This window comes from Tauraco erythrolophus, chromosome 1 (genome assembly GCF_009769465.1).
Source record: "Tauraco erythrolophus isolate bTauEry1 chromosome 1, bTauEry1.pri, whole genome shotgun sequence".
Classification (NCBI taxonomy): domain Eukaryota; kingdom Metazoa; phylum Chordata; class Aves; order Musophagiformes; family Musophagidae; genus Tauraco; species Tauraco erythrolophus.
This window is the reverse complement of record NC_141465.1, coordinates 59,967,263-60,106,174: the sequence shown is the minus strand read 5'-3', so window position 1 is coordinate 60,106,174 and position 138,912 is coordinate 59,967,263. Positions and strand designations below refer to the sequence as shown.

At 43.1% G+C, this 138,912-nt stretch overlaps 3 protein-coding genes across 5 annotated transcripts; 2 read left to right on the top strand and 1 right to left on the bottom strand.

The window, feature by feature from the left end:
• Positions 1-28,902: 28,902 nt before the first annotated feature.
• CHST7 (carbohydrate sulfotransferase 7) lies at positions 28,903-30,321 on the top strand. The gene has a single exon (XM_086609813.1). It carries the CDS (start codon positions 28,903-28,905, stop codon positions 30,319-30,321), a length of 1,419 nt encoding a protein of 472 aa, XP_086465939.1.
• A 22,143-nt stretch (positions 30,322-52,464) lies between these two features.
• Positions 52,465-136,155, bottom strand: SLC9A7 (solute carrier family 9 member A7). Of its 3 annotated transcripts, XM_086609797.1 has the most exons (18): positions 135,891-136,059; positions 98,661-98,860; positions 97,236-97,313; positions 96,505-96,581; positions 95,415-95,527; positions 93,947-94,052; positions 93,547-93,676; positions 91,681-91,684; positions 88,929-89,039; positions 88,490-88,578; positions 88,265-88,378; positions 77,768-77,879; positions 76,212-76,365; positions 69,298-69,357; positions 64,741-64,804; positions 62,129-62,211; positions 58,674-58,779; positions 52,465-52,876 (listed from the first exon to the last, which is right to left on the bottom strand). In XM_086609797.1, exons 1-18 carry the CDS (start codon positions 136,054-136,056, stop codon positions 52,628-52,630), a joined length of 2,016 nt encoding a protein of 671 aa, XP_086465923.1. In that variant the 5' UTR covers positions 136,057-136,059; the 3' UTR covers positions 52,465-52,627. The 3 variants fall into 3 exon arrangements, with proteins under 3 accessions (XP_086465923.1, XP_086465901.1, XP_086465912.1); XM_086609775.1 differs by lacking the exon at positions 91,681-91,684 and having other exon boundaries at positions 88,929-89,034; positions 93,535-93,676; positions 135,891-136,155; XM_086609786.1 differs by lacking the exons at positions 69,298-69,357; positions 91,681-91,684 and having other exon boundaries at positions 88,929-89,034; positions 93,535-93,676; positions 135,891-136,155.
• LOC147529410 (uncharacterized) lies at positions 81,322-85,803 on the top strand. The gene is given in 5 exon segments (XM_086622489.1): positions 81,322-81,717; positions 82,704-82,762; positions 85,253-85,458; positions 85,461-85,703; positions 85,706-85,803. Coding segments are annotated over 5 exon segments (1,002 nt in total).
• Positions 136,156-138,912: the final 2,757 nt, after the last annotated feature.

Below are 138,912 nucleotides of genomic sequence, written 5' to 3'. Positions count from 1 at the left end.
TCCAGTATGCATAATGCTGAAAGCTTACAGACTTGTAAAGTTTTCTTTATAAATCAACAAAAAAACCCACAAACATAGATTACACGATGGGTAAAGAAAGAGATAGAAAGCAGATGCTGGGCTTACTGGAAACCTTAAGAGATGCAGCCAGCACACAGAGAAAAATGAAAACAAGAAGAGTGGAGCAGGAGACTTCAAAAAAACCCTTTTCAAAAAAAACAAAAAAAAAAAGAAAAAAACCCAAAGAGATGTGTAATATTTACGTAGTTTGGTACAGATTGGTACAGATTAAATAACATAGATAGAGGGTAACAGACTGTGAGGTTCAGTTTAGGTTTATGTGATCCATCCCATCAGGGCAGTAGTGGTAGTGCTGTAATACCTTGTGCTGTTTGGTTTTGCTGGAAGACTCAGTCACAGAACACAGAAATCATGTTGTATCCCAGGTCACTATCTCACTGTCAACAGCAAATTATTAGAATATTGAGACACCTCTAGCGTTACCGAGTAGTTGTACTTCAACAGTCAGGCTGTAGCTTAGTGAAACAGGATCCATGGAAAGCTTCTTTGCTGAAATAATGGCTCTTTACTCTGAATTTTTACTTGGATATGATGCATTTTCCTTCAGAAAGAAAATTCCAAAAGGTGAGTGGGGTTGTCCTGGGCCCCAGGTTTTCTTACCTGTTTGTGGATCAGGCTGAAGAACTGTTCTTTTAATCCTCTGTGGGAACTGGTCTTGACCTTCACGAATGTTAGCAAGTTGTTCAGTTTGTGGAGCCTGTCACAGCCATTTATATTCTGGTCTTCTTTCTTCACTTTTCCCACCCATTAAAGCCTTCAAACTTTCTTAGACAGTTTTACCATATGCTGCTTTTCTTTTTGCTAAGAAAAGTAGATGCTTTCTTCTTTTACTGTACCCTTTCCAACTAAAAATATTTTGCTCTTCCAGAACTGTCTTGATTTTTCTTTTCATTGTAGACGCATCAGCTTAAGCTTCCACCCGTGACAGATCCTTCTGGGAGCGTGTTGTTATTCTGTTCCTGTGTGCAGAAATGTTACAACTTGTGTAGTGGTTGCTTGGTTTTGTCAGGTGCGCTGATGTGCGATTACTTTATCTATAGAGACACAGGAATGTGATAACAGCTTCTTCCCTCATACAGAAAAAATATCCTATATCTGGGCTTTTGAGACCATCTAAGTCTTCTCAGATTTAAATGCAGATTTCTCTTGTTCACAAAGGGATCCGGCCATATTAGCTTTCTTTGTAAAACTCTTCAATCTATGAAATAGTGGAGCATCTGACTAGCAAAATTTCTTCATCAAAGGTTTCTTAAGGCATATACTGCCCTGGCAGATGAGAGGAGAGCAGTGGATATTGTCTACCTGGACTTCAGTAAGGCTTTCGAGATTGTCTGCCATAAGATTCTCATAGAAAAGCTTTTGAAGTATGGGGTGGATGAGCAGACAGTGAGGTGGGTTGAAAACTGGCTGAACAGCTGGACCCAGAGGGTGGTGATCAGCAGCACAAAACCTAGTTAGAGACCAGTAACTGGTAGTGTATCCTAGGGGTCAATACTGGGTCCAGTCCCATTCAACATCTTCATTAATGATCTGGATGATGGGGAAAGAGCACCCTCAGCAATTTTGTTGATGCCACAAAATGAGGAGGAGTGGCTGATATGCCAGAGGGTCATGATGCCGTGCAGAGGGACCACAACAAGCTGGAGAAATGGGCTGACAGGAACCTCATGAAATTCAATGAAGTCCTGCACCTGCTGGGGTACAACTCCGTGCCCCAATGTATGCTGGGGGCCGTCCAGCTGGAAAGCAGCTTTGCGGAAAAGGCCCTGGGGGTCTTGGTGGACACCAAGTTGAACATGAGCCACCAATGTGCCCTTGCTGCAAAGAAAGCTAATGATATCCTGGGCTGCATTAGGAGGAATGTTGCCAGCAGGTTGAGGGAGGTGATCCTTCTCTGCTGCTCAGTGCTGGTGAGGCCACAGCTGGAGTGCTGAGTCCAGTGCTGGGCTCCTCAGTACAAACGAGACATGGACATACTGGAGAGAGTCCAGTGAAGGGCCATGAAGATGATTAAGGGACAGGAGCATCTCTCCTATGAGGAAAGGCTGAGAGAGCTGGGACTGTTTAGCCTAGAGAAGAGAAGACTCAGGGGGATCTTATGAATGTGTGTAAGTATCTGATGGGAGGAGTAAAGAAGATGGAGCCAGGCTCTACTCAGTGGTGCCCAGGACCGGAGGCAACAGGCACAACCTGATACACAGTAAGCTCCTTCTGAACATCAGAAAACACTTTTTTACTGTGAAAGTGTCCGAGCGCTGGCACAGGCTGCCCAGGGAGGTTGTGGCGTCCTATCCTTGGAGATACTCAAAAGCCATTCGGACATGGTCCTGGGCAACTGGCTCTAAATGACCATGCTTGAGCAGAGGCATTGGACCAGATGACTTCCAGAGGTACCTTCCAACCTGAACTATTCTGTGATTCTGTAGCCATTGTAACCTCTATCCACCACTGGCCACAGACCGCTTCCTATCTTCTAGCACTGCATGTTCACTAGGCTTTTTCCTTTTCACCACAAGTTTTACTTTCCCTGCTAGAACTGCAGCACAGCCTGCCAGGGCATGCAGCGCAGCAGAAAATGTCCAGTCATTCACCTGGGAAGAGAAGAGCTTCAGAGAGATCCTCAACTACTGCAAATTGCATAGCTCTGTGATCCTAACAGTTCACTTTAGCTGATATGTTGATAATCCAGTCCTTGACCACTGTTTCTTACGTATGGTAGATCGACCAGTCAGAAATGAAAAGCATGTGTTTGCTCTTGGACCTGTCTGCATTGAAAAAGAATCTAATGACAAGTGAAGACAAATGATAAGAGGTCTAAGGTTTGATATTATGGTACTATTGAGTGCTCCCTGTCCTACTGGAAACAAGTGGGCTGCATTGGCCCTGGTACCCAAACACACCTCAGTCACCCAGTCCTCATTCCCTATCGCCTTCTACCTCCCATGGTCATCTGCAACTGTGCAATGGGAAATAAAATACTCCCGGGCTCCCATTGACTTGAATGGCCCCCAGAAGTTTCCAAGGGGTGATGTTTGGAAAACACCTCTTTGTACCTCTCCAGAAAAGCTTTCAGTTATTTCCAGGCATTATGCTTGGGTGAATCTGTTACTACTGCTGGATGTACAGGTAATGAGCATATCTGAAATCATTTCAGGTGCTATGTTGGGATGAGTAATGCCTTGTCTATTAGGCTGGAGAGATTTCTCCTGCCAAGCTGTGACGTTAGTATTGTGCGTTGGGTTTACGTGGTGGAGTTTTGGTAGTGGGCAGAGACGGCTCCTGTGAGAAGCTGATAGAAGCTTCCCTAGTTCTGAGTCAGACCTGTCTCTGGCCAAGTGGGACCCACCTCTGGCCAGGGCTGAGCCCATCAGTGCCTCTGTGAATGACCTATTTCATAAGGAACAAAGAAATGTGCACCATGCAGAACCTGCAGCTGAGGGAGAGAGAAGATGGAGGCCTGGCCCCTGGCCTCCCGTGTGGGCAGCTGCCTGCCCTGGGCTGCCGCCACTCCACTGGTGATGGCCGTGGTGGCGCAGTGTTGAGCACTTGGAAGCACCTCACTCCCAGGGTGCTGGCTAGGTGGAGCTCTTCCCACCGGGACCACCAAGTTGGGCCACGCACAACTGCAGCAGAGAGAGGAGTGAGGTGTGAGAGAAACAGCTCCACAGACACCAGGGTCAGTGAAGACCGTGCCATGCCAGCACAGGTGGTTGCCTGTGGAGAAGGCCATAACTCTGTGGGAAGCCTGCACTGGAGCAGTCTGTTCCTGAAGGACTGCACCCCACGGGAGGCACGGACACTGCAGCAGTTTGGGAAGAGCTGCAGCCTGTGGGAAGGGCTCACATCAGAGAAGTTTGTGGAGAACTGTCTCCCATGGGAAGGGACCCCACGTTGGAGCAGGGGAAGAGTGTGAGGAGTCCTCCCCCTGAAGGGGAAATATCAGCAGAAACAGCACGTGATGGACTGACCACAACCCCCATTCCCCCTTCCCCTACGCTAGAGGGAGGAGGTGGAGCTGGGAAGAAAGTGGGAGTGGGGGAAGGTATTTTTAAGATCTGACTTTGTTTCTCATTATCCTCTCTGATGCGATCAGTAATGAATTAAATTGATTTGTCCCCAAGCCAAGTCTGTTTTTCCCGTGGCCGTAGTTGATGGAGTTGATGGGCAATCCCCCTCTGTTCTCATCTCGACCCTCAAGCCTTTTGTTATATTTTCTTCTCTCCACACCGCTGGGATGGGAGCAGGAGTGAGCGAGTGGCTGCGTGGTGTTTAGTTGCTGGCTGAGCTAAACCACGACATACCGTTAAGGGCATTTCATTTTATTCAGCTTAGTAGTGGAACTGCAGTGTGTAGCTGGGGCTTCAGTGGTGGTGGTGGAGTTTGAATCTCATTTCCAGGCATAGAACGGAAGACACATTGTAAGGATGAAATATAACAGTAAGTGTGAGAAATTAATTTGAGCTTGTCCTTGAGCTGAAGATTTCTAATGAACGTATAGCAAATGACATAATTGCTACATAATAGGCTAAATTGTGGGGAAAAGAATTATTTAGGAGATCACTGGTAATTTAATATGATTACAGGATGGATTAAACCAAGTTGAAATAATTGGAAGTAACCTTTATTCTTCATTTGCAAGAATTGCAAGAAAACTTCAAGTTAATTTATCTGAGCTGGCAGCAGAAATTAAGTCAGCCTTCTTACCCGAAACACTGGTAAAAGCCCTGCCTAAAAGAAAGAAAAAGGACAGTTGCTCAGATAGTTCTCAGGAACTACCATGGGCTCTACTAAGAGCTAGTTTGATCCAGTGGCATCTGGAAGGCTGAGAGATAGTCCAGATGGTGAAAGAGGTAGGCAGACCTCAGAGGAGTCTAAACAAACATAGCAGTATGATCCTGAGAAGAGATATTTGTGGGGTGCATGGTGAGAAGAAGCTTGGTGATGAAAACTGTCTCAATTTTTCTGATGCTATATGTTCAAAAAAAGCAGAACTCTGTATATCATTGTTAGTACAGAGAACTGTGCTGGAGATGAGGATCCTTCATGATGTTTGCTTTTAAAATCAATTAATCTGCACTAAATTCCACACTTATATACTGCACAAACCTTTTGCCTTAGTGAGGATGAAATGAACGTCTGCACACAATTTAGTCCCACAACTAGTGCAGGTAGCACATCACTATAGAAAAAGGAGTATTTGCATTAGCTCATGAGTGCAGTTTTACAGGAAAATTACCATTTGCTTTATGTCTTACAATATAGCTGGCTTACACATTTTGCTCAGTTTAGCAAACACATCCCTTTGGAGATGATAAGCGAGCATAAATTATGAAGGTTTTGCAAGCCCTTTTATCCATCTGGTCTGGGAACTAGGAATTTTCATCCAGCTGATCTATGACGGAGATACCACTGATGTTTAAATATGAGTGGGGCACGGGGAATGTTTATCCAGTTACTTATATGATTTTCCATGAGAGTTATGGGACTAACCAGAATTTACCCACCATGACCTCACACAGCATTCCCAAAAGGACAGAGTCAAGGAGGGAGGATTTGGGAATGAATAATAATGGTTTTTTAGCAGGTCATTCCCAAGCGATAAACTCCAGGTAGCTCTGTTGCTAGGGAGGCCATAATATTTTCATCCTCACCCAACACCTCTACGCTCAGAGAATTTCCTATTGCATAAAACAAGTCTTGCTGATGAAAGAAATATGGGGAGCCAAGCTGGCCTCAACAACATATCAGCTTAATCTGAAAAATGCGATGGCCTTTTGCCAAAACACAGAAGAAAGCCAGGTCCTGAAAAGTCCTGTAGACCACATCGGTAATGAAAATTGAATCGAAGAATGAGAGATTGATGAGGGTAACTGGTAAACTGTCTGGTAAAATAAAGAACTTTTAATATCCTCAAGAGTACTATTAGTAGGTGGCCCCGTTTGAGCAAATTATACATCAGAACAAAATCACTGTTGTCCACTTCCAGAACTTCTGCAACAGAAATCTGACAGCACTGTCTCAGTGCTGCTGGAAGCAGAGCAAGCATTGACTCGGGGAGAACCCCTCAGTGAAGGAACTACTAGAGTTTATTTCAAGGTCAGAAAAAAAGAGCAACCATACCGTATTGAAAACCTATTTTAAAACCAGAAGAGGTGAAGGTTCTTGTTATAACTTGCTACAGCATGTGTTCCTTGAGGTCATTAGGGATGATATCTAGTGCCTAGGTAGCGATTTAAATGCAAAATAACAATGATGGTTTGTTCAAAATCTTGGGCATGTTTGGACTGGTTCTGAGTCTAATCAAAATGGTGAATGATTAAATCAAATTTTGCTGTGTGAATGCACGGTTGGTTCACGGATCTCTACTTACAGATACATAAAATGCCATAAAACTCTTCAGAGTGTGCTGCAAAAAGGCATTTCTGGAAAATCTAACAATTATAGGCAAATGTGCACGCCCTATTGGCTGGCAAACACGGTCATGACACTAGCATGTAACTGGAAGCTCATTTAAATGGAGAGGGCCAATAGACACCTCTTCAGTAGTCCACCAGTAAAAGACAGAAACACTTAAAATGTTTCAGCTGCAACTGAAGAGCTACTTCGGTTTCATAATGGCAGCTGTGAAAAGCAAAACATGCAAAAACATGAGAGAACTACTTAAAAAGTGGGGAGAATAATAGCAATAGCAAAACGGCTTAACCGGAAGCAGCAGAAGAAAGAAGACCAAAGCAAGCTTCATGAGTGCAAAACAGGTAAAGAGACAAGCAGACCCCAAGGAATATCCTGAGCTCTGTACAGAGCAGCTAAGCAGGCTACCAGGAGCGGCTGCAAGGTACATAGTCTGCTTGTCACTTTCTACTGATCTTATGTAGAAGAGTGCTGCACGTGCAGAGACATCCGAGCTGGTTTCATGCATGTCTTACTAGCTTGGGCAACAGACAGTATGCACGTAGCTATGCTGCTTTTGAGACCAGAGTCCAGAGCCACCATAAACACTTTCTCAGTACTCTGAACCCAAGCAAATAACCTGAACCTGCCAGGTTCAAATAGATTTCTACATCTAGTTTATGCAGATGTTTCTAGAGCACACTCCAGCTGCAATAAGGAGCACAGCACTGCTCGGAGCCAAGCAATACAACACTGAAGTGCTTCTTCATAGAGCTTACACACATGATTTGGTGATACCCTTCCTCTTATGGACTGTCTCCATATGGACTAAGGCAGTGAGCTCTGCACAGCAACTTAGGTACTGGTAGGACTTACTAGCCTGGGCACAAGCTGTACTCACAGAGCATGGCACCTGCCACTGATAACTTTTCCAGAAGTAGAAGTGTGATGCACATCACTCTAACTGCAGTATTACTTCTGCACTACTAGCTATGAAGAAGGTAACCATTGCAAGTAGCTGGATTTCTTTGGATTATCTTAATTATTCTGAATGCCCTGACCTGTTAAAAATATTACTCAGTGCCAAAAGAGATTTGTTCTTCAATAAGAGAAATCAAAGTGTATTGCTGCGTGCATTTCAAAACACCTGAATGCATAGAGAAGCATTACAGGAAGAACAGGAAGAAAATAGTTTTACTTATCTGCATAGGCAACAAGCAGTGAATGTCTAAGCAGTGAACAACCTTCATAAATCAGGAATGTCTCAAAACACATGCTTTCAGTGCAGACCTCATACTTTTTGGTGAGAGGACATGGAAAACCATTAGGGTGACTAATGAAAAGATTAACTTATTCCAAGGTAAATGATCCTAGGAAATGCTCAGAGAAGGATCTTTTTACAACGTCAAGAATTCTAACTAGGACAAGCCCACATCAGCATCAAGCCCAGCAAGACGATTGACAGACACATTTAGGACACCATCAACATGACTTCCATAAGAAGTGATAATATGGATGCCATCTGGAAATCACAGAAAGGGAGTTGGATGTCGATGAGCTTCTGTCAAAGTTTATCTTTATTTTTTTTCCTGCTATTTTTTGTGCAAGTTCCTGACTGTAATTATTTTTATATAATAAAAATTCTCTTGCTCATACATAGTCTTAGCATACTTATGGGTGGAGAAGTTCTGAGAGTTAAGGGCTTTTGGGGAGCGAATGTTTAGTTCTGCAAGGTTTCAGGGAAAGGACTTAAGCTGCCTGGCTTTGCCATCATTTGCCATGATGGATCCTAACAACTTTGAAATGCCTTTTTCACTGCCATGAGCAGCAGAAAGCTGTAGAAGGGTTGTGTGTCCCAGAGTATTTTGCAGGTTGTTCTTATGATCAGGTATATATTAGTAACTTGTTCTCCTACAGGTCCCACAAGCCATACAAGTACTTAACTTGTCTGAAGACAGGTCATTCCTGCCCTGCCTGGTTGCATATGTGTGAACTTCCTTCTGAGGTTGGAACACTTGTGTGTTTTTGTTGGATTTAGTTCTGCTCTATAACACTGAAATGAGACTCTAATGCTTTTAAGGAAAAGCACCTCACTTTATCACCTCCGAATTCTTACAACCACCTTCAAACTTGTCATCTTTCTGTCAGCAAAAATGGGATCCTGCAAGCTGTAATTGAGGCGATCCCCAAGTTACTGCAATTACTCTTTGTCTAAAGCTAGTAATAAGCTATATTTCTTGTTAGTACTGAAACGGTCTTAAAATAAGTAGCTGTTGAGGCCTGCAATATAGAAAATTTATATGCTTGGATTCTCATAAATTCAGCTCTTAATTAACCTCTTTGTCAAAAGGGATGTGTTTGCACTGGGTAAGTGCACCGTCTATCGGTAAGTTGATAGTAACAGAGGACAGGCCAGGTGGCCAGCCCGGACTCACCAAAGCACGGTGGCAGATCACAAGCTAATGCTGTCTGAGATATGTTTCACAAACTGAGGGGTCTTAAATTAATACCCTATTTAAAACTCAAGTGTCGTGACCATAGTATACAGGATGTCTCCAGAAGTGTGTTTATGTTCAGCTGGGTTGCCAGTGTGCTGAGAAATTCGTCGCAAGAGCTTTGCTGTAAAGGACAGGTTGTAGCAAAGAAAGGAGATAGTGGTGGCAGGGCATACAGCTTGCCAAGGGAATCAGCTCCTGGCTCCAACCAGCCACAAACATGTCCTGGCAGTTCCTAGCTGAACAAAACACAGAGAAGGCTTTGGGAATCCCTCCGAACACAGATAACCAATAAAGTTTGTGGTTGCTCTGAGAAAGTTTGTGGTTGCTCTGTTTCTTTTTGTTTGTTTTCTGAATCTACTCGCTAGTTTCTTAATTTATTTTACGTTTTGTCTGGTCATCTGGCATATGTCACCTGGTTTGGAAAACACTTTCAGCATGACCTGGCAATAACAAACTTCCACTAAATTGCACCTGTGGTATAAAGCCACACGTGCTTAAATTAGAGTCTGTCCTGCTACCTGTGGAAGAAAGTGGTGCAAGCAGAAGCTGTGAAAGAAGAGGAAGATTTGCCTTCTAAGCAAGTCAAACCAGGAGAGAAGCCAGCCTAATTTTGGCTAAATATAATACAAAACATCAGAAAAAAAAAAAAAAAAAAGAAGGAAAAGAGGTGAAAAGTGAAAAACTGTAACAAAGGGCAAGAAAATCAGTCAGTGATGCCATGAAGTTATTGACCAAGAGGCAGATGGCAATAAATTGGGCAACTTTCAAGAATCGTGAAACTAAGATAAGGAAGCTCAACACTGAGAAAGAAGATGATCTGATATCTGAGGGCAGATTTCAGGTTGCTAGAAACTTGAAGAAATTCTTACGAAAAAAGGACAACTTGGTCACCTTAGATTTTAACCCTACGCATAAATTGTATTCTTGTGCCCAAAATATAGTGAAGTTAATACTACAATAACAGAAGGAGAAAAAATAAAAGTAGGGAGAGGCTGGGGAGTGGTTTGCTTTACTGAAGGTGGGTCTCCAGAGTAAACTAGCAGTAGCCCAGCTCAGTGCTGCACAGGTTGAGACAGCCGTCATATCACATCTGCACTTTGTGTAGGCGGGAGTCAGAGAGAGCCTGCCTGGGGGCAGGAAGAGGATCTTGCATCTTCCAGTCTAAGGGTGTCAACTCAGTGGGAAACTTATAGTAAAAAATACTGTAAACTTCCTCACGTGCACAGGAAATATACAGAAAGACATTTAGGCAAGAGAAAGCAGATTCTTAGAGAAGGCTGCCAGAAAGCAATCACTCGGTTTAGTGCACAAGCGATGTTTGAGATGGGGATATTGCTCCGTGTATTTAGCAAATTAAGTTCTTTCAAGAAAATACAGTAGAAACAGATTGCTCTTATTTAAAGGCTGGTGAAAAAGGAAGACGCACTGGACTCTGTTCTTCATCAATCAGAAAAAAGTGATTTAGCTGGGAGAGGCAAGTGAATTACTGAATGTATGTCTGAATGTAAGTAGAAAAGGACATGCCTAAAGAAAGGGTGATAGTATCCCATTTCCACTTCGCCCGCCAAGACATTTCTTGGACTGTGGTGTACTTGTCCTGCTTGTCCTGTATGGTCAATACACAGAGACCCTTTTGATTTCTTTAAGGACTCCTAGTAAGCCAACATTAGATCTGAAGGTGCACAGAAAAAGTCTGCCTTCGTCACTTAATTGGAATTTCAAAACAAGAGCTAATTAAGACAGGACAATGCAGATTTGGCCCAGTCCTCATGGGTGAAGTTGTTGAGTTCAGCAGCAAGGAGGAAGATCACAAAGAGTTTCCAGAGCTGCATCAGGAGGCTTTAAAAGGCGAATACAAAGATGAGAGAGAAGGCTAAATCTGCTCAGATTCGACATTCCCAGCACAGACATCTGCTCTGGCATTGGGCTCTCTTTGTAGTCAATGGAGAGCAACAGATGTTTTTGGGCATGACTCATCCCATTTGAAAACTGATATTTGTACTAGATCAAACAATCTGCACCTTGAATTTGCCACTTTCTCTTCATTGACTGCAAAGAGTCGGCAGGGTCATTGGCTCGGCTGTAAATGCTTCCAACATAGATGTATAAATCCCAGTCAGAAGAAGTAGGCATTGGACCAGAGGACCTCCAGAGGTCCCTCCCAGCCTCAACCATCCTGTGATTCTGTGAAGCCTAGGCAAAATGCCAACTTGTAAATTTGGAGCAGCCAAAGGCATCTGCCCCTCAAGGCACGTACCCAAACTACCTGTAAGTCCAGTGTTTCACAGCATTTGAAATTATAATAGGACAGTTATGAGGGGACAGTGATATTGTCACTTCATTTACTCAACTGGGTAAAAAAATACAAGCTTTGACAAGATAGTCATTAAAAGATTGTCAGGAAAGCAAAGGAAAACTTACTGAAGGGTTGGTCCTGTAACAGACAACCCCAATTTTGTTAAGATGTTGATCTGTGTGCCATCAGTCATTGTTAAGAACAGATAGACAGGAAACTGTGGACCTTAGGAATTGAATAAACAACTTTTTACATGATGAGAGTTAGCCAATTACTAAATAATTATATTTTTCTATCCCTGTGTGACCAGAACAACAGATGTTGAACTGATGTTTGGGCTGGAGGGAATAAATGTGCAGCTGCCATAGGAAAAGGGAAAGATGGAAGCCTGCAACCAAAATGGCATGTTTCTGAGGAGACTGTGATGGCCAAAGAAGCAACTAACTTGAAAAAAGTCATTTGTCTGAAAGTCTCATTCTACCACTAATTTCTGGAAATAGATCAACTCAGAGAAGTATAGTCATCTCCAAGCTGGTTATGAGTCAGAGATTAAAGTGGGCTGATAGAGTGTGAAGAAGTATGGAGGTGTGAGGAAAAGAAAGTGCTCCTCTGCGACTGCTGTCAGATACAGCATCTAACTGCCCATAGGCTGATTACATTACAGAGGGAGTGTAGTACCCTTTGTAATCATGATAGGATTTGTTTTTCAGTATTCTTTAGGTTTGTGTTTTAATGCAGTTGGCTAGGCCCTTCAGGAGCACCTTGATCTACAACGGCCATAATTCCCACCCAAAAAAACCCAACCCTTGAAGTGTCTTTTGGTCTCTAAAATGTCTCTAAAATACTTTTCATGAACTTGAAAAAAAAAATCAGAAAGTAACCTTTCTCATGTGTCCAAAACACTGCTAAGTACCAGCAAGTATCTTGGGCAGATGGACATCCATGACAGCTGTCTTGGACTAACAGCTGCTCAGAAGAAGGAGAGTTTATGTTGCTTTATATACCCTTTACCTTTTCAGCACTTTCAGCCCTGAGAATTTTCTCAGTAAACCCAAGCTAAATATTGAGGAGTACAGTGACAATGAACGAAGAATTTGTTTCCCTAATTCACTCACCCCACCAAACTCACCTACCATATAGAAAAGCTGCAGCCCTCTCTGGGCTGCGAGGTGAGGTATGCATTCATCTCCACACGCAGTTTTCCCTCTGGTGGTTGGCATTCCTTTCCAATTCATATCCCACAAATGTACATTTACTATCTGAATAAATTTTGTAACCAAGCCAGGAACATGGGTAAGAGGAAATTGAGGAAAGAATGAGAAGAAAGAAAACAAAACATTTAAATTCTTGGTGAGTATTGAAAGTACTCCTTGTCTTACTCAGAAACCGGTACAGAGAGGAAAACAGATGCCTCAGGTTGGCATCGGCAATTTTATATTCAACCTCTTTATTGGTTTCCTAATATATTCAGTTCAGGAGGAATCTGATTCTCCACTTTGCTATCCAGTTTTAAATGAGGTATTCATGGAAGGTCATACCTGTATCTTTCACTGTGCTAAATGAAGCAAGCCAGCTTATGTGGCAAGGGAGGAGATGATCTAACAGACTGACTGACTTCAATATTCTAGGTTAGTCCTGTTTAATTTTTTGGTTGCTTACAAAATTATTTCCTTGTGTTTCCAGCCAAAAGAAATGCTCACTACAGCAAATGATCACTGCTCCGAAGGAGCACACAGGCTTTGCTGCTGGTCAGCATTTCCAAACCCCATGTGTGAGACGAGTTAAGGAGCAGCAGCAGCTGTCACAGTAAGACCAACATGAACCGGGAGTAAGTCTCAGAAACATGCACTTCTGAGCACAGCATGAGCAAGGATAGAGTGTGGACACCAATCACTTTAAAACACGGTATCCTCCATCTTGCAACGCCTCCAGAATATCTGACCCTACCCTGAACAAGCACAATGTCTCCAGGCCTGGCCAGTGAATCTTCTGGTGTTCGGTGCACTCAACTCTAAAATCACTGACACACACACACACAAAAAAAAGAGAATCCAAGAAAGGCTTTACTGGTGAAAGCATTGCAGGAGGATCTCATAGCCTTCCAGAAACTATAAAAGCAAAAATTTTCACATAAATAGAAGCCTCTTTTCAGCATGCTTTAATAGTCTCCGTTATTTAGCTGGTTTTCCATCTTGTCCAAAGCATATTTCCATGTTTGGTTGTTTCTCTCCCTCTGGGATTTGCTTTGTTACTGTCATTAATTACGTGCATTACGGGTGCCAGACCACATTTACACATTCTCAGCATCCCAGCCCTCTTCAGCTTGTGAAAGTGGGGCCTGTCCCCTTCTCCTCAGGAATTGCTGCAGACTGTCCCCCCAGCCGGCAGGACCACCGGCTGCCATCTTCTTGGCTGAGCTCAGATTTACCACTTTATCCTCTCACCTCCAAACATGACTCCTTTTAATTTTTATTCTCTGCTTTCTGTGTTGGCTGAAGTCCCTTTAAACTACTGATCCCCATTTAAACAAACAAACCAAAAGGGATGGTAACTACTTAAAATGGAGTGCCCTTAAATTTGACCCTCAAATGAATTCTGCAAAGGTTAACCCGCATGACTGCTGTAAACGCAGCTGCAGTCACAGGAGCCTGGAAAGGCCAGCCCCGTGACCCATTTTAAACACACAATCACTGATTCATGGCAGAAATCTCATTATGGACATTAATTTTTTTGAAGAACTGCTGAGCAGCGGATAACAGCCTATCTTCAAATTAAATCCAGTTCAATAAATAGCGCAAAATTAAATCATTCAATGTCTGGTCTGCCTTGAGCTATACTTAAGCCCTGTGCATGATTAACAGATTAGAATGCAAAAAAAAGCAGCTTAATCTGTGTACTGCAGAGATACTTTTATTCCTCTGTGCTGCAAATTGTTTTATCTCTAGATGCTACACCAGTCAATCTCTGCCTGTAGGTCTCAGCAGATGGTGTGGCTAGAGGAGCACTGAATTTCCAATTTAGCCTGAAACCTGGATATTTATGTAGTGTCCTTTTAATGGTAACACCATTTCCAATTCTTACAAAGAGGTACATATTTGTCCTTGTTTTATTTATTACTGTAGTATTCCCAGTCAAGATCAACACAGACAAACAAACGCTGAGAGGATCAGACATGGGAAATCACTGATCCCGGGCCATGCAGTAATTCAATATAAAAGAAAAAGCGATGGCATCCAGATAGCCTGAATCCTACTTTAATGCCTTGTCTATAACAACACATTGTCTGCTACGTGGCTGTCACTTGTCCTTTGAATTAGCACTTTATATTAGGTCATTTAAATCCTAAATGTTCCTCACTATGAACTTCAATTAATTAATAAAGCTAGGGTTCCCAACTTTTATTTTCTAAATGGAGCCTGTTTTTACTTTTTTATAAGGCTGCGTAGCTATATGACTGCACCACTGCACTTAAAATAAAAGTAATTATAGTAGATTAACATAAGGCTCAATCCAACAGAATATAAACCAAGTTTTTCTGGTGCAGCAGGAGCACATTTCACTTTCAGCAGAAATAGAGAGGTCAGAGTCCTCAGCATTTTGCAGGATGAAACCATTATATATTTGCAATATTACATACACTGCGTATAGCACTGGTGACAAAGAATATCAGGCACATATTGAGACCACGCTCAGGTGCCTGGAATATCACTGCAGAGTTTTTGGTACCTAAATAACCAGAACATCAATAGCATCATTTGCATTTCATAACTGCAACTCACATAAATATAGGGGCATATCAGAATAACAATGAGACACATTGGCATATTCATGTATTTTTAAACGTGCAAAAAAATCTCCCTGCCATACCAGGTGATGTTCTGCAGTCTGCTCTGATACCGTCCTTCATTGATGCCAGCTATTTTCATCAGATATTTTCTGCCAAAGTGCCTGAAAAAATTAGAAAGCTGTTGGCACAAGGGATTTTTCAAATTGAGCAGTGGGATTTTAATGTAGTAATTCTTTTTAATAACTAATGTAACACCCTCAAACCCCTATGCGGGCTTAAGAGCTACATGGCCGAGTCGGACTTGCCTCAGGTACAAAATCCCTGTGCCAGCTGTGAAAGCAGTGTGAGCTAAGGAGTACCACAGCAGGGCGATGGTACATCACCTGCAGCTTCTAAGGCACATGCTTACACGAGAAAAGTTGGCCTAGGAATAGGTTTGTGTGTCAAATGATTTCCTTTTGATAAGCTTTCATGCAATTTTCCTCTATTGAGATTTCAGAATCGAGTCAGGTGATCCATGACCCAGTTTTAAACAGGAAAGTTACCCAACCTGCTATGTTACCAAGAGCAAGGATAGTCATCTGGTTTTAGGCAGTACTAGGGAAAAGCAGAGATGATTAAATTAATCACTAGTTCTTTGTTGTAATTTTCCAATTAATTGATGTTTGAGCAGCTGGCTTTGTTGTTTTAGAGGTTTTTTCCTAACAGTAATTTCTGTAGTGAATTCTACTAAAACAACAACATGTTTTTAAGACCATTCAGTGTGATAAGGCTGTGTTGCAAATTTAAAAATCTGTTCATATGTGTCATACTATTTTCTGGAGAAAGTTATCAGAACAGCAGAGTCTGCAATGTGGAAAATGGTGAGCACTTTTTCAGTTGCTTGCTTAAAAATAACTGCATTTTTAATAACCTACTTCAAATTCAAGTGGCCGTGAGTCTCATACCTTAATTGATCTGTAAATCTTGGAGGTTGGAGCATGTAAAATTCCTAAAAAAAGAATCAAGTGAGTCTGAGACTGATGTTTGAGGAAAGATTGACTTTCCAGACTCTTCAAAACAGAAAACGATGGGAAAACATCCCAATGTCAACAGCTAAGCCTCCCAGATGCTCTCCAGTTTCCCTTGAAGCAGCCAGAAAACATCGTTTTCTGTGACGAGCTCCTTGCCTGCAGTGCCAGACTGTGCCCTTCCGGAGTCCTGAGAGCTGGGAAAACAGAGTAGGTGAGCCCCCAGCTTTTCCCCACCTTCCACCCATTTATTATTATTGCCAAAGGCACATCCATCCCCATGTCTTTTTCTGTTGGTTTGGGGTGGTTTTTTTTAATGTTGTGACAAGGGAAGTGACAACCTTGCACATGCCATGCGTAAGAGGCACAGGTCTATACGCAGTCCAGCCAACGTCAGCAGCCAAAGAGACTAGTGGTAAGGCCACGAAGTCTCAGCGTCTTTCAGATGTTTCAAATTTGCTGCAAAGAGGCAAATCAGCTGGGCTCCTGCAATCAGTCTGCGTATGCCCAGCAAGCGTTAGTCCTACTGACCATTTTAGGTTTGTCCAGCGTGCCTGGACAGGCAACGGTGTGGGCCACCAGAAATTCAGACCGCAGAAGCTCAGAGTACATCAGCAGTGCTCCAGCCAGAGCTGCAGGGAGGTCCCGAACTGCATAACGTCATTTTTAGAGTTGAATGTTGTAGGGCTAGAGGAAGAGACAAAAAGCTGTCAGTAAGGCCAATGACAGAAGAGTGTAGGTGAGAAAATTTTCCCTAGATTTAACATGATCTCAAATATTTTCATAGAGTCTCTGAACTACTCTATGCGCCTAAAATAATCTAGAGATTTGAGACTGTCTTGTGCTTTTGTTTAATGGAGGGCTGTTAAGAGTCCTGCTGAAACTATTTTCCTAATATTTGTATTATAAAGGCTCTGTGACAGTAATGTGAGAATAACAGGAATAATTCTGTCATCATAACAAAAACTAAAGGGAGCTCTGGAACTGGGTCTGAGTTTGTGATGCAAGAAAGGAATAGTTCTGCTCTTCTGTTCAGCTACATTTTGTATTTATTCAGTAAAATTCTCCAGTCCTAGTCTAGACTTCTTGATCAAATTCAAAGTTATGTTTTAGAGCTTATATAAGGAAAGGTAATCTTGCTATTAACAGAATGATTTTGATATTGAATTTACTGTACTGAGCACAGTATAGTAAAAAAAATAATCAGGATCTGACTTTAATTTCATTTACACTTTAATTGGTTTTATTGCAACTTAATATTATGTAGTGTAGTTTTGGTGACATCTTTTCTTGATTTAATTTTATAGTATTTCAAACTCTAAATACAGTTTTCTACATCAGAAATACATAATAAATCCCATTTCTATAGATAGGTAACACGGGTAACATATAACTATAGCTGTTTCGTGTTGTTAAGCTTATGATTCTCGCAGCCGCATCCAGAGTCTCCTTCCGAGGATGTTGCTTCTGGACTTACTCAGCCTGACACAGAAAGAGATAATGTGAAGAGCAGACAGAGTTAATACGAGCAGGAGAACTGCAAGGTGCAGACAGGAAATACTGTTTCTGGTTTTAAGTAATTTATTTTAGTCTGTTATAATAGCTATGTTATTCAAACAGAGACTGAGAAAATGAATTTTTTTTTTATTCCTGAACTGCAAAATTACGCATCTTAAAATCATAACAGAAAGACAGTAGTTCAACTTGATTGGCAAATTAATTACGATTGAAGTGTTACCCATGTGCTAATATTTCATATGGTCTGGGTTTTTCCCAAACTGAAACAGATAAACCTATTTAGAATTTTAAAATACTTTCACACTTTTAATTTCCTGTAAATACTGTTTTAAGATGTTTTGGATTACAGTGGAAACCTGTGTATTTTCTCAGCTGAAAAACTATCTGCTTACCTCCTGATTGCTGATGAGGGTACTGACGACTGATGAACATTCATCATTTGAAAACTTGAGACATGTCACTATAATCTATTAAACATATCAAATAATAGTTTTAATTTTCTTGACCACCTTCTCATTCGATGGCAGCAGAAATTGAGACAGATAACGTTCAGCAAATCCTCACGGTTTGGCATTGACGCCAGTTTTACTTTCATCATGAGTCGGTTGGAGGCATCACTAATTAAATCAGAGAAGACGTTAAACGCTTTCTATTTGAGCACATTATTGGGCAGAAGGAATTGTGGTCGAGGCAGTAAAACTGCATCCTGTGACGCGTAGGGCTGGAACTCAGATCACAGGGAGCTCTTATTTGGGCCACACAGGGAAGAAAAACAGGTCTCCTAACACAAACACAGATAATTTTAATTACTTTAATTGTTTTTACAGGAGCCTTTTAAAGAGAATCTTGATTTTTTTAGGACTCTCACAGGATAAATTAACCAAGTAAATAGACACAGGGCATCTTAGATCCCAGGCAAAACATTTAAGCAAACTGATCTATTTGACTTCCTTGCAGAATAACTGTCAGGCTTCCCCCAAAGAAGAGGGATAGCACTGAGCAATCCCTAGGCATCATCTGAACCCTTGAAGTCAGTAAAACCAAGCTACTGTGAAAAGTGGTGATTTAGATTGCCCTATAAAACCTTTTTATTGGTACTGTAAGGTGTGGTACATCAAAGCCCAAGGTAGTCTTGGATGGAGAGAGTTCATGCTGCAAATTAGAAAAAAAAAAAAAAAAGCTTTATATGAAGAGCAACAAACAAAATGGATCAAGAATGAGAGAAGTGAGATTAAAGAGTTTCCCAAGTATGAGTATGAGGCATGGCTGAGTTGATTGATACCCTTGATGACTGTCCGTAAGGACGGACGTCAGGGCCCAGGACAGCTGCAAGAGGGCCAGGTACTCCTGACCTGGTTTGTGTATTCAGAAGGTGCCCCTCAGGAGATAACTCAGACTAGAGCCTCAAAGGAGGTCCTCAGTGTTCATCAGGTGAAAGTCTGCTATGGTGGAGTTACTCAAGAGGCAGGGAGACACCACTGCTAAGAAAGGCCTTTATTTCAAGTCACACCGTAGACTGTGAGCTTGAGTGAAAACCATTTGGAAGTCTTTTTACCAAGACTGAGTAGATAAAACCCCAAAATAGCTGAAATGTAAAGGGACTGTTTAGCTACCTGGTTTTGCTTGGTTCAGAAGCAGGCATGACACTTCATGGAGGAGAAGTTACTTGATGATCAAGAGAACACCCCATTCCCTTTACAAAACAGCTGTTGGTGCATCAAGGAGACTCAGAGTAGATATATCCTTGCCATGTTTGTGTTATGCTTGCTCTGGGGATACGAGGGTGTGGACTAAGCCTTACAAGGCAATAACCCACTAGTATATTTATTTCCATTCTTTCAGCAATTCTTAGTGAGTACAGGTGGGAGAGCCTGGTCCTTACAGCAGTGAGTCAGCTCAGATGTAGGTCAGTGTCCAGCACATCCCTCAAAGTGACTCTTGGCAGAAATTAAAGGCAAGAGTGCAGAAAATTGTCAATTACCAAGTGCCAGGCCCCCAAGGGCACCCACAGACACCACTGGCCCTGCTTAGCCCACCCCAGGGCCTCCCAACTCTGCCCACAGCCCAGGACCTCATTTCAGCCCAGCTTGAGGCCATCAGTCAGGAAAGATCCAGATCCAAGTTACTTTGCTTGAGGTAACTTACCTTCATAACTCTGCTGCAGCAACAATTTCAAATACTCAAAATATGAGAAAATCTAGTAAAATTTTCTGCCTGTTTTACCAGTAGTCTTGCAGTGTTTTCAGGTGATGTTTCCAAATGGGAGGTTGAAACGGAAATAACAAAAAAAAATCCCCAAACAATGAAACCACAAAGTATGGCAATTTGTCAAAACAAGATGTAAAATAGGGGCTTCCTTCCATTTCACCCCAGTACCAAAATAAATGTGAACAGCTCTCTGTAACTCCTGCCTGGGCAGCTGCTTCAGCCTCAGATGGGTCAATGCTCTTCCCTGGAGGTTGGGTGACTGGACCATTCAGCAAAAGGATAAACAAAAAAAGCCCATATGTAAGAGGAATGAAGAGAGTGAAGGAAGGACAAAAGAAAAAACAACCAACCAAAAAAAAATATATACAGCAAAGGAGACTACAGTAAAGTTTTCTGTAAGCAGAGCAGAGGTATAGGGAGTTCAAATACATACTCTGGTCTTGGCTGATAAACCTCATGGCCAGCAAGCTGGAGCAGCCTGATTAGATGAATTCAGTCCTACTACCAATAATGCCTACATGCTCTCTTCCACACAACCAAGCCCAGAAGTCAATAAATGATGTGGGAAGCCTGCCTGGACAGAGGATAATTCCAGAGATCAGAGACGCAGAGATCAGATTTTCCCAGAACATTTCTATAGGCAGCCCAAAGGCGACAGGCAGAATGAGCAGGAATTTCTTCTGGAAGTAGAAGAGGAGCATTGCAGAATCTTTGCTGAGATCAGCTTCAAGTTTTCAGGCTGCATTTAGATGCTTTCTATTTGAGCTGCATGATTGAAATTAATTTGCACAGCAGCTCTGCAATTGCATGCAACATTTTTGGTGTTGTTCAGCTAGAACATTAGTTATCTCTCATTTGTAAATCAGCCACTATATCCTGTAATGACCTTTTACTGTGTGGTTTTCTTCTGTTGACTCACTTGTTTAATGAGTTGAGTTTGTGCATTTTCTCTTCATTTTTCTAATAGGTATTGTAAGAGTGAAGCTACTGTGAGAGCAGAAGAGCAGATGATTTCCATGCTAAAGCTTCAGTAAATTTTGTTAGACAATTTTTACAGTCATATAAAACCTAAAATTGCAATAAACTGTCTGCATAGCTAAAGCAGCAAAGAGCCTGACAGCGTTTCCACACCAAAAACTGCCCAGAGTAGATTTAAGCAGTCCCCCCTTCCCAGAAAACTTGTGTAAGCATTTGTCCTAATCACTTATTTTCTGCCAGGGTGCTGATACCTCCTTTACTTCTTACTTCCACCAGAGCTCATTCCCCACAATAAGTGCAGGTAGCAGACGCTTGTCCTGGGACTGCAAGACAGCAGCACCCTGTCCTTGTTCTGCAGATTTGAGAAGCAAATCTCTCTTACCTTTGACAACCACAAACTTCAGATAGAGTGAGTAGAAGTAAGATATCCATGATAGTGATGTGCACGTCAGTGCAGTTGTCTCTGTTTGTTACAGATACACACGAGCCTCCACACATGTGGGCACGCATGGGGGTCCTACCAGGAAACCTTCTGTTGTCCTCACATACAAATAACACAGCTTATTGCTTCCAGTTTTTAGTATAATAAACTATATGTAGTCAAAGCTTATTTTAAACCTTAATCATGAAGATTTCCTTTTAAAACTGTTGATACTTAGCAGCTTATGATCAGCTCAGCTGGGCTCAACTTTGGCTGGACATGCCTGTACTCACAAAGACCTTCGTTTAGGAGCCATGAAATGAAATGAAATGGTGGCACTGGAAACTTAAGGAGGGCTGTCCTGCAGAGCCTGAGGAAATGTGGTTAGCCAGTGTGCACGCTCTTTGTTGATAAAGGTTACAGTCAAACCAAAATAGTTTTCATATAGTGTTTTAAGCATATTTATGCATCCCTAACTAAACGATGCGCTGCAGCCGCATAGTTATGCTATGATCCCTTTGGCCAGGTTTTGTGAAGCTTGTTGTGAAGGCCCAAAGCAAGAGACTACCACCAATTTTTCAATCTGTTGCACCCATTAGACAACTCAAAAAAAGAAATTATGGACTGCTGACTACCATTCAAGTCGGGAAACCCCAATTAACAGCGTTAACAAACCCAGGGAAGACTTCTTCATTAATAACCAGTAAGGACAGCCAGGGAGCTAAACTGGTTCCCAGAGGTTCCAGGAACTCAGGCGTTTCCCAAAATCGCTACCTTTTGCCCGCTAACATTTTCCTCATAAAAGTTAGATCATCTGGCACAAGCATACACAAGAATAAATTTCAAGTGAATTATACATTCTGGCATTTGTCTTTCTCCCATACGGACACAGTAACATCTTCTGGAAATAATTTGCATCAGAAATTTTGAATTTACAAAATGATTTTTAGAAAACTTGATGGGACAAATTTATACACTAGGTGCAGCGATTGAGCCCTTGGCATTTTCATTTGCGCATGCCAGTACGGATTTGCACATAAGACTGAAATGAATAAAAAGGCAGATAGATTCTCGGTCTAAAAAGTATATTCTGTGCAGGAAAGTGTTGCCTTATGATGGCACAGGAGAGTTGTAAGTATTTTGTTACAATGGCTGTCAGAGGGGTTTTTTTTGGGAAAAAAATAATCCCCGGTTAAAAATAGATCTCAAATTTTCTAGTTCATTTCTTCGCTTGATTGAACTGTAAAAGATTTAGTTCCCTAATTATACCGACACAATGGCTTAATTTGTTGAGTTGTGAAAGCTTGCTGTTATTCTTAATCAGCATCTCTAACTCAGCAACAGTAAGTCTGTGACAATGAGAGGAAACAGAAAAAGATTCACGCTTTCTGCCACTAAAACCAATTGTTTCTCACACATTTTAGTGTTGAGGCACTTGTACTCGAAGCTGTGAGACCTCAGACACATTACCATCGGAATAATTTTTCTTCAGCAGCTACCGTAAATTGCCAGGCAGCGGGAGGCTCGACAGAGGTGCTGGCTATTTGTGTAGCATAAGCCCCTTTCTGGGTTGTGAGATGACTGTCTCACTGCTAATGGGATAAGAGAGCACACTCTGTGGGGGAAAGGCTTAAAGACTTCAGATTAAAGTCATCCCTGGCATAACTTAGAAATACCCAACTTACATCAGCATTGAGTTGCATCGTGGAATAGATATTTTATTCTTTCATTGTTACCGATTTATCTGAATTTCCACTGCTATAAATAACAACAGATTTTTCCTTCTGAACTCCCTCTTGAGCCCCATACATATACAATTCATATACTCGCTTTGCTCTGCCTTCCATCTCCTGCATTTTCTTGTTGCATTTCCCAGTAGCATTTTCTATTGCCTCCAACAAAGGCACTATCTTATTTTCTTAGAGGAAGTTACAGGTGCTCACAAGATCACTGATGATGTAAAAGTAAGTAGCTGTGAAGAAACTTCCCGGGCTCCAAACCAGTCAGACCACTCTCTGGCCAGGTCAGACCCCCCTCATCCCACTCAGGTCAGGGTCAAGCCAATTAGTGCCTCTGCGAATGCCCTTTTTAAGAAGGGGAAAGAAGGAGCTCAAACCGGGCTGGACCTGCAGTGAAAAGCCGGTGCTGGGACAGCTCCACATGACTGGAGATGGTTCCAAAGCTCCTGGGGTGCACCCTGGGCAGAGTTTATCCTGCCAGGACTGCTGAGGTTCATCAGGCCCGGCATGGCTGCAGCAGAGAGAGGACTGAGACCTGAAAGAAATGGCCACACTGACAACAAGGTCAGCGAAGATGGAGCAGGAGGAGGTGCCGGAGCTGAGATTCCCCTGCAGCCCATGGTGAGATTGCAGTGGCCCCTCTGCAGCCATGAGAGACACAGTGGAGCAGAGACCTGCTCGCATCCTGTGGAGAATCCCACGCTGGAGCAGAGATGCCTGCGCCTGAAGGAGATCATAGAGAATGGTCTCCGTTTGCTGCCGGAGACTGACAACAAAGTAGAGATGCATCTGAAGTCCACGGAAAACCCCACGCTGAAGTGGACGGCAGCTCTCTAAGAAGCTGTGACTCAGTGGAGAAGAAGCCCATGCTGGAGCAATCCAATGGATAAGGAAGGGAAGGACTCATGTTGGAGAAGTCTATGGACTGTCCTGTGAGGAGGAGATCCACTTAAGCAGGGGAAAAGTGTATAAGGCGTCCTCCTCATTTGAGAAAGGAGCAGCAAAAATACCATGTGACAAACTGACCTGCAACCCCCATTCCCAGTCCCACTGTGCTGCTGGGGGAGGAGGTAGATCGGGGAGGAAGGGAGGGGTGGGGGAAAGGTGTTTTTAAGATCTGGCTTCCTTTCTCATTATCCTCTCTGAATGAGCCGTTAACAAATTAAATTCTTTTGTCCCCAAGCTGAGTCCATTTTGCCAGTGGCCATGGCTGGTGGGAAATCCCTCCCTGTTCTTATCTCAACCCTCAGGCCTTCTGTTATATTTTTATCCTCTCCACCTCACCAAGGCGGAGGAGTGAAGGAGGGACCTCATGGTAGCTTAGCTGCCAGCTGGGCTAAACCACAACACCCCGTCTTGGGAAACTGGAGATCCCAGCTAAGACCACAGACAATCCCCACTGCAACACTCACAGTGTAGTGTACTAGTGACAGGTTCATTTTTAAAAATCAGAAGTGGAAATGAAATGTATCTGCTTCTCTCAGCCACGGAGGAGCTCCCCTAGCTGGGCACCTGCCAGGCTGCTGCGGTCAGTTCAGGGATGCTGGACCATGCCATCAAGCATCGCTTAGCCCCAAAGCAGGCTGCAGTGCCGGTTTTGGCATCATCTCAACACTTGCCCCACTCATGCTCTGTGCCTGGCTCTTATAGCATGCAGCGGAGAGCAGCACCGCACATAACTTTACACTTAACTTTACCAGTTCTCCATCAAGAGGGGTAACTGGGGAAATTTGAGAGAGAGGAACATGCCTCCTTCCTTCCAACTCCACACGGTCCCAAATCTCAGCTGCCAGCTCCTCTCAGTCTGGAGGGGCACTGAGGGGTCTCATACCTTCCTATTGCCCCTGCCCTGTTGCAGAGAGCCATTGGGTTGTATGATTCGCATGGTGACTACTTGATTTTATTAACCAAAACCTGAAGCTGTACACCTGCCTTCTCTCAAATCAGCCCACAAACTCAGAGGTCTGAACTTGTTCCAGTTTAACCAGCAGAAGGAGAACACAGACCAAGACAGTCGTGAACACCAGTTTTCCTGCCCCATTCTCTCATCTTTCTTGGAGATACTGAAGAGTGACCTCAGATGTATGTGCAGAGAGCAGAATTACCACCTTCTGCAGGTGGCTTTGCATCTGAAGTCATTTCCACCCGGCTGCTCACCAGCCCCTGCGTTAGAAGTCCCCTCTCCTTTTGCCCAACTTCCCACTTTCTTCATACCCTCTAAATTTCCAGCGAGTCTCTCAAAACTTCTGTGATATTTTTGACCTTTTGCCAGCCCTCAATCTCTGTTCTGCTTTGGGGGAATCTCCACTGCAAAAAATCCCTTCTGCACCTCACGCAGACTGGCTTCTCCATCCCGCTATACTCGACATGTCCCTTCTGAAACTTAAGCTACTAAGACTGGTCTCACATGTGAAACATGTGGTATTGCACATGTCGAAACATCTGATGACAAAGCAGCTTCAAAGACAAAAACATTGTCCTAGTTTGTCGGCTTCTTGAAGCTTTTTAAGCTGCCATTAACCACAAACTTCCTTTTGGCTGAAGCCTGTGAGTGACAGTATGCGCAAGCAGAGTGCTCAGGATGTTTAAGGGTGGTGCTCCCTGTGCAAAGCATATTTAATTTTATCAGCTAATCAAGCTATTTTTAATCACAAAGCGCTCTTTGAAAATGACAAGAGCATGCAAGAGCCAAAAGACGGCTAGATATAGAGGCAACTATTTCTATTTTGAAACCTCTGCTGAGAAGATAAAAATGATTCTGAGGCTGAAACGCTGTGTTCCAGCATTTACTGTCTACTCTTGTCAGTAGAAGTGCTGTGGGAGACGGAAGAGCAAAAATTAAGTTAGAGAGATAATACACAGGAAGCCAATGCTATGTTAGATTTAAAAACAGCCAGTACTTTCAGTGACAAGCTTGGAAACTAGAAAGGAAATACTGCTGTACTAAACTATGCAGAACACGTTATGCCTATTTTTTTCCCCTTTATAAAATACCATAAAGCACAGAATTATGACCAAGAAAAGGCAGGAGCTAGAGGGCAAACGGGTAGGCTGCTTCACAGATCACTGGAGAAGAACCCAGTTGCCTCTCTTGGGTACTGAACTGTCCTGCTCTTGGCAGGAGACGCAGATCATCTGTATTTGTAAATGGTGTCTTCACGGTTCATTGAAAAAGCCTAAATGGGGGAAATCATCCCCCTTATCTGCGTGAAGAAAGAACAAATTGATACAAAAGTGAAAAGCAAGAAAAGCGAAAGCCGATCTCTTTCCAGCTCTATTCCGACCAGCAATCCACATCCCAACGCCCAAATTGAGTGCTTCATGTGACCCCTCAGGAAGGCTGGAGCTCAGCAATTTCGAGCCTAGCTCAGGCACCCGCTTGGTTGCAGAATGAATACTGGCTCTGCTGGAATCTCATCAAAAGAGCCCTAACCCAAAACAACTGAAGTAAACACTTACAGGCTAATCCTCTTTCAGTAGAGGGAGCGATGTGGAGGTGCAGAACAAAACACCTACTGTGATTCTTTTTGGTTTGGTAATCATTTAAGAACTGCCTGTGACTTTACCTTAGTAAAGATGCAGCCTGTGGTAAAGCGATTTGTGTCTGTTGGTTTTTCCAGAACAGTTGCCACAGAAGTTTGTATCTCCATTGTCTGAAAAAAATGAGCGTAACGCGTATGCAGTTTTATTTCTATGATTTCTCAGTTGTCTGGCAGACCATCTTACTTTGTGAGAAGTCTCATTCTTTTCAAGACAGCTTTACTTTAGTTAGGCAGTTTTTAGACAAGCATGTATCATAGAAAACAATACAAAACTAGTGTAAGGTAACGTGTTGTGCTGTGGCTCCTTTGACAGTGACAGTGCTGCTTCTACTGCCGACTCAGTATTTCATTTTGTCTTACAAAGGGAAAATGTCAGCAGCCCAGCACTATCCATTCTCATCTGCATTTCTCAGAATCCCACTTTGGCAAATCCTCCAAAATTACTATTTTGCAAGATGCCATAGAAGTTGACTACGCTGGCGACACCTCTTTGAAACACTAGATATGCACGTTCTTTGGATAAGTGAAGGTTTTTTCACAAGCCTGTGACCTGGTTTTGGCAGGTGTGTTTTTATTTTGTCGTCCTCCTTTATTTGCTTGAGGATCTGGATGAAATCCTGGCCTTTACAGCATCAGAGCTGAAACTCAGGCTGGTGTATCTCACTGTTTAAAAAGCCCAAAGCCATGATGAATATGTATGGTGTGGCAGAATTTCCTTTCCGATGTCATCATTTCTACATTCTTTTGCTCAGGAGCCTACAAGTCTTGTTTGGCACCACCTCCTCACTCAGCACGCCATAAACTGCAGGAAGCCCCGTCTTTAACACTTACTTAGCAGAGGTCAAGTAAAGTGTTAGCAGGCAGACTGCTGCCTTGCCACCTGGACAGAAGAGAAGCATGCTTTCTCTCTCACTTTTTTTTTGTGCTCCTTGTACGTTGCCTGATAAATTTGAAATGAGATTACCGTTTAATAGCCAGACATTCAGCAAAAAGTGCAGCAGTTGCAGACTACAGCTATATATTTATACAATAGAAGGAACATTTTTAGAACCTGTGTAACTAGTAGGTCATTTCTGTGCCCTGTTGTATGTGATCTTGTTGACTAAGGTTGTGGCATGCGCCTTACTACAAGTGAATACATTTCACATAGACTTTCCTGGGAGTCAAAACATCACACGCCGAGAGTGAGAATTGTGTTATCCTCACTGAATTTTACTCCATGCAACGTACTTAAAGTGTTCTACAGAGGATGGCATCCGTTGCCTAGAGGTTATAACAGTCAGCAGCCCCACTACAGTCAGCAGGATGGGGGCATTGCTTTCCTGCCAGGTGGATGCCTTAACCAGGAACACGGGACCGTGGTCCATCTCTTTCTGCAAGCATCTTCCAAGGTCTGGCAGGGGCTGGGCTGGAGATTTTGAGGCTGTACATTTTAATTTAAACACCTGAAGTCAACCTCTTGTTCACTCTCCATCCCACGAGATCTATTTAAGCTAATCTTAGATGTCTTTAAAAAGTAGAAGTCTACGCCTGAGCCGGTAACGTTATGCTCTCACTGTAGTTAATAAAGAGGAGGGTTATCAGAAGGCTATCGGACATCCAAGACAGGCTGGATGTCCCTCCGTGGCTGCCCATTTCTGCCTGCCAACTGCAAAGGCTGACCAGCTCAGACAGACACGAAACTTTTAGATACATAAACTGGAGCAATGAGTCATGATCGAGATGTCCGTATCCCATCAGCTCGCACGCGGAGACAAAAGCGTGGCTGAAAAATCCCGCGGCTCCCTGCAGCGCCAAACTGCAGTATTTCCGAAACCCACTGCAGATTTTAATAGCTGTCACGCAACCTAAAAACACATTTGCGCCTCTTTCCGTTCCTGGCCCATGTTCTTTCTCTGGAGAGCTGGCAGGTAACAGGACCGAACGCTCCTCCTCAGGGCACTCTCAGCTGCTCGGTACCCGTCCGGGCTAACACACCTCCTTTGCCGGGTGCCCCATCTAGGGCGGGGGTGACTCCCGAGGTGGCCGAGCCCGCCCCTCGGGCCCTGCCCAGGGGGAGGGAGGGAGGCCGGGCGAGGGGCGGCCCGGCGCCCCCCGCCCCGCGCAGCGGCAGCGGCGGCAGCCCGCACCCCGCCGGCGGCGGCGGCTCCTCAGGCGGCGGCGGCGGGGGCAGGTGCGGGCGCTTCCGCGTCGCGTCGCGCTGCGAGGACGAGGACGAGCCGGAGGAGGAGAAGGAGACGGCGTCGACGTCGGGCGGGCGGCGGGGCCGGCGGCCCCGAGCCTGGCCGGCGTGCCCGTGGGCGTGCTCCCCGGCGGGGAGGACCGCCCGCAGCCCACACCCCCCGCCGCCGCTAACTTTGCCTGTTCGCGAAGAGCCGCCCTCCGGCAGCCAGAGGGTCGGCGGAGCCCTGGCGGTCCGGAGCCGCCCCCCGCGATGAAGGGCCGCCGGCGGTGGCGGTGGCGGGGGGAGCACTGCCGCTTCGCCGCCGTGCTGGTGCTGTACACGCTGCTGCTGCTCCTGCTGGTGCCCTACGCTTTGGACTACGGGTCTGGCCGGGGGAGGGCGGACGAAGAGCCGCTGCTGCGGCGCTGCCCCAGCCTGGAGGAGGCGCTGAGCGAGTGGGGATGGGAGCAGCAGCAGCCGCCGCTGGACGAGGAGGAGGAGGAGGAGGAGGGCGGCGGCGGCGGCACAGCCGGGGCGGCGGGTAACGGCAGCGCGGCGGCGGGGAAGCGGCACATCTACCTGCACGCCACCTGGCGCACGGGCTCCTCCTTCCTGGGGGAGCTCTTCAACCAGCACCCCGACGTCTTCTACCTCTACGAGCCCATGTGGCACCTGTGGCAGGCCCTCTACCCGGGGGACGCGCTGAGCCTGCAGGGCGCCCTCCGCGACATGCTGCGCGCCCTCTTCCGCTGCGACTTCTCCGTCCTGCGCCTCTACGCCGCCCCGCCCGGCCCCCGCGACCCGCTGGCCCCCGCCCCGCCCGCCGCCGCCAACCTGACCACGGCCGGCATCTTCGGCTGGCGGACCAACAAGGTGATCTGCTCGCCGCCGCTCTGCCCCGCCGCCCCGCGGCCCCGCCGGGAGATCGGCCTCGTCGACGGCGCCGCCTGCGAGGAGACGTGCCCGCCGCGGGCGCTGCGGGAGCTGGAGGCCGAGTGCCGCAAGTACCCGGTGGTGGTCATCAAGGACGTACGGCTGCTGGAGCTGGGCGCCCTGCTGCCGCTGCTGCGGGAGCCCGGCCTCAACCTGCGGGTGGTGCAGCTCTTCCGCGACCCCCGCGCCGTCCACAACTCCCGCCTGAAGGCCAGGCAGGCGCTGCTGCGGGAGAGCATCCAGGTGCTGCGCAGCCGCCACCGCGCCGAGCCGCGGGGGCCGCCCCGCCACCAGCAGCAGCAGCTCCTGCTGCCCCCCGGCCTGCTGGGCGGCGGGCGGGCGCCGCAGCCGCAGCACCGCGCCGAGTTCTTCCTCGGCGGCGCCCTGGAGGTGATCTGCCAGGCCTGGCTCCGCGACCTGCTGCTGGCCCGCCGCGCCCCGGCCTGGCTCCGCCGCCGCTACACGCAGCTGCGCTACGAGGACCTGGTGCGGGAGCCCCGCGCCCAGCTGCGCCGCTTGCTGCGCTTCGCCGGGCTGTCGGTGCCGCCGGCCCTGGAGGCCTTCGTGCTCAACATGACCCGCGGCGCCGCCTACTCCTCCGACCGGCCCTTCCTCATCTCCGCCCGCGACGCGCGGGAGGCCATCCACGCCTGGCGGGAGCGCCTCAGCCGCCAGCAGGTGCGGCAGGTGGAGGCCGCCTGCGGCGAGGCCATGAGCCTCCTCGCCTACCCCCTCAGCGGCGGCGACGCCCGGTAGCGCCGCCGCCCCGCGGCCGGCGGGGAGAGCGGGGCCGGACCGGCGGAGGCGGCGCGGGGCCGGGCGGGGAGCGCGCCCCGGACCGGCCGGAGGGCGGGTGCGGGGGAACGGGCGCTGTCGGGCAGAACCGAGCGCGAGGAGTCGCCAAGCCCTGGGAGAAGCGGACCCGCCCGCGGCCTCGGGTAGCGGCAGCGCCGCAGGGTCCGCGGCTCCCTTCCCCGCCGCCGGCTGCGGTGGAGCCGTTCCCTCTGGGAGCCTCGGGCATCCCGCGCCGGGGTGCGCGGAGGGGGCGGCGGGGCCGTTCCGTGCCAGAGGAACGTTCGCTGGGCGCGGCGTCCATCTCGGAGCCCTTTCGCCGTGAAACCGCCACCGCGTGCAAAGCACGGGTGTTCCTCAAAAACTTCAACCCCCCCTCGAGTGAAGACTCTGGACGAGGGACCGGGGGGGCTCAAGGGCTGTTGCCGTGAGGGCGTCGCCGTCGCCGGGCGCTGCCGAACCGTCTCCAAGGGGCTGCGGCGGAGCGCGGTGCCGGGGCCCGGGCGGGCCGGAGGGCGGCAGCCGCGGGGCCGGGTGCGGCTCCGCTGCTGCCGGCCCGGGGCTTGGCGGGGACGGGCTCTGCCGCTCCGCCGGAGCGGGGCGCCGGCCGAGGGAAGGGGAACCGCGTCCGGCTCCGTCCGTCCTCGGGCGGAGGGGTTAAGCGTTCATCTGCTTGCGCGTTTCGAGGGTGTTTGTGGCAGAAATGTTTGCTTTTCTAAAGAAATCTGTAATTCTTTATGTAAAGTAGGATTTGTGGTTTTTTTTTAATATATTGATATATAGTTAGGTGGTGATACTCATGTGAGATACAGGTGACTAACGTGTTTCTCGGAGACACGCGTAGGGGTGACTGTGACTGCAAGGTGAACACTCGATATTTCCATTTTGTGTTCTCACCCAGATGAGAGAATCACTTTTCTTGCCTGGCTTCCGGGCTGACACATTGTGCCGTGCACAGGGTCCTCCTGGTCACATCCCTTCCGAACAATAACATCCTCTCAGCTGGCAACTCCTGGAAAAAGGCAAATGTTTCCTAAGAGGCTAAGATGAATTAATTGCGAAGTTCTCAAATAAAATCACTGAAGTTTCACTTGGGGTTTTAATATGATATCTTCCTGTAGATAACCTGCAACTTGTATGAGAAAGGTGTGCATGTGTGTGTGTGTATCTGCACGAGTACTTTTTTTTCTTTATTTCTTAATTTGCAGGTAGAAGGTTCGATTGTAATTTAAGGATGCAGTATTGTAACTTCTTAAGAGTCTGCTTTTGAGCCCATTACGGTCTGGCAGCCTTTAGACGTCCCCACAAAAGTATGCATAGTTATAGGGGTGTTTACATGCAGTCCTCAAATACAAACTGAGAACACGAACTTCAAACTGAGGATAACCCAGGATCAGGAAAAAAGCAATATTTATATAAAGTGCTGGAAATAAAGGCAGTTCAAAGACGTTACATTATCTTGGAGGAAACGTTTGAATTGCATTGTGGGTTTTCGTGCTCTGAACATTGTGCTGTAAAACATGCCAGTGAGTTAGGAAGAACCTTCATTTATTTTAGCTCTTTTTCTTCCTTGACCCTTCCACCTGAGAGTACATTGACACAAGAAGCAGGTTTCTTTCATTATCTGACAGGAAAATGTGTTGATAAAAATGTTTTTGAGTAAACTCGTCCATTTCACGGTAGCATGCTTCATACGATTTTGCATCCTTTGGTTTCTGCTTTAAGTAAAAATTCCAGGGGCTCGTTTTGGAACAACCTTTTGTGTTAACCTGAAGGATGTTTCAGTATTCTTTCACAGGCACTGTGAGAGCAAAATTTGTCTCTGAGTGTTCTAATGGCATTTAATAATGGTATTTGTATAGATGAACAATACCTGTATTAATGCCTTGATAACCTGTGTCGAGTAACCTATTTTGGAAAGCCTTTCTGGGAATACACCCAGCCTGGCTTGTACTGACAGGTTTGGGAAGAAAACAAGATTTTCTCACATGCCAAAAGACGATACGGTACTTTTTTTCTTATGTTGTATGGGGAGATTAAAATCCAGTGTATCTTCTTGATTTGTTTTTAGCAAGTTGCAGTCACAGATGTGTACAGTGCAACTGTTAAGCATTCGCTTCACCTTGACAGGGAATCTCATCGTGCTGTTTCAGGTGGTAAATGTCTTCAGTTTCTCAGACACCAGTTCCTCATGATGAAGAAATAAGTGTTGCCATCTAGCTTAACTCGATGTTTATAGCTGGGAAGAAATGCACTAATTGCAAATTATTTAGTATTGTCTGAAGCAGTTTCCATGTTTGACATAGATGCGTTTTTTGTATCAACACTTACTTCTCTCAACGGAAGTTTATTCACTAACACAATTGCTCTTTATGAGTGATTAATTTGATTATTTTTTTCTGACCCTAAGCTGTTCTTGTGTACTGTGAAAAGGGCTCTCTTGGGCAAAATGTGCAAAATATAGCAAGTGCAATTTGTGGCTTGCATTCAGGGTGCCTGAGTTCATCAGAAGAAGCTTCAGAACAATCCACAGGGAATATCCAAAGCTGAAAAAGGAGTAAGTAGCCCGGAGTGGGATCTTAGAGCAGGATGTGCAAGAGCATCTCAGACTGGATGACGGTTGCTTAATGACTGATGTTGCGACGTGTGCGCTTCAGTCACTACAAGGCTTTAGAAAATTCCCCCGCCTAAGGAGGATCACTAAAGCTCACCAACAACTGCATCCCATTTTTCTCTTCAAGGTGTTTTGATGGTGTTGGAAAGCATCACTCAGGATGCTTACGGCATATACTTGTTGGCTTTGAAACTCGTACCTTGAAGAACAAGAAAAAAAGTACTGTGGAATGTCAGTGTTGGTACTCACCTGAAAAGACAGAAACGGGTCTGAACAAGGATGACCAGCGTGGAGTTTCACGGCAGAGGTCTTTGGAAGTCAGCAGAACTTGCTGAAAGCAAGACACTCGTGGTTAAACTATGTTTTGAGAGCAGCTGGACGTTTATGGCTCAGTCACCAGCTTTTTTAATGTTACTGGGCTCAACTGAGATGTTGAAGTAAAGTCCCAGTTCTACTAAATGATGTAGAAAACCGAACCGTAACTGCATCTGTCAGAGCAGAGGATGGCACGATAAGCAAGGGAACAATAAACACACTTCATAGCCAAGCAGAACTTGGCAGGCTTAGAATCGGAGAGCAGGGCTGAGCCACAGAGTTTTAGTAGTTCAGACTGAGATTTGGAAAGAATACCTACTTGTGCTACATTACATAGGATGAATTAACAACTTTAATGTATTAAAAAGTCATAGTGGGAAATGGGAACAAAACTGACAAATGCTCACAAAACTTATTTCTATCATCTGTTTTTGCTTAACTTCTGGACATGCCTTAAGGGAGATAGAAACTTGAGTACTGTAATTGTACGTAAAAGGCTGTGATATTTCCACACCGGGATTGTTAATTGCTCTTTTACAACGTTATATCTGTATTTAAGTTGTTGCTTTTGGGGAGACAACTGTAGTGACATACTTGTGAGAAATGCTGAAAGTCCAGGGCCAAGAAGTACTTAGCCCCTGCCTTACTTTTACTCCCTAGAACGTTGCTGACGGAGTCCTTGTAGATATCCACGGTATGTACTTGCATACTTCAGATATAATAGAAACAGTTTAGTAGCTCCCTCAGTTGCACTCTCTGACAGAATTGTTAGAACGGTTGTGGAGCTACTTATTTAACAATTTCAGTATTGCACGGGTCATTTTAGCCACACCATCCCCCCTATCAGTCTGTGCATCAAGAAAAATTCCGAGTTTCTAAATTAAGTTCTCAATATCACCACTTCCAGTAAGCCCAATGATAAAAAACAGTGCCGAATTTCTGAGATAAAAAAAAAGAGCGCAGAATTTCTGGGTTTATTATGGTAATACAGTTAAACAACATTTCAGTGAAGTGAGCTCCTGAAACACGAAGAGACAGCAAACCAGACAGCACATTCTGTTCCTTTCTTGAACACGAAGAGTTGCTGCTGAGATTCTCTGGTGGTATCTGGAGTACAGGGACAGTAAGAACGGTGCATGTCATTTCTCAGAATCACCCTGCGACCCACGCAGCACTGGGACTGCCTTAGATGTTATTTTGCCCTTCCTGTTTAACTTGACATGACACCTACCACCGTGGGGAAGGATATGGGAAAAATATGATCATCAGAGCAAATCTTGCACTAGTAGAAGTTTTCAACGCCTCAGTGGCTGTGTGTGTGTGAGTGAGGGGCCGGGGTCCAGGTTGTCCTTCTCTTGACTGTGCTTTAAAGAGATGAATATTAAATCCAAACTCGTTGAGGTGGTGGGTTTCAGTGACTAAGGGACCTGTTGCTGAGGCGTACCTCTGGCAGTCTTGGCTCTGGACAACAGGCTGGAAGCTGATTAACGTTTTAGTACTTAACAGTCTGTCTGGGTATTGAGTACTGGGGAATTCTTGCTTCCAGCACTGAGGCATTAAGCTCTGCTGCTGACCTTTGGCACCTGCAGCGCCATTTCTTGGTGTCAGTAACTGGGCAATTACGTCTTTCCCTGGCGCTTCCAAATTTGTTGCCCTGTTTCTGGTTGTCCAACTTCACCAAACTTCAACCATACGTAGGCTGAAACTTTTTATCTTGGCTTTAGGTTTAATTCTCTTTGGGGAACTTCAGTCGAAAGAGTGCATATGCTTTTGAACCCAGGGTCAGGATCTGCCAGTCTTTTGCCTATGTTCAAATACTCTCAAAGATGTTTCTTCGAAATCATTTGTCCCTTCAGTGCTTTTGTACAGGAGCTCAAATTTGGGTAGGGGAAATGACCTCTGTGTAGAGGATGTCCCGTGTTTTGTTTTTACCTCTGCCATCCATTCTGATTTGGCCAAATATGTTAATGTTTGTAAAAAAAGGATAGCATGTGCTCAGTAAAAGTGGTTTTGGTGTGTGCGTGTATATCTTTATTTTATACCAAATAAAATCTGCATTGGTTCTATCTTCAGTGAGAAGGCTCAAACCTCTTTCTTTCTCACAGAAAAGCTCAGTGTGGTATAAGACATGCGACAGTGGGAATAAAAGCCCAAATCCAGCGTTCAGCTTCCCGGTGCTTAATAATGGAAAGGACTATAGGTAAGAGGGAGCAGACATTGATGACATATGGGGTAAACACGAGGGGGCAGGGGAAGGAATTGCTTTTGACTTGTAGAGAGCGGGATTTGTTGGACAATGGGCTTGAGCGTGAGAGGGACGAATGACTGTGATTTGATGAAGAAGGGCAGCTGGAAGAAGCTGGGACTGGTTTAACTGGAGATGGCAGCTAAGAGCATGTGGGAGGGAAGGGAGGGACATGGAAACAGCAAGCTGGGGGGAGAAGTAGGGACCAAGAGCTGGGCTGCAGCGAGGCGTGAGGAAAAGCCCCAAGAGCATTGTTCAGAGGAGACGGAGCAGGGGAGACAGAGAGCAGGGGGAGGCCAAACCCAAATTGCAGAGGGAAAACCGATAGCTCTTCAAAGTCAGGTGTTCCTGCTTCTCTGTTCCAATGGCTGTGCAGGCAACTGGAAGCGGACCAGTCCCTCCGGTGGAGTGATAGTCCACAGGGCAATGGCGACTTGCCTTCTGCTACCCCTTTCTCAGCCCATACAAACACATTTCTCCTGCAAACCAGACTCCTCTCTTCCCCTCCATGTAAGGAATTTATTAACAGCCCCACCTCTCTCCTAGCAGCATCAGGGTGGGAGGCATGGGAAGAAGTGCTCTCCTGCAAAACTGAAGTTGTAAAGCTTAAGCTTGTAAAAATAGAGTCTTCATCCACCTCCCGCTACTGTCAGGTTCAGCTTGGGAGTACAAGGGATGATGTAGGAGCTGTCCCATCCAGCTGCCTTTGCCTGAGGTGCATTTGGGAGAGCCTTAATGGTCCCTTCTGCAGGGGGCATTACCGCCAGCAGCCAAAACAGGAGTCTGGAAGAGGTCCTTGTCTGTGTCCTTGTTTCAAGTGACAGATGTTTGCACACTGGATTTAAAAGTACCGGTTCTAGCAGTGACTCAGATGTGTATCACTGACTTCTATTGTTTTCAGTATGAGCTTTTTGAAAAATGCCAGGAAAGCTCTTGTATGCGCACACTTTCCAGAGACATTCCATATCTGTGCTGCAAAGTCAAGCACTGAAGGAAATCTGCTGGAATAAAAGGAAATGCTCCTTGACAGTCACCTATCACAGGTGGCTGGGTTTTCTCCTCTATAGCACTTGGCCAGCACACAAGGTTAGACCCATCTGGGGCAGGAACGGATCATGCAATGCATCTGGCACCGTGAGTGTTGCCTGGTCTGTGGCAGAAGTTAGAAACCACACAGGAATCTGGTAGGAGAGTGAAGGAGGAGAAAGGATGGGGGCAGTGTCTCATGGCTGAGGTATTCAAAAGCTCTCGGAGGAACTAGACTCAGTCCCTGGCGCCAGACTATCTGTGAGATGTTAGACAAATAAGTTAGCTTTTCTGAGGAGGCCAAGTCTGTATCAGGCTGCCAGAAGCTGAGTGACACATTTGGTATGCTGCAGTTGGCTTTGCAGAACTGCTGTAGCAGCAGTCAGCATGCGAGTGTGCCTGGTCGGGGAGCACCGGTGGCTCACAGGGTGACTCCGAACCCCTGAGTGAGCTAGTTGTGAACAGGGCAAACGTATGGTAACATTAACATGTTCCTTCCACTAGTTGTCCAAGTCCCAAAGGGGATGAATTCACATTTTTAATAGATACAGAGAAATGTCAAGTGAAATAACAGCCCTCTGTCTGGGAGAAGACTGAGCTGTGTGGTTTACTTGGCGTCAAAGTCAAGGCTGAAAGAGGACGGCGGTGCACAGCAGCGTGAGCAGCAGTGTGGGAGAGAGGTAATCAAGCCATGGACAATTCTGGCGTAGGAACAAATGTTTGTACATGAACAATGAATCACTTCAGCCTGGAAGTTGGGAGAAGGTTTTTTTTTTAACCATGAGAATAGCGTGGCAGGAAGGGAGGTAAAAAAGACAACTCATTTTAAAAGACAACTCCATCAATTTAGAAATAGAAAGGAACTGATATGGTAGACAATGGTAATTATGGCAAGATATGAAGCTGTGTGGTCCAGAAGCCCTATTACCCATGGAAAATTCTGTACAGAGTGCTGAAGTCTTCTGAAAAATCGACTTTCATGGACAAAAAGACCCAAGCCTGTGGTTTAAAGATGCTTTGTACATTTTGTTTGTGCTCTGTGGAAAGGAGGCATGCTGACCTTCACAGAAATGTTGTAAAATAGCTTGTTCTGGAATACTCTGCAATAGGTTAATGTCTCATAACATTTCCTAGAAGGAAATCTGTTAATTTTGTCTTTGCCACGATTTGAATAAAATATAGTAGAGCTGTAAAATAAATCAAGAAGAAAATAAACCCTACACCATTAGCTCAGTAATTTTTGCCCCTTTTTTTTGAGAAGACCAGAGCTGAGGGGGAAGGAAAGGCGGTTATGTGTTTGTGTAAGCCAAAGCTGTGTGGTTGTTCACTTGCGATGGGTAGAAATCCCAGCTGTGTAGGCCAGCGTAGGGTGTGGGGCCGTACAGCCCTAGCGCTACCCTCGCTGTGGCCGAGCTGTCTTTAATGTTCTGCCATAGATCTGTGAAGTGATTATCACCTTGTTTATTTATGTGCATAAAGCAGTACTAGTTTCAGGTGTGCTCTGGATAGCATTTAAAGTTCAGCAAAGATTTAAGTGCATGTGTTAAAACGACGAGAAAGAGCTGCACGAGATCCCCTTAAGCACAGCAGAGGCATCTCTAATGGACGTTTTGGAAATCTTTCCTCAGCTTTTCATGGTCATTTCAGCTGCTGCTTCAGAAGAGATGCCCTGGTTGAATTGTTTCCTCCCCCTCATTTTTTTTTTTCTAAAACCAGTTTAAGAACAATTAGTGATACCTAACTTTATTTCAAATGGATTTAAAGATGATAGGATGGGACATTGGTCACCTGCCCCAAGCTGTTCTGAAAATCATTATGGATGCAGCCTTCTTAGCCTTCTTATCCTCCAGTGGTCATTTACTCCGATATGTCAGTACACCAGCTGTTAAAAACTGCTCTTTACTATTTGAATCATTGATTCAGTTTAAGCCTGTTACTCTCTTACTGGACGCAGAAAACAGCCTGCTGCTATTTCTTTGTGCTAACTTGGTCTTATCACAAGCACGTAGGTATAAGATTCTTTTTTTACACAACAACAACAAAAAAACCCTAATCAACTTTCAAGCCTATTTTTATAATTTTCTAATTCAGGTCTCAATTTAACAATTCTTGCTTTGATAAAGCACTTTGGTTCGTTTATCTTTTCATATTGAGCAACTTCCACACTTCACCTGACTCAAGCCCCAGAACTACTCCCAGTTCTGCCTTAATGCCACCAGATCAGATCACCAGATAAATATTTTAGTCTTTATATAACTTCAGTTTCTCGCATGAAGAGGAGCTTTTGCGTACCTGAAACTTGGTCTTGGCTGTTCACAAAGGTTTTTATGTCTAAGATGTGGAAACTGATAGAAAGCAGGACCCAGCCTCGAGTTGCTTCCTTCTGATCAAGTGACTGCTGGTTAGATTCTGCAGCAAACGAGGAGTCACTTCAGTATGAACTTCGTCTTGCACCTCAAATTGTAAATTGGAAACATATCTTCCTATTGATACTCAGTAAATTCATGGTATAATATTTGTTTTAGCTGGCTCTTCTAAGAATTTACACTTAAAGCAGTTACATTCAGATTGGAGGTAACTAGCTGATATTTCTTAAGCTTTGTTCCTTAATGGGAAAAGAGTTAAAATCTTGACATGTAATATAGGTTATGTGTAGCTGCCTTGATACTCCTGCACTGCAAAATGGCCATCCTGCTGCTTCGAGCTCTCCACTGTAGGTTGCCGTGTTGCTGGTAAACAGGAAATGCTAACCTTGAAGGAAACAGCTAGTCAGCAGCTTTAAGACTGAATAAACTCAGCTTATTTCTAAACTGAGTTTCACGTTGCTTGGAGCTGTCAAAGCATGTCCGGTCATGCCTGTACCTACGGCTCCACAGATTCCTGCCAGGAGGAAATTCAGTTTCAAGACACGGAACTCCCCAGGGCTGCCCCTGAAACACTCCTCAGCGGGTGGAGGCAGAGGGTGAAACTCCATTACTGGCTTCAGAGCAGGTGGGTCATGCCCCGTCCTCATGGCAAAAATCTCACCCTTCTGAAGAGTTAGGCTATGCTTGCAATAAAGTTTATTTTAAAAAAATCTTTCTTATTGCATTGGAGTGGAAGGTCCAAGGGTAAGTGGGAGAGAAGTCTCTTGTGATCTATTACAGAACAGCTAGAATAATTCTGAGGTAGGCACTTAATTAATACAACTTTTTTATCTTCTAACAATGCTTTGATCTGGGAAATGCAGATGCAGTGCAAAGCCCTACTGACTAATTCCTGAATGTCTGCAGGGCTTCATCACTGCTCTACCCATGAAACTTTCATTCCATATTGAGTGGTTTTAAACCAGTAAAGGTAAAAGCTATTGAGGGAAGGTGATAGTTACTCCTTAAGCTAAACCAGCTGTAGTACTAGAAGCATCCTACTGGGAGCAGTAATTTGAATACCTGTAATGGCATGAGTGCAATTGATAGAGAGTAAAGTTTACATCGTTCGGACAGTGAGGTTTTGGAATAACTGCTAAGAGGTAAAATTATTTGATTATGGTAACCAAGTGCTTTCATATATGCATAGTATTACTCTCCAAAAAAATATGCTACATGGATATAGTAAAGACAATTGATGCCCTCTCCCTCTTACACCTGAGTTGTTTGGCTAGAAAAATAAAAGAATGCTTACTATGGACTGATGAAACAATATGCTCCAGTTTAAAAGTTCTAATGTACTATACTAAACAAAAGCACAGTAATATATCTCGTATTCTGATCTCTAACCTAATATTAACCAATTCTAAGGGTATTAGCTCCCTTTGACAAAGGTGGAAAACTATACAGCTGTCACTTTCTAAACAAAGTGTGAGCTTTTACAAGAGAAAAATACATGTCCATCTCTGCAAATTTCCTTGGATATGGACCAGGATGGACCACCTTTGTTTTAGAAGATTTTTTTTTTTTTTTTTTTCTCCTTACTGCTGCCTCTGCCCTACACAGCTGTGGCACCAGTGTTGAACCATGCAGCTATTGATAGCTTTTAGTAACCCGAGTGTAGTTTTGTTTATGTTTGCCCGTTACATTGTAACAGTTAATCCCTTCCTAGTGAAAGGAGAACTACAAAAGTTTGTCAATATTCCCCTCTTTCCTTTCTAAATACCAATAGCCAGGGTAAATCCTGTTTTGTCCGTTTGTTTTTGCAGTAGGATTTTACCAATGTGGGCATCGCTCACACCTGAGGAGACCCTCCCATGGTCTGTTAGACAAAACTGCACCTACGCACCCCGCTCTCTCCTCCCTCTCACTGCCTTAAACCACTCAACACTGCTGCTTCCATGGGGTCTAAACCCAAACTCCTACTGTTGGCCAAAAAGCCTGAGCCACAGACACATACAGTTGATAACCCACTCTTCGGATGACCCAGCTGGCACTTGGTTTCTCAAGGTCTGGGTAGTGAGGGAGCTGGGTGGGAGCTCCGTGGCCGCATCCAACCCCGCAGCGTCCAGCTGGTCTGGCAGCCCAGGAGAATGCTGCCTCTGGCACAGCAGAGCACACCAGGAAAGCTCTGTCTTCTTTGCTGTCTTAAAACCCATCACCACACAAGACAAACTCACGGGTATAATAGGAGAAAGTTCTGTACAGGATGACTAGCACACAGTGAGAGGTGGGAAGGGAAGAAGCATGGAGAAGAGCCCTCTCTTTTCAGAATGACGACTAAAAGCACTGCCGGAAAGATGAGGTTGGAGTTTCTGCAGAAAAGACAGGCATATTTCAGTACTGCAGCTGGTATTGAAAACTTCACACCATAAACCAAGTTTCTGTCTATATCTGAGGCATGTGTTTACTCATTCTTTCTAGGATAAAGCATGTTTTCAAGATAGCTGTAGTCTTAGCTCAGGTTATGCCTCCCTTTTTCAGGTAGTATTTAAATACTAAATTATTACATACAATTTCTTGTCCCATAACAAGAGAGCAGACTTGGTTTTGTTTAAGATTTTTAATACAGATGGATTTGATAATTTTTTTTTCATTGACGAGATGGCTCAGAACATGTAGTATATTTAGAAAAAGTCACATTTTCAAGCATTACACTACACAAAACAATGTAAGCTGTCACTTTTTTATTCTTTAAAAAAAAAAAAACCCACAAAGGAAAATGATTCCTAACTTCAAACGCACACATGGCTTATGTTACTTCAAGTGCTTTGCAGTACTTTGCAGAAACCACTTTATCTCAGAGCGTGGATTAGTTTAGCAGGAATAGTTTTTACTTCATTTTCACTTCATGAACCCACTCTTCAGTTAGGGAAACTAGGAGGTAAGTGGGTGAACAAAATTCCGTTTCTTTGAGAATATGGAACTCAGTCACACCATAGGTGTGTTAATCTTGGAACAGAAGCTACGTTAGATTGATAAACAAACATCCTTTATTGATTATATTTAAGACGACACAAGATGGCTGGGGTAAAGAAAGACAGCGTGCAGAACATCTGTAGCTCTTCACATAGAGTTTAATTCTGATCACCATCTCCTATCATTATTTCCACTCCTCCCTCGTTTCATCAGTTCAAATATTCAGTTGATGTTAGCATACTGAAAATATTACTGAGTACTATTAAAACCTTATTTTTTAGAAGGAAGTTCCCACATATCTGAAGAAAACATTGCAAAAGCAAAAGAAGAACGGTTTATTTGGATTGAACAAAAAAAACCCTGTGTAAAACAAGTAGCATTAAAAGCATGAATTCTTGGGCCTCCTCAACAAAGGGGCTCTGTAGGCAGGAAATAGCTGTCATTTTCTTAGATCTCAGTTTTCCAAGATAACACTTGGTAATGGTGAAGAAGAGTTCCTTTCTCATGAAACAGCAGTTCCAAACTTTATAACTTACCTGATTACAAGCTTTCACATCTTCCCACAGATGCTGAAACCTACTTATTACTGTAAAACCCAATATGCTTCTCACTTGCAGACTGACTGTGGAGCTTCCCTTCTTGACCACAGGATGAACTTCAGCGCAGGGGCTGGTTTGCTCTCACCAAAAGCAGGCAGAGGGACCTGCGCTGCCTTGCCAGCAAGCACACGCTTTGTAGGTACAGTATGATAGCGAACTAGTAAAGACACACTCCAAAATGTAGGGCACCTATCCACTTAGAGCCAAACTTTCTGTCTGGAAAGAATCAAAAACCACTTCCTAAAAGTTCCAGCCTCTTTAAAACCTCATTGTTGACCAGAATAGAGAAGTACAGTCAAAACGCAGCAACTCTTAGACTTGAGACACGGCTTCCAGCTATGTGTAAGGAAACGAGACAATAAGCATAAGATGTTTTATCTCCTTCGACTAGAGCTGTAATATCTCATGCTCAGATTTGTGACTCTATGGATCACACTGCCATCAAAACAAAGAAGTGATTTACTGCTTGCAAAGTACAGCAAAGCCCTCAGATTGCGTCACCAGGAGAAGAGGAAGACCATCCCTGCTCAAAGAAGGTCACACTGCAAGCAGAACCCTTGCCAGTCATTTCATAAGCTACCAAAACCACCCATTTCTTCAGTGTTCTTACGAGAAAAGTGCCAAGTGTGAAGGAAATATTTATTCTTAGGTGTGAATTCCTGTTTTCATTAAGCTGAAAAAATCCCAGTGCTCACTGGTCACGACAGTAACAAATTCCTCAATTTGTATGTAACTAGTGTGATTTTGGCACAAAACATGATAAGATAATTTAAGATAAATAAGACTGTCTACTAGTATCTTACACTGGAATTCCCATTCTGCCTCAGCTCCTCCTTTCAGAGCCACCCACCTGCACATCGCTGCTGTGGACGGTACTAACGAGCAGCTTCTGCACCGACCCCCAACTCGCCAGCCCGGGGTCTGTGCGGGTACAGCTGAGGGGCTGACACACGGCGTTTTTTTCCAGAATTCATCTCTTTTATCGCAAAACTCAGACTAGCTCACTGTGCAGGAGGGAAAAAACCTGACAGCAGCGGTACCTGACTCAGGCTAGCAGGACACCCTTAGGGAAAGCAACGCAGTGGAATACGTCCCGAGTCCTCCTCCAGCTCCTCAGCTGTTCAGGGAGCACCTAAGGCAGAGGCCACATTTGGATTGTGTCAAACTGCTATTGGTGCAACTGGTCTTGTGGGAAACGCTGACTTTTGAACCTCTTGTTACGTTTTTGAACACGCAGCCTGTGACAGCAAGTTTCACTGTTTGCTTAGGGTAACAACATGGCCTTTGGTTTTGATTTGCTGCTTCACATCAGCAGGTATCCTCATTTGTTTTAGTAACGGGTTCCATAATCCTGAGTGACTGAATATCCCACAGGTTTTTCACTTTCCTACTCGCTCCCTCCTCCAGATCCAGCAGCACAAACCTCTGGATGACACTGCTAGCAACTTCCCTCCATTGTGAAAACTGGTGGAGAGATTCAAGAAACAGAACCAAGAATAAATGGTCACATAGCAATCCTGATAGTTGCTGTAGAAAGATGAATCTAAGATAGCGTGACCTAAGACTTTTTGCTAATGGACTTTCCAAATATCTTCTTATAAATGAAGTATACCATCCTTTGTCTGATCATTCACTCTTTCTAAGAGCAGACTTGGAAGTTCTAACTCCTCCCTAGCACAGCCATGTTGATATAAGTCTACGTTTTATTGCTTCATATAATAATGTTTACTTTTAGTCACAGCTTGCAGCCCTTCCTAAAACAAAAAAGTATATCAGAGCAACTGTTGGTTGCTCCCGGGTGGAAATCATTAATTGTGTTTCAAGGAAGAGAACTCCAAATCAATTCTGTACTGTGAGAAGAGGGCTGAGTTGCTAGCTTTGCCTTGAGGAAAGACCTGCCAGTACCAGCCCTTTTCACTTCTGAGCTGAAATACAGTGTTTACATGTATGTGTCAAGCCACAGTAAGTTTTGCACTATTATTAACCAAATAAGAAGAGGTGATATATTTCTGACTTGACTACAGATGACAAATAAGACTATTTGTTCTAGTACAGCCAACAGCATAATTCCACGTAAAACACTGAACTCCACAAAAGCTAACACTACCCTGTGACTCCTACGTCCCAGTGACTCCAAGGTCTATGTGGAATACAGGAGTACTAAGAAGAAATGGAAAAGATGAAATACTTTGCTGACCTAGAACGGTATCGCCATGCTCATACCTAACCTGAAACTTGTTAGCAGAGCAGGACCTCCAGGCAGCACTAGCATTTCTTCTCTTGAGGAGGGAATGTGTGGATGAGGCCTTAATTGGCACGCTCAAACAAAGCTGAAATTACTGGAATATCTTATCCACACAATTGAATGTTTAGCTAAGTATGTACACAAATCAGCCAGTGGCTGAAAGCCCAGCAGGTGTTTCTGTTCCCCCTCCTCCACTACTACTGTCCCCACAACATGAAAGGCTTTCACAATATTTCGCTTTTTCTCTCTTCCCCACCCACTGTTGTAGTTAAACGATAATCCCTTGCCATTTAACCTCATTAGGATACTGAGCTGCCCAACTAGGGCTCAGAGCACGTGCACGCCATCATTGCACTGAAAGAACCCAAACCCTGACACTGCAGAGAGTTGCTGTCCTCCTTAAATCCTCACAGCTTAAACCGCAAGGATTGGAAAGATGATTGTTGCTGTAGCTATCAAGACTATGAAGAGGATGTATCAGGAGACAGTGTTATATTCCAGTTGTACGAACCTCTGCTTACAGTAATTGCTTCAGTGTTGTTAAAGACATTTGGTGCAGTAGCACTCAATTTCTTGCATGTAAGAGATAAACACTATCTCTAGGCAGGATCAGACTTCGTATACATTACAGCCCTCCCTGACACAGCACTTGGCCCACCCCCAGCTTAAACCTGTCATACCACGCAGGCTTGAGGTGCTTTGGTAACAAGGGAACAAAAGTTACCAAGGGTTTTGGACAGACCATCTACCTTGGCAGTCTTAGCGAGGACAGCATGACATGCTCTGGATACCCAGTGTGTTTTTAATTTTGAAGAAATCTTAAGACACCTCCCGCAACTTTACTGATGTGCTTGTATGTTAAATGACAAGAGGGTAAGAGTTCTGAGAACAGTAAAATCAGGTTGAATGCTGCTTCTGATTTTGCATTTTATGAACAGACCAAAACTAATACACAGAAAACCAGTAATGCACATCCTATAACTGCAAAGGAAAGGCACAGCAGCCTGTCTCCCTTAAAGGAAGGAAGCAAACTTGGGACATTCTTAGGTGCTTTATGTTCTCTCTGCTCCACCAAAACCAGCTATGGGTCATAACCCTTTATTTACTTCTGACATCCCAAACGAAAAATCAGGCAAACTTACCTCAAGTGACCCCTTGTGCTGAAGTCTGTTATTTCACAATGACTATTACTAATCGGCTGATATGATCCAAAACAGTATCTTCTGGTATTCTGCTTTCTGGTAGTAATCTGTGTTAACATCAAGGCATTCAGCCAGCCAATTCAGGACTGAAATTCAGAGTCACAGTGGATTATAACTTCCTTGATTAAACTAAAATCTGGAAATAAAATTAATGAATTCCATGTTATAACATGGAACTGCACGACCTACTTCTCCCTGTCTCTGTAATAACAACTTCAAAGACTTTACTAGTTAAAAAATAAATCCAATCTGTTTCTCCTAGCCTAAAATTAAGTATTCTAACATTGCAGCAAAACCCTTTTAAGTTGAGCATTCACTTTCTCTGAGGGAATGCAAATCTGTTTTTTTTTTTTTCAAATAAAAGTGGGAAAGTGACCTTTAATGGGAGCATTTCCAATTATTGCCCTCTGATCAACCAAATTTGCATAAGCTATCAACATAGCACAGCTCTGACACTGTTCTTAGGCACAAAATTTAAGTCTGACTGTTTTGCCCCCCTCTAAAAATACACATCAAATGTGTTTATATGGGATGCTTTCAAGCTCCAAAAGCTTAAAAACTGCAGGATATTAAAGGCATCAGAAAATTAAATGAAAAAAACATCATGTCAGTAAAAGCTAGAACTAAGCCAAATGTTTTCAGTTTCCTTTGGACAAAGATTGCTGCTCCTTTGCATGCACCAATATAAATCCTTTCCAGCTCTGTAACCCTGTACATGAACCTGGGAGGGGCACTGGCTTTATCCACACACTGGCAAAACCAGGTATTCAGAAAGCCAAAGCTTCTCTCCCTCCCTGTGGACACCTTTCTACACCACCAAGTTCCCTGATGTTGACAGTGCAGGCAGCCTACAAAGTCCTTCATCCTAGTATAAACTATTATGAGCTGTCTCTCCCTGTTAAGTTTCAGTCCCTAGGCAAAGCTTGAAACCCAACAGCATTTTGGAGGTCTGCAACTCCACGTAGGGCGGTGCAAAATAGATTATGATCAAGAAAGTAGCACAGGATAAAAGCATAGTAGATAAAGCATCCAAATCAGACAGATCATTTTATTATCTGAATATATCTGAACCGATTCTAATATTTAATCACTTTGTCACTACTATTGAATTTCTATAGCAAAAGCTTGCATAAATTGCAAGTATCAAATGAAGATATGAAATTTGAGTCTGCAACACAGATTCAAATATGACTGGCCAAATATTTACATCCTGTTCGTAAGCATGCGTGTTTTGTATGGCACCTCCATATTTATCAGACCAACGTTACCCTAGAACTGCTTTCAAAATTACTAAAGGCTTTTTCGATTCCAGAAAACACAGTAGTGACGAGAGATGACTTTTAAAAAAAGAGATAAACGTTCAAAGTTACTTGCTTTGAAGCAGAAGCAAAGTCTGTGCTTCCCTGTGAAAGTCTTTTGATTTTGTGATCAATTAGGATGGGGTAGTTTAATTACTTTTGCATTATCCTATTGCCTTTGTTTTAGGGTAAGGTACACAGAAGTGTACAAAACTTCTCAGCATTTGGGACTGCAAGATTAAGAGTAGCAATTGTTTACAATGCTGTTCTCACAGTAAAGCTGCCTGTTTAAGCTATTTCCTGGCTTTGTAATTCACTATTTCCCCCACACTTTCCTTCTCTTTCACTTTGCAGGCTTATTTCTACTGGAAGTTATTTTTCAGAAGGGCACTCCCAAAAATCCCAGGCCAAGAAGAATCTGTGGTTTCTCACTGCACAGTGTTAAACTCTCCTCCCCAAACTCGGGAAGCAAGACCCTCCTCCTGCGCTGCAAATTAGGTTTGCATGGGTGGCTTCTTACAAAGGGCATTTTTCAATATAGGGACACTTGAAATTGTTATTCTACACATTTTTCTCTTAGGAATGTGTTCAAGCTACTCAGCAGCTCTGTCCTACTTTCTGTGACTCTGATTATGACCAAGATTGTACATAGCCAGTCTGGGATATTTATTGCCTGTGTTCCTGCTGGATGGTCTGTGCCTTCTGGTCATGGTTTATCTTCCCTTGCTTCTAAGTTTCAGCAGGTCACGAGTTCAATATTTTAGAGAGGAATACTCCCCGCTGATGCATCTGTAAGTTCTCTGGTTTCTCCCCAAAAAAGGTCCTTCCCCTGCATCTTAAAGAAAAGCACATGAAGTTGAGGCTTCTGAGTACTCAAATTCCATTCCCACACTTGTGCAGAAGCAGAGACCATGTCTGCCAAGGCTGAGGTCAAGCATGTTATTCCTGTGAGCTACTTCAAACAGAGTTAAAAGAAACACTGAACCTTTCTTTGAAAGACACGTGAAGTATATTAGTTTCCAGGGGTTTACTGTTCCGAATTAAACTCAAAGAAGCTCCTCTACCAATACTGTCTCAAGAGAGACTGCAATTTAAGTTAAATTAAAATTATACAAGAAGGACCATGCCTCCTATGCCAATCTACAAGTTTTCTCACTGATTATAAAGATTAAAATCACAGGATCTGGCCTCCTGGTTATTGTAAGCTGCTCTTGCTACGTCTCTCAGCACCTCTCCTATGAAGACAGGCTGAGAGAGTTGGGGCTGTTCAGCCTGGAGAAGAGAAGGCTCCGGGGTGATCTCATTGCAGCCTTCCAGTACTTAAAGGGGGCCTACAGGAAAGCTGGAGAGGGACTTTTTACAAGGGTGTGTAGTGATAAGACAAGGGGCAATGGCTTTAAACTGAAAGAGGGTAGATTTAGATTAGATATAAGGAAGAAATTCTTCACTCTGAGGGTGGTGAGGCACTGGAACAGGTTGCCCAGAGAAGTCGTGGATGCCCCATCCCTGGAAGTGTTCAAGGCCAGACTGGATGAGGCTTTGGGCAACCTGGTGTAGTGGAGGGTTTCCCTGACCATGGCAGGGGGGTTGGAACTAGATGATCTTTGAGGTCACTTCCAACCCGAACCATTCTATGATTAAGGTTGCTAGAATTCCCACTATGAGGACTTTCCCTCCTCCCAGGAATAAAACCTAGTATCTATCATTTAGTAGTAGACATAATTTTAACCTTTGCTACGTACTTGGTTCAGATCAGCTCTTTGGAAGTTCAGTCAAAAAAAAGTTTAGATTTTTTTCCTCCACTTAAAATTTCTGCAGTCCTTTCCCCAGAGACAATTCCTTCAGGGTTAAAATAGATAAATGAAAAAATAAACAAAATTTTTGGCCCTTTTGTAGGCCAAAACACTTGCATCCTTGGAACAGGGTGAGACTTGGTCAAGTACCAAGTATTTGCTACTTTACCCTTGTTCAGTCTTTATCAAAAAAGGTAGCTTACACTGTTCCCTTCCTCTGCATAGCAGACATGTAACGCACAGCATAAACACACTTATCACAGCTTCTCTCCCTTCTGATAACTGGAGATGAGAATATGAGAGCTACTGCTGAAGCCAAAGCAGCGCTTTGAACACCTCTCACAAAAAGCACCTGAAAAATCCAGTGTTGTGCCTGTGTTTGTGGTGAGGCTGCTATGGTACTGCTCTTAACAGCCACAGGATCTGCTCGTAGCTACTCACCGGCAGCTGATAAACTGCTTGTAGTTCCGCAGAAGTTAAAACAATTTGCTCTTTTGCACAAAGCCTGTGCAGTGTTGTAAAGGTGTCTCAAAACATGATCATTTCTCACACACACTGAATTAACTATGAAGCAAAGCTCAAAAGTGCCAGTTTTCTAGACATTTTTTGTGTTCTTCCAAATTCTGTAAACAAAAATATTTCTAATTTCCCCCCTCCCAGGCATGATAGATGAATATCCAGAAGGGTTTAGATAACTTTTTTAGTCTGTTTAAATATCATGTTCATGTACTGCTTGTGGATTGCTGTAGCCTTTAACACAAGTAAATCAGAAAGGCTTGTTTGCACGGGGATTCAAGGAACTGCAGAACAGTCGTCTTGCCTTACCATCAGTATTAGCTTCTATGAAGTACTGAATAAAATTAGGGAGGTCATTTTGCCCATCTCCAGGGTCTGAAGTTAGCAGATTCCTGGCAACTTCAGTTGAAGATTTTCAGCAGTAAGTTGACAACGCAGCAAGCAAAAAGCTTCAAGAAATCACTCAGTCCCAAGTACAAGGGCAGCCACGTAAGCTGCAACATCCTACGTTAGCATAGCAATACTTTTTTCAGTAAGACCATCCTCTTACAGGTTTTCTTTTTCCATTTGAAGATGATATTAATATGTATTGACTGCTGTTTATTACAATCTTAAGCTTAAGTAATTTTTGAATGTGAAGTTCAACTATTATATTCCTCACCTCTCAGCAACGATCCATCTATTTTGGCTGCTCTTTCACAACTACATTTTGGCGTTACTGGTGAACTTCATTCAATTGTATATTTTGTTATGGAAATTAAAAACACAGACAGAGAAGCATCTGCACTAGGATAGTTTATTGATGCTTTGAAGAGATTCAGTCTTCCTGAGAAAACTAATGAAACTGAGTTTCTACTTCCAGAATCGCTACCTGATCTTTCTTCCAAAGAACAGATCTCTCTCTGCATAAGGCTCTGTTTTTGAGCCAAAGTGATTTGGTAAGCTTCATTTTCAAGCTGGATGTAAAGATTTACCTCACTGTATTAAGTCTATTTATTTTGGGTAAGTTTCCCTGTCTCAACCCAAAATTTGGTTCATATGACTCAGCTAATAACTGTTGTAGAAGTTTCAAATCCTCACTCAGCATTGACAGCACAGGTCCCAAAGATGTGTCCAAAATGAATGTAATTGGTTTCAAAACTTAGGAGGAAACTACTTCTACTGCCAGAGAACTTGAAAAAATAAAATGAGAAAGCAAAAACAAGGCATACAAATAGTATAAAAAGCATGGATCATTGCTATCTGCTTTATCTTCCTTGAAAGCAGAGGAGAACTGAAAAGAAGTTGTTCTGCTCAAAAATCTTCATCAGGGTTTGTTACTCTTCACCGTGTAAGAGCAGAACTCAGACTGTATTGCTTTTCCAGTTTTTCCACAAAAAAGCTTCTGGTTTCCTCGTGTCTCTTCTTAATAATGTCAGACAGTCATTACAGGTCAATGCCCTTTACAAATTTACCTTGGAGGGACAGACAAGGAGGTAGATCACTCAGAGAATACATTTGAAAGAAAACAGACTAGACAATATGACTGCAATGTTTCTCTGCAGCAGTAAGTTCTCATATCAAAGTTAGCCTGATAAGTTTAATAGTTATGGAAAAACAGAGTGGGTATTTACTCACACACAATTTTATGAGAGGAACAACTGAAATGGCAGCAAGAAAAACACACTTTTTAGACAAACTGATATTACATCACATTAATGGGCCACAGAACTCTAAAAAAATAAACCTTTTGAGGCATGAGAATGAAATCACATTTTAATATGCTTTAAATAGCTGAACTGCTCTTCAAAGCATAGGTTTTCAGCTATTGGCAAAGACAATGATACCTCCTCATTTGGAAATTAAAAAGCGTTTAGCAATAAGTTAAAGCTAGCCTACGTGTAAGTGGGCTAAATACTAGGCAGAGACTTTTCCCTTTTCACATTGATGATGATACTACAGTTTGTCACTTCTGTAGTTTATACACTGTTGTGCAATGCCCCGCTGAAGTTTCACATCTACTCTGCAAAACAGAACAAGAGTAAACATCTTTCTTTTAGGATAGTCACAAACGGCAAAGCCAGTAGTATTTGCCTGTTTAGTTAGATGTTTGCGGTGTATCACACACACGAACTGTAAGCAGAGTCCATGGATTTTTCTGAGCAATATGAAACCTCATGGTTCGATGCAAGTTCAATACTGCCTGCCTCTCTCTCTCTTCCCCCTCCTACTTCCTCTTATCTGTCGTTTTCCCCAGCCTAAGATACGTTTCCAACTGTCTTCAGTTGGATTTTAAGAACCTTAAGGGAGAGAAAGTTTTACCTCATGACTTCTGCCCAAGAGATCCCGGCCCTGGGCTTGTGCCAGGTCAGGTTTGTCTTAGACCGCAGGAAGCTGGATGTTTTTCTTTTGAGGCACTAGAAGTTAGGCTAATAGTAATAGTCAAGCTGCCCAAAGCTAAAGGGACAAGTAGCTCTCATTGCCTTCCTATTTAAACACATGGCCAGTGAAGGTATCTAAGGTATCTTTTCCCTTTTTTCCCTGAAATACATTAAGTACAGCTTGCAGTAGCAGATGCCCCACAGACTCTTGCATTCATGCACCTATAGTCCTAATGTATACTGTCCCTTTTTACTGTCCCGTTTTACTTTATAGTTTCTTCAGCCCCATGAGAGAAGTTAATGATGGATCTCTCCATTCAGATACACACACATTCTTTTTTATCTCATAATAATTATCATGTTTATATTTCTTCTTCCACATTCCCAAGCTAAGCCAAGACAAGCTCAGTTCTATGACAATGTTTTCACGTACCTCTCTTCAGAGAGAGCTGCTGCAGCTGAACAAGACAATTGCAGCATGCTAGTTATACTTGGATTCAATACGCAGTTGAAAAGGAGAATGACCAGTTTTCTCATTCGTCTGTTTTCAGACAATTAGAAAACCCCACTGTCAGCATCTTGTGTGAAAAACAGGTGACATCTTCAGACCCTAGTAAAATCACAAACGCATGTTAACTTGTTTAAATAAACATCCCCACCTCAAGTGACACAGTGGCCTGCAGTCTTCCTTGATCCATCCACAGAGCGAGAGTTATTTTTACTGAGTCAGTAATCATGCATTGTCTTCCAGAGGAAATACTAGCCGGGTACCCCTGCTTGTAACTTCATGATCTGCTGCTCCCAAATCACGTTCCAGTGCTTCCTCTGAACTACTTTTTGTTCTCCTGCCGTCAAGGCTAGTGGTAGCTGTATGGGGGCCAGAAGAACCATTTGCAGTTATTGTTGTATCACCGTATGTCACAGTAAGATCACCGTCATTCAGAATAAAATCAGAATCCTCTTCTCTAAGCTGTTCTTGATTCTGGAAAAAGAAGAAAAATTTTTGCACAGTGCACGGCATTTTGTCTTTGCCAAGAAGGTAACCAAACATAACGAGTTTACCTACGTGTCAATACAGAAGCAGCACGTGGTGAAGTTCCACCTTAAGAAACATTAAAAATAACCTTGAACCCAGTGTTAGCAAAGCAGCTTACTGCTCCCAGTATAACTACTGGTATTGTGGAGAGATGAGGGGGAGCTGAGTCCGAGAACTAGATTATGAGACAGGTAACTAGGGATTTAATAGCACTGGAAGTTTACCAGAAGTACAGGAGAGAGGAGCAGTATACACTGGTTTTTGCATGACAATTTAGAAGGCAGTACAAGAAAAAGACTGGAGACCAGGCATAATTAAGTCATTCCAGATACAAAGTCAGAGTTGCATCTCTCAATAATTAGGCAACTGTATTAGTAAAAGATTTACACAAACTGCTAAGAACTCATTAGGCTCAAATTCTTCACATTCAAGGTTTCCTCAAAAAATTTTTGTTAGAGATCAAAAACTAAACACACTCCTTTAAACTATCTGCTTTACCTGTACTAAAGAGAGAATTACTTGACTTAGTTCTTAGAAACACTCCTGAGCCATGGAAGTAAGAAAGACTTGCCACATAGTTCTGTAACTAGTTCTGATACAATTTCTTCTCAAAATCATTTAAGAAAGAGGCTCATGAAACCCTATGAGTTTATTTTGGCAGAGATGGGACGAAATATACGTTCAAGGACCAGAAATTGCTGAAGTGTAACAAAACAATTAAGTTCCCTACACAGCATAATACAACACCAAGCAACTGTACCATGTTCCACTCCTGTTTAATATGGTCTTGGTAAAAGGTAAAACAGCTGAATTGATCAGAAAATGGAGTTTTCTCATATTTAAAGAAAATTCTATCAGTACTATAAGCTTGCTTTCTTGCAACGGAAAGCAAGTATTTCCCCATGTGAATAGCACCATACTGCTTAGCAAGAGCTGAAATTTAAGTGTGTGCATTGCAGTTCTTCTCAGTAGGCTGGACACCGATCAGCCTATGTTTTCAAAATACATCTTTTTCTTCCACTTGGGCAAAAGAATGAGGGCACAGGTTATGTGAGACAGGATGCCTGTGACCAGCCTGACCAGAAAGTCCTCCCAGTCCTGCCCTGAACAGGAGTTCAGGGCACTTGAGATTGAAAATGCTGATTAACCCATCCATGATGAAATATGCAGTGCCTGGCTAAATAAAACTTCCTGGGAAAGCTTCCTGTCATTATTTCAGAATTACAATCAGCCAGAATGCAGCAGCAGAAGCCTCTAGATGATACAGAATATTTAACTAACGAGGACTGAAAGAGATGTCAGGAGTTTACCAAAATCAACGAAAGAAACGGTACAGTTCAGGGTCGGGTGCGAGCCAAGCCCTACCTAGAATGAATGCTAATTTCTCAGAACCTTTGTGGCATCCAAATTTATCATCGCTTATTAGAGACAGGGTTACTGTGATAGAGAGCACTGTTTCTCAAAGAGCAAATACAGTTTAGGATGCTTGCTTGCTTGCTTTGGTTCCAAAGAAAACACTGAAGTACTGTCACCACCTTAAAAAGAAAAAAGGCAGAAACAAAAGTGTTCAGCTACAGTTGGCAGAAACAGCCTTTACAAGCTTTGCATTGCAAAAAAGCGGAAGTCAGAGACAAGACCAAGATGCTTAACAAAGGTACACAAAATAATTGACCGTTTAGGAAAATCTGATATCCCTATACATTCCATTTTTGAAAGACAGACATCCAAACGAAGATGAAAAACAGAAAAACTAACACAAGTAAAAAGCAGGCAGCCTGTGACTGTAGACTGGTTATGTTTTAAAAAGTCCAAGAAGCTGTATGACAAGTTGCCTATCATGGTGTTTGCCTTTGGAGAAGCACCGAGAGGAAGGCAGGGCTGACAGCACACCAGGAGGTACCACAATAGCAGAGCCATGTGCAGAGGGCCACAACAAGCTGCTGGAGCTTCTCCTGGCGCCATAATGCCATTTAACAGCAAGTCCTTGCAGTGGGCACCTATCAGATAAGAACTGGTAAGAACATACACTACACTTGAGCTTCCCCAAAAGACTGAAAAGCTCTTGGAAGCACAATACTGAGAGGAGAGGACCACAGGCTGTATACTCTGTGGCAAATTCTAACTCAGACTTTGCTGGTTTGCCACAGGCTATATGTACGTGTATGTAAACATGATCAATTCCAGAGAAAACACCGAGCTTTCTCTCAACACAGTGAGCAAATATTGCCCCGTACAAGCCAAGCTCCTCTTATTTACTTCACTTTTGAATAGCACCACAAGCAGCAAGCAATTAATTTCACATATTTCCCCAGGGAACGTACATGAACAATCCCATGTAGTATATGGATTTGCTATGTTTGCAAGCAAAGAGGATGCGTGAATCAATCTACTGTGCTTCATACAGCATGAACAATTCTTTCAAGAAAGACAGGAAATGTATCCAAGTAGATCCCTAGAGACTTGAAATGCTTCCAAGAATAACCCTAAACTGGCCTCTGCAATCCCCTACAGTTCTGTAGGAATAGCTTCAATTCACTCAAAAAACATAGGTCTGAACTTCCCTACTTAAACCAACAAGCTAGAACGTCTAAGTACCTAAATCCAAAACCCTACAAAATAGTTTTGATTTGATCTGCTGACCATAACCCTGGGGGACCTCACAGCATTCTGTCCCATTTGTGCCAAAATCTGCTTATGCTCCTAAAAATGCACGCTGGAGACGTTAAGGCGGCTAACATTTTATTTAGAGTTACTGCTTACAAAGCCAGCCTTTATTGCCTCCTAAGGCAGTGCAAAAACAAGCACATGCAAAGTACGCCGCACATACAAAGCGCTGGTAACCACAGCGTACGCTGCTGGTGCTGAATACAGCACGGGCATCACAGATGACAAAACTTGCATCAGGAGTTACCGATCTTGTGGCTCCAAAACAAAAGCATCAAGTAGCATGCACGGAAAATATATTACAACTTAAAACTGATGCTGCACTTAAGGGTTTCGTTATTTCACAGCTGAGTTCAAATTCATCTAGGAAACAAAACAATTTTTGCTATGAAGCTAGAAGCACTAAGAGAAGGGAAGGGGGAGGCACAGCTGAACAATTTTCTTACCAATTTTGAGAGTTACCTCCTCCAAGACTTACACAGACTGCAGATAAAGTTTCTTTACTGGGTTGGCATATTTAGAAAAATAATTCTATTCCCTCTACTTTCATATCAAGTTGTCACACTGTATGGTGCAAGAACTAAACTTAAAAAAAAAAAAAGAGTGGGAGCATGTGTAGGACAGAAAACACATCCCTGAACTAATAAGCAAAAAAAAAAAAATCCCCAGGAGTGCTTCATCAGGAAGAGCAGGTTGACAACACAGATGCTTCTTCCGAATGGGGTAAACGGTTGATGAAACAGAAAATTACTAACGGTTTCAAAGTACATGTCAAAAGGGAAGAAAAAAGTGATCTACATTAGTTTGGGATAAATTGGAAAGCCCTCTCAAATGCTCATGCACAGAAGATAACAACCAGGAGAGAAAAATAGGAGTGAACTTTTGAAAACGATCATTTTAAACACTGACTAGAGCAGCCTTTCAGGCTTTTCCCTTCCAACTTGGATTCTGTTTGGGTGGGAAACATTTAATGGTGAGCCTAATGGCACAGTCTTAAAGCAGTGGGAGAATATCAGCAAGGAAGAGTAATGACAGCTCTGGAAAAAATCCACTGTTCCTCACCCCTCTATGCTGACTGAGAACCTAACGTGTATGCCATGCAAAATCAAGCTTAGAGGACACGGTATCTACTCAGGAATAGGCTGCAGGTGGATTATGTAATAAGATTATTTGACTTTCAGACTTTAAAACTCCTCTTCAGCATCTAATTAAAAAGATGTACTCTCACTCACACAAGTGAAAATGAATTCTAAACAAGGTTGTAACAAAGAGAAAAAAAGCTGAAAACAATACACAAACATACAGTCAGTACAGTCACCTACTTGTACGGTTTCTTCTCTTTCTTCTCTATGTAGATGTCATAACTTCTCACACATGCACCTGAATGAGATCTATGATTTACTACTACTTTTTGAAACACATTTCCCAGCTATGTTACATTCTTTTGAGTATTCACAGACTTTTTTGTTTGTTTAATTCAAAGTCTTCAGTCTTTAATTCTCTCAGATGTACTATTCCATTTTCCTGGAAATACCTCACAAACCCACAACTATTCCAAGCAATTTCTGTCCCCCCAAAGACATGGTGCTCTCAGTTGCTTCACCTGCACTTAACAGGAAGGCAAAAGACTCCACAGCTTTTTTGCCATTAATAAAATGGTATAGTCAAAGTGCTGTAGAAAAGCCGGCCACGCAAAGAAACGAAAAGCAATAAAACAAGAGCAGATTTCGGAAATCTTAAAAAGAAACTGGAAAAAAATCCTCACAATTATATTCTTTCCTAAGACAAATGCAGCAATGCACTAAAACAGGAACAAGAAGAGACAATACAATGTGGAAGTCCTACATTATACACCTTAAAGTACGCAGCCTTATAAGAATTTTTAATGATGAAGTTAATATCCCAAAAGGGAGAGAGTGTTTGTGTGTGTGTCAGAGCCAATCCAATCAAAGAATACGTTTCTGCATGTGGTAGTAGCTAAGAACAAGGAGTAAAGAGAAAAAAAAAAGAGCCCAGCTGTTGGAGAACATGAAAGCCAAATCTTGCATGTTCATTCTGGTTCGATACTCAGTTACTCGATTACTAATCTTTTAAGATCATACATAGATAGACACATGGGCAACACACAGGTAGGTTAATTGGTCTGATGGATGCCTTCCAGCCTAGATCTGTTTTAAGATCTCCAGTGGCATTGTGAAGATGGGAATAAGGCCAATTTCTTGCATTACTAATAGCTCCAAACAGGCATCAGACATTTCAAATTTCCTTGAAATTTTACTATCAGGTAAAAGAAAGATGTTAGTGATACCACCAGGGAAGTATTTCAAAATTCCATGAAGGTGGAATTCATCACCGTTTAGGAAAAGATTAATAGAAATCTGGTCCAAGACTACTTGAATGTAGCAGAGACGTTACCATTCCAGAAAACCTGCAAATATGAGTGATCCCACATAGTATTATGGTTTTATTTATAAGCCACTCAAAAATTTGGAGATTTCAGAAGCACTGTACAGATAGGAATGACATGTATCAGGATCCTCAAGAGTAATAGGAGAATGAAGCATTAATTATTGCAAGACACAGCTGTAAAGACAGTATAGTGACCTGCTAGACTGAGATAAGTAACTGATTAACAGTTTCTAAAATGTGATCTCAAATTTCACAGTGGAAGTAATAAAGATTTCTTTCCGGCATGGATAAATGTGTCAGTGTTTTCTCTGAAGGAGACCTCAATGCAACTTTAGCAGTAACAGGAAAAGAATCTTGTATTAAGAAGGGACTGAGTATTTTGAAGTGATTCACTAAGAACTAGTTTATTAATTAGGCCTGTAATTTTCCAATATCCTTAAATATTACTTTTTTAATGTAATACTCAAACAATAAGATCATATCTGGTTTCTACTAATAGAAGCTGTTGCTTTAGGGGAGAGTAGCTTAAATCTTTTCTGCCTAGGACAAACCAGCCCTTTCTTGCAATATGTACATCCCAGCAATCTTTTACCTAAAAAGAAAAAACCCGCTTTGCTGAAGTTAAATAAATAAAAAAGAAAACACAGAAGTATTAAGTCATTCTACTTACATCATAAACCTGGGGACTTGTCAGACAGCGGGCTATCAGGCCACACCAGCTGGGTAAAGTTGTGGTCAATGGAGGGCCACTGTGAGTGAGAATTGGCTTCAAATAACTTCTGCAGTTAAGGAAAACACATCAGTGCTCAAAAACCACTAATGAAAATAAGACGACAATTGTATATAAATGTGGTTCTGCCTTTGATCTATGTACTGCGCAATAATTTTATATAAAACATCTATTGAAAAAATCTCCATTTGTAAACAAATAAATGAAAAACATCTTCCCCCCACCAACATTTTCCCCTTGATCCTTTCAAGGGCAGTTTCTTTAATTATACATTTTCTGCAAGGCCAACTAGCTAACTCTCCTCTTAAAAGTTTCAAACGATTGCAATGTTTTCAGCTTTTGGGCTCTCTGGAGCCAAAAGGAACAAGCAGAGGTGCAAGTGCTGTAGTGCTAATAGGCCCAAGGGTACTTCTGCTCTGAAGATGAGAGCATGGTGTTGAGGCTGCAAGCTGGAGGTAACAAGGTGACATACCTACGTGGCTCAACACAGGGAAATAAAGAAATACTGTCCATCCAACATCCTCAAAGCAATGCAGCCATTTGAACTGCTAGCTGGTCACTGAGCCACCCAGAGATGTAACCAGAGATCTTATCCCAGTAAAGCTCAAAGACATCTCTGCGGTGCGCATATACGTACCACACAGAGCCTCAGAAAGGGAAAACTGTATGGCAACAACCATGTAACACAGCATGGAAGGAAAGTGATGCTACCTAGATTACACTGAGGGGGCATGGGGGTGGGAAAGGAAGATGCCTTTACAGCTCCTTTCATAGGTCTGCCCCTAGGTGAATCTGTATTTGTTCACATTAGTGCTCCAGACTGATGATATGCCTGAGGACATGCTCAGGAATCAAAAAGGTAACCCGTAGCAGGGTTACATGCTGATCTTGACTGGCATAAGAACTGAGCTCAGGAGGACAGTGCTAAGACTTTCAGACAATGTTTGGAATCAGGACCACAGGGTTCTGGGTTCACAGGGTCTTTGGTGGTTGTTTTTTTCCTTTTTTAAGTCAGTTTAATAATTTTAAATGTAAATACATATTGCAGGTATTCTAGTTACTTTCTTAGGCCTCTAAGCACAGAGAGAACCAAATCTGTTTGTGAATATAAGTTTCCCTGTTCTTCTCAACAGATCAAGGTGCTTAGGGAAAACAGAGGGTTAAAAAAGGGGCTGTTTTAGCAGGGATTTATCCCTCCTCTTTAGCAGAGCCTGGCATAGCGTGTTTACTTGAGCATATAACGGCATGATTATACCACTGCAGAGTTACGTTTCTTCCTTCCCTTCTCCAGTAACAGTGTGGTTACACCCAGTTCTGGAAAGAAATAAACTCTTTGCCCTTACACTAACCTACCAGCATCTACATTGCCCTGTGGCAGACAGGCACACAGTGACTTGACTGTAATAAAACAAACCCAGTAAAAGACATCTGGTACTTCATCAGAGTTGCAGTTTTGTTAGTGTTTAACAATTGTGGGTGAAACCAGGGAACAGCCCATGACATTAAATGAACTCTGTGTTCCACAGGAATGAAGTTCCCAGTTATTCATCCACACAGAGCTCTGCAGGCAATAGCCAGCGTTGAAACACACTGCCAAGTGAATCTTACTCCCATCTTTTTCAAGTTAAGTTCCCTTGCAAAAAGTGAATTTTGATACTATCTGCTGTTCTACCCACAAACCAAGTGAACACATCAGAAAAAAAAATATTTTGACATTTAGCCATGGGTATAAAGGTGGCAATTCTAAAGATCATCCCTTCCATGCAATTTAAGCCCACCTAGCTGATGTTTATCTGAATAGTTCCTTGCAACAGAAGGAGCAGAATTTTACCTCTAAGCCACAGTAAGACAGTTCTGCCTCTGGATGTCAATTTCCTTGGCACAAACTTCAAAGAAACCTTTCCTCAAGATTTCGAGCCACCACAGAAAAAGTAAGTGCACTACTAACATCCTTTAAGTTTCTGTGAAACAGCTATTTAAGCTGTAATTTTCACCTAGCACTCCCCCAACCCTTGCTCCAACTGCTGCTGACTGCACTTGTGGTAGTGTCAGCCAAGGGGAAATCAGCACTGCAAACTACTCCTTTTTTCATTGGGCACATCCCTTTTGTAAAGACAGAGGAAGAGGATAGCTCTGTTTCCTTCTTAAAAAGACAAAAAATAAGCAATCAGCCACAGCCAGATACATCCGTGCTCTTACCACAGAAGCCTTCATTTTAAATAACAAAAAGTGACTGCAATACACTTTGACACCAACCACTGCAACTCGAAGGGTTAACCTGAAATTAGTAACATTTACGAATATTTGAGCTTGCACATACACTCCCTTCTGGGCTTTGGCCCAATACTACTGCATCTGAAAGCATCAGTCACAAACAGATTTTATCCTGAACAGTCAAGTGCTAGCAGGATCTGAATGCTTGCAACACTATTCCTTGGTTTCCTTCCTGCACAAGGTATGGATGGACACTGACACTACTGTGCTCCGACCAGGCCCGCAATCCCTCATCAACTGATGGCCAAGACCCCAGCGAAAAGACTCACTTCTCAGATGAAAGCTGTAACAAGATTAAGGCCCTGTCACAGGCATTTACATATACTTAACTGCCCCAGAAATTACTAGGAATCAAGAACTGAAACTTCTTATGGCCATAAGATTATCATTTTCCACTAAGTGAGTGTAAGCTGTTAAGGAGGGGCGCCTGTATGAAATACTGATTGAAATACGTTAAGTAGATTAAAAAACCAAAAGCATGAAATGTCAGCTAGACAAAAATTGCTCAGATGCTTAAACAAGGCTATCTAAATAGTGTAATTATGGCTTCAGAAAGGTTGTACAGTACTATATACACACAAGGACACTCTCTGCTTTAACACTCGTAGGAAGTTCTGGATATACTGAAGGGAATAAGCTGGATCACATGTAGATATTTAGTTCCAGAACCTCCTGTATCAGCAATGAGTTTTCAACGAGGACTTCATCACAAAAGCAGATGGCTCTTCAGAGCAATGAGTCGGGGTTTAGACATGTACAATGAACTGCAAAACTAGTTTGCGCTATAAGCATCAGTGAAGATGAGAACAAATTAATGGAACAAATCAGAGGATCTGAAATAGTTAATTGGTTGTCTTATTGTTTAGGAAGGAACTTCAGCTCCTAGAACTGACTGGTTTCTGTCCTCCAGCAAGTGTGACACACGATGCATTAGAGAAAGGAAAGGTCTGTCTTCTGAGGCAGTGAGTTCAAGTTTCAGTTAGGTGCCTTGAAACTGTCGAATACTTTGTCTTTCTCCTGTTCGACTCTCTGAAAGTGCTTAAGGCTACATATGGGTACGCAGAAAGGAAAAAAGTGAACATTTCATGCCCTGAAGCTAAGCTGTGTTTTCAAAAGGATACTTATGGTCAAAGCTATACCACAGCCTGAAGAGCCAAGCACTTTCCTGCTTTGTCCTGTTCCTTCTTTCAGAGTCTGGGCCATCCTAGAAATAAGATAAAAACATATTCAATTATTTCAGGCAGAAAAAACTCAAATCATACATTCCAATCATTCACATTATAATGTCCTGTCCAAAAAAGCCAGATTACTTCAATACTGTACTTGGACTGCAAAAGCAAGCTATTTAGAGATGCACTTATACTGAGAAGAATACTTTCCCTAGAAAGACCAGAAATTACTACAGAGAAGAAGTAGATCCTCTTCATTACCCTCAAGTTACCTTAATGATCCCTCTACCACCTAGTTTCCTTGAGTCTAAAAGCTTATCACACAGTTAATGCAGTAATGGATATGGAATTAAGTCCAAAACTGACAAATAAACCTCACTGATGTCCTGTCCTCATCCTCCTCCCCAAATAAATGAACTGGAATAATCCAGACTGATCCCCATCCATTGCTTGGTTGGCTTTCCCAACTGTAGGTCTATTTGATGTTCTTTCCTTAAGCCTATTGCTTCCTTGGAAGAACAAGGGAATTTACCATACCTATTAAACTCTCACAAACCTAACGAAAAATATCACACTTAAAAGTTCATGCTTAACAGGGAATCCATATAAAAATCACAATTGAGGAAGGTTATGCAAATTTCTTAAGTGCTAGATCAAGCTCAGATATATCTAGCACTGCTAATAGTGTTAAATATAATCTCTTTACTAGCTGTGCAGCAAGTCATCACACCAGCTGGTCTGCAGCTGCATTTGTTTTTACTTTTTTTACTGTTTTGAGTTGGGTTTGGGGTTTTTTTTGGCCAGAGGCCAGAAGTTAAACACAGGAAAACAGATGAAGTGAGAACGCCTTGTATGAATCATCTTCCAAACTACTGGAAAAGAACAAGACAGAATTGCCCTGTGTACTTCCAATCTGCAAAAAAATCCATGATCCACCAAGAGTTAAAGCTTAGCACATTTTCACTCCCAAATGATGTATTTTCTTTAACTGTGACATGCTGCTAGTCTTGGCTTGGTGAAAGAAAGAGGAATCCAAAGGGAACTGACTAATGTAATCCATTAAGAATGCAACGCACAACTAAAGAGGGAAACAAATGGTTACGTGCTCTATGTTTACATGGGAAAAAAAAGCAAAGAAGTTATTTCCACTCAGACACTGAATGAGAACAGAATACCCATGCCCATTTCTTGTTAAAGCAATTCCTCAAATACTGACAAGCTCAGTCGGAACTGGCTGAAGTCATCTTACCATGATAACACTTTCTAACCCTGGTTTTATGCAACAATGTGGCCTTCATTGTAGAATGTGTTTTGAGGCCTGGCCTTCTGGTTTCTTCCAGATGGCTACAAAACCAAGTTGACCCTTTTTGGTACCGAAACCTACCATTTCAGAATCTATTTTGTGTGCCGGACACAGGCTTCTACAAAGATGCCTAATACAATTTCTGCAATGAGAGAGACGCTTCCTGTGCAAGTAACTCTTACTTGTACAACCTGCCACAAATGAAAAAAAAAAAAAAAAGGCAAGGCAGGAGAAACCACTAATAGGAAAGCTGATCCCAAATACAGCATGTATCTGTGACCAGCCTGAACACCGGCATCATACAACCTGAGGTTTACAAAGCAGAGTTCACACGCTTGCACCCTAAGCATCCTCCGGGTCGAAAGTCATCTGTCTTTCCTGCCATTCAGCTTCCTCTAGCAGGTTCCTACAGCTGTGCTACTGAACAATTAGTGTCAAGCAGGACTTTGGGAGAGTGTAAACTACAGTCTGGACAGAGGAAGCTTCCAGTTAAGCCTCAGGAAATGTTGTGGAGTGTGTTTTTTTTTTTCCCCAAAAACCTTTCACTCCTCCTGTTAATTCACTCGGTTTATAGGTGAGGAAAACCGAAATTTCTGCTATGAACAACATTCTTTCGATAGCGGTGTTTGCCATAGCATTTTGCAGGTAAAAAAGTCAACTCTTGGGTTGTTACTGATGCATAGAAAGCTGTACTGAAGATTTACAGCGAGAGTTTGCTGAATATAAATTACAGTTTTCCAGTGCTCCTTTTGCCTTATACAGGTGGTACACAGTACAGGCAAGATGCAGCTGGCTTGTGGTACAATATACAGGAGTTGAAATCGGATTAGTAAACTTAATCTTTGATTCTAGGCAAGTCCAAGGGTCAAAATTTGGTATCAATTACTGAACAGTAGCCAAAAGGATTATCTCTGGGTCAGTCTTGGGGAGGATCGTTCATGCTGTAGCATGTTAAAAGCAAGCATGTTGGGTGGGTGGGTAAGAGGAAACCACATTGTTAAATGCAGTGTATTAGCAGATTTGGGAAGGTTTTTGATGCCTTTTATCTATATGCGTACACAAAAATTTGAAGACTGTAGCATTACACCCTACACCACAGAATGCTTTTTGGTGGACATTACTTGAGTATTATAAAGTAAAATGTATTACTGACTTGCCAGCTAAGAGAAAGGTTTAATCCATGCACGTAGCTTCTGCAATTCTTTATTGTCTTAGTTATAAAATAAGATCAGCCTAATAGAGAAGTTATGTAATTACTTACTCCTTGTAAGACTTGAAAGCTGTCGTTAGTAGGTGGAGGATCCTGATCTGGGTCAACCCCAACCCTACAGAAACATTAGGAAGACAAAGCAAGTAGTGTTACTGAGGCTTGCAAATGCTCCAAGTTTGGTAGAATGCATTTTAAAAGCACTTAGCACCCAGCAAAGCTGCATTCAGAGAAGTTATAAGAATAGTTTGAGGAAGAGCTGTCTATTATTCCCCTGCAGTTACGTAGCTATAAATGAGATATTTTTTCACTGAAGCAGCAACTATCTGTAGATAACAGCTTTAACTCCATCTCAGCATCAACTTTAACTGCTTACCTTTGTTGTCAATTGTTTTAGGACACTGGCAAATACTATTTTTGGCTTAAAAGGTGAACTGTAGGTGACATCCTCTTCAGTGGAGAACATCCCTCATGTCCAGCAGCAAGAAATCAGAGACTAAGAATAAACCCAAGCTAAATATTTGACAGAGCAAATAACTTAGCTGCCAGATAGGCCAGAGAATGGCGCAAATATACAATTCAAAAAAAGCCACACACACACCAAGTTTTAATGCACTATGTGAAGCAATAAAAACACTTTATAAATACTCATAATATTAATTTGCTGCAAGTTTCATTCACCTAACACAACACAGCCACAGTGGATTAACAAGAGGTCTGTCTAGTCTGGTCTCCCACCTAAGTCAGGGAGGGCCATAGTATGTATAAAATGTATATGTCTACATCAATGTATAATGAAATAGTGGATGATGACAGAATAATACATTAATAAGAACTGTCTACTTGCTTTTGCATAGTTAGCAAGCATCTTATTATGAAACCATCCTTTCACACAGTGCTCCTATCCAAGATGGGTATTTAATCCTTGTAATTATGTTCAGGTTTTTCTGGTCTGTTTTGGGGGTAGCTATTTGTTAAGATTAGACTTGTCTAGTTTTAAATCCTATTCATGCCTTAATCTCTGTGCTCTCTTCTAGAACCTAGACCTCCAACCAAGGCCTCAAATGACAACGTAGTTCAGGGGAAACCAAGAAGGCTACTCTAAAACAGGCTTCAGCAGCCTCATACAGAGCTAGTGCTGACCCAGTCCTCTGCTTGCATATTTTCCTGAGTCTCTTTTCTTTCCTCATCACTTCCTTTTTCCACATCAACCCTTAGGCACATTTACCCTGGCAATTCATTGGCACTGACGAGCCTCAAGACTAAAACACCAGTTTAAGGGAAGACTGGACAGACAGATTGGGTACTGGACTGTAACACATGCTAAAATAAAATGCCACACACAAGAATTCTGAAAGGTTACAAGGGCTTAGATGTTACTGCTTAGGCTATCACTAAGCAGTGAAGACATGACAGGAAGGGTTTTCTGTAGACAAACTAGTTACCTAATGAAGCCTCATGCAGAAAGCTGACAAGCCACATCAGGAAACCCACTTGGTATGGGCAATATATACATAAGATTGCACATTCCTTTATAAATACACATAAAAAGAAAAGAAAAAGATTTGTGGCTTTCGAAACGCCCGCTGCACATTGGAGAGGTCGAACGCACTACGCACCGCAGCCACGCTCAAGTCGGTCGTGCAACTGGCAATACCAGCGGGGAGTTGAAGAAGTGTGTTCCAGAAGACGAACATTGCTTGCATTCCCTAAATAGTTTTAACTCACTGGGCTACCCATTCACTTCACAGTACATAAGACCACCAAACAATTCAGAATGTCTCAGCTTTTACTTGACTTTCAAGGTTGTGCGTTTGTTTTGGGGATTTTAACTGCCCTTAGGGAGCAGAAGGGGGCTTAGTGAAGGACCAAAGTAGGATGACCATACTGTTCAGTGAAAAGTCATAGTACATCACAGGCCAGGTGTTTGGGTTCACTGTTGCGCTGAAGAGGAAAAGAGGGCTTTTCTATATTAAAATGCTTCAACTTTTCAAAAGAAAATTCTTACTACAGACATTTCTTTCAATATTGAAATAGTATATCGATACAGACTTGTCCATTTTAAATTTTTTTCAAAGTTATTCTTCAAGTGAATTTACATTTCAAATATTTCTAATTAACTCGTTTCTATAAATCACTTTTTTTTAAGTTCGTGTTTCACAGTGTGCTACTCAGTTCACAGATTAATGAAAAATACATTACTATTTGAATTCCCACAACTACTTTTTGTATCTTTCAATCAGCATACTGGGTCTCTTACCCTCTACTCTAGCATGAATTGTATAGGAAGCTTTTTTTTTTGTAGAAAGTCTGCCTGTTTAAGTTTCAAAATATATACACTCTGGTCTCACGACAAGCATCATGTTTTTGCAGGCTCTGCCCCCAAATTTCTAAGGAAGTTTCATCTTTATCACCTGAAACAAAACAATACCAAAAACCAGTCAAGTCTCCCCTAACCTTCTTCACAGCGAAGAGAAGCACAAAAAACATTTAGCTACTTCATCCTTACTAAACTACTTCCATAATTAAAAGTACAAGTAAAGCTGATGCACGTATGTCTTCAACACAATTTTTTTTTCTGGTGGTTAAAAGAAAAAAAAAATCCATCTCACATCCTTAAGCACGTTTAGAAAGCTTTCCGTAATTTAAATATGCTCTAAAGGCCAATACCAGTTCTCATTTATGTAACTAGTTTTGAAATTAAGAAAAATTATTACTGGATCGATCGATGCAGATCCCCCTCCCAGAGATCAGAGGCACAGAGAGGGTAGCCTTGCTAGTGACTGTGGTGTTTTGCTCAAAGCCCCTGGCAGAAAGGCAGGTGAGCAAGCAAGCTCTGGTTAAAAACAGCGTTTTGCTGAAGAGGCACACACTGGGTGACGAAGACTAGGGGGCACATCGGCTGGGGGACAGCCAAGGCCAGGGCAGTGCAGATGCCAGCCAGCATCTTTGTTTTCCCATCCGTTCTTTCTGAAAGCCCATTGCAGCAGTTGTGTGTGGATTCCCCGAGGGTATATAGTAGTGATTCAGATAAGTAACTCTTAAAAAACAGAAGTTAGATAAAGAATATGTGCAGTCTTTCAGCTGTAACAATGCATATATATCCCAAAACTGGTGAAAAATCCATCTGTTTCCCCCATTGGCACCAATTTGGTACTTGACAGATACCTTAATACTGCAGAACAAACAGTTACTAGTACATAAAGTTCAGCCATCTTTACTTCTGCCTTGGGAAGTTTACTGGAATCTGTAGACAAGCATACGCTATAGTAAAAATCCAATTTAAGTATATTTCTTCACTCCTCGCTAACGAAATTTTTTTTTTTTTTTTTTTTTTTTGTTTTGAGACATAAAAGGCTTTTCACATTTTAAGACCTCTGTAACAGCAAAGGAACTACTATTGAGCTCCTAAGGCCCCATAACAAGGCACCGTGTTTCTGCTCTTACCTGACTCCTGACCTTTCTGGTCCTTATTCTACAGCTAGAACTCCAGCATCACATGTAGGAAAGCAGTTACTCAGATTCGATCCCTCAAATCCTAAGCCTATGAATAATTCAGTAATTTAAGCAGTGCGGTAGAAAAATGGCTGACACACAAAATGTGGAAAGCAAAGTGGAAACTAAGTGTATGGAAAGGAATGGTAAAAAAAGCAGATAGAACTACTTCAAGTTATCCACTATGTCATTTTAAAATGGGTGGAATAATTTCTTCTGATACTTCAAAAATCTTTCCGAGGCCTTGCAACACATAGATGACAAGCTCTCAAAATACATGTCTTTATTACATTCTAGCATATGTAATTCATGTGGCAACAGTCAAGACTGACTGTAATAGATAACAGTTCTCAAATTCTCTGTATAAGCTAACGTCCTGTATCTCTGGCAAATTTAGAAGTTGGCTGGGAACCTTCAAGTGTGACAGGATACATGAAAAACTTACCAGTGCCCCGCCCCAAGGAGTTTTCTTTATATAAATATTCTGTGTATATTTATATATACACACACATTCTCCTATAGCTGCCAGCCATAGGTTTTTTTTCCCCCCCTTCTTTCTTTATACGTGTATCACTTCTAGAAACCGTCAACTGGACAAGACTAGGATTCTGGTTTATCTCCACTCTTACTAGCATCTTCCTATAAAGCAATGTGATAAAACCTCAGTTTTTAAAATAGATCCCCAAACAGGCCAGGCTAAACCATCTATGAAGTCCCTTCCAACTGGAACAGTTGTATGAAACAATCCCAAAGAATACTTAAGAATACCCGTGTGATTAAGGAGCATAGGATCACATCCATGATTTACCAGCTTTCAAGACTTCCCAGGTCAGAGACACTCATTTTGCTTTATTAATTACACATACACAAGAGTTAAAGGATGTGGTGTTTTGCGGTTTGGGTTTTTTAAGCTAAAAACATGATGCATGATCCACACTCTCCCAGCACAGAAGAAGAGAACAGACTCAGAATTGAGGAACATCTACGGCACTCTGCAGAAAAGGAGAAGCAGCAGCAGCATGCCATAGTAGAGAAAAAAAGCACACACTTAGTGTTATGAAGATAAAGAAAGCCAAGCATCAGGTTCATTTGGTATAAAGGAAAGCACAGTGTCACCTGAAATACAGCCAGCGGCTTTCACTCATCTCTTCCACCGATGGAACATGGTCACCGACTCTGGTACAGTACAAGAATGCAATGTGAAATAGCAAAACAAAATAAACCAACAAAAAACCCCTACCCAATAAAAAACGACAAAGCATACACGAATAAGAATGGCAGAACAATGACAAAGTGACAAAAACCATAAAAATTAGCAACAGCAGCACTTTATGATTGAGATGTCCAGTAATTTTCTTCAGATGTTCAGATTCAGGCTGGCAAATCACCTATATTTGTGACAGGCCACCTCCTCCAGAAAATCAGGTTCAATAGCTCTCAAGAGAGCTGCTACACAGAGAGAGCTGGTCTAAGACATTTCCTACCGCTTTGGACCTGCACATGGTCTAAAAGAGAAAAAGTCATTAGAGAAAGTCATGACAGGAAACTATCCATATACAAAAGAGGCCATCAATGCTGCCTAGTTTCATATTTAGCACATATTGCCAGCCCAATACAGCTGGCAATATGTACTAAATCACTTGTTTTAACTAACAATTAACAATCTTTAATATAATTAATCTCCAGCCACAGCAGAGTGTGCTTCTACTCCTTGCTTTGCCTTTTGCAATAGTACTTAAAAAAAAGTAAAAACACAAGTGAAAGCAGTTTGGTTTCTAGTACTTTCCACGTAAATTCCTTAGCAGCTTGTGGGTATTTTTTCGCCTGTTTTCCCATGAAGACATGCTACATGAACTATATACTGCTTATGTGAAATAAAAGACCAGATGATCAGAAGTCCACAGAGGCCCGAATTCACAAAGAGCAGGTGTACACATCCGGACTGCAGGCTCACATCTTGGGGAACCAAACATTTAAGGCCATAGCTTGCGCTATGAAGAGCATGCACTCATCTAATTCACGAAGGCCGAGGCAAACACCAGACATTGGATAGATTTGTTCTGCATTCCTGGTTCAATAGCTCTTCTCCCATACCGACATACACTCCAGATCAGAGCACTCTGCTCTGAAAGACCAACACTGAGACAGCTCTGCATATGCAGCAAAACCTAAAATTAAAATCTGCCCAACAACTTCCCTTCCACAACTTCTTTCTCTTTGCTGTATCTTTGCCAAGTTAATATACTGAAGTTTTCCCAGATGTCTATAATGAGTGCAGCATTTTTGGAAAATTTTAGCTATTTTGGAAGAGTTCAACCGTTTCTCAGAAGACAGCTGAGAAAGACGACAATTCCTACCATCATGTGTTTTTTTTAAATAAAACCCACTCATGAAAAAAAAAAATGGAATTAGGAAAAGTCATTTCAGGTTGGTTTTAGGGTACCTTTGAGTATTCTTTTTCTTTTACTTGACCTAACCAAGATAATGACTCCTAAAACTGTCCACTGAGGTTTGTCAGAGCTTGGCAGTTAAACCCGTACCACTCGTGTGCTGTAGATACAATTCAACCCAGCACCTACAGGGTCTGGGCCTTCCCCACACTTTTTCTCTCTGGAGTGAATTGCTAATGTTTCACAGCACAAGCAGAGAGGTAAGGAAACATCTCCCATGCCTACATCCAGACAACCAAAAGAGGAGGCAATCGCCTACCAAGGGAAAGACCCAGAGGGGTGAGGCGGGAGGTTTGGAGACTGCTCTGCACCTCCATTAAGAGAGATTCACGACTGATGAAACTAGAGATTGGGAAAGGAGGAAGACAGGAGAAACTAGATAGGGAAAGACAACTAGTGAAAACAGTGCAGAAAAAGGCACGGTGAAAGGAAAAAGCCCACAACAGAGGGCAAGGGACAGTGCCTGTGTCTGTGTATTTGCCCTTCATGGGCAGCAGAGAGCAGCTAGAAGGCAGTGAAGGATCTAAGCTGTAGAATAACAGAAACAGGGTGTAAAACAGAAGGACGTGACCTCTTATCAGACATCCCCCACCTCAGTCCCGAACACAACGCAAGGCTGAATCCCAGCACCAACACTCACCTCCTGCCATCACAGCACACTGATGCATGATATTCAAGAAATGCACATTTTATTGTTGATCCACCCTAGGTAGGTTAATAGAGTATAACCTGAGACTGCCACCAAGCTGTCCGTTTTGCCACCATCCCAGATAGGTAGGTAGTTCACATAGCTGCTATGTGAGAGTCAGTGTTTCTAGATTTCTTTTTCAGTTTGTTCATTTAAAGAGAAAAAAAAATCACTAGATAAAAAGCTCTTAAAAAGACTTTATTTGCAAAAGTCAGACATAAGGTAGTAAATATAAGTTGACATTGTCTGTGCAACCTTTAATTTCTCTGGTAGAAAGACGTCTAAAATATTTTAAATTGAAAGATAGAATACATTTAAGATTTAGAAAAAGGTTGTTAAGTATAACTGAAACTTCCTCATTAAAATAAACATGAACTTCCTCATTTGAGGCAGTTTATGAAGGGGAGGAAAGCATTAATCTACATGTTGCTTCATTCAAGATGAAAAGAACCAGGTCAGTAGCCTCTAATGAAAACTGGAAAAAATATTATTTTGCAATACAAATGCTAGGAGTTCCCTTTTTTCCTGTGACAGATAAATGACATGATAAGTCAGCTACTTTTCTGAGAAGAGGAACTTGGCCAGTGGTTTTGATTTACAGGGCTCTTTAGTTTGCTGAAGTTGTTAAAACTTCAGGCAGGAAATTCTTTGTTTTAGTCTCAAAGGAAGAGACTATATTTTTAATATCCAAGTCATGCTTTAGTTTCTAAGAAAAAAATAATCTGCTAGAAAAGCGTAACTGTTTACCACTCACATGCTTGAACACATCTCGCTGATAGACAGCCAAGAAATTCAGACACATGACATCATGGCTTTAACTCCAGTTTCTGGTGTTAATTTTTAACTTGCTCAGCATCAAGTGGCAGAAACCAAAAGCATCTAAACATCCCATTATGTTTTACTTGGATTTTTCTGTCATGACCTCACTTTCCCAAGCAGTTAAGCAGTAAACTAAAGTTAAGTCCCTGCTACAAACCATAAGTGCTCTGCTTAGCTGTACATTTAAGCCTGACCAGTGGGCCCTGATAAACTGGTAACATACCCTATCTGGAAAGATACCTGCTCTCCCGATTACTTGAGACATTTAGAGCAGAGCAAGGGGAGGCAGAGGGCGTTTTTGCCTGTTTTCCTCCTTATACTTCTTTTTACTTTACCAAAACTTAATTTTCATGTTAGCCTCTCCTCCCTCGACCCATTTTAATATAGTTCACATCTTGGGAGAGAAGGGACCACCAGAAGAACAAAGCATGCATCCCAATTGCCATGCAATTAATGGTGCTGCCAGAGGCACATGCCTCTACCTCTGCGCCACAGCAAAGTAATTCTGGATCCTTACGTACGTGTTACCCCATGCACGCACACAACTGCCTCCCCAGGAACATAGTGGTACCAAGCCAGGCTTAAAGTCTTAGCTGGAGTCAGCTCTCTGGTCCTGTTCTACTTAAATTGTGTAGGCAAAACCTTAAGCAAAGACCCCCTGGTGTGGTCATCTGTCTTGGTTGACTCTTTGTTAAAGCCGGCCCTTGTCTTCTCCTCACCTCCACACTGCAGCAAGGCCAGCCACTTCATGAGGACTTTGTAAGGACCGACTGACTTTCCATCTTTCCTTCCATAAAGGCCAAAGTCAGCCAGGACACAACTGTTCCAAACTTCCTATGAGAGCTGGCCTTTCAAGAGTTCACATAAATCCTGACGTTTAAGTCCACCACACAAGAGGCATTAGTTCTCTATGTCTCTTCATTCACTTAATCTAGGAAGCAAATCACCTTTCATCTTTTTAACTTCTTTTCTGCTAGATAATCCTGTATGGGAGCACTATTTATTTCCAGCCTCTTGCAATCTAACCTAATAGGCAAGTGCCAAGGCTCAGAAAGCATCCCAGGCCACCCTAGGGATAAGTTCCCTAACGAAAAGCCTCAGGACTGCACCAGCACTATGTTTTCTGCAGCTGAGTGAGGCACTGGGCCAGCGTTTCACCTTCATCTCCTCCTGCCTATCTGTTCCACTAGGTAGAAAGGGTTGGAAAAGAGAAAAGCAGCATATTTCTAAAATTCAGCTGGAAACGAATTCGTCCCTTTCTTAAATCTCTAAGGTCAGACAGGACTTCGTGCTTTCCAGCGGAAAGATCTCTGTCACAGCACAGGGTACTTTACCAGCACCAAGTTTCTAACTCTCCATCAGCTGCACACGGCTGCCACCTCCCGGCACGAATCTCATCTCATGCGATCTCAAAAAGTGCAGCGTCTCCCTCATTAGTAGAGCGGTGCCTGTCGAGGCAGCTGTAAGCAGACCCATACGGTTCTCTAAAATACTTCCTATGCAGAGTTCCCGTGTTTCCATGATATCCTTCCCTTAAAAGGGAAGTTAACCATTTACTTTCCATCAACCATGCCAAACAAGCTACAGTTAAAAATTACTGCTTACTAGTAAGGGTGAGTAAATCTCAAAAAAATGCAAAACACTCAAAGCTATGGTTCAGCCAACTGTCTTTTGGCTGCTGTTCCTCTAGGAATGGTATCACAGCCTTTCTAGTTCTTCCTTGTTGGCCACATTCATGATTTTTGCAAGTATAGTCTACCTGAAGGGCAAGCCTGGAATGGATATGGTGTTAGCCATTTCTCCCTTCAGCAGCAACGCGTCAGCCAGGCTCACGGAGTCTCATTACAGAGCTAGGTAAGTCCTGCTAAAGGAGTAAGTGTATCTTCTGAGAAGCTCTCACGAACTGCTTCCCAGGCTCAATGAGGTGAAAACAAAAGAAAAAGAAAAAAAACAAGACCCTGATATCTCAGAACTTGTTTCTAGTCAGCCAGGAGCTGGGCTACATACTGGCATTCAGTCCCGTCCTACTGCTGACAACTAAGGGAGCACTGTGGCAAAAGTACATGGTTGACTGCACTCATGAGCTGCCTTCTGATACAGGCAGATTGAACACAATTGCTCTTCACCTAAGTGTTCAGCAGTGCATCCTGTCCCTTACTGGACGATAAGGTTTGAAGGAAACAACCAATCATGCTCCCTCAACAAAAAAAAGGTGCAGGCAGTAGGGCAGAAGACTCAGGACGCCAACACCTACAAGAGAGCTGTTAGTTTTGTTGACCTGGGTTGCAGGTCACGTGGTTGCAGCCACGCTTCAGAAGATGGTTTGAAACCTACTCAAGTGGAGGGCAGACAAGGGATATCCTCACATCAGTCATTGCAGAGGCTGCAGGCAGATCTCGGCACACTTTGCTCTGCCATCGTGAGCAGACTGCAAGAAGTGTTTTTACCCGTGTGTTGCTAGCCAGAACCTATCTCCTGCTTGCTGGTATGACTCACCTCAGACAGTCTAGGTGCACTGCTGGTTATGCAGACACCAGGCCTGCCCTGCTTGCCAAAGTAAGTACAGTTGTTCCTTGTCTACCGCTATGGGACAGAAACCCGCTTCTATTGTCAGAGGTGCCAAATGGAAAGCTGCACATAGTACCTACTCCAGGTATCTGGTTAAAGGCGTTACACAGCTCTCACACAGGAACAGAAACCAGACAGGCTGGGCTTAGAAATATCATTATGATGTGGTATCTCATGATTGTTAATGATGCAACTGCACTTGAATTGTTTTTGTTGTTGACTTCACACCAGGTGTTGCATAACCTGGTTTTAGTGACTTCAGAGAGCCTGACTACATGGAAATGATGCCTCTTTCTGATGCGATAGCCACACATCTGGAACTTGCATTTAAAGACAGTTTTGGCATGAAAAAAAAGAAACTCTGATTTCCCAATGCTTGTTGTTAGACAGAGGTGAGATCCTGTAAGTCACTGTAATGTCTGTCTCAGGCTGGACACATGCTACCTTCAATGAGAAGAGTTCACAAGCATATCTGGAAGTCCTATCCATCTTTTCTTCCCAACCTAGAAAGCATCTGCTACCTATTGCCACAAACAGTTCACTTAAGTTTTCCAAAAGCAGTACCAGTCTCTAAGAATAGTCAGTTCTTCCAAAGACTGAAACTGGTTTTATCTAAGATCGTCTTGTGATAGACTAGGAAAAAACACAACGGGAAGACAAATGCTGGATAGCACAATCAGAAAGCAATACAAAGTAAGCTTTCAAGTACCAAGAAGTGTAAATAATTTATGTATGAAAACACACTGAAGTATTTGTACAGCATACATTGTTTTAATCCCATTATTTACCTTTGCTTCTCTCAACTGCCAAAACTTTCACAGAATGATAACATATGTTATGTTTTTAACAATGATTCATTCATGATTGTCTAATATTTCTGTTATCAAGTATCCTCAAACATGAATGTACTTGCAGCCCTGAAGAATCAAGTACTGGCCAGAGTTTACAAATGGCTATAATCATGCTGCTTACCATTTTGGTAGGTCTCCTCAAAAGAGGAGGAAATACATTCAGAAGACTAGCAAGATTCCATTTTCCCAGTGGTTTAGGTAACATCAGGTTTGTTTGGATGGATGTTTAAAGTGCATTTGGTTTAGCACCACCCACTAAAAACTCCATTTGACTTGAAAAACAGAACAGGGCCATTACAAGGAGCCAGAAGACAGGGAAATGTCCTAGTATAACAGGAAGAGAAATTTATATAGGACTAGATTCTTTCTTCTCAATATAGGGGCTGCTGTATCAGGCAACACTCTTTCATATCCTACTGTACTGACAAGGACCTAGATACCTATAAACAGAGCATCAGAGAGCTTTAAGCTGAATCCCAGCAGCATCTTGTACATTTTCTTTACCAGCTTGCAGTAGCACCTTCCTGTATAAAACAGTGTTCTAAATACGTAGAACACCTTTATCAATCATCAAACAAGTTCTGTAAGACTATTCCAGATTAGCACATTTGCCACTTAAAGTCAAGTTTCCCCAGCATACAGTTGCATACTGACCTGATGTTCAGCCATGACAGCATAGGAGTTGTACCTCCACCAACAATCCACACAGTGAAAAAGACAATGAGGAGAGTTGTTGAGAACATCATCTGATGCGAGTAGGTAGCCGTATCTCGTATAGCCAGAGCAAACGCCATGGCTCCCCTGAGACCTATGCAAAAAGAAAGAAACAGCAGAGCTTCAGAAGTGCAACCGCGCCTATTCACAACACAGCATCCTTCCTTGCTCCCTCCATGCCATACAGGCACAAAGTGACAGGCAGAAAGCACTTGACTCTGGCAAGCTTTAATTCTCTCAGTTTCCCTGTTAAATTATGCCCTGGGATGATTTAGAACATAATTTGCCCTGGTAGTTTTCTGGAGCTTAAAGAATCCATGAGTCCTAAGAAAAGGTGTAAATATTTCCAGAAACTAACAGGAAAGAAATGCAGAAACAAACAAGTTGTGGACAACAGCAAAACATATTATGGAATCAAGCAGCTCCCTGAATCCAAATGAAAACGTACACTTTTCCATTTGATTCTATAACTGAAGCATGAGTTTTTGATATGAAATTGTTATCAGCTGGGAAAATATTCTAGTTAATAACATATTCACAGGCAGACTATATTCTCCCACCCTCAATTATGGAAGCCCACTAGCAAGGACAAGCCATTTGCAGACTGCATTTGGCCATCTGCAGACTTCTTTAGTAGGGGAATCACGGAATAACAGGATGGTTAAGGTTGGAAGGGACATCTAGAGGTCATCTGGTCCAACTGCCCTGCTCAAGTAGGGTTACATGGAGTAGGTTGCCCAGGATCACATCCAGACAGCTTTTGAATATCTCATAGAATCATAGTATCTCCTGGGATGGAGATGCCACAACCTCCCCGGGCAACCTATGCCAGTGCTTGTACACAGTAAAAAGCGTTTCTGATGTTCGAAGGGAGCCTCCTGCATTTCAGTTTGTGCCCATTGCCTCTGGTCCTGTCACTGGGCACCACTGGAAATAGCCTGACTCCATCTTCTTTACGTCCTCTGGTGTACACTTCTTGAAGTTGCACATGTTTAGACACAGACAAATATTCCCTTATTTGCTTTAAATGACAAACTTAAACAGTTATCTCTGTGACAGAAATCATAAGCGAGTTTAAGTCAAATATGTTGCTTTCTCCCAACTAAGTGGGAGAGGGCATCCATAAATATGCCTTGATTTTCTCAGCAGATACCTATTTCTGCACAACACGTACATCACCTCAGCTAGAAACAACCTTCTGGAAGAGAGGCATCCCAATTCCCCCATTCCCTTCAGATGCACTTCAAATGAAAATATTCCCAACATGAGGTGACTGCTTGCTGACAGCAGCTGGCATTTCAAGATGTCACTCTTCCCAGACATGACACATTTTCTGTAAAAGTTGAAAGACACATGACGGCACACTGCAACAACCACTAAGTCTTCCATTCAGGATGCATGGATGTGGATTATAAAAGCAGAAGGTAGTACTATAAATTGCTTATGAGTCAAAAATAAGATTTTTTTTTTTCTTTACCAAACATTTTTGCTTTTACCTGAAAACATCATCATGTGCTGAAAGTTCCAGCTGATCTTATGCCTTCTGCCCAGATTCAACAAGAAGGAGAGAGGGTAGATGTGTGCAGCTCTGCCCAAAAAGATTGCAATCTGTTCACAGCTAAGGGTTAAGGATTTCACTTTCCTGAGGTATACACCCTTGGGTACTCACCTCTAACATGAAGCTTCTGGTTTAGAGAGAAGTTTACATCATGATATCAAGCATTCTTGATATCTCTGCCTATATGAAAGACTTTCACAAATTAAATGCATACAGAATTCATTGGATAAAAGGCAAATTTTAACAATACAACTGTGGGAAACTACGGCGGGTCCATGGATCCTAGGACAGAAGATGAAGAAATTGACCTTGGAGAGATTGCTCTGTACCCCTGAAGATCTGGAAACTCCCTGAACAGAAGAAATGGAAACAACTTGCAGGTGCTGGGAGAGCCAGGGAACCTTAAGATAAGGAGGAACCGTAAGATAAGAAACTCGGACTGTGTTTTTGCACTAATTGCATGATGTAATGAATTTGGCTTGGATTACTGTCATGGTTTGATGTGGAGGGGGGGGTGGTTCTGGTGGCAGGAGAGGGATTTTGCTCCCTGCGACCTCCCCGGTTTTGGATCCGGGTTAGGCTTAGTTCTGGCCATCAGATCAGACTGCCATCCCCCTCGGGGTTGAGCCAATAGGGCGCCTCTGCGAATTGCCCTATTTAAGTCAGGACAAGGGAGCCGGAAAAGGTGCTTCGCCCAGGATCGACCAGAGAAGGGAGGAGGGCACTGCCCCCGCTCCCTGGCTCCCGGCCGGGCGGCTGCCTGCGTCAGGCCGGCGCCGCCCACGGAGAATGGCGGCGGCGGAGCCAGCTGGGGAACTCGGGGGCACCCCACTCCCAGGGTGCCCACTGGGCTGAGTTCACCTGGAGAGGACTGAGATCTGAGAGAAACAGCTGCATCGACAGCAGGTCAGTGAGGATGGAGCGGGAGGAGGTGTGCCGGAGCCGAGTTTCCCCTGCAGCTGATGGTGAGATAGCAGGCGGCCCCCCTGCAACCAGGACGGCCTCGGTGGAGCAGCGACCCACTCGCAGCCCGTGGGGAGAAGATGCCTGAGCCCGAGGATGGTCGTGTTGGGGGCACGGCAAGGCAGAAAGGCATCTGGAGTCTTCGTGACGACCCACGCCGGAGCGAGTGGCTACAGCTCCCTAAGTACTCGAGACTGTGGTATAGCCCACACCGGAGCAATCTGTGGGGAAGGATTGTTTCCAGTGGGCTGGACTCACGTTGGAGAAATTTGTGGATTTTTCCTCGTGGGTAGGGGATCCATTGGAGCAGGGGAAAAGGGTGTAAGGACTCCTTCTCCTTTAAGAAAGAAGCAGCAGTAACAGCACGGAATGAACTGACCTGCACTCCCCCAGTCCCTGCCCCCTGTGCTGCTGGGGGGAGGAGGTAGAGCCGGGAGGAAAAGGAAGGTGGGGGGGGGGAAGGTGTCGGTTTTAAGATCTGGTTTTGTTTCTTTCTGTCCTCTCAAGTAATCGGTTTTTATTTCCCTTTGTCCTTCTAAGTAATCATTAATAAACTGTTTTGCTTTGAGAAAAGCGCTGCCTGTTTTGCCCAGGACCCTGGTTGGTGGGTGCTCCCTCTGTTCTTGCCTCAACCCTCAGTCCTTTTGTTTTTTTTTCTCTCCTCTCTACTTTATTGGAGAAGGAGAGACTGTGTGAGTTTTAGTTGCTGGATCAGCCTAAAACCACGACAATTACATAGAGCGCGTGATCACCGATCATGTATTAGGCTAAGGTGCGTGAACAGCTGTAGGTAACCAGTCACCTAATTGCTTATGTCGCGTGCACTGTTAGAATTAGCACAAAAGTGTGCTGGAACCTGCAATAACACACACACACACTCATGAATACTGCTTGGACTTGTGTATGTCGCGTCTGTCTCAACAGCGACATACAGCGACAGCTGGTGACCCCGACGTGATACATCAGGACACAAACTTTTCGGCCGCAGGGCGAAGCGCGGTGGAGACGGAGCCCAGCGTAGCTGAGAGCGGCGGCGAAGCTGTGAATTGATCCAGATCAACTCAGACACCTGGAAAGGTGAGCCGCTGGGAGCGGGACAATGGGGAATAACCTCACAAAGGAGGAGGAAGCCATCCTTCTCTGTGGATGCTAATATTGAAAAGAAAAGGACTGAAAGTGACTGATAATAACCTCCAAAAAATGTTGTTGTGGACACAGCGACAAGGGCTTGAAGTGAACTCTGCCACAGCACTCAGTGTGTCTGTTTGGCAAGCCCTAGGGGAGAAACTATTCCATGCTGCTTTTGGTGGGGCAAGAGACGCTACAGACTTACTGACAACGTGGTGATCGCTTTTAGAGGCTTTGAGAGACTTGAAGTCTGAGCGCGACGAAGCAGAGGATAAGACGGACTCTGTTCCGATAACCTCCTCTGCAGGAAATGAGGTTGTGGGAGAGACTTCTGAAGTGAATGGTAGCTCAGCTGGGAGGTTACCGCCTGCGGTTAAGCCAAGAAAAAGATTGCTGAAACCTGCTTCTTTAGTGGAGCCAGCCTCTCTGGGAACGTACGTATCCCCCACAGAACAGCTAAAGGTGGTGGAAAAATCATCAGGAACATATGTGTCCCCTGCAGAACAGCTAAAAGCAGTGGAAAAATTTACTCCCTACAAGTTGTCTTGGCAGCAGCCACAAGAGGCAAAAGAAAAATATGCAACTTCTAAGGTTGAAACACGCTCTCTCCCTTCTCTGCTGAATTCCTCTGATATTGAGGAGACAGGGGACGAGCAAATACAGGATCAGTTATATCCCCCTTTACTAGAAAGTGACGGAGAGGATGATCGTATGAGAGATTTTGCTGAGATACCCTCTATTTCTGCAAAGCGGGTGGGAAAACAGGGAGGTCTACCGTGTCAGCCTCTCTTACCCTGGTCATGGGAGTTTCCACCTGCTACAGCGATGGTTCAGCCACGTAATGCAGTAAGTTTTTGGGATGCGGTTAGGAAAAAAGCAATGGAGGTTGGAGACTGGGACTTGACTGAAGCACTGGGGGCACCGGTCAATAAGGATCCACCTGTGATGGAAACAGAGGGAGGACCTAGTGCATCCCCTGTGGAGTTAGCCCTCCCAGGTTCTAATCAACCCAATCAACATGTGGGATGGTCATGGAAAGTTATACAGGATATGCAGAAGGCAGTAGCCCAGTATTGACCGAATTCCCCAGCATTAACACAATTGTTACGATTATTGAACTTAGAGGTATTGGTGCCCTGTGATTTTCAACATTTGACTCAAATTATGTTTCAGCCAGTACAGCACTCAGTTTTTATGAACGTTTGGAGACAACGGGCTGATCATCAGGCATTGCAACATATGCAACTGCCCCAAGACGACCCTTGTCACGGTGTAGGTGCTGATGTGTTGATGGGAATGGGTCAAGTGTTTAGCAATCCGGCAACTCAAGCACAGTGGCATCCCCAAATTCTTGCACAAATTAAGCAAATAGGGATGCAAGCTTTAATGCGCATGGCATAAATGGCGGAGCCTAAGGCAAGGTATTCAACAATTAAGCAAGGGGTCAGGGAACCTTTCTTACAATTTGTGAAAAAGTTGCAAGGGGCTATAGAAAAACAAGTATTTGACAGCAATTTGCGAGCCCCGTTAACAAAACAGTTGGTGAAAGATAATGCCAACCCTGATTGTCAGAGAGTTATTGAGACATTACTGGGAGACCCCTCTTTAGAGGAAATGGTTACTGCGTGTGCTAAAGTCGGGTCTGTAGAGCACAAAATGGCTGCACTAGCCACCGCCCTAGCTGCCTTGCGTGTTAAGGAGCAGAAGTGTTACAGATGTGGAAACCTGGGACATATAAAATCAGAATGTCCAGAACTGAAAGGTCAGAAGCCAACAACAAATGCCGGAAAAGAGAGGGTAGTTAGCAGCTCAGTAACAGTTACTTGCCATAAATGTGGTAAACCAGATCATTTTGCTAAACAATGTCAAAGTTTTATACTAATGGTCAGCCAATTCAGGAAAATCGCAAAAAGAGGGTGAGGGGGCATGCACAGACACAAATGCCCTACAGTCCTGGCAACTCCTTTGCGGGAGCAATACAGCACCAACAATACAATCTGCAGACCAATCCGCAAACTTGTGTGCAACAACGGATTTGGATCTACAGGGAAACCATCTGTTTTTTGGTCCCAGACTGTCAGTGACAAGAGACCACAAATGATTTGCACCCTTACAATGGATCATGCAACCCCACTGCAGACAAAACTAATGGTTTTGTTGGATACAGGAGCTGATATCACCATCATCGCGCAACGTGACTGACCTTATACCTGGCCTTTAGTGTCGAATAATATGGGAGTAATGGGTCTTGGGGGGGTTGCTAACAGTTTTATGGCTGCCAAGCCTGTCCTTATTAGCAACCCTGAGGGACAGAAGGCCACTAGACCATATGTGACCACAGCACCCTTGAATTTGTGGAGGAGGGGCTGTCTTGGACAATGGGGGGTGAAAATTACAACAGATTTTTAGTAGGGGTCACTGTGCTGCAGGGCGTAACACAGCCCACACTGGCATTAACATGGTTGACAGAAAAGCCTGTTTGGGTGGACCAGTGGCCCCTCAATCAAGAAAAACTCACAGCCCTGCACCTACTGGTTAAAGATCAATTGGCTGCAGGACATATAGAAGCCTCTCACAGCCCTTGGAACACACCTGTGTTTGTGATAAAAAAGAAATCAGGAAAATGGCGTTTTTTGCATGATTTAAGAAAGATCAATGAGATGATGGCAACAATGGGGCCTTGCAACCAGGGTTTGCCCTCACCAACTATGATTCCCATGCAATGGGAAATTGTAGTAATGGATTTAAAGGATTGTTTTTTTACTATTCCTCTTGCTAACCAGGACATGGAGAAATTTGCACTCACGGTGCCTTCAGTGAATAACAGTGAATCAGCCAAAAGGTATCATTGGAAAGTTTTACCACAAGGTATGAAAAATTCACCCACTATTTGTCAGTGTTTGTAGCAAAAGCCTTGAGCCCTGTTCGAGCTGCGTTTCCATCAGGGTATTGTTATCATTATATGGACATCTTACAAGCTGCACCTTTGCAGGTAATGCTAGCTGAAATGGAGGCTGAAGCACAAAAGTCATTACAATACCATGGATTGGTGATTGCCCCAGAACAAGTGCAACGCCAGCAGCCATGGTTGTAGCTGGGTATGAAGGTGTTAGATCAAATGGTAATACCACAACCAATTCAGGTGCAAATAGACATAAAAACTCTGAATGATGTGCAAAAACTAGCAGGGATGATTAATTGGATCCAACGTTATTTGGGGTTGACGTCTTCAAAATTACAACCGCTTTTGGAGTTGCTAAAAGGGGACTTAGACATTTCTGCACCATGAGTTCTAACTCCCGAAACAAAACAAGTAACTGAAGAGGTGGAACAGGCAATCATGCAAAAACACATATGGAGAATTGATTTAACTGTATCAGTACAAGTGTTTGTTTTGATAGATGAACCGATACCTTTTGCAATGCTTGCACAATGGAATTCTGATTGGCAAGAATTGTGCAGAGTCCTTCACTTGGGGTATAAAAACCCCAAGCATCGCTACAGGCTCGGGGAAGAGTGGCTGGAGAGCTGCCTGGCGGAGAAGGACCTGAGGGTGTTGGTTGACTACCGGCTTGATATGAGCCAGCAGTGTGCCCAGGTGGCCAAAAAGGCCAATGGGATACTGGCATGTATCAAGAATAGTGTAACCAGCAGGAATAGGGAAGTGATCCTGCCCCTGCACTCGGCACTGGTGAGGCCGCACCTGGAATATTGTGTCCAGTTTTGGGCCCCTCGCTTTAAGAGAGATATTGAGCTCCTGGAGCGAGTCCAGAGAAGGGCGACTAAACTGGTCAAGGGGCTGGAAAATAAAGCTTATGAGGAGCGGCTGAGGGAGTTGGGGCTGTTTAGCCTAAAGAAGAGGAGGTTGAGGGGAGACCTGATTACGGCCTACAAGTACTTGAGAAGGGATGGTGGGGAGGTAGGGGAAGGGCTCTTTACATTAGTGTTGGGTGATAGAACAAGAGGAAATGGGTATAAGCTTAGTCAGGGGAGATTCAGGTTGGATGTTAGGAAGTATTTCTTCTCTGAAAGGGTTGTCAGCCACTGGAATAGGCTGCCCAGGGAGGTGGTTGAGTCCCCATCCCTGGATGTGTGTAAGAAAAGGGTGGATGTACTGCTTAGGGACATGGTTTAATGGGGGATTAAATCCAGACGGTTGGACTGGATGATCTCTAAGGTCTTTTCCAACCTAGAAATTCTATGATTCTAAGATCCCTTGCATGTTTTGGAAAGGGCCTTTCTGCCCTTTAAAACTAAGCAAACTGCTCCTAGCCTTTTTGAACTTTTAGCTCAAATTATTATGAAAACTAGAGTTCACTGTGTGGAATTGTTGGCAAGAGATCCTGAGAACATTGTGATACCGGTACAAAGTGAATATTTTGAATGGTGCCTTGCCAATAGTTCAGCACTTCAAACATCAATGACAAATTATACAGGTCAAATTAGTTATCACCTGCCCTTACACCCATTAATAAAAATGGGTGGCCAGATTTGATTTGCATAAAAACAATTACGCCAATCTGACCCTGTGCTTGGTCCCACGGTGTTCACTGATGGTTCAGGAAAAACAGGGAAGGCTGCCATTGTCTGGTATGATGGACATCAATGGCAGAACAGAGTGGAATACCAAGAAGGCTCTCCTCAGATTGTTGAATTGAGGGCTCTGACTATGGTATTTCAGCAATTTTCTCATCCTGTTAATGTTGTTATGATTCGGCCTATATGGCTGGGTTAGTGCAATGGTTAGACAAGACTGTCCTTGGCCATGTTACTCAGGAAAAACTTTTTGGAATTTTAAAACTATTATGGACTGAAATTCAAAAGCAACACACTCCTTATTATGTATTACATATTAAGAGACATACAATAACCTGGGGACAAGGGTATGCTTGTGTCTCAACAGATGGTGGCCCCAGGTGGGTTCCTGCTCATTGTGTCTGGCCTGTGGTGGAAAGTTTACCTTGTTGAAGGACGGATGATCCCGCAACCAAAGTGGAATGTATGGGTAACTTTGGCAAATGTAACGCAGCAGGAAACTCTATGCCTTTCTGTTGCGAACTCTGAAAATCCTTTCTCTAGCTGTTTGGTGGGGCTGCCCTTGGACGTGTGGCCATGTCCGATTACACCAGGATCCTGTAACAGGTCTGCTCCCTCAGTGAATATTGATAACTGGGATGCAGTGTATGCACATTTGCCTCAAGTAACACAGGAACTGGAGCTATTGGGATGTTTAATTATACATATAATGTATAATTATACATTTAATGTTTAATTATACATATAATACCACAAGGACAGGTCAAAATGTGAATGCCACATTACCTGTCTATAGAAATGCTACTGCTTGGTGTAACTATACTTCTGCTAATATTTCAAGGTCCTTTAACATGCCAGTTGCTTTGCCTGAAGGAATATTTTTGATTTGTGGGGATAGAGCATGGGGTGGGCTTCCATCAAAACTCAACAGTGGACCATGTAGCCTTGGAAGGCTTACATTGCCAACTCCCAATCTCACGATGATTCACAATAAAAAGGAGCAAGTAAAATGAAATACCCTCAATTTGAATCTGGTTGTGACGACCAGGTCACCTTTTGGGGGCCTGGAGAAATTATAGCAGCATCAGCATTAGCACCTGGCATTGCAGCAGCAGTGGCCTTAAGAAAGTTAACAAATCTGGGACGTTGGCTGAGTAAGCAAACCAATGCTACATCAATAGCACTGAGTGATTTATTAACTGATGTTGATAGTGTTAGGCATGCTACACTGCAAAACAGAGCTGCAGTTATTTTTTATTGTTAGCGTAAGGACATGGATGTGAAGATTTTGAAGGAATGTGCTATATGAATACACAGGAGCATACAGCTCCTGAAAGATGGAGTTAAGAAACTGCAAGCAGATGACAGATGGGACTGGCTGAATAAATTGTCCAGGGGATGGGGATTGTCTGGCTGGTTATCATTGCTAAAAACAGGGTTGTTAATTCTGATTTTTGTTGTAGTTGTGTTATTAATGTTGCCCTGTCTGGTCAGTTTGTTGCAAAGGGCCCTGCAGCGAACTGTCAGAGCAATTTTTTTTAGCACAAATACAAAAAGGGCGAATTGTGGGAAACGACGGCTTGGACTTGTGTATGTCATGTCCGTCTCAACAGCGACATACATACAACCAAGTTTTTTATGCACAGTGAAATTATACCTAGTATTGAAATTACCAGCTTTACAAATGAATACTTTACTTAAAAAAATTCACCAACAGAAATGCAGTCCTATATACAGGAGAAAAAACAGCATAAGACCAGTAAGTGGCCACTTCATTAAAGCCCCTGTGGAGGTAGTCTCCTACTGGCTGGTAAACACTTAGAATTACTAAGATGATAAATCCAAAACTCACTTATCAGCATCAGAATTAAGTCCAAAAAGAGTAGTAAAAGAGGATTGCAGAAATTCATGACAGTAGGTGGTAAGCTCCTCCTCACCCTTACTATGGTGTAAAACATACAGTGGCTCCAGCAAAGAAGCAGAAAGCTGAATATGTCCTCCACCATCTAAGGGACACTTAGGGATCAACTAGACTGATGTGCTGAAATCCCATAAAACACTAACACAACCAAAAGCACACCAAACAGTAATCATTTGTTGCTGGGATAACAACATTAGAAGAATGAAACAGCTCTTGTATGGAAAAGAAGTAAAACTATTTAAGAACTCTAGACACCACTGGGTGTTGTCATAGCTAAAGCAATGCAACACTGTCTGCAGGAAATTATGTCTCTAAGAAAAGATTTTGATTATTACTTTGTACAAAAAGCTTCAGGTAATTGTTCCAAACAACTTTTATAGTAGTCCTTTTGAAGACTGCAGAAAACAGATATCATTTGTTGTCAAACGAAGAATGTCTAGGATTTTTGTCAATGGCACTGAGGTTTCAGCTCTGCCTTCGCAGTCCAACCTTTCTTTCAACGGCTAATCATGTCTCTACACTTCGTTCCCACAAGGTGTTAACTCAATGGGGACAGGAGCTGTTGAGGTAAGATGTGGGTGCTAGTACTAGCTGCCCTCCTCACAAAGGTAGAAAAACACTCAAGAGGAAACAGAGGTTAAGTGCAGTGGTAGAAAAAGATGTGAAAAATTTAGTAAAAGGTAGGTAGGTGGGAAGAGAAAGAAACTAAATAAATACTGAAAACAAACCCAAGACAGATAGCATAACCTGGAGACCACAGAAGGCCACAGCAAAGATGAAAAATTACAGTGCTTAATATACCAGATGCAACTATTCTGTTCATGTCTTTATCCAATGGCTGCAGGGCTCTGGAGTGTTTTTTAGGTCAGAAGAATGGACATGAGGAGATACAGGAGAAAATTTATTACTGTTTCAGAAAAAAAAAAGGTAAATGGCCAAAGGAAAATAAAGACAAACGCGATAAATCCCTAGAAGCACTACAGAGATGAAAGAAAACAGTGGAAAGGAGAGAAGAGAAATACATCTGGATCAGGCAATCTTTATGTGTCTTTTCAACAGGTTTTTATCTCATTGCTGATAGCCCTACTGCTGCAGCAGGCAGAGAAAAATCATGACTGGAAGACTAGGTCCCATTGCTTCCTGCACACTTTTAATTGCTGCGCATTTTCAAGCGGCCAACAATATAGTAAAGAAATAGGTACATAAGCTATTTCAACAGGGGCAGGGTGCAAAGAGGAATCTAGTGATTCCCAGCATGCTTGAGTGTCACTACTACAAGAGTGTTCCATTCTAGGGAATTCAAGAGTCAGGTACCAAGTTAGCCAGGGACAATGGGAACTGGATACCCACCTCCAATACCATCACCTTTCAGAGTGTGCACCCTTCATATATCATGGTGTGCACCACAGCTCAGTTCCTTCCTCCTCCTGTCACCTGAGAACCTGATCTGTACCTTTGGGGCATTGCTCAAAGATGTCCTGTTCACCCATGATCCTCTTTATTTACCTGAAGTTTATTTGTTGTCTTCAAGGGACCATTGGAAGCGAAGAAAAAGAATTAATCCTTGCTAGGCCCCCAAAGCTCAAATACAAGAGCAACACAAGCACTGCTGGTTGGCAATAGCCAAGTCACACAGTAAAGCATTTATCTATTGAAGTTATATGACACAGCACTTGCTTAGGTGCAGAGCCAACAACTGTGTGGCACAGAGGCCCTAGGGATTTGATGTAAGGGGAAACCGAATATTGTTCTCAAAATTCTTATGCCTGCAAGACATGAAAGAAACTCAGGTCAGCCACTATCCTCTATTCACAATAAAGCCAACAGACTCCACAAGTTTTCAAGTACATAAGATAGAGAAACCTCACAGAAAGCAAAAAAGGATACAAAAGCTCCAATGATGAAAACTGGGCTGAATATGTGTTTCTGGAAAGTAAACAGTGCCAAACCCATATAAGAAAATATGAAGTTCTCTGCCAGGAAGTGCAATACCTCAAAGAGCTAGGGAGAAAACAGTCACACATTAATGGCCAAGCAATAAAGCTGCTTTTCAAAAACAATAGACATAATACTACAGCAACACAGTGTACAAAATGTGAGAGACAGTCCTACCTGCTTAGTGCGACTTCTTGATTCAACTGACAAATTATTGTATGTATAATGAGCCTGGGTAATTCCACAGAAGAGGACAGCCACCACACCTGTGAACAAAAATCAGAGTATAAATCAGCCTGTTTACTGTGAGAACTCAACACATTTACTCAAGTTCTATTAAATTTATACATCACCCTTAACCTTGAGATATTATGAACCTTATTCTCAACTGAGTTAGATCCCAGGTTGGAATCAAGGGGCAGTTGAGTACATGAACCAAACCAGTGCTTTTAAAAGCCACACAGTGAGCTGCACTTTCAATGGCATTGTATAGAACATATCAAAGCTTAAAGTACCAACATTATGTTTCTCATTGGAAGGTTTCATTGAGAAAGGGGAAAAAGGGCTAGGACAGACAGGACTTCTGTCTCCATAAGCTTGAATCTCAACAACTCACCAGTAAATCCACAAGCTTCTGCAAGCAAAAAAGTGCTCCAGGACATCAAGAAGAAGAGAGCCGTTTCCAGTAGGGGGAAGCAGTGCAACTTGGTAAACTTCGTCACGTTAAGTCATTTGTTAAGGGATAAAAAAACCCACAAACAAAAACACCTCCCCCCACACAGTGGTCCTTTGGCTTCTCTGTACCTAGTATTTATGAAAAATGTTTTTATGAGCTAACAACCGACACTAGTCTGTGTCGCTGCTGTCTCGGGGACGGAGAGAAGAACGACATAGAATTCAGGTGCAGGAGAAAGAGCCAATGCCAACAGCAGGAGCAGCAGCAGCAGTATCAGCAGCATCAGCCGTTTATTAATTACAAATCCGTATATATATATAATATGGTTCACAAGGATGGCCAAGGCAATTGGTCGCTTGACCATCCACCTCCCAGAGTGATTGGCTAAATGCTACAACACCCATTTCAAGACAACTTTCCCAGTGTGCCATAAACAAGACTGCATAACAAGCTACAGGTGCAAGATAAAGTCTTAGTTTACAAAAACCTCAAACTGTTTCTCAGCTAGCCTGCATGGGAAAAAGAACTTTCACAGGACGCTGCAGTAGCTGGAAAATTTCTGCTTCTAGCCTTTTTGTATCCACAAGTCTGAGAACAAAATGCTTTTAGTGCTGAAAAACATCAACTCTATCACATCAAGACAAACTCCAGAATAAAGGTCACCCCTTGCAACAGTCATCAGTTTGGGATATTTTTGCTGCATATCCATGGCATCACTGTGGCTCCACCTCTTTGAGGTAGTATCTTACTCTATCCCACATTTCCCTCCAGAGTGCCAGCAGGGAAGGGATGTATACCTGACACTCCTTTTAGATTGTGTCTTGGGTTTGGGTTTTTTTTTCTTTTGTTTTGGCATGTGTGTCCCCACCAAATAAAGATCCCATCTCCCAGCTTTAAATAAAGCATAAAATACATTCAGAAGCACTTAATTCACAGGGCTGTTCTTGACTACAGCAACCCTAAGATTAAGTATATTTATCGGAATTTTTCTACTCAGATTTGTTGACAAGTCTTTTTCAGCAAGCATGGCTACTTCTGTACTTTTGTGTCAAAACAGAAACCCGACCTACAATAAAATATATTTCCTCTCCTTGTGTTGACGTGTTTTAAAGTAAAAGTCAACTCAGACTAGCTCAGTCTTTCAATGGGAAGAAAAAACAAGTTCATCTTCCAAAGGAGAGCAGAACTTGAGGAAAGTCAAACACATACTGAATTAACAGTTCATACAGCTACTGAAAAAGCGGAATAGATTTCAGTAATGTTAAATATAGTTCTTCACATACTACAAAAAAAAGTTATTCACATGTTTATAGGATTTTTGGGAGGCTTTTTCCTCATCAGTACTTTGGCAGAAGGTAAACACTGAACAACTCACTGCACCTGAAAAGCAGACAGCTATGTGCAACTGTACTAGGAGAGACAGAAAGAAACCATGGTCCAACAGGGGTGGTAGAGAGATCCCTGGTCTTTCTGAGAGCTGACAGCCAGCACAATCTTCTCTGAAATCCACGTGGGAGAATGGCAGAAGCACAGCAAGGACACTTAAAATAGTGAAGTGGTAGCACTCTCCCCTGCTCATATGAAGGCAATCAGTACCTCAATGGACACCTCAAGGCTGCACCATCATCCACCATTGCTCTCCACACATAGCACAGCTGCATCCTGGGCTCTCTACAGCACTACGCTATCTAAAGCAAACAGCAGCAGTGTTGCTTGGGGAGTCATGGCTCAATAAGGAATAGGGATGTTAAAAGCAATGAGCAGCACCACTTTTCACAAGAAAATTCACAGGTCCTGGGAGATCTGGGGCTCACAGCACTCTTGACTGTTTCCTGCAAGCAGCAGTCAGGCAGCCCAGAAGTCTCAGTGGAAAGTCTCCTGCAGGCTTTATCACAGAATACAGTGTTCACAACAAGCCACAAGTGATTAACACTAGAGGCAAACAGCTGGCAGCATTTCAACAGGAGCCTAGTTGGGATGAAGCCATCCTGAGGCTGGCCACCCGCTCCCCACCCACACTTACTTCTTGTTGGCATTCTCTGCTAACTTGGAGGAGGACAGGGGCTCTGAAACATACGTATTCCAGCCACACCTTCAGCTGCAACCCTGCTTTGTCAGAAGGCTGCACTCTAAACAAAAGCCTTCACCACCATAAAATATATATATACGTGTATATATATCTCCATGATAGTTGACCTTACACCAAATATAAAACTCAGCATTTTTTTTTTAAACAGCTGTCATTCTCCACAGAGACACTTCTCTGTATAAATGATCTCTCAAACTTTTGAGGATGTACTGTTACACTAAGCTAGATTATTTTTTTCCCTTCCTACACAGACCCATTTTGTAGCATTGTGTTTCTAAAGCAGCAACATCCACCACAGCAACAACTACACCCCATCTTCCCACAGAGCACTCTGATTAATTCCACCACCAGTTTATGCCACTGCCTGGCTCAAAAGGCATTCATGGATGCTTGGAAAACTGGATAGCCACAGCCACTCCACAGGAGAGCAAGAGGTTGAACCTTGTTTCCCTGCAGTTAGACAAGAGCCCTTGTCAGAACAGATTCCTCATTTCCAGTCTTTTCTAGCAGCTTTGTGAACTAAACTCTTCATTCCCCTTGCTCTCATGGTAAGGAGCCATATCAAAACGTTTCATTAAATCTGAAATGAAAACCTGTGCTCATCATTCTGGAGGAAGAGTAGGGTGAGAGAAAGGTATGGAAAAAATCATCTTACTATTTCATACAATAAATTGACCGGATTGAAGTGCTAATTCAAATTAAGTAATTATTTCTGTTTTCTTAACTTAAACATTAAAGCAAAGACAACTTTTTTTTATTTATTCCTTAGACGTGACCTTCTGCTTCACTTCATTTCAACTAGGCAGATTCTGCAATTTAGAAAAAAAACACAGAGTGGTACAATAGCTCAACAGTTATAAAAATAACCACAGTGAGGCCAAGAGAGCTTGTTGAAAGCCAGAACAAGCCCACATATATTAGTTGCATCATATCTGGAAACTAATTGTTCTGTCTGTTTTCAAAGGACAATGCATGAGCGCATGAAGCCTCTCACTTGTAGAGAGGCACAGTTATAAGTACTTCACAGCTACAGGAATAACAGTCTATTCACTTCATTCATGATGTAAGTTAAGGGTTCTAATCAGCTACAAAGGGTAAAATGCAAATTTCCAGTTTGTCTCTACAATATTGCATGACATTAAGTATTTTCCCAAAAGAAGATAGTTAAAATGGTGTAACTGAGCAACAATTTAAGGATTTTTTGTTTGCTTTGTTGTTTTGTTTTAAAAAAAGCAAAAGAAACATACACAAAAAAAAACCCACAAAACCAAAACAAACAACCCACAGAGGCTGTCTTCTAAACAGCCTCCCCACTCCCAGCCTCATGCACTCTGAGCACAAACATTAGATACAGCAAGAACCAATTGCTGCTTCTAGAAGTATGATTTTACAAAATTAACTGAACACATTTCAGCTGTAATTAGTAGCCAACCAGCAAGCTAAAAACCACAGCAACAGTATTTGGTCAGCTAGAGCTATGGATGGCTGGTAGCCTAAAAGTCAGATAAAGAGTCATGTTTCTGGGCCACATCGACTGCAGAACAGTGGGAACTGGAAGGCTGAACATTAAAGCATCTCAGCACATCTTCCCCTTATACCTGAAGGGTTACCATTATGCAGACATGTATCTAGACATATCTGCATGGTGCGTAAGACTCAGTTGAGACATTATTACTTAAGATGAAGAATCACAGGTTCTACCCCTTTTAGATCAGTTTTCAGAAACCTAGGCAGATCAAAGAAATCTGTGATGTGTACAAATATACTAGCTAGTTTAAAAGGAAAGAATTTGGACTTTTTTTCCTGAAGAAGCATCACAATTTCTGGAGGTCAGGCTTAAGGTCTACTACCTGAGCCTAAAACAAAACCCACACAGATCACTCACTGAACACCTCAAAGCTCTAACAAAATAGCGACAGCAAGCTTCAAGAGCAGGACAGGTCATGTAAAGCACATCATGTTATCATGTTAACTCTAGCAGAAATAGAGTCTTATCCAAGACAGATGACAGATTTCCAGCAGAAAGGTTAAATGCAGGACTCTCAGAAAGAACCCTGTGGGGTCAGAAATAGCTATTAATGATTTTGCTGAGAACAAAATCAAACACTAGTTATAATATGAGACGTTTTTCAAGCCTAATAATAAAAAAAAAAAACCACATTTTTTTAATTTCCTTAAAGGAAGCAGAACATTAGGACTTGCCATCTAGGGCCTCCCCTTAGGTTGCAGCAATATCACTAAAATTTCTAGTGTGGATCCAGTTACACTGGAAAAAGGTGATTTCTGTGGGTACCTATACTCCTTTCTATAGAAAAAGGCTACATGAATACTGATCACATCTTCACATTCAGATTAAAATAAGCTAGTGTCAACATTGCTATAGATGGAAACAGATGAGTCCTGTTGGTACCTGAAGGTAGCATCTAGTCTGGAAGAACTAAATGTGAAAAAGGATATCAGAGCTGTCACAACCCCCGTCACTGCTCCCATCATGAAAGAGCCACTGAATATGCCCAGGAAAACACCAACAGACTTGAAAAACGCTGCTGCATCAAAAGCATGGGTATTTTCCCCTGTTGGTTGGTAAGCAACTATAGATCTAGAAAGAGTAACACAATGAGAAAATAGAAATGGCATCAGTAAAGTTTTATTCCTTAACAGCAAGAGAAGACACAATCTCATACTGAAGGCAAATTTGCCTGATACATGTATGCATGAGGGATCTTGGCAAATGTTTGCAATGTTTATTCATTCAATTCAAGACACTCTATTTAAATTCAAAGTCACATTTCTCAGAAAAAGCATTTATTTTAGAGAAATACCAAAGCAATTAAGTAATTTCAGAGTGGAAATTCAGGTAGTTACTTACGAAGATAATACAATGGCAACAGCATCATTCAACACGCTCTCCCCAAACAGAAGGGCATAGAGATCGACATCAGCATGCAGCTCATTAAATATTGCTAGCACGGTAACTACAGAAAGAAAAAGAGAAAACACACTGGCTGACTTCAGGAAAGACTGTGTGAGCTGATGGAGAAGACTTTCCAGTTTGCCTAAAGGAACAAAACTCAGGGGTTGAAGTACAGGATCAAAATTAAACTGGGAAATAGATTTGTCATGTTTATCTGTAGATAAGCAATTCTGTCACCAGTTTTAGGGCAGCTCCATTAGGAGGGGGCTCTGTTATCCCCTCATCTACACAGTGTTTACAGGAAAGCCTCCATGATCAAGGGCATGGGGCAGACAAAGCACTCCTCCCAAAGCCCTGATATTTTCTGTAGAACACATTCCATGTAAGAAAAATTAACAAAACGCTGTGCAGCTCTTGCTACTTTTAAAGGCTGTATGGATTATTGACATATCTTTATTATTTCAGCTGTTGTAAAAATAGTGTTAATAATCCTAAGTGTTCCCCAAAGTGTACATTATGCCACAGAAGTGTGCATTTGTGCAGAATTTGAAAAGGGGCAAGACTGCTAAATATTTATAGCCATCCTTTCAAGAAACTTCAGTCTGAGAAGAAAGACCATGATCTTGAAGATGTTCCCATATATGAGCTTCAAAAATCACATGGTGGTTTTTTGCATAAATTGTGTGCAACCACCAGCTGTTCAGAGCTCGGCTCAATCACAGGAGCTACTTCCTATTTTCACACAACTCACCACGGAGGACCTCAAATAAGCTGTTTCAAATGTCAAACTTTATCCTTCACCACTCCCTCCCCTGGCCCCTGACACACACTAGCTCTCCAGACTGATCTATCAAGCACAGAAACCCATGTGAGCCTGCTGGACTTTGAAGCATGACTACCTTATCTCGGCAAAAGCACAAGTTACTTTAAGCAGAAGAATGCTCTTCTAGCAAACTTGTAAAACACGAAGTTCATTTGAAGGAGGAAAAAGAAAAAAGATTCCCCACACCTAAAGAGCTTTTAAGCCTCAAATATTGCTCTTAAATTATCCAATGTCCCAAGCAATGCAGCTAAAGGAAGAAGTCCTGCTACCCACGCAATGTACTAATTTCATCTATTTGCAATCTTAAACTCGATGCACACTAAAAAAAAACTACTGGGGAAAAAAGTATTTAAAGTATTTGAATAGGAAAGTTAACGTTTTTCTCTGAACATAACACCACATCATACCAGTGCACACCAAATCGACAGAGAACAGCTTTCACAACACTAAGAATTTGCATGCATTTCAGAGAAGAGGATCAGAGATGTCAGCATGGCATAACTGAAAACAAAATGCTGTTAATATCTTCATGCTATGCAGCCAAGAACCCTAGCAATAGGATTATTTTGGAAGGTTATTAAGAAATGTTCAGCAAGCTACCTGGATCAGTGGCAGATATTATCGCTCCAAAGAGGAGGCAGTCTGTATAATAGAATTTATCAGAGAGCTGACCCACCAACTTCATTAGTTTCACAACCCCATACATGAGATTCCTGAAGAGAAAGAGGATAAAATAGTCTAAGTCAAACAAGTTGGTGCATTTCAGATAAGCAAAGGAAAAGCACAGGTAACATATTTCAGGTGAGCTTGGTTATGCTACAGCTCTGTGGGACACTGCCACGGATTAACACTAAACTCTCAAAATCAACTTTCTTCTCTTCCCTTTGAACTGAGACAAGTGATATATGATCCAGAATATATCATTTAAAACGTGCAAGCAAAGCATGAAATCTGTTTGCACAACTAGTACACAGAATCTACAGGTTGTTTCCTTATTCCACCAGAGAGAATCTCTCCCTGTTCAAAATTCCCCTCAGCATTGCTTCTCCCAACACAGTACATAGGCCAAAAGCTCTGAACTAAGAACAGCCTTTGAAGTATTTCTCTTTAGTGAAATTCTTTGAGAGACAAACCAAGGTCACCTATGCAATTCAGAATTTCTGTATTTCAGAATATCTGTACACCAGACAGTAATACAAGCAGCATACGAGATTGTATGCAAGTAAACCAACATGACTAGCTATCTCAAACTAAATGTGAGTGTATATATACACACATATGCAGAGAGATAAAAAGAGCACGTGGACATTGAAAGGGACATTTCAAAGTTTGAGAGCTAGAATTCTATTACAAGTAATGTCTGCAATTCAAGTTAAAGCAAACTCTAGTAAAAGTCTAACAAGGTTGTTTGTTTTGGAATGGACTATTACATCAAAAACTCAATGCCCCTCTTTAGTACTGTGGACTTGTCAAATGATTCAAACTTGACAATATCATTTCAAGGCACAGTATTGTTTAGAACTGGGATAAATCTCAGCAAAAGTTACATTTGCATTTTGTCTGGAGGATATACACGTAAAATCCTCCAACAAGCAAATCACAAAATTGAGGCAATCTGGAAGGCCCAACATACACTTTATCAAATAAAACTGCAGTATAGAAAGGAACTAGTATCACAAAGTTCACTTACCCAATAATAAAACAGGAGACCGCTGTTCCTAAAAAAGCGTAAGCCAAAATGGACCCCAAATTCCTGAAAAAGTGTCTCTACATAGGAAAAAGAGGTTTACATACTTATCTAAAATGAGTTATATCATCTGTTCAAAACATACAGCACACTACTACACTTGCATTAACAGATAGAAACACTCCCCCATTTCAGAGAAATGCTTCCATTACGCCCATGTAAATTTTGTCCAACTTCAATAAATCGAATAAACCAAATCTGAACCATGTGTTAAATCCTATATGGAACTTATTGACAGGATGCTTTCCAGAGAGATGTCTTCCCAAGAGATGTAAGAGTAAGTTGCAAAACTAAAAACCAGGACCAATTCATGGTATCTTCAAGTGAGAACAGAATCTGGGCCCTTCTGCCATTCAGTGTCTGACACATCCCCACTGGGATTCAAGGCTGGGTTCACCTCTCAGCATAAATTAAGGATATTTGAGAAGGACCAAAACAATTCATAGCAGGACGTCTTTTACTTTAGTTCAAAGGAAAATAAACCAGCAAGATTAAATAGAATTTAATGTGTTTATAGCAAAAAGTACACGTATTTTCTTTTAAAATATAACCATCTATGGAGGAAATGAGATTTTTCTTACTGCCACAAAAAAATAAAAGCGCTTGAAGTGGAGACTGTACTCCTGAACAAATCAGCAAAAAGGGCTATCTCCTCAGAAGATTATTGCACTTACTTTCTTCAGGCTATAACCAGCATGAAAAATAATAGGAGGCAGCAGAATGTTGAAAAAAACTTCTGGGTCAAATGTTACCTAAAAAATAAAACATGAAACTCCAATTAGAAACAGATATACACAAGTTGTTAGGTCTTTTTCCTTTCATTTTCTGACAACTACTATTTGATTGTTGAAATAGCAAACAACTGGCTAAGTTGACCCTCCAAAATACTGGCCAGCTCTATACATATGCAGCAGCAAAAAGCAGCAGCTCTTCATGGCAAACAGCATCTAGAAAAACAGACATTACATCCATCACCAATCACAGTCTTGCAGCAGTCCCAAAGACAGTTCCCTTTTTAAATTAAAAAATTATAAGAGAAATGACACTCGAGAAGATCTCTTATTTGTGGCAAATTATATTCTTATGTTTGCAGATGAGATGCTATCTAAGAATTTTTTAAAAATTTTTTTAGATTTTTTTTTGGCCTGAGTCTAGCCTCTGCACAGTTGTTGTAAGCCTATCAGGTCAGATACAAGACTGGTTTTCAGGAATTGGGATCATGCATCACTTCCACGTATTTCAGTGGAAGCTCTAGGTATCCATGAAAGACTACACTAGAGTAAGGAAAAAAAACAACATTTAAAACCCAAACAGAAGACCTGCACACATGTGAGTAACTAGGCTCTCTTCACCCTCATCTAAGTACAGGTTAGAAGATAAACACAAGTGTGTACTCCCAGAATAGGATTAATTTCAGCTAACTTTAGATATCTATAGCAGACAGGTAGATTAGATATAAACAGTTACCTAAGCTCTCTTCATAGTCAGCAGAAATAAGTATTTTTTAGTTACAAACCTTAAAGTCTCAATCCCATACTTGAAGTATATCAAAGTCTAGCTTTGATACACACAAAGGTCATTAATTCCTGACACTGAATAGAATAAGAAACCAAATAACAGAGCTGAGTAAGTTAACAGATGACTTTCACTTCCAATAACAGACTAAGTTGGCGGATTATAAGGATGTAAGCAGTAACTACTTCCTGACAATAAACAGATTAAAAAAAAAAAACAGTAAGAAACAATAACTTATGCACTAAGAAAAGATCATTTTCCTTATATTGTATTATAAAAGGCAGCATGAGGCTTTTTTTGCACAGCTGGTTTTTGTGAATACTACAGACCTTAGAAACGTACACGAAGTCTTCAAACAGCAATCAAGAGCTTTGGGAAAGCACTACGTACATGCAACAGAGCACGGTTTTACTGGCAGCAATATACTATAGAAGGTGCTTTGAATTAAGCATTGAAGCGCTGGTACTATCAGGAATACAGACACGTGATACTACCTAACATTCAAAGGGGATAAAGCAGGGAGGAGGGAGGGAAGCATAGACAAAGAAACACTCAGCCAAGCACAGGAAAGGGTCTACCCTCACCTTTCGCAACATGTCATTTTGCTCCACGTTGTGGATCTTCCCAGGGCTTATTTCCCCCTTGAGCGTATATTCAAAGAACTTCCCGCTGACGTTGACCAGCAGGGTGGTGAACGGCCTGTCCTCCCGCGAGCAGCTGAACGGCTTGTCGTGGCCGCTGGTAGAGGGAGTCCCATATCTCAAGATCACCCCAACTATGAGTCCTGGAAGAGAGTTAAAAATCCATGAGGCTGATTTGCCATTCCTGTACCTAACTTTCTAGTTTCAGGTAACATCCAAGGTTTAACGCATGAGCCTTACAAGCATAGGTGCATCATAAACATTTTGCAGCGAATTGTTACTATCAGCTTCCTTCAGAGGAAGAGAAGCCCAGAGCACATCAAAACTACCCACGAATTCATAAAATCTGGTATCTGCCTGAAGTGACAAACAAAATACTCTGGTTTGTGTTTTGTCTTCCTCACCCTCATTCACACCCCTAATGCATAAACCCCGAGTTGCACAAGAGGCTGCACACTAGGACACATCAAACATTCTTAGGAAGAAATTCTTCAGTACGAGGGTGGTCAGACTTTGGAATAGATTGCCCAGAGAGGTTGTGGATGCCCCCTCCCTGGAGGTGTTCAAGGCCAGGTTGGACAGAGCCTTGAGTAGCCTGATCTAGTTGAGAGGTGTCCCTGCCCATGACAGGGAGGGTGCATTAGATGATCTCTGAGGTCCCTTCCAGCCTATGCCATTCTATGATTCCACCTGCCCAAGGACAGACGTGAGCAGATACACCATTGCCGGCAAATAACGACTGCTGAAAACACGTGACATAACTGAGCTGAAACAGTGATGTTTGCCATAATATTTTACAGCGGCAGCAAGGAGGCAGCTTTTTTTGCCTGACAATTCTAAGCAAGCAAACAACACTTGTTGCACAATGTCCTGGGCACTCTGCAAACTTTGCAACTAAAATTCAGATGACATGCACAAAAAAGCCAGCTACATGTCTTTCACAAGCATTTCCACATTTCACAAAATAAAAGGTAAAACAATAAACATTCATAAGAGGCCTGTGATTCAGGAATATAAGAATTACTCAGCCAGCCCAGATAAAAATCAAACCAGGAAACACTATCAATAAGGGATGCATCAAACAAAGTGACAAAAAAATAATTTGTAACCTAACTGAAGAGCCATACTAGGAGGCTGGAGAAGCACAAGGTTTTAACTGAGCACTGTTTCCTTTACAATGCAGTAAGAAAAGAATAAGACTCCATTTCTACAGAGAGAACATATAAGAACAGTCAAAGTGGTTTTGGTCTGGTAAGCAAACAAATTGATACCCATTTACTAAAGGCTCCCTGTCGCCTTAGGATGATCTGTGATTTAATCCTCGTTCTACACAACTGCAAGATGAAGATGTGTTGACAAGTCAATGCTGGTTTTGCTTCCTGTGACTCTCACTCTACATCCACAGATCTGTGTCCCCAGATGGTAAATGAAGTTGACAAGCAATAACCAGAGAATAAGTGAGGTATAACAAAGAAAAAAAATCCTATCACACACCACAAAAAGAAACCCCAAGAGACATATCTTTATAGCATAGTGTAAAAAGTAACCAAACTGTGCCCCAGAAAAGCCAAACACCTCATTCTCTTCAAGTTCAAAGTGGAAAAATAGTTCTACTGCAAGGGAAGGTACAGCAGACAGCAGTTGTGACACTAGTGGGCAGCTCGCCTCCAGCCCTCTTTCTCTACCATCAAGAGAAGGTAGCAGCAACAAGATCATTAAAAAAGTAACTGGAAGATTAAGATGTATTTTATTTAGAAAAGAGCAGTACATACTCAAAGAGAACACAGGGGAAGAAACCCCTTCAGCAAGATCAAGCTACTTACCGAAATTCCAAATACTGACAATTTAAACACGGAGGTTTATACAAGCATGCTTGTAACGACCCCCGAGCATTTTACAGCTATGCACAACAGATGCATCAGAAACGCAGCTCTGCACAGAGTGACAGGTTATGGCCAGTCACTTCCAAGCCACTTGCACTACCAGTTATGGCTACAGACATCTTCACCAACCCAGCTAGGCAAGCAGCCAAAGCTTTCTGCTGCTCTCACCACGCCCCCAGCTCACACCTCCTAGAAAGAGCTAGGCTCCCAGAATACATCAGGAAGATTGTCAGTGTTAAAAACTGATCTAACCAGCATCAGTCAGAAATCCTGTAGTAAATCAGAAGCCAGAATGAAAACCGTACAGATGAGCTTATACATAGCAGTGGCACAAAGCCAGATCTATACTGCTACTAAGTCGACAGTAGAGAGGGGGACACCGATAGACATAATAGCTTCTTAGGCTCAGAGATTGTCCTTCAGTGAATTAATCGCAGAAGCAGATGGAAAACCCCCATTGCTATTGCATTAGCAAGATGCACTGGAAAGCAGGACATGATTGCATTACACAACTGGACATAATCCACTCATATGTTTTCCTCCCACAATAAAATATACCAGTTATTTTAAAATAAGTTTTGAAGATACACCAATTATACCTATAATTGATATCCAATGTTTGAACCCTCAGTGTCCCACAGCCCAGCTAACACAGCTACAGGGAAATATCCTGTTTTCATATACCTTTTGCCAATAAACCACCAAACTGGACGACCTTTGAGCAGGGCACCATACTGTTTAGGAACATCCGATCCCTGCTGCCAGGCTGCTGTCTTGCAGCACGATGCAGATGGGACCAGGGTGGCCGCGGTCTAGGCAGGAGGCCAGCAGAAGCAGCAGCAGCTGGTCAAGGCAAGGTGCAGTCAACTGGCTAAAGCTACATGGGGCTCAGTCATGAAAGGAAGTAAGTGTGAAAATAGAAGGGGTCAAGGAAGCCACACAAATTCTGCAGACAGCTTCAAAATACCAGACACTTGGTAGTTCAAAACATAAGAGGGGAAAGTTCTCAATATTACAAAGGTACAGGCATACTGGTATGAGAGGTGCTTTGCTGGACCTTGTTCTCACCAACAAAGAAGGGCTGGTGGGGAACGTGACGCTCAAGGACAGCCTTGACTGCAGCGATCACGAAATGGTAGAATTCAAGATACTTAGGGAAGCAAGGAGGGTGCACAGTAGACTCACTACCCTGGATTTCAGGAAAGCAGACTTTGGCCTCTTCAAGGATCTCCTCGCTAGAGTACAATGGGATGAAGCTCTGAAGGGAAGAGGGGCACAAGAAAGCTGGTTAATATTTAAGGATCACCTGCTCCAAGCTCAGGAGCAGAGCATGCCAACAAAGAGAAAGTCAGGTAGGAACACCAGGAGGCCTGCATGGATGAACAAGGAGCTCCTGAACCAACTCAGGCATAAAAAGATGGCCTATAGAGGGTGGAAGCAAGGACAGGTAGCCTGGGAAGAATACAGAGCGATTGCCCGAGCAACCAGAGATCAGGTTAGGAAAGCTAAAGCCCTGATCGAGTTAAATCTGGCCAAGGACATCAAGGGCAACAAGAAAAACTTCTATAGATATGTCAGTGATAAAAAGAGATCTAGGGAAGATGTAGGCCCTCTCCGGAAGGAAAGGGGCGACCTGGCTACCCGGGATATGGAGAAGGCTGAGGTTCTCAATGACTTCTTTGCCTCAGTCTTCACTGGCAAGAGCTCCAGCTGCACAGCCCAAGCCACAGAAGGCAAAGGCAGGGACTGTGAGAATGAAGAACTGCCCACTGTAGGAGAAGATCAGGTCCGAGACCATCTAAAGAACCTGAAGGTGGACAAGTCCATGGGACCTGATGAGGCACATCCACAGGTCCTGAGGGAGCTGGCAGATGAAGTTGCTAAGCCACTATCCATCATATTTCAGAAGTCGTGGCAATCTGGTGAAGTTCCCAATGACGGGAAAAGGGGAAACACAACCTCCATCTTTAAAAAGGGGAAAAAAGAAGACCCAGTGAATTACAGGCCTGTCAGTCTCACCTCTGTGCCTGGCAAGATCATGGAGCAGATCCTCGTGGCGACTATGCTAAGGCACATAGAAAATAAGGAGGTGATTGGTGACAGCCAACATGGCTTCACTAAGGGCAAATCCTGTCTGACTAATTTGGTGGCCTTCTATGGTGAGGTTACAGCATTGATGGATAGGGGAAGAGCAACTGACATTGTCTACCTGGACTTATCCAAAGCATTTGATACTGTCACACACAACATCCTTGTCTCTAAACTGGAAAGACATGGTTTTGATGGATGGACCATTCGGTGGATAAGGAATTGGCTGGATGGTCACACTCAAAGAGTTGTGGTCAATGGTTCAATGTCCAAGTGGAGGCCAGTGATGAGTGGTGTTCCTCAGGGGTCAGTACTGGGGCCAGTGCTATTTAACATCTTTGTTGGAGACATGGACAGTGGGATTGAGTGCACCTTCAGCAAGTTTGCAGATGACACCAATCTGTGTGGTGTTGTGGACACACTGGAGGGAACGGATGCCATCCAGAGGGACCTTGACAGTCTGGAGAGGTGGGCCTGTGAGAACCTCATGAAGTTCAACAAGGCCAAGTGCAAGGTCCTGCACATGGGTCAGGGCAATCCCAAGCACAAGTACAGGCTGGGTGGAAAACGGATTGAGAGCAGCCCTGAGGAAAAGGACTTGGGAGTTGTCACGGTTTGATGTGGAGGGGGTGGGGGTTCTGGTGGCAGGAGAGGGGTTTTGGTCCCTGTGACCTCCCTGGTTTTGGAACCAGGTTAGGCTTGCTTCTGGCCACCAGATCAGACTCCCATCCCCTTCAGGGTTGAGCCAATAGGGCGCCTCTGCGAATTGCCCTATTTAAGTCGGGACAAAGGAACCAGAAAAGGTGCTTTGCCCAGGAGCGAGGAGAGAAGGGAGGAGGGCACTGCCCCCGCTCCCTGGCTCCTGGCCAGGCAGCTGCCTGCATTGGGCCAGCACCGCCCACTGAGGATGGCGGTGGTGGAACCAGCTGGGGAACTCAGGGGCACCCCACTCCCGGGGTGCCCACTGGGCTGAGTTCACCTGGAGAGGACTGAGGTCTGAGAGAAACAGCTGCATCGACAGCAGGTCAGTGAGGATGGAGCGGGAGGAGGTGTGCCGGAGCCGAGTTTCCCCTGCGGCTGATGGTGAGATAGCAGGCGGCCCCCCTGCAACCAGGACGGCCTCGGTGGAGCAGAGACCCACTTGCAGCCCGTGGAGGGAAGATGCCTGAGCCTGAGGATGGTTGTCTTGGGATGCACGACAAGGCAGAGAGGTATCTGGAGTCTGCGTGACGACCCACACCAGAGCGAGTGGCTACAGCTCCCTAAGTACCCGAGACTGTGGTAAAGCCCACACTGGAGCAATCTGTGGGGAAGGATTGTTTCCAGTGGGCTGGACTCACACTGGAGAAGTTTGTGGATTTTTCCTCGTGGGTAGGGGATCCATTGGAGCAGGGGAAAAGGGTGTAAGGACTCCTTCTCCTTTAAGAAAGAAGTAGCAGTAACAGCACAGAATGAACTGACCTGCACTCCCCCAGTCCCTGCCCCCTGTGCTGCTGGGGGGAGGAGGTAGAGCCGGGAGGAAAAGGAAAGGGGGGGGCGGGGAGGGAGAAGGTGTTGGTTTTAAGATCTGGTTTTGTTTCTTTCTGTCCTCTCGAGTAACTGGTTTTGTTTCCCTTTGTCCTTCTAAGTAACCACTAATAAACTGTTTTGCTTCAAGAAAGCCCAGTCTGTTTTGCCCAGGACCATGGTTGGTGGGTGCTCCCTCTGTTCTTGTCTCAACCCTCAGTCCCTTTAATTTTTTATTTTTTTTTTCTCTCTACTTTACTGGAGAAGGAGAGACTGTGTGAGTTTTAGTTGCTGGATCAGCCTAAAACCACGACAGGAGTGCTGGTGGATGAGAAGCTCAACATGAGCCGGCAATGTACACTGGCAGCCCAGAAAGCCAACCACATCCTGGTTGGCTGCATCAAAAGGAGTGTGGCCAGCAGGTCGAGGGAGGTGATTCTGTCCCTCTACTCTGCTCTCGTGAGACCCCACCTGGAGCACTGTGTTCAGCTCTGGAGTCCCCAGCACAAAAAGGACATGGAGCTGCTGGAGTGGGTCCAGAGGAAGGCCACGAAGATGATCCGAGGGCTGGAACACCTCTGCTATGAAGACAGGCTGAGAGAGTTGGAGCTGTTCAGCCTGAAGAAGAGAAGGCTCCAGGGTGATCTTATAGCAGCCTTCCAGTACTTAAAGGGGGCCTGCAGGAAAGCTGGAGAGGGACTTTTTCCAAGGGCATGTAGTGATAGGACAAGGGGCAATGGCTTTAAACTGGAAGAGGGTAGATTTAGATTAGATATAAGGAAGAAATTTTTCACTCTGAGGGTGGTGAGGCACTGGAACAGGTTGCCCAGAGAAGTTGCCATCCCTGGAAGTGTTCAAAGCCAGGTTGGCTGGGGCTTTGGGCAACCTGGTGTAGTGGAGGGTTTCCACACCCATTGCAGGGAGGTTGGAACTAGATGATCTTTGAGGTCCCTTCCAACTCTAACCATTCTATGATTCTATGATTCTAAAATAACAAGTCTTGAACATTAAAGTGAAATGCATCAGCTGGACATGTTTGACAGACATGAGCTGCAGAAATCCTCAAGTCATTAATGCTTTTTAAAAAAAAAAACCCACAACCCTAAAGTCTTTATGGAAACCATATGGCAGTATTTTCAGTTTTCCAATGAACATCAAGTCTTTTACACACTAGAAAGTTACCGGACTTGTTAGGTAACTTGTTAGTTACATCCCATTTCACCTGATAAAGCAACATTAATAAAGCTTATCTATTTAGTCAGTCTTCAAGGTCCCAAAAAGTCAAGCTCTCTTCAGGCAGACCAAACAGCCTGATTTACAGTTTCAGAAAGGATGCCCTTCTAAGTTGCCTCCCATTAGGTGTTATACAGAAGGACAGGGTATCCTCTGACTTCTCTCTGAATAATTGATTTCAACCATTTCTGGAATATCAGAGTTGCGGCTGCAAAACAAACAGAAAATAAAAAGACTTAAACTTGCTCAATGGATGAAACCAGTGGAATACTCTAGGCTTACTTCTAGGCTGTTAACACAAACACAAATCCAGTCCAGCTCTGTTGTTTATTTGGAAGCAAAGGGAGGGATGGCTGCTGGAGGCTAGGAATGGATACGAAATAATCAGTACACAAACTCCATACTTCTGCACTACAAGGTCTCACTGGTGAAAAGTTTATGGATAACCTGGATCAGCTGAGCAAATATTTATCTGACTGCTTAAGAACATTTTACCTCTTCAGAAAAGAAACTCCTAGGGCCACTAATCCAGCACTGTCTTTTACTGCAGGACTGTCACAAGAGGCAAAAAAGCTAGAAATGGGCTACAAATACTCCAAAATTTGAGGAGAGTCTTACTTTCAAATTTTTGGTTTGTGTTAACTGTTGCAAGGGCAAGTTTACATCACTGCTCAAAGACTCTTAGGAAGGATAACCTCAAAAATTAATACTTAATGTCCTGTATGCATGACTTGCATTCTCATTTTTAACAGAGAAAGCGTTTATGCCAGTATCTTGTGTGTACAATGCTGATCACATAGCTGGTACGCGAAGAACATCTTACTAGAAATGAAGCATTAAAAAGCAGGGAATATTTTTTCCCCTTTATTATCAGATGCGTTTTAAAAACCATTAAACTTCAAACATAGTCAGCACCAATCTACACAATATACCATTTAGAATGGCATATTTACTTTTCGTTTTGCTTGAGCACTGAAGTGAGACTATGAACTTAAATAGGCACGTGCAACCACGAGCACCTGTCTCTGGCCAGAGCCATGCTCTGTGTGGTTCCCAGCCCAGTTCTCTGCTGAAGAACCAGCCCTGAGGTTTCAGGGAGCTTCAGCAGACAGCAGCCTGCAGGAACCAGAGGTGTTCACACTCCACGACACAATTCAATCAGTGAATTCACACTGTGAATCAGCGGACTGGATCAATTGGTGAAGTCAAGCCTGTTCAGATACAATTATTTCTTTCATACGCTTCTGGTAAAGAGCCAAGTACCAAACACCAAGGGTCCTTCTCAATGCAGTGCAGTTTGTATTAACCACGTTTCAGCCTGAAGGAAACTGCAGAGATCTTATTGCTGTTTGTAGCTATCTACTGGGAAAACAGAGAAGAGGGAGACACACTCTTCAGAAGAGTGCATGGTGATTAAGACTAAAGGCAACAAACTTGTTGCAATGCAGGGGAGGAGGAAATTAGGTAGGGTTTGGTTTTCATTTTAAACAAGGAAGTGGCTAAGCACCAGAAAAGGCTGTCCAGAATAGCTGTATCATCTCCATCCTTGCATATAGCCAAAACTCAGGTGATACGGCCCTGAGCGACCCAAGCTGCAGGGGCCTGCTGCGAGCAGAGGGCTGGACAAGGCCACCTCCAATGGTCCTCTTCAGCCCATATTATTCTGCAATTCGTACTCTTTCCCACAAAGATTTGGACCCTTCAGACAAGTACTTTATGTACCAAAAGTTGCTTTAAAAGCAACTTTGTGGCTTTGTGGGTGAGTCTGAATGATTTCTGTTGCTTTGGAGTTGAGTGGGGTTTTTTTTTCTTCAAATAACAGACTGCACTCCTGATTCTAAAACTAAGTCAGAAGAGAAAAAACGGCAATATAAGGGTCTGATCATAAAGGCCAAAGTGATACAGCAGACCAGGAAGGGGATGCTTTTACTTCTTCAATTCACCCTGACTTGTCCGTGCCCTGCAACTCACCCTATGGAAAGCAGGCAGAGGAGGTGGCCAGGAAATGTTCAAGTACTGTTAGTGCCACATAACTACCGAAAAGCAGATACTGTGATACAGCAGAGAAAGCATCTCCTAGTCATCTTTCCTTTTTTTTATGTAAAAGTAGTAAATTTTGAAAGCGATACTACAGCAAACCATTACCTAATTTGCCAAGCTGGGCAGCACTGTCAGTGGTGAGACTCAGCCTCACCTTGGCACACAGCCTGTCTCCCCTTAGCACAGCCCACACAGAGGCAGAGCAGCGTATTTTGGGTACTTGGGCACCAGCTTCCTCATGATGCAAGGTGATGGTGAGTAAAATTCCTGCTTGCCTTTGGAAAGTCACATAAAGAATACGTAAAAAGAATTTCTTACATTTGAAAAATCTAGATTTTTTTTTCCTCCATACTCCCAAACTAAACTTTTTAGCAGCTTGAGGACAAAGAAACAAAGCCAAAGAAAAACTTGGCAAGAAGGATAAAGGCAAGCCCTGTAAGTATTTTCAAGGCAAAAGGCTACTACTAATAATACACAGTATTTATTACATAGCTTGTTTTACCATAGGATGTTTGTGTTCATCAAGATACCACAGTTGGAAAGTTTTACTTTAAATAGACTGAAACACCAACAGAGAAAGTGTTTTTTCCTAATACAGGGTCAACCTTTGAACCTCACAGTTCAAACCTTCGAATTTCACAGTGATTTATGAGGAAGTTTCAACACTTCTTACAAAGTAATACAAGCACTATTCCTGATCCAGAACAGAGTTGGTAAAAGTTGCACGTTAAAAACACATAAATCAGATCAAACGTTACATACCATCTCCAGAGGTGTTAGCAACCCATCGTCTATACCATTTGTTTGCCAGTCACTGTGCTATTCCATACAGGAGCGCAGATGAATGCTCCTATACAACCCCTTGAAGAAGGGTTTAACAAGTGACTGCAGAGCTCCAGACCTCCGTCGGGGTCTTGCACTCAGCATCGCTAACTTATTAGCTACTTTCTTAACGGTGCAATGCTGCCAGTATGGCATTCATCAGCTTGTCACATCACTGCAGAAGATGTAAGACTCGAAAAATGAGAAGCCTGTTTCGAAATTAGTCCTTGTCTTTAGCAGTTTATATTCAGCAGAGTAAACACACAACAAGTCTTCACCACAATTCAGTTAGAAAAAAAGGCATTTCTTGATAGGGAATAGAGGCAGGTGATGACAATTCTTGAGGTCTGTAGGAAATTTTGGGGATATCCAAAGCTTGAAATGCTGAATAACAGATTCAAGGTCATGCTTTGTCCTTGCCTTCAGGCTGTTTTAGATAAGGAAGTTAAAAGACAATAAATAAGCTGGTAATTCTTCCCTGTAAGCACACGTAGCAGTATGCTATCAAGAGCATCTTGGTAATAAGCATTTTATTCACTTTTTAAATAAACCAAACTAAGCATAGTTTTGAATTTAAATAAACAGATTACTCAAAAAAGCTTTTGGGACACCGTGCAGAACCAAATGTCAGATTAACTTGCTGGCTCTGTGCTGCTGGACATGTGCACACCCTTGCCTTCTTGCAAGCCTTGGATTCCAAAAAACCCACAAGAGTCTCTGTGATGGTTAAAAATGCCTCTGACTGACTTGCTTTGTTTTTTTTCTAGGGGAACCAACTCTTTTTCAGGTCATGTCATGTTAGTATGACCTATATACTCATATGTATGGTCAAAAAAAATTTATGAACTACAGAAGCAAGCAGATATGCTTTATTCTGTAACGTATGTTCTTACTGAAGATGGGGTTAAATAACAGGTTTAAGGCAGAAAAAATAATTTAAAAATACAACTATCGAGAGATTTAAACAGAATATTGCTTTGGAATTTCAGTAGTTAATTTCTGAAGAATAATTAAGTTTTACGTATAGTTTCACATTTGCACAGGAGCGTTGTAACTCCAGAAAAATTAGTTTGTTCCAAATAAGATGGCAACCACAGAAACACAATCATAAAAATGTGGCAAAATGATAATCAGTAAGAAAAATTGCTCCCTGTACTCCCCCTTAGAATCTAAAAATCCAGAAAAGAGTTTAAAAAAAGACAAATAAAAAACCACACACCAAAAATCCACAACCAACCACAACTCCACATCATATATTGAACAGCCTAAACCGAAGGCTCCACCCTGGAAGAAACTGCTGCCCTGCGGTCAGAACACATGGCCTCTGGTCCAAGCACAGGACTCGGAGTCAAAGCTCCTGAGCCAGTTCCCAACTTTAGCAGTGACTCAGTGGAAGAGCTCAGACAAGCCACAGAAAACTATCCAGAAAGACACTCTCAATTTAGAAATAAGACACCACAGTTACAAAAGGCAAAAGGTATTTGTCAGAGATTACAAAGAAGCTCAGAGTCCGCAACTCATCTCAACTCTCCTTGTTCACGTGTTTTCAAGTTCATTTACCACATAATCAGTTTCACACAACATAGATTTAACAAAGCATTTGCTGTTAAATATTTTATAAACAACATTTTAAAAGATTCTTTGTACTTTCAGAAGCAAGTACTCCTGCTTATCTATGAAACCCAAAGCAGTGAAAGCCATACACACACTAACACCACACACATTCCTAGAGGCACGAGCAGCAATGGGCAACCACAAAGACACCAACTTTTGCCCCACTGTGACTCCCTCTCCTTGCCACATACAGAAGCGACTCCCTAACAGGGTGCCAACTGCAACTGGTCCCAGTCCCCTGCGGCCAGAGCAGAGCTGAAGCATTTCTTTCAACACAGACTTCCAAGCCGGATGAGGAAAACGCCCAAACACCGAGATTCTTTACCCCACGTGCATTGGTGACCACGCTGGCAGGTACTCAAGAAGAACCAACAGAGGAAGCAGCAGCAGCTCTATGGTATATAACAGAAAACTTCTTATTTAATTGTTATGTTTTGCTACTGCTTCTCTCCACATTTGCATATGCATGTTAGAAACACTCAGCGATCTCAAACAGGAGGCCATTGGCTCCTCAGAGTCTGAAAAAGAATAATATAAAGCCACTTACTACAAAAAGCTTTGCAGTAATATCACCTGGCTCAGGCACTAGGAAGAAATGAAACTTCCCAGTCTAAAAGAAAAAAGCCCGGAAAATAATTTTTCTCCCTCTAACATGTTCTGCAAAGCTTCAGCAGAAGGAGTTATTAACCTGTCATTGCAAGGAGTCAGGCTTCAATCTGCATCCCAATTGAAACTCATTAAGCAGCAGCAATCTCTGCTGACACTGTCATTTAATTTAGAAGGTTTGACATAAGGAGAGGATGAAGGGGGAGGGGGCAGGAAATACATCCATCTCAGCATGGCTTTGGGTTCAAAGACCCCACAACAGCTACAAGGAGAGCTATTAACTATAGATAAGCCTGTTTTCTTGCTAGGAGGAGTTGTGCATCTCAGCCTCAGGCCTTTGCTTGTTTGGCAGATATTTAAAGTGATGGATGTGTGTGGAGGTCTTCACCCAAAAAAACATTTCTAGGAGGTTCTGATTAGGACAGGGGCCCAAGCACAGCCTCAGGAAGAAAAGAACAACGAGAAGGTGAATGAACTAAAACCTGCATCAGAAAGGATTTCAGTCGTCTCAAGGAGAACTTCTCAGTACTTCTCTATTCCCAAAGGTCGTTTTAGAGTCAAGCCTCATCTATTCACTAACACCACAACCTTCTACCTGTAGGACAGACAAAAGTTGACTGAATTTTCAAGGAAATCTTTTTTGCTGAGGCAAGCCCCACAGCTCTGTAGCCATGGGCAGAAGATCAGTCGGCACTTGTAAACAAGGTGGTTTGTGGCTTACAGGGAAATGCATCAACCCTAAAGACAGAAATATCAGCAAGATGACAACTCTGGCTTCCTGTGATCATTATGTCTGACCAAAGAAGTCTTGTTATCGCAACATCCAAACAGCCACAGTCTCAACAGAAGAGCTATCCCATCTCGTGGGGGCAACCTGCCACTTACAGACATATCCCAAAGCAGAGCTGAGAAGCCACGTGTTCTCTCTGTTTCTCCCTTCTGGGTGACTGCCCTGAGCACAGGCACGTCAGTGGCCATGGCCTTCCCACAAACACCGCAATTCTCAAGCCCACTCTACAGCTGTTTAACACGCTGGCCCAGCTACTCTGACATCTGTCCTACTTCACATGCTAGGAACCAAAAAAAGCCAGGAAATTCTCTTCTAGAACCTTACAGACAGCTGAACAGAGATCAAAAAAATCAACTACTACTTACACAAAACTGCTTCTTCTGCTTTCATATATAGTGTAAAATTTAAGCAGTTGTTTTAGTACTAACTGCAGAAACCAGGCAAATGACTACTGCTGCAGCCTGTGCTGTGCGAGCAGTTTTATGACACTTCTGTCTTCCTGACTGATCTCCATAAGCTAAAGAGGAAGAAGAAAGAAGAGCTGCAACAAGAAAAGCTAGCCAAAAGCTCAGTCTGCTCATAAGCAGTGCATTATCCAGAGTCCCACAGCTGCAATTCCCAACCTCCTACACAGCCTTTTACCACCTTCTTTCTACCTCCTAAATCAGGACAAGCTTTACCTTACTCCAGCCAAACTCACCCTACAGTTCCCATCATGGCCTCCTTGCTCTGTCTCCACCACAGACTGACACCTCCTTGCCTGCTCCGACACATCTCAGGTGCTGCTCTTACCTAACATTCTTGCCCTCCCTTCCAGCCTTTTTAGCATCAGTGGTGCCAGCATGGTGCCCAAGCAATCATCCACTTTGGCTCTCCTCCACATCCCACCTCAACTCTAACCCCAGCATGTCTCACTAGTGGCACAGACGTGGCTGGGAACCTATGATTTCATGTCCTCTCCTAGTCCAAAAGGTGACAGTTGAGCACTAGTAAGATCATATTTATTAGAGATAAAGAGCAGCCAATTCCCGTTATGTGGGATAATCTGACCCACTGACATCCAGAGCAGCTACTGACACCACAGGGGCTTGCTGCAAGACTCTTTGGCAGGACAGAAAAAGATGAGTAAAACATCCTTCCAAAGGCTGATCTCACTTACATGATCAGAACACTGCCCACCCCATGAGCTTGCTCTTACCCTAGCTGTCTTCAGTGCATAAAGCTCTTTACTTATGCTGTCTTTTGGCCGTTAATTCCTCTCTTCTGTATATTCTCTCAAACAAATACATCCTCAAGAACAAACTTAAGAGATTCTCAGATTGAACCAGCAAGTTTTCCCACACACCTGTTTCAACATACCAACGCCCAGCTCCACACTAAAATCTTGAGTTTGGACATATGCAAAATAATCACTATCTTGCATACCAAGGTGGATGGGTACCCTTTCAGGAAGGCATCAAGCCAAAAGAAGGATCTTTCTGCTTCACACCACTGCACCTTCAGGGCTGCTTCAGATACACATCATCAAAATATCCTCCAAACTTCCTTAAGTTGTTTCTCATAACCTGACAAAAGGGTTGTCAAGCATTGGAACAGGCTGCCCAGGGATGTGGCTGAGCCACCATCCCTGCAGGTATTTAAATGACAGGAAGATGTGGTGCTTACGGACATGGTTTAGCAGTGGAGGTAGCAGTACTAGGTTAACAGTTGGACTCCATGATCTTTAAAGGTCTTTTCCAACCTAAATGATCATATGATTCTATTTTTTTTATCAATACAAGGAGATAACAATGTCTAACTAGTCCAATTAGAAAATTGCTTAAGTCAGCATGGTTTTAAAAGAATTAACTGCACATTTTATGTGTAAAAATCCAGGAATTTACACATTTACCATCAGAAGCATGAAAAACTCCCACTTCCCAGTAAACTAGAGGACAGGGGATGGACTCACACCCACACACAAGGTAGCACAGAGAGCAAGTAGGCCACAAAAGCAAGCACTGCTGCTCACCACGTACATCTCATTGAGAGTGAGCTACCCTCAGAGAATGTGTAAGTCTTTACAACAAGCTTTTTATTTTTAAAAGTTACATGCTAGTACTACTGCTTTTTGGACAATGTGGTTAAGAAATAGATGATTATCTAGACACTTGGAAAAACATCTCTTGAAACTTTAAGTAGTACTTACTCCAAGATTTGTTACTGTATGAATTTGCAGGTTAAATGGCAGTGTATGTGCACTTATTAATACCCTCACAGCACACAAGCTGGAACAGTAGCTAAACGCATAAAGACTGCAAATTTACTTCAGTGGAGGTAAATTACCTAGGGCAACCTATTACAAGCTCCTTGCTTGTCTCCACCAAGCTCAGTTTTGGTACCACTACTCCATATACCTTGACATTTAGGTCAGTCACTAGGATAAGCAAATGGCTTTTGCCCAGAACCAGCAGGAAATACAGCTGTCATCTCATCTCCTTCCAAGCAGCCAAGCTTACAAGTTAAGCAGAGAAACCAGTAAGAGCCCAAGCTTGCCTGTTCCTCCCATTACTGCTCCAAGCTCCAAGTCAGAAGATAAATAACTTTTCCTTTCATCCCACTGCTTGAGGTTTCCAACCCAATAGAGGATTTTCAGCTCAACAGGATACTTCCTACATCCCAGAAGGTACGTGTTAGTATGTCTCAAAGTAAGAAAGTTGAGTTCATTCACACCCCATAGGCAGACACTGGATCTCCTTTGTGCAATTCATGTTAAAAAAGCCACGGAAGTGCTATAAACAAAGTCCATTTTTTGCAGATGCTGAAAGTCCCCAGTGCACTTAAAGAGGGTTCCCATTTAATGATTTGTCTCTTAAAAGCCATTAGCAGTTTGCAAGGGCTACCCACACATGTATCTGTCAGGTTGTTCATGAAGATAGGTAGGGAAAAAAGAACAGCAATCTCAACAGCAATTAAAAGTTACAGTGTTGAAGTATAAGCACCAATTTAAGTCTGGCAAACAAATCCAGTACTAAAGTTCGAGCTCAAGTTCAAAATCTAAAGATGTATTAGGAGAAAATGTGATATTCTTACAAAGCATTTACAACTTGCATATCTAACTAAAGGAAAAGAAATTCTCAAAATTTGACTCAAGCCTCCAGGAAAAAAAAAAATTATTTCTTCCTTCAAATGTCAGCTGAAAGTTACTTGCTAAAAATCACTTTTGAGACCTAAAAAAAGCCACTTCTGTGGGTTTAAGAACTGAAAAGGTTTTTTGGAAGAGTTCTAGAAAAAACTCCCAAACGACATAACTTAAAGTAGTGCTTTTCAATTTCAGCTACACAGCTTCTTACACAAAAATAATTCAAAGCGTTATAATATTTAGCACTGATTTCCTTGATGAAATATGCCAATGTAATGACAAATACTTTTAATAATTGCTGCATGACTTTCTAGAATCAAGACAAAACAACTTATTGGCTAAGAGTTTGCAGAAACAAGGAAGCCAGATTCTTTGCTTAGGCTGCCTGAAAGCCAGCAAAGGCAGCTGTTCCAACAGCAGCCTCCAACTCCAGCTAGCAAATTTGAGCTACAAGGTGCAGAGGACGAATGTTTTCTGCTACCAGAAATAAGTCTAACTGGTGGGAAACTCCAGACAGTTAGCAATCTGGAAAATTGATTCATTTGTATCCAGAGCTTAAATCAGCTTAAATCAGAAGTCTGGAGATGAAAGAGGCCTTATGTTCACAGATGCTGCCTAAACCAGTTTACTCAGACGGTATTTCCCTAAGATTCTCCACGGCTTTTGGCAGGAGACAAAAAAAGAAGTTGCTCTTGATGGAACAGCCCCACCTACTCTTTTCCAGCACACCAGCAGACCTTTATCCACAGCCCTGACTGTTGCTGTTTCACTGATGGACGCGAGTTGCGCATATCGTGCATGGCCTAGGCATTCAATGACTAGCTCCCTCTGGAAAAATCTAGGTGCCAGTGAGCCATTCAGCATCAAGTGAACAACCAGAATACAGACTGTAGCGGTGCCTGGTCAAGCAGCCTCTGCCAAGTCACTCACCTCTTAATACTCACTCTCCTGAAGAGGCACCCCAAGACTTGCAGTAGTTCCCACTGAACAGGGGCAAAACTAGGGTTCTGCTGTGCTATATAAATTATTGCTGTGCTATATAAATTATTCTTTCTGCAAAACTGCTTAAAAGTTTAATACAACAGTTTTATGGCTCGATACTCTTTGATGATTATTGCTTTACCCTCCAGACATGGTGTTGCAAGCACACTCCTGAATTTAAAGAGCCTGGCGAGAACTCCAGCAAAGGCACAAGGTGGTTTATAGAAGAACTGCTCTAACTCTGGAGATTGCAGAGTGTCAGGATTATTAAATATTAAGGCCAGACAAATTACAGGGATGTCAACAAGACTCAAGACTTTGCAATCCAACACTGACAGACTGAGTGGTCTCTGGGGTATCCTCACCTAACGTTGCTGCAGATTTTGTGAAGGCACACTTGCATGAAAGTAATTTGGGATTTTTTTCAGACAAAGAGCTGAAAATATTTCTGTCAGAACGATGACGTTTCACAGTTCCAGTTTCTGAAGAAATGTCTCATAAAAGCAAGGCATGTTCCGTCAAATAAAAATCGTGTAAGTTATTTTGCTAGACTTAAGTCATATCCTTATTAATGCCTGTGCTTTAAACTAAATTTGTTGTAAAAGCTTAACTAAAAGCTTCCATAAAAGTGTTTTTAAAAAGATATTCAGAAAAGAAAGTCAAGACTTCTGAATAAAAAAGTGACTGTAGTGAGAAAATACTTTGTACTGCAGTTGTTAAGATAAGCAGTTACTACACTAGAAAGAAAAATCTGAAGCATCAGTGAGGTACACAACAGGAAGACAATGATGTATTTCCTTAGAATAGACATAAACAGAGCACAGGTTGATCCAGTACACTTCTGGAGTGTGACAGTCTTTGCTTTCGCAGTTTCCAAAAGACCTGGTGAAATATCCTAGAAGTCCACATAACCATGGGATATAGTAATACTGGACATAGTTATTCAATTTTCTGTGCCACGAGTACTGTGGAAGCCAGTTCACACAAGCGTACTATACAAGCCAGTTGCTTCAGTGCAACCTATCAAAATTATCAAATAGGAACATGAGAAAAAAAAATACCTGTGACATGAATATGAAAATGCAAATCCAGTCTGACAGATAACAACCAGCCAACTGATGCCTACAGAAGTGGAAACATTCAATTAACAACTTCTATCAGCAATAATCACAGATGTCTTGATGTCCGGGAACGCAGTCACACCAACTCCCATCAAACCAAGGAACACACATACATCAGCAGAGGCCTGCAAAAAAGCACATCACTGTGCACTTAAGTCTGCTACTAGCAAAGGTCCTAAAGATGGCAACTGCATGCAAAATCATTTCACTTGAAATCTGAAGAAAACTATATTCAAAATACATGCCTAAATAAATTACATAGCACTATGTCTTTATCAAGGGAAAAAAATCTCTTCCTTCCCTTGCTTCTCTCCCTCTAAATATATGTATCTCAAATAGCTACTATTTTCAAACTCTTAGTTTGCTTCAAAGGCTCTTTATGCAAGACTTGTTGCTAGTAATGCATTGCCATTAGCAAAATATCATTCAGAAAAGGTTATATCTTTAACTATAGATGTCTTCAAAAAAGCACCACTAACATTTGCCACTTCAGTTGCTACTTGCTTGTTGACTCAACCAAAGCAGATTCCATAGTGAAAACTCAGAGGCAAGAAAACCTTCTTCAGACCAGAATATTAATACTGAGTGCAATAAATAATACTCACGTGAGTGTTATATTTTTACACAACATTAGCAAGCGTTACTTTTGGTTCGTGCAGTTGGTAAGTGAGCTAGTACCCATGGAATCAGAGCCCAAATCAGTCACAAGACACACGTCCATTCTGATCTGCACAGTCATTGTCAGGCACACCCGGTACTCATACTCTGCAAAACGTTTTACTAAACAACTTCATTCTTATTTTTTATTTTAAATTACATTGTACTAGCTTTCAAATATTTTATCTATTTGAAGTGTTGGTCATACTTGCACCAGATTGTTCTACCAAGAGCAAAGCGGTAACGTGAGATGCTATTTAGTTGCTCTGGTACTGGAGCATTGCAAATTGCTGCACGCGATGTAAGAGTACAACAACTGCCCAGTGATCATCTACTTCTGATTAATGCTATATTTAGAAGAGACTAGTATCACCGAGGACAGAACCACTAAAGTGCTTTATCAGAACACCATGGAAGACACTTGCATTTGCTACCACCCACCACGACAGGGGCAATAAGAATCTGACAGCACACAACTCTTGGTCACAGTACTATTTGTATTCGCTAACACAAGGAATGCTTCAGATTCCAAAAATCAACTTTGATAGCTTCAGCCAGTACAGCAAGGTCTTCCTTCTTCAGTGCTCCCAGTAGAACACAGCACAGCATGCCACTCAGAACTGCAAGCACTTTTTGATAAGCCTTGTCTGATAAGACAAGCGCATCTAGGCATGGAAAGTAGAATTAAGATCTAAAGTCACGAGCTCTTAGTGAGAAATAAACAAATCAATCACATTTAAGAAAAGAGATACACTAGTACATCACATGCTGTCTTGGAATACACAGTCTCTGAGTTCTCTACTGTGCTTTCAATGAAACGAGTATGTTACCCAAAGCTAACATTTTTTGCTAGCCCAAATACTTCACAATATACTGACAACTGAACAAATGCCCAGAACAATCTGTCCTTTCATGACCACTAGAGTTCATCATTCCTACTTATTCTTCACCCTTCGCAGATGCAGTAATCCTTATGAATGCAGGCTTTCTTTAGATTGAAAGAACAGCAATAGGGCCATAACGAAAAATCCATCCAAAGAAAATCCAAGCCTTCAGAGCAGGCACGGAAGATTTACTGATCTGTACAACAGTCAGCTAGAAAATACACACACTCTTCAAAACAAAACAGAAAAACAATGGAAATGGAGTAAAAAAAAGGGTTTACGAAGCACTACATCATTCAGATGCTGCGTTTCAAAAGCTGCAAAGTGCTTCTGTAGAAATAAAGTTGTTTCACAGGACTCTCCCTCCCAAATAGACAGAAAGACTACCTTTCCCCACTCCTTTGTGTCTAGGGATCAATAACTCACAAAAAGAAGGAATGACAAAAATAAAGTGAGGTTATGGACATGCTGAAACACCGTTACAGGTACTGTGGAGCATTCTGCTGAATCTGTACAAAAAGTATATTCATGTCAGCTCCTGACAATAATACATTCTAAAGCTGTAACAGTTAAAGTAGTTCTCAAAAAAAGAAAGATTACTGCTGCGATGCCCACTCGTGCCAAGGACTTCGAGAGAATTACCGCTTCAGCGGGCCTTCCCGCAGTAACAGGCAAACCAGCTGCACGGTGCTTTTGCTATAACTCAACGTGAATAGCAAATTGCTTCCTAAATTCCGAAAATAGATTACACAATAGATGATGCAATCCCTTAAATACACATTCATTGTTGTTTTGGTTTTTTTTTTTTTTTTACAAAGCTTTTAACAAGCTGTATCAATTAAAGCAAGAGGACGTGTTACAAAATACGAGCAGGTTAAGCAACAATAAATGGAAGATCAAATTGGATAACTGCTCCTTACAGTAAAGTGTTACCTAGCTATTAGACTCCTATGTATACAGGATCAGAACTAATTACCATAAGGAAGCAAGTAGACTACTTAGCCTATCATTTTCTTCTGGCATAAATAACTGTAATATTTCAGAAGGAAGAGCAGAACTTCGAGGGTGGGTACAGCATTATCATTGTTATCATAACGTTTCTGGTTATGAGATCTGGATGGCTGCAGAAAACTGTGTCACATTCTAGATTGTTATAATAGCAAAACATAGACAAAAGGTGTGCCCAGTTACTCATTCTAAATGCTGACAGACTGAACTGCCAGATCATTGGGAAAACACTCATCAGACCACAGTCAGCCAAGTTCTACACCACTAACATAACAATTAAAAAAAATGGCAGATATTATTAAATATATAAAATCTACATATTCAGAAACCAGCATAATGACTGGGCACTACTACAAGATTTGCTTTGAGCACTGGGTTCAGCTTTGGTTACTCTAAGCAAAAAATTTTTCAGCAGTCTGTGCGGAAGATTTATCATTAAATTAAACTGAAAGTTAACAAGGTGTGCCACAATTTTCCCATCACAACAATAACTAGCAATCTTGCACCGAACCTAATAAATAAAAGACTGAGTTGATCTTACACGATGAGTAACAGACACAGTGCCTGGTACTAAGATGCTCATGGTGAACACCAAAAATGCCACAAAAAGGCCAGGAAACCCCCCTGTTAACTATTTTACCAAAATAAAACACCCATCAAAGAAGAAAAAAAAAAAATCAGCTCTCCTTATAACTATTGGCTAGAAAAAAGGCACAAGAAGTCACTCGCACACCTCCATGCCAGGTTAAGACTCAGCAATGGGGAAGGGGCACTCCAGCACCCGCACGCTCTCTCACACTCACACTTCTCCCTAAGGGACACAGCAGCCTGACTGCTTTGCACGGCTGCTACAAAACAAAAATCCTGGACTTGTTACAGGCACAGTTAGGGTGTGCAAAGTCAGATTGTGTTTAATCGAGGCCGTGTATGATCATTACAGGAGCAAAGAGCATGCACAGCACTGGCTGCACCCGAGTGGTAGGTTCTGGTTTTCCCTGAACAGAAGGGACAGCACTGGTGGAAACTGCCGAGTAAGGACAGAATCACAGCTCACAATCCGAATTCAGCAGCGAGTTTCCTGAGCAGCCTTGAGTAAACCTTTCCTGCTACATACTTCAGATCTAGTACTATTTTCCATCTTTAAGAGGCAGAAATTATTAAGGCGTTACAAAGCTTGGATGTTAATATGGTACTTCATAGATCTGTAAATACAAACACACGCTTTTTTTTTTTTTTCATCTCACAAAAACAGGTATAAAGCACTGTGAGGAGAATTGGATCCTAACTTTAGGCTGATGAGCAGCAGTGGGCCAACCATTTCCTTGCTCCCTGCCATCTCACCATTCCTTCAGGTGTGCTAGGTGTGCCAAACAAGTAGGAGTGCAAAGAAAAAAGCAGCGGTGTAAACAGGTGACTAAAAACATTTTTATGAGCTGAGCAATATAGATGTGGTGGTTTGAAGATGGTGGAACTTGCACTGACTTCTGAGAACATACACTCCATAGCTCAACAGCCTAACCCCAGTAGCAGCCAGAAGCTCCCCCCCCCCAGTTAAGAACTCCAGGAAAGTGTTCTTTTTTCAGGATTTTCCATTTATCATTTCAAAGAATGGAGGTTACTGGACTGTGACCCACAGACTATGTAGAAAAGTCTACCAAATAGCACCGGAATACAGCAATGAAAAGCCTAGACCAGTAGTCAGAATACTTTTCTTCCTTGCAGAAAAGCTTCTTGGTTTTGAGCCCTTGTTTTGTCCCTCCTAAAGAAAAACACCAAAAAAATTCATGTCCTCCCCAGAATACTACTGTCTTCCCACAGTGAGTCTCTCAATCCATTTCAATAAGCCTAACCAAATCTGCTGCCTTCTCCTTGGCTAAATCTCTCTCCACAGATACAATTCTGCCAAGCATTTCTCCTTGAGGTACCTGTTGCCCCAGCAATTTGTTCCGCAACTTCCTCCTGTCAGGGTAGGCGACTTCTCCAGTACTGGCTGACCTCCCACTCACTGAAGCTTACAACAAAACTGCTCGATCCTCACGCGCATCAAACCCTAATCCATAGATAAGTTTTCCTGGTCGATACAGTCACTTGTCTAGCAGATATGTCCTGCAAATGTGACATCTCAGGTGTAACTCCAAGTCCATGGAATTTGGTCAGTTCAAGCCACAGTAAAAAGCGAGCTTTTTCCCAAACGTTTTTAAAACAGGATATTGTTTTCAGTTTAGTTTTCCTTAGCTGTGAAGCCCAGCATTACAGAACAGACCTCTGGCAAACAGCTGCTAACAGGAATCAGTAAAGTCTTCCCAACGCTTTTTAAACAGCTCCCGAATACCCTTGTAGTCATACCAGCCCACAGCCTCTGAACAACCCTGCCTGCTCAGGAGCTTCCCATAAAGCCATATTCATCAACAAGCCACTGTTTCAAGTTTCTCAACTAGTACGGCAAACACAATGTAACAGGTAATTCGCTCACATTAATAATTGTCAAACTTAGGGAGTATACGTAATGATTACTGAAAGTGCATCGGATGGCCATTGATGGTATATTTATTTCAATATATGATTCATAGATCTTTAATGTTCTCCATACAATACACACTTGGCTTATGTTTCCGGACAATAAAAAGAGGGCACTTAACTTTCTTTAGTTGACAGGTTTTTCTGATGTCATTAGAAGGAAACACCATCTCCACATGTAAAATGCTATATTTTCCATGCTAAATCAGGTGCAAAGAAATACTGTTTCCAATCAAGTGAGGCATCAGAAAACTGTTGCCATGCTCTGACAGAGCGTATTACACAAGAACAGGCTATTCTCGAAAGTGAGTAACTCAACTTTGAGGCAGCATGTTGTATGTGGGTGCTCACACATGCACCAGAAACGTGACCAGGTCAAGGATGAAATTGTCCTGAAAACACCATGCAGATATGGCATCATTTGGATCCCAGCACTTGGCCATCATTGCAAAAGCTGCCAATTTTTGTTCTTAAGCATTGCCGTTTTCTGCAATTGAGGGCTCTGAAGATCTTAGAAGATTAGATTCACTGAAAGACTTTTTTTTTCAAATTTGTTATAATCTAGTGTTATAAATTGAGTTAATTTCCTCACTTGCCATTCCAAGAAAATTCCATAACATAATCTGTTAGTAAATAGTCATCAACATTCCAAGCTTTCCTCTTATAGCTGAGCAACCTGTACTTCGCCCATGAGTCAAACTAAGTCTTTTTTTGAAGTTCAAGGACTAAAAAGTAGGTCTTGCTTTTGACACATCCTATTAGCAAGTTAAATAACGTTAGTTTAATTCTTGTTATAATTAAATATTCCTAGAGACAGTGGCATCTTTACCTTTCACTTTGCAAAAACAGATTCATATAGCATTAATTAAAAAAAAATCTAAAGCCATACCCACAGAGCCAGGAGGATAGCTGAGAACACAGCAACGAAGCAAGAGAGGGTGAAGGAAAAAAGTTACTTATAACGCAAATGGCAAAAGTTTAATGTGAACCCAATTCTCCTGTGCCTTAAGAAGCAGAACATCAAAGGAGTCAATGTTGTAACAGAAGCCCAGACTGCAGCTCTCTCTATATAGAGAGAGCTAGAAATTAGTATCTTACATATATGTTAACTAGAAAGAACCTGCACAGCTTAAGCAGCTCACAGGTGAAGACAAAGTATAAATAATTTCAGCAGTGCTCAGGGAACTGGCCTGAGTGATAGAGACTGCGGTAGCAAGAGGGGAAAAAAAAAAAAAAGACAACTTATTTCAGCCATTCTGAGCTTGAGCCAATTCCCACATGTTCCCAAGAGGCAGGGAGGAATCCAAGTAGTCAGCATTAAGATAAGCTATTGGATGTGCCTGGAGAGAGGCACAGAAGTGATAACGAAGAGTTTTAGGTGATTCCCACAAAAAAGCGGGCAGGCAGAATAAGTACAGTACTTTTTTCAGGAGAGCTAAGAGAAAGGACAAGAAAAGAATAGTCAAACCCACAGGAACCACTGGAGGGCAAGATTTATCTGTATCTGTGTCAGCACCTCACATATGAAAAAAGAAGAGGAAAAGAGGCTACCAAAATTCATACAAACATCATCCTCCAAATTCTTGGGAGTCTCTGGTTTCTCTTGGAGCTGTGGCAGAGGTAGCACCTAATGCAGAAAAACAGCTTGTGGTCTGGTAACAGAGAACAGACAACCTATGACTTCAGCAAGTGAGTGTAGCAAACCAAAGGCTTCAGAAAGGGTTTTTAGTTTTGTTTGTCTGATTTTGTTTTTAAGAACATAACTATAAGTTTAAGAAGTACCTGAAAGATTAAGGCCCTGATGGGGAACCTTAGCTTCAACAAGCTAAGAAGAAAGTGCTCATAACATGAAGTAGATTGTGCTTACACCTCCTGCCCCAACCTTCTGGTCTTTAAGAAAGGGTCTCTGTCACACACGCACACGTAATGCAAAGTTTCCCTTGTAGAATCATAGAATGGTTTGGGTTGGAAGGGACCTCAAAGATCATTAGTTCCAACCCACCTGCCATGGGCAGGGAAACCCTCCACTACATCACGTAGCTCATCCAACCTGGCCTTGAACACCTCCAGGGATGGGGCAGCCACAACTTCTCTGGGCAACCTGTTCCAGTGCCTCACCACCCTCTGAGTGAAAAATTTCTTCCTTATATCTAATCTAAATCTGCCCTCTTTCAGTTTAAAGCCATTGCCCTTTGTCCTATCACTACATGCCCTTGTAAAAAGTCCCTCTCCAGCTTTCCTGCAGGCCCCCTTTAAGTACTGAAAGGCTGCTATAAGATCACCCCAGAGCCTTCTCTTCTCCAGGCTGAACAGCTCCAACTCTCTCAGCCTGTCTCCACAGAAGTGCTCCAGCCCTCAGATCATCTTCGTGGCCCTCCTTTGGACCCGCTCCAGTAGCTCCATGTCCTTCTTGTGTTGGGGACTCCAGAGCTGAATGCAGTACTCCAGGTGGGGTTTCACGAGAGCTGAGTAGAGGGGCAGAATCACCTCCCTCGACCTGCTGGCCACGCTCCTTTTGATACAGCCCAGGATACAATTTGCTTTCTGGGCTGCCAGAGCACATTGCTGGCTCATGTTGAGCTTCTCATCCACCAGCACTCCCAAGTCCTTTTCCTCAGGGCTGCTCTCAATCCATTCTCCACCCAGCCTGTACTTGTGCTTGGGATTGCCCCAACCCACATGCAGGACCTTCCACTTGGCCCTGTTGAACCTCATTAGGTTCTCACAGGCCCACTTCTCCAGCCTGTCAAGGCCCCTCTGGATAGCAAGGTTATCCCTCATGAAGGTTGACAAAACACTTATGTATCTGACATCATAAGTGCCTGATGCAATGACAAGATTAGATACTTGTGTCTGAAGTACAGAGAACAAGAAATATAACTGTCTTATGTTCTACATTTTGGAAGAGATCCCAAAACCATTAGTGTTGAAAACTGAAAATATTGAAATAAATACACTCAAGCATTTGCCAGCAAGCGCAATAAACTCCTTTTATGGTTCCCTGAGGCTAATATATAGGGAAGGGAGATATAATCAAGTACCAAGTATCAACAAAATATCTATGTTGACATTTCTCTGTTTCATGCAAGCACACGTAAAAAATGAGTATGCTGCAATTATATTTAGTTACTGCAGCTTAACAAGCAGGTCACTATTAGGAAATCACTTACTAGCTCTTCAGTCATGCAGTGCTGATGAAAAGATTAATTTTATGTCCATGAATCTGTAAAAGATCACTAGGAGGATGCTCACCCACTGGATTTTTTAGAAGCCCAAGAAGTCTGTGTGTGTCCTAAGGAGGTTCCTTCTCTCCAAGAGAGATATTTGGGAGCAGCAAACTCCCCAAGAACTTGGTAAGTCAGGACTTCAGAGAAAAATTAAACCTGGTACAGAAACACAATCTTTCCATTCAAGCTCCTGAAGTCTGAAGAATGCGTCTGGGGCTGAGCAGATAAACACATTGCTTTAACACATGCGAATATGGTTGAAAAAATGTTAAAACTTTACAGAGATAAAAGTCAACTTCAAAAACAAAACATTTGCCATCTAGAAATGAAAAGCAATAATGGTTAGGCTGGAATGTTGTACTGGAACTCAGCTGCCCATATGAAAGCCTATTCCAGAGTTAAGACTACTTTGTTCACACTATCATGTCTTCAAAATACTCACCTCCTTCCTCCCACTGTAAACAGTATCTGGTGGGAACATGCTCCCTGAGAGACACTAGTATTGCAGACAGGTATGATAAAACCGTACCTTTTACGCAATGCAGTAGTCACGGCTGCCGAAGTATAAAGCTTCAAGACAAGCTAAACAAGCAGAAGTGCCTGTCTCAATTCTGTGAGCCAGGAAAGGATGCTACAGCCAACCTTGCCAGACGTGTCTGTGGAAGGCCAGACACAGTCACCCTCCTCTGCTCTTAATATACAATATTACATAATATTCAACTAAAATATAAAAGATAACCCTGAAGGAATGATCACGTGGCACTTCCACAACAGGAATAAGCCTCTATGCAAGTTCTCTTCTTCCATGCTTTTTCCTGTATTTTCCAGCCATTGCAGAACTGCAGTGTAGCCAATGATGCCAACTCCACACACTGCTTCATGTCTCCTGTGCATGTCCCTTCCAACTCATGTGGCATATCCCTCTCAACTAGCCCAGGATATCCCTACATGTGCTAGATCAAACTCCTCTATTGAGTCCAACTTCTAAATGCTACTTAGGAAAGAGTCAATCACACAGCAAACCTAAAAGCCAGGTGGAATAAGTTGGTATTTCAGGTCAAGAATAACAACTTTAAATACAGTATCTACTTAGGAAACACAAATAAAGCATGAATTGTATTCTCTCTCTCTCAACCACTTTATGTTATCAGCTTCGTTGGTCACACACAAACAATCAAACATAGTACCAATTACGTAGAACTGAGCTAGGTCTTTGATGATTGCCATTACATGAAAAAGCCAACTCAGATCACTTTCACAAACATGCCCAGATGAAGCCTCTACTTCTCCAAATGTAATTTCCTAAAAATACTTCACAGTGTATAAAAGTAGAGTTTGCAATTCACTTACAAAACCAGCCAGATCCTAAGACTGCAAATAACAGTGCTGGGTATACAGGGAATGTAAATATACGACCTTCAGCTTCAGCAGAGTTTTGCATGAGGCAAGTGTCCAGCTCCACAGCAGGTGACTTGCTTGACAGCCTTTGTTGAACATACAAGTTCTCTAGCTGCAGGAGAGGGTAGGTTCTGGGGCTAAACACTAACAATTCACTCACTAAGAAGGTAATTTAAGGAAGAACAGCCAGGCTGTCTCATGGATAAGGAAACTATTCCCAGGAGAAAGGCTGTTACACAATCAGTAAGTGATGTCAGAAGACTAACATGAAGGAAAATAGCAAATAGGAAGGATGGTGGAGCAGTAAAACAGCAGCAAGGTATATGACACTTTAAATGCAGGTCCCCTTTCACTACTGAAGGACTTGATGTCAAGTGCTTAGAAGTGTGGGGGAAAATAATAATATTTCAAAATTAGCATGGAATCCATCTAGTGGATTCAAAGAGTACAGATCAAAAGCTAGCCGTATCCTTATGGGACACTTGATATTTTTAAGCTATCATCAGTTATAACATCTTGCTATTAGTATCTCATATTTAAAGCAATGGCAAAGGTTAACAGCAGTTTTCGTATTTAATCCAATTCTTGAATTAATGGGACAACATCCGAGCCTCAGCAGCAGTGACCACGCTCCCAGTGTTGGTACCGATCACGGCCATAGCATGCCCTGCTGCAGGGCGGATACAGGGAAGAACCTCACACGCAGGGGACACCAAGCCACACCAGCAGCTTTATCTTCAGCTAGCTACTGATGGTAGGAGTTGCAGGTGCATACACCCCACATCCACACACAGCCAGCACATTGAAGACTGTCATCTTATGCACAGACAAGTTAATTGCGTTTTAGAATACATTTATACTGCGCTCCTTTGTTTCCACCTTTTTTTTTTTCTTAAGAATAGTCCTCCAACTTCACAACAAAAGAGCAGGAGAACAAGTCAAAGAGCATCCACTTATCTCCTCAGTACTAATTATTTTTTTTAAGCAGAAATGAGAAGTGAAGACAACTATGGAGAAGCATGTCATTCAGAATAATCATAGCACTTTATTTAAACATTTTCGCAAAGCCAGCACAGCAAGGCGCCCATCAGACCCACAGCTCCGCTGTTCAAACTGTCCTTTTCAAGGGGCTTACGAAGTAACAGAGGAGGAACTAGTAACACACTCATTATGCACCCTTAATGTTTGCGTCAGGTATTTCAGTGGTCCCCATTTGCCTTTAAAACCTATTTTGACAGGGTGGGGGTAGTTTGAAAACCCTGCAAGCAGAGAAAACAGCAGCTATGGAGAAGCAGCCCAGGCTACAGCAGACCTGCAACCCCCACTGGCATAACTTTTCAAGCAGGACCCTCCAGGGCAGTGGCGCAGGTAAGCCCACAAACACCTTCTGGCAGCAGTGCTGCACCTACAAGAGCTTTGCCAGGACAGACCTACCAGGTAGAGGTGCAATCTTTTTCCATGCATCATGGACACATACAGCTTTATCAAGAGAAATGCAGAGCTTAAACCCAGCCTTTGAAATCGAACATGAAATACTGAAGCCAGAAAGAAAGCACAGAAACCACACAGCTCCCCTAGTGAAGAGCACTGTTCCTCTACTCTAATTGAGGGGGAGCCTCCAACTATTTTTCTCCAACAAAAAAAAAACTCAGCTTCTTCCACCATAGCTTTCAAGGGCTTTTAGACACTTCTAAAATAAACTGAATTGTCTGATTTCAGGGCATGGAAAAAAAAGTAAAAAAGCAGTTTTGTACCATTTCTCTTTTCTCCCCTCACACTCAGTTAATTGCAGACTGAAGTGCTTTTTAATAGGGGGAAAAAAAAAAACAGCGCATTTGAGCTAAATTACCCATCTTTGGTAGACACAGAAAAGATCTGATCTGCTGAGAACAACTGTGTATTTTTTTACAATGCTAGTAAAAACCCTTCAAGATAAATACCCTTCTAAAAAATAATTGCTTGTGTCACATCCTTTCAATACAGACACCACTTAGTTTACAGCAGGGGGAGAAAGGCTATATTCAGTCTTAAATGGGGGCAAAGCATTAATCCTGAGTCACAAATAAAGACATTGTTGAAATTAAAAAAAAAAAAAAAATAAGTCTACAAGGTGGTATTTCTGGCTGTCAGAGTGGAAACAACAGCCTTGAGTTAAATACTGAGGCTGTCTCCTGAACACACAGGGACAGTCAGCAGCTCAGTGTCAGAACCAGAGCAGTCAGCACATGAACAAGGAAAAAGCATCCATAATATGCAGCACCTGTTAAAGGACTAAATAGAAACTGCAAAATATTTTTACTTCTGGCAGGCCAAGATACACAGTTCTGGACTGCAGGAGGTGTCCTACAATACACCATAGCTCTGAGGGTTACCTGTTTTGGTTGGTTTGGGTTTTTTTAAATGATGGCTGACATGCAGTTCCTGCCTCAGATTTCTGGTTTCTGGATCAGCAAGAGGGTGGATACTGCCATCTCTACCTGATGGAGACAATGGTTCTTCAGATAGCAGGGGATGGGCGTGGAAATATCTCCCTACCAGAAGCAGGGGAAAGGTTTCACCCAACTCTAAGATGGTGCCTTGAACTACTCTACAGAGTAGGCTGGGATGGGGAGGCCAACTTTCAGAAGGAAGGATGGGGGAAAAGGGGTACTATGCACCCACAAAGTGAGGTTTGTGGGGACAGAGGACACAAGGAGGAACATAACTAGCTGAATGATGACACTTTTCTGTCACAGGGAATTGAGCGTTCCCATCACTGCTTCCAGAGCTATCTGTGTGTGCTGCAGGAAATCATCCCAGCTTGGAGGCAAGGCCTTCTCACTGAGAAGGGAGAGCCTGGGTTTCAGCAATTCAGAGGCAAGGCTTACGCCTGTTCCCAGTTGTACCAGCTTTGCTGACAGTAGGAGCTGGGAGCACACACAGCAGTAGTCTTCAGAGTTTCACCTCTGTTAGTGAGCTCAGGACAAGCAGTAGTTTAGAAAGATGTTTCACAGGTTGCAATCCTGCACCTAAATGCTGCCCAGGACTGGTTGTACAAGTGAACCAGAGACACTTCCAAAAGAACCCTGCTGTGTGGCTAATTGCTTGAGGTGAAGGTGACTTCAGTGTTAAGACGCTTTAGTCTTTCTGTAGCACAGAAAGTGAGACAGGTCTATAGAAAACAGATCACAAGAGAAGGCACAGCTAGAATCACTTCCGTCCACCACAACTTTTTCTTAATTAAATATCAGAAAGAACAATGCCTGAATTGTTCATTTTGTTCTGCATAAGGTGTAAGTCAACGCAGTATTGTGAAACCCAGAGATACGGTTACGCACCAGTTGCTACACAGATTTTTGCTACCATAGCCAAGGAAATGCTCCTTATTACCCTTCTATGATCATCCATAAAACAAAGATCTAACATACCAACAGGAAAGGAGACACCAGATCTGTCCTATCCACCTTCTCCCCAAAACATACAGAGCCCCAATGACTGAGTAGAGCAGCACTGAGACAGGGACACCATCAGCACCTGAGAAGCAGCTTTGGGCATCCTGTAGGACTTGACAGCTTTTATGCTCTCTCTCACCATCACCTTTTCAGTCTTCTCACCTGCACCAAGAGCAGAAGCTACGGGAGTAGCTGCAGATGCTCTGCATCTACAGGAACTCGGTCTTTGTGTTGTTTTAGGGAGGTTCCTTGGAGGACCTGTTTAGAGTCATATTTCCATTGCAAAGAATAATCAGAAGTGGTTGCAAAAAAAAAAATCTTCTGAAGTGGACTAAGGAAAGCCTCAGGCTCCTGCAGGGCCCAGACAAGAGCAACGCTAACCCATCATGCGCTGAGAACCACCTCACTGACAACCAGCTTGTAGACCAGACATCAGGTTACCTACCCTCAGTTCGGCACACTCCTACCAGAACAACCAGTCACTGAGCACGCACGCAGAAGGCAGGCATGTGTGCAAGCTCCGCAATAATGCAGAACTGGCATCTGTTTGTGGTAACTCTTCAATGAGAATTACAGTATATGCAAAGGAACACCTTCCCCTTCAGCCTCTGCCTGGTTCCTACAACTGTGTCATGCTGTAGAGCAGCACCAGCTCTAACAGCCAGTTATGTCACCAAAGGCTTCCTCACGTAGAGGAAATCCAGGGCTGCCATTTCTCTTTTCTTTGGCTCACACCAGTGACCAGAATGGTATTCCGGAGCTTATTGGATAGAACATCTCATGAAGCTAAAGTTAACAAACATAAAAATGAACTGATTTATCTTAATTGCTATTAAAGCCACTGCACTCCCTCAAAAAAAAAAAATTAAAATCCACAACCAAACCAAACCCACCAAACTCCACAAAAAAAAACCACACCAAAACAAAATCCCACATACAAAACGAGGACTACAGCTGAATTGTACCCCAAAGACAGTTCAGAAACATTAGCGACTTATAAGCTATCCAACTACCCTACCTGAAGAGCAAATCTGAAATACAGGTAGGTTAATAACAGAGATACAGCATTTCTTCCAAAATCTCTCACAAGATAAAGTTTTAAGTTCCACTCAGTCACAGGCCACAAAACAAGCTTAGAGATAAGACTGGCAACACAATTAAAAGGTCCTGAGCAGCCAAGAGATTGTGCAAGACTCACTTTGAAAGCCAAGTCACCAAGTGACTTAAAAGAATATCCAGGAGGAACATGCAGGTTGCCAGAGAAAGGATAATGTTCTCGAACCTGGGTGCTCAGAGTTACGCTCCTCGATCCAGTATCAGAATGCTTACGTAAAAGTGGCTTACTGAACACTACCACTGCCATTATTTTGATGGCCATAAGATGCATTAGGTCATCTCTAGCACACGTAAAGACTAGAATTGTAACAGAGTGCTGCAGCTAGATGAGATAAAAATAGGCCTTTTCTGGATCCACAAAGTGGATGCAAACTTCATCTGATAGAGTATTTTTATCCTGAATATTTACCTCCTCATTTCTGATCCATATAAAGTAATAGACGTTTTCTATATCTTTTCATACGTTGTTTTTATTTCTCTGCACCCAAGTCCAGTTTCACTTTTACTTTTATCTCCAGTGCTGTTACCTCCCATGCAGCCCCTAGGCAGTTCCAGAACAACCCCACAGTTGAGAAGGTACTTGGTAGGACTGACACCTGTGCTGATGTGTGGGTTGCCAGTTACCCAAAAAGGGACAAACTAATTGCCTAATGGGATTGATACCACTGGATCTGCTGGGACACACCTACATATCCAGACAGCTGCTTCCTAAAGAGGAGAGTGCTGGGGACCCACCGCCACTTCACATCCTTAAGCTCTTCCCTGGGCTGTCAAAATGCACAGTCCATGTCCTGTGGCTCCCTATCATGTGAGGATGCTCCTTGGTAGAGAGTGAAGAAGAAAACTGCCAAACACAGAGTTGAACCTCTTTAGGAAAAACAGCTCAGAACACTTTTCTTTGTGCTGGCCCGAGTCCCAAAGTTGAAGCAAGCACCATGATCACCTTCATAAATTGGCATATGTGTGTCAGCAAAGTCTAAATTCCTTAATTGCTCTGTTGTGGGTTGTTTTTTTTTGGTGGTGGTGGTTGGTCGGTCGGTTGTTTTGAGATTGGATTGTGGGTTTTGTTTGTTTGGGGTTTTTTTGTTTGTTTGTTTTTAATTGCTACACAATGATTCGCATTAGTAATACTGCTGCTGGAGCAGCTGCAGAACATTTGCCCCATGCAAGTATTCGTCTTCCGCAGAGAAACACCCTCACTACAGTTTCAAGACCAAAATTCACTTGTATTTAGCACTTTATAAGCCAAATGGACCCCGTGGAATGACCCGCAGACAATCACAGTGCAACGGCATGGTACATAATCAAGTCAAATCAGCATTGCACCTGAATCTGCAGCTTTAGGGGCAAAGTATTTCAAGACACTTAAAGTTAGGTTCCTTCCTCTTTCATGTACACAATTGTCACATCCAGCATGTGCAGCTGAGGTTTGTAGCTTTCATGTTGCATCACTAAAAATAAGATTTTAAGTTGCACATCACAAAAAAGCAGCCCTGTAAGTCATTAGATGCTCATGTAAACTTCATGTTATTTCACATCTCAACAGATGCTTCCAGTGAAAGATATTTAACACATCAGAACAATACAGACAGACAAGCAGCGACTGTTTGGTGAAGAGACAGTGACAACACGGGAAATAAGAAACATGGGAAAACTACGTAATGATTTTAACAGCTTTTTTAATCTTCAATCAAAGCAGCTAGCACAATGAAGTTACATAAAACACAGCAAATCTGAACATGGCAGTAGCCTTTTTTTCTGTTGAGGCCTGGGCAATTAGACCATCACACTGAAACTGTCAGGGATGACAGATGCCTCCCATTCAATGGGCAGCAGAGAACACGCTACCCGGAGTCTGGAAGAAATGCAGACTTTGGCAGCACCAGCAGTACTTGGGCTACAGGTCTGTTTAGCTGGGTAAAACACATGCCGTCTTTAACAGAAACGTGATCAAATCAACAGCAGAGACATCATGACAGTAGAACAGGATGTGCTCATACCCGGATTATCAGAAAAGATAAGTGAGAAGTGTTGGTTAAAGCTCTGGCTGGAGGCAGTTTCTTCATTTACTGTCTCCAGCAAGCGTGCCACCTGATTCTTACCGTGTTCAAGAAAAGAGGTCTCACTGCATGTTACTCTAAATTAACATGGCTAGATAAGGAGAAAAAAAAAAAAAGAAATCCACCTCCATCACCTCTTCTTAAAGAGCAAAAGCAGCAAGCAACTATCAAGACTGGCAGTTCTAACCAGCTCAGATCAAACGTGTATTTGATCCAATACAATCATCCAAAGATTCATCACTTTGAAACCAACAGTTTTGGAGGAGGTTTAGGTGCAACAAGCTAGTTTTTCCTAGGTCATTGTCTCCACGATAAAAATTAATCAGCACTAAGTGCTAGTTTACTTGTGTAAATGAAAGCCACTTATTCAGGTAGCATTGAAAACTGCTGTGATAGAAACACTTTTTTCTGTCAGAAAAACTGAACACAAATGGTACAAGTGCTGTAGACTTGACCATAAAACCATGTGAAATTACCCAGTGTGCAAAGTTTGGAGCCTACACCAGTAACATATTATGAAATATATCCTTAAGAGAGCACCTAGACACCCAGAACTGTTTCATTCTAGATAGTTCCGGTCATACGACTACAAACTCTTTGGTTGAAATATTGCCATGTAATTTTGTGTTTAAGTCAGACTGATCAAATATATGCATTTAAAATACATACATAGTTTGAAAAACATGCATTTCTCAGATATCAAGTTATCAGCAAAATAGAAAACCATCTCTCGGTTTAACCACTATTCTTTAAGTAACAAAGAAGGAAGAGGAGAAACTCCTACTTGAGGAATAAAGCCTGGTTATCAGAAGTGTAACAGACAGTTACTATGACACTTGCTGTGTTTTTTTCCCCTTGCTCTAAAGGAAGTCTGCAGAATGCTTCAGTGAAGGTAGGCCTCAGCAAAGCTTTACTGGCATGAAGGCTAACAGCGTTAGAAAGAAAATGAACTTGCTAAACATGTTTTCTCAGATGTTTGCCATGACATGGCAGGAGTCATTTTGCTCAGGAGGGAGAAGAGCAGGTATTTCAGTATACTAAAGGGGCTCATCTAGGAGGTGGGATTATTGAGGAAAGATCTATGAAAACAAAATGACTTAAGTGAGGGCACACCAAGAACATGCAACGGTTTGAGCCAATCATTATTCTGGCAGTGCTGCCTGTGGTGCAGAAAGGGCTACAGCATAGTGCCTTTCCCAATACACAATTTCAGCACTTGCGTGTCCAATTGGGCATCTAGCATCCATTTCATGGATCAGGAACCAGATGTTAGAGTAAACCAGTTAGAGCTTAACAAGAGGCAGAAGTTCTCCAGTTGAACAATTTCTTATTTCCCACACAGTTCATCAAAATGCATAACCAAATGCCCTTGATGCCCTGGTACTTGTATTGCATACATTAGTGCTCCCACATATGCAGGATTTCCGTCATAAAGTAAATCATCTAAATCTGGTCTTAAAACACACACGAACTTTCTGAAGGTGACACCATCAGGGTAGTATCTAAACAGCATGTTCAATACAGCCTTACCCTGTCTCTTCCAATCAGCACACATACAGTTAATCTACCATCTACTGAGCACTACTCAGCTGCTAAGCGTTACCATGCTAGTGCATAACTTGTACACCCAATTGTTAATTTGTCAGTTTTCCACAACAAGCATATGTGAAAGACACAGCAATGCAGCAGAGAGATCAGTGACTAATAGCAAATTGGGATGGTTTAAGAGAAGCATCAGCAGAGGAAAATTCCACTGCTTTGCAAGGAATCGCGTAGCTCTCAGTAACAGTAGTACTCACTGGGGAGGAACGGATCACTTTCCCCCTCCCCTCGAGCACCAAATATTCTCATCTGTGGTTACCCTCAACACACTTATCCCGACCAACACCAGGCAGGTGTTTCACACCGTTCGCAGGAACCGATTCAGCTCACGAAAGGAGAGAGGTGCTCCTGGCGCTGCGGCAGTAGCCAATCACTGGCAGACAAGTCATTTTTTAAACGGATGGCTGCTCCTCATCGCCACTGCTCCCGCTCAGCGCGGCGAACTGCGCACGAAACACAACCGTGCGCGTTCGCCGCGGAGCGAGGGCCCGGCATCGCCGCTTCAGGCTCACCTGCCGTCGGTCCTCTGCGCCAGCCGGTAACGGCACCGGCGCCGAGCCCAGCTCCTCCGAGCCCCCAGCCCCACAGATGCCGGGGAGAACACCGCTTCTGCTGAGGGATGTACTTTCCCTATACTCACATCCACCGGGGGAAAGGGAGGTTGGAGAGGGCAGACTCAACTCAGTGCAGTCCTTATTCCACCGGGTGGGTTCAGGATGAGCCGTGGGCGCTGCCTGGGGTGGCCGGTGTCGGTAACCGGCGAGCTGGGGCCACCCGTGACAGCAGCACGCCGGCAGTCGGTGAGCAAACCCCGCAGCACCGGAGCTTGAACACGCTCCTTTTCACACCGCGCGCGCCACGGCACGGTGAGGGCATTTGGATAACGCTTCCCAAAAATTACCACTGCGATGACCTGGACGGCCCGGTACTCCAAAAAGCTAGAAGTACCCCCAGCAAGCTCGCTTTCCACAGCAGCGAGGGTTACTAAAACGCCGTATCGTGCCGTGCCGGCACAGCCACCCGGCGCCAGGGGACGGCGGCGGGACGCACCTCCGCGCAGGACACCGCTCGGGAGGCAGCGGGACGTCCCCGCCCCCCGGCCCCCTTCCGCCCCCGGCACAAGGAAAGGAGCCGGCGCGGGGAGGGGACCCGGGAGCACCGACACCGCCGCGGAAGGGCTCCCGCTCCCCGCGGGGTGCGGCCTACCCCTGCGCTGCCGCCCGCCCGCCGTGCGAGGGGCGCGGGGCCGCGCCGCCGCCGCACGCCCGCACCGCGCCGCAGGCAGCGGGGGCGCGGCGGGGCACGGCCGAGCACCGCGGCCCGCCGCCGCCTCCGGGCCCGCCCCCTGTCCCTGCCGGCACCTGCCAGAGGTGACACCGGCCCTCGGAGAGCCGCCTGCCTGGGGAGGGAGGGAGGGCGGGCGGGGAGCGGGACCGAGGCGCGGTGCCGCGGCCCCGGCGGGACTCACCGTAGATCATGGCCAGGCCGGTCTCGTGGAGGAAGCGGACGCGGCGGTGCTTGAAGAGCCAGATGGTAAGGATGGTGAGGGTGAGGAGCAGGATGAAGGTGAGGAGGCTCACGCTGTCCTGCCGGTGACTCTCCTCCGCCTCCTTCTCAGTGGCGAGCTCCTCCATGGCGCTGCTGCTGCTGCCCTGCTCCACCGCCCGCATCCCGCCAGCTGCCAGCAGGAGAAGCGGGAACACCGGCAGCCAGCGGCGCGGAGGCAGAGCCATAGCTGCGGGCATCTGCGTCCCACACCCGCGGCGGCGGCCCGCGGGCACTGCCCACCTCCCGGCTGCCGGAGGAAGGAAGGAAGGAGGGAGGGAGGGAGGGAGCAGCCCCGGCGCGCAGGAACCCGCCGCCGCCTCCCCCGGCCCCTTAAAGGCGCAGCGCCGGCGGGGAGCGGAGGCTCGTCCGCAGCGAGGGCGCGGCGTCCTCCCCCCGCCGTGCCCGGCGGAGGTGAAGCGGCGGGAGGCGCCGGGCTGGGTGAGGGCCGCCCTGCCCCGCCCCGCCCCCGGGGGCGGTCGTGCTTCGGGAGCCCCGGGTGCCGCCTGGGCGGCGCGGGCGGCGTTGCGGGTCGGTGCTGCTGGTCGGTGCTGCTCTCCCCGCGTCGCGCTGCGAGGCGGTGAGCGGCTTTCACACGGGCGCGGCGTTAAAATTCAGCTCCCTGGAGCCCGTTCTGGCCTCGTCAGGCAGCGAGCTGGTCCAGGAGCTGATCCTGTCCCTGAGACCTGGGAGGGAATAAACGTGGGCACTGATTCTTCTGGGTCCCGATGAATTTGCGAAAAGTTCTCGCAGTATTTGAGAGTGAGGATATATTCACTTGAGTGTTTCCCCGTGGATTTTTCCTTTTCTTCTCCCCCTTCCTCCCCTCACCCCCAGAGATAGGAAAACTAACCTAACGCAAATTGCTAACTGGGGGTTTTCCATCCAGGTACATCCTACTGAAGATTTGCTTCTAGGAAGCAAGACAATTGTAGGAAATTAACCGAGCTAGTCAGTACTTTTTCATCTGAAATTTCTTTGCTGAAAAAAATAGGAGCATACTACTATGCTCAAAATCATCTTGAGTTGGGGGAGGGAAAGAATAGTCACTTTTTGCTTTCTGCAAAAGAGCCAAAATCAGAAATTCGTCCTTCAGCTCTTCTCTTTAATGAATCACAAACACTTTTTCTTAAAAAAAAAAAAAAAATAAAAAGGAAAACCAGGCAATTCTGAGTAATGAAAATGTTCGATTTTAAAGAATTTTTTTTTTCTCTAAAGCTTGGGTTTGCTTTTTTTTTTTGTTTTTGTTTTTATCAGCTTCAGCAGGATTGTGCTTTGCCTTTTGACTACCAAAGGAATTTCCTCCCAGTTTCCAGTGGTGGTGTGAGCAGCACTGACATTTCTACTCCTGTGACATTTCTCCCAGCATTGTTATTTTCAATTGCCACTTCTAACAGATGTGTTTTAGCCATTATTTTGCATAAAAAGAAAGCAGAATACCTTTGGCCATATGTTTGATTAGTTATGTGGCACATTCTGTCTCCTTTAGAGCTGTCCTTAGCATTGCTGCCTGGCCAATTCTATGTGCATTTATTAGGGTATTCCAGTTACAAGAGTCTCTCTTCCGAACTTTCCTCCTGATAGTGGATCTGGAATGATCTCTTGTCACATATACTTTTGTTTAGGAGGCTCCTTTTTAGAAACATTCAAGACAACAGCTATGAAATCCACATTTTTAATTATATGTAGTCCTTTTAAATACGGTATTTATGCAAACTCCTCAACAACCTTCAAAATTCAGTATAATTATGTGCAATTACCCTTAAATATTTGATTGTGCAGGGCTGAAAGTTACATTGATAGTGCTGTCATTTGTAAACCTCTTAGAGATGAAAAGCATGAATTTGCCCTGAAGACCTAGCTCGTAAACCTCTGTGAACCATTAAAACTTACTGCCTCCAGACTGCTTTACGTTAAATCTCACATTCAAAATTAACAGTTCTGGTATAATGAGAGCATTATACCGCTAAATCTTTGTTGCATATCTTTAGGATATACAACCTACATACAACATAATGTCTGACTTTAGGATATAACAATCTATAGGCTTCCCAGCAGACTACAGGTATGTGATACAGTGCTAAGTATGTGTAATGCTGATAAAGTTGTAAAATAAAAAGCTGACTGGCAACAATTGGCTCTATTTTTTTTATATTGTGTGCTGCACAGTGCTGGGTAAAATCTGTCGCTAAGTGTATGGGGGCTGTTTTTAAGATGACAATTTACGTGTATATTGTGATGTCATCTACCTCTCAGCTGAGCTGCAGTCGAGATCTTAAGTTACTTTCTACAAAATCTTTCACCAGTAACTTGTGTTTTATCCTTCTACATTCACACAGGTCACTGTGCACTATGCCTCTTGCTCTCCAGGCAATAATGAGAAATATCCAGGCAGTTCTTTTAACAGTTACGCATAATAGCACAGATTTGCTTTTTTTTTTTTTTTTTGCAGCCAAACTATGTTCTTTGTGGAGGAAAGCACTCATCCATAGTTTAGTGTGTCAGCACAAGCTTTAAACCTTCACATTCACATTTACGGGCATTTTCACTTCTGCATTGCCCTCGTAGCCTCTGCACAGGTATCACCTTATCCTAGGAACACCTCCACTGAAATCGACACACCAGTAGGTACTGTGCCAAAATATTTTTACTAAAAATTATGTTCACCACTGTTGTGCACAAAATCAGGCACAACTCATCCTTCCTCTGGACTACATGGATGTGACTAAATCCCATGCACAAATTGGTGATAGAAGTACGATTGTTTCTGTCTGTTTAAGGCATCAAAATTTAATAGAGATGTAACTAAGATGTCCTCAACTTAGTGCCTTGTATAATATGTCATTGCCAGGGAATTGGATATGCACAGTGTATTTGGTTCCTACAGGCCAAGTCTGTCTTTATGCTCATAGATTTGTATTGTGATGCATGAATAGTTTAACTGA

Excerpts from the sequence above, each read along its gene's own strand:
- CHST7 (XM_086609813.1), top strand. The coding sequence starts at position 28,903 with ATGAAGGGCCGCCGGCGGTGGCGGTGGCGGGGGGAGCACTGCCGCTTC.
- SLC9A7 (XM_086609775.1), bottom strand. The coding sequence starts at position 136,155 with ATGGCTCTGCCTCCGCGCCGCTGGCTGCCGGTGTTCCCGCTTCTCCTG. Across the intron at positions 95,528-96,504 it reads GTCTCCTGTTTTATTATTGG|GAATCTCATGTATGGGGTTG; the intron begins GTAAGTGAACTT and ends CTTTCTCTTCAG. Across the intron at positions 76,366-77,767 it reads GCACATGATGATGTTTTCAG|GTCTCAGGGGAGCCATGGCG; the intron begins GTAAAAGCAAAA and ends CTTTTTGCATAG.